Source organism: Xenopus laevis, chromosome 2S, assembly GCF_017654675.1.
Source record: "Xenopus laevis strain J_2021 chromosome 2S, Xenopus_laevis_v10.1, whole genome shotgun sequence".
NCBI lineage: Eukaryota > Metazoa > Chordata > Amphibia > Anura > Pipidae > Xenopus > Xenopus laevis.
In genome coordinates, this window is record NC_054374.1 from 90,502,312 (window position 1) to 90,646,490 (window position 144,179).

At 37.4% G+C, this 144,179-nt stretch overlaps 1 protein-coding gene across 1 annotated transcript; it reads right to left on the reverse strand.

Moving 5' to 3' along the window:
• Positions 1-7,600: 7,600 nt before the first annotated feature.
• Positions 7,601-111,371, reverse strand: LOC108708936 (autism susceptibility gene 2 protein). The gene is made up of 18 exons (XM_041584740.1): positions 110,823-111,371; positions 109,973-110,040; positions 109,353-109,527; positions 78,378-78,668; positions 74,198-74,246; positions 37,550-38,003; positions 36,069-36,322; positions 34,446-34,678; positions 31,448-31,492; positions 28,552-28,647; positions 26,504-26,575; positions 23,694-23,723; positions 20,067-20,138; positions 16,341-16,485; positions 14,751-14,828; positions 13,144-13,227; positions 12,356-12,578; positions 7,601-10,459 (listed from the first exon to the last, which is right to left on the reverse strand). The coding sequence occupies exons 1-18, from the start codon at positions 111,369-111,371 to the stop codon at positions 9,226-9,228; spliced, it is 4,152 nt and encodes a 1,383-aa protein (XP_041440674.1). The 3' UTR covers positions 7,601-9,225.
• Between the last annotated feature and the right edge of the window lie 32,808 nt (positions 111,372-144,179).

Below are 144,179 nucleotides of genomic sequence, written 5' to 3' on the forward strand. Positions count from 1 at the left end.
GTAGGGAACCTGCGGCTCAAGAGCCTCATGCGGCTCTTCATCCTGCTTGCTGCGGCTCAGTCTTGCGGCTTTGCCTGTCAGGTCGTATTTACAGCCCTCGCACCTGCTGGTGGCTTCTTGAGTGTGCGACCGCGGTAAGCACACTCAAGAAGCCGCCACCAGGTGCGAGGGCTGTATAGACGTCCCAGGAGTGGCAAGACTGAGCCACAGCAAGATGATTCATCGTGGTCCTTACCGCGGTCACACACTCACAAGAGAGGGAAGATCAGCATGGAGCTTCAGAAACAGAAGTCACAGTAAACAGATGAGAACACTAGCATTTAATAGGGCTATTCAGTGTTTAATTTATTTCAAAGTAGCCCTGCATATACACAATGCACTTCTGTTTGTTGTATTCTGTTGTTGTAACAGTTAAAATTAAAAAAAGGTTAAAAAAGTTTATAAGCTGTGTTATATTTTGCGGCTCCAGACAATTTTTCTTTAGTGGGAGAGGGGCAAAATGGCTCTTTTGATAGTAAAGGTTGCTGACCCCTGCAATAGTCAGTACATTATCGCCTCTAAAATATGCCATTAATCAGAGATATCATGAGATTATGAAAACAAATGTAATGAAATCAGTGGTACTACAATCTGGATTTGGTTTTGTTATATTCCGACAGCTTTCATTGGCTCCTATATGGCCACCTTTCGACTAGCACCAAGCTCAATAACAAAATAAATATGATATACATTAAATAATAAAACGGGAGATCTGTAAGATCAAACACTAAGCACTGACATTTCTATTCCTCGTTCACAGCATCATCCTGAACCCAGGTATAAATTTTGTGTGTCCAAAATGAATTCTAAATTCTATGTCGATTATTTTCCAGCTAAAGATGTAAACCTTCATTCATATGCAGGTATAGGTGTACATTATACAGCTAGATGCACTTGTGCAAAGCTCATTAAAGTTGAAAATGTGTTCAAATGTGTTTTTCACGGTTTAAAAAACCTTGCCCTATCTCCTCTGACATCCCAAAATATTTTGTCAAAAAACCTGATAGTACAAAAAGTAATACATAATTGAAATACATTGCTAGGAGAGTGCAAATGAGACACTACAGGTGCTTATTATGTTCTGCATCTAAAATTCGCTTGTACAATGTCAGTGCTCTGCTGCTACATATCCCTGAGTGTGTTAGAAATTTCCATACATTGTAAATGCTCTGCTTGCACAATGGTTTGCTAAATTGTTGTGCTTTGAAATGTTTCCACTAGAGGGAGTACTTACTCTATGTAGTAATATCAAATAGGTTTTGTTTAGTCTCATCAGGTCCAAACTAAGCATAACAATGCAAATGATGTACAATATGCCCTGTTGTAAATAAGAAAAAGAACTCTGAAAATAGATTAACTATGGAATTCTGAAGTTGATGCCTACTGACATCTTAAATCTGAAAAGGGCAGTTTTTTTATATATACCTCTATTCCTTTACAGCCAATTCGGCACCTTTTTACCTATGAAAAATGCAGGAACCCTTTCTAGTCCAAATTTCAAGTCATAGCAAAAGTTCTCAATGCAATTGAGATTGAATTCCATTTCCCCTGCAGCGGCCTTCTGGATGGACTCTAATGTCCCTTATTTGCAAATAGGCAAAGCTACACCTGCTAATGGAGAGGTCGGTTTTTGTTGGATTTGTACGTATTAGCCCACAAAATACCCAGTTCTATGGCAAAATAATTCTTTTGCAGATAAAGTGGCTCTATGGGTTATGAATCTTATGATTTTATTGTTTTCCTTGTATTCAAGCGTCTTTTTGGCACTGGTGGGCAGACACTCTCATGTCTCTCCAGTAATATAAAAACTGGAGATGTGACTATATCTGGGACCACATCCACATGGGGCCACAGAAGCGCAAGGATCAGGAGGGGAAGAGGGAGGACTCCCAAAGGCATCAGTAGGATGTAGGGGAGCTAACCAGAGGGTGAGGGAGCCATCTAGAGGGTGGAGGGCCAGTGCTGAGGATCAGAAGGGCCCAGGCCTGTGTGCCCCTAGTTACATTACTATGTCTCCCTATGCCCTCTTAATGACAATAGCAATACTAACACACATTGCTTAATACACTCATACACATCAGTATTCAGTAAGGCTGGTGCTACACGAGGGCTGAGATCAGTCTGCTGAAATACACAAGCTGAAAATCAGCTCCTATGCAGGCAGCAGGCCCCTCTTCTGTATTCATAAGAACCATTGTGTTGGCTATAGCAGGAACACACTTTGGCTGATTTTGCCAAAGAAACACAAGACTGCATTTTTGCAGCTAACTCAGCGGAGTATGTTTGCATCAGAGCTGATTTCAGCCCCCATACAGCTCTAGGCTATTAGTAATGCTAGATATTTGTATAAAAAGGATACGTCTTTTAGATAACTTCAGGTGTAGTTTAATATAGTTAGAACATGTTGTGCAGGTTTGGGCCAACTAATTACGCCTCCAGCAGGTCACAGACAAGTGATGGGTCCAACTCTGGAAAGATCCCAGACCCTATGTCCTCCCTCCTCTGTCTCAACTCTTCCTGACAACTTTTTGAAATCTATACTGTGTTCACTTTCATTTATAAACAAAATCCTGCCAACTCCCTCTGGTGATATCAAAGACTGGTGTGTCGAGGCTAATAAATACTTGCAGCATTATGGGTAAGGTTTGGGAGAGGGAGAGTCAAGATCTGTGTTGACTTAATTATCAATAATATAGTTTATCAGATGCAAACTACAGTATGTGGAGTTTTGTATGTATTCATTTGTGTTTCTACCAAGCACACTCCAAAACCATACTGATACTCCTGATGTATTTGCCCCAGTGACTGTGAAGATACTATTTAAAGAGATACCAACACTAAAAAACTACTTTTAAAATAATGAATGTACATTAAAATTTACCTATAGGTCATGTTGATCGTTTTTTGCAGAGAGGTTTGTTTTTGTAAGTTATTGTTAGTTGACGTTCCTAAACCTGACTGTTTTGCCAACCGGACTGTCCCGTCTCAGCCTGTCAGTTAAAGTTTCTAATGTTAACAGAAAAGACTCCTGCTGCACAAATATGGCAGCCCCCTCATACAGGAACATGGGGCATCAGACATTAATTGATTTAATTTCTGATCACAGTGCTGACCCTACCCCTGACCTATAGCTCGGTTGACTGTGGTCATTTGAAGCTCCTAGAATGTATTTCCTGCCTGGGCCTTTAGTGGTAGATTTTTTTAACTTATTTTATTGGTTGTGATCAGTAAAACAGAATAAAATATTGTTCACACATTGTACCTTTCACATATCAAAATCAAGGTCACCATTGTAGTTATACTTATTATTCTGTTATCTATTTAGATAAAAAGATATAAAGAAAAAGATGCATCAAGGTGTAATACTGATGTTTTTCACCTGGACTTTTGTGCATACAAATAATGTTATATCGGGGTAGAAACTCCGCAATGTGAAGTTGTCAAGTTTTATGGGAAAGATAGAGGCATTCAGCAAGGGTGCTGACATCTTCTCCAGGTTGTTACTGTTCTGTGACGTTATACTGTAGATCCACATTTGGTACCAAATCTGTATTGAAATAGCTTTGCCTTGTTCCTGCTCCTTGCCCATATCAAAGGTCTTCTGGAGAGTTCTTTCTTGAGAGTTCCTACGTGCGCACTATTATACAGTTATCGTCTCCGTTATGCAGAAACCTGTTATCCAAAAAGCTCTGAATTATGGAAAGGCCATCTCCCTAAATTTATCAAAGAGTGAAGTTCCGCAGCTCTCAATTCATTTCTATGGGATTTTGAAAGGCGTATTTATCAATGGGTGAAAGTGAAAGTTCATCCTTTGATAAAAATCCCATAGAAATGAATGGAGAGTGGCGGAATTTCACTCTAGTGGCGGAACTTCACTATTAACTTCACTCTTTGATAAATATACCCCATAGACTCCATTTTATCCAAATAATCCACATTTTTAAAAAGAATTTCCTTTTTTCCTGTAATAATAAAACAGTAGCTTGTAGTTGATCTAAACTAAGATATAATTAATCCTGATTGGTAGGAAAAGCACCATATTGGGTTTATTTAATGTTTACTTGACTTTCCCGCAGATTTAGCATATGAAGATCCAAACACGGAAATATCCATTATCTGGAGAACCCCAGGTTCCAAGCATTCTAGTCCCATACCTGTACTGAGTTCTTCATATTCAGACTTTTGACTCATTCTTAACTCAACTTATCTGTTGCCTGCAGTGGCATATGCCTGACTTCCAGATTACAACTCTTCATGGCCCTTTTGGTACCACATTTTGTTTTTGCAATTACTAGTGCCTTTAGCCCAGACTTCTTGGTCTAATGGCCTTGGGGCCCTGACAGAAATATGCTAAATTATGCTATCTCTAACACCATACATGTCTTGTATATCTCAGCTGGGGAGCGTTCTAGATATTCTACATGCTGTGCTTATCTGCAAAATTAATTAATGGTAGGCAAAAGTTAGAGTTTCAATAAATGGAATATACTGTGAATAAAACAGGTTGCCAGTGAAACACCTGAGGTAATCCTTTGGGTACTTTACAAATAATGGGCCTGTTCTGTTGTACAGTATATATTTATATGAAAAGTTGTCTGAAAGGCAAAATACATGTCTTTGGTAAAATGATGGAATAGCAAAACATATTTACATTTGTCAAAATCAGAGGACTGGTCTTCATGCACAAAAACATGCCACCAAAGCTCTTAACTGATGAGCGTACAGTTTTGTTACCAATACATTTTTCCTTTCTATGATTTGAAGAACAAGCATAGCAAATATGCACCCATCCCTAATTTACACTAATTTTCCTTGAAGCTGGAAATTAGTGAAAACAAATGAAAAGGGAATTTATGGTCAAAAATTTTAATCCCCTTTGGCTTTGGGGAGTGAATATAAGGATTTTTCAAATTGCAAATAATTATCTTTAATTAGCCGCTTTTTATTTGCTCGCAGTGCAATCATATAACCCAAATACCTGAAAAACGAGTAGGCAGTCTTGTTTGCAGACGCCTGCTCGACGTGCCTCACTGTCAATCCCACCGTCACTTGAATGCCAACTCGTTTTTCATTGGTAGGCAGGTGGGACTAACATTAAAGGCAGGCGGGCCAAGAAGAAGAGACGGCCACGGGCTGTGAAGGCTTTGCGTGCTGCTGAAGCATGAGCAGGAATGTGGGGTATATGATTGCACTGCGAGCAACTAAAAAATGGCTAATAAAAAAAGATTTGCAATTTGAAAAATCTTTAATTTCACTCCCAAAAGCCAAAGGGGGATTACATTGTTTGACCAGGTCCGGATTTGTGGAGAGGCCACCTATGCCCGGGCCTAGAGTCGCAGGATTTAACCACAAGAACATTGCTTCAAAAACACTGGGGATACAATAATTTTTTAAATTTCCCATGCACCAATCCTCATTGCTCCGGTCCAGATGATGAAAATTTGCATGAATAAAGGGGAGGGGACAGGGGCAACGAACGGCAGTGGGCCTAGGGGTGCCCACTATGTAAATCCGGCCCTGTTTTTGACAATACATTCACTTTAAGCATGCAGTCCATGCATCACCCTTTCTGTTTTTTCCAGCTACATCTACTCCCCCAGCTCACTGCCCTGAGCCCCTCTAAATCCCAGCTAATGTCACACAGTATGGAAAGCTATACTCTAAATGGACACCTGTTCACTGTGACATACAACTTTGCAAGTTATCTTTTATATTGTGATATTATTTGGAATGAGGTACTTCGATATAGAAGGTGAAAAGGGGCCAGAAGAAAAGTTAAAAAGCTAGAGAAAAGACAAAGCTTGAAGAACTAGATTTACTGAGGAGAAGGGTAAGACTGGTAAATGTTTTAAAGGTTGTTTTTCCAAGCCATAGCCAGGCTAGTAAGGTCTAGTCTACTGGTTGCAGCTTGAAGGTGAAGTTCAAACGAACATTGGTTTATGAAGAAATGTGTAAAGATTTTGTCTTGAATGACAAAATTAAACATTAATATAACACTATCTCCACCCATAAAGTAATATTGCATAACGTAATAAAATAATATTTTGATCAACTTTGCAATTTGCATTACAGTACAAACTCGATTTTACGTTTTCCAGGGGACTGCGTCAAAGCGGCATATATTGTGGCATACTGTTAAATCCGGGAAATAAAAAATGCAGCTTGTCGCATGGAGACGCAGCTAAATAGCATTAATTATGGGAAAATGTAAAATCCGGGTTCTACTGTAATGAAGAATTTTCAGTGGTATTAAAGTGATTTGTAAATGTAATTGCTATTGAAGGCAGTTACTGCAGATACTAATTTCAAAAGCAATTACATTTACAAATCACTGATCATTATTGATCAATTGAAAAAATTTGCGTTTAGTTGTTAGGTGAACTAAAGCTGAAGTAGGCTAGAAATGTTGTACATTATGTTTTGTGCTTCTGTACCAGCCCAGGGCAACCACAGCCCTTTTAGCAGTAAAGATATGTGTCTCCAAAGATGACCCAGTAGCTTCCCATCTTCTTTTCTGCTAATTCACTGCACATGCTCTGTGCTGCTGTCAGTTACTGAGTTTAGGGACTGACTCACGATATACTGTATATACTGAATAGAAATGTCACAAGATAAGGCTGATTAGTATTACGTCAGCTCAGAAACCAGCACAACTAGCATCAGAATTTAATAGACAGCCCTGTAGCATCATCTTATATTACAGACCAACCTCATTTTCTGCTGGATAATTAGTGACGACCCCTAAGCTTAGCTTCTCAACAGCTGCTCAGAGCCCACTGAGCATGTGAGTGTCGCAGACACTTTCCAAGATGGTGGCCCCCTGTGACAAGTTTGAAGTCCTGGATCATTGTTGCTATTGAGAAGCTGAAACTTTAGGCTGGTGCAACAAGTTCAGTATGTAAAATATGGCATTCATTTTTAGGGTTAAGTTTTCCTTTAAGGGTATAAGCTGTAAAGCTGTAAAGAACACTGACGTGTGAAGTTTAGAAGAAATGTACTTTTAATGATTTTGTTATGGGAAAACATGTTTTTTTACATGTTAATAATGCTTCTCCAGCAGAATACTGCACTGAAACCAATTTTTCAAAAGAGAACCAGATTTTGTAATATTTAATTTTGAAATTAAAAATGGGGCAAAACATGTTGTGATATATGGATATATAGGGATGTCAATATTCTGTAAATGGATACAGGCAGGTTGCTTGCTCTATACTGCACCCTGCATGAGGGCAGAAGACTATTCACTTGGACAGTTGTCTCTTTCTATTAGAAAGAAAGCAAATGGTTTTGCCAATGTTGGTTAATGTTAGTCTTAATCTAAATTAGAATGCATAGCAATCTCACTGCAGCAAGCCATAAGGTCTATTGACATGACAGTGCTGAGGGAGAATAATGTTGCTCAAAATGCCCTTCCCCGTTTGCAATTACTTTCTGCTTAAATGGCAGGTCCTCCTGAACTGCAGTATGAATAACAAAGTTAGGGAAGCCAAATCAGTGGTGCTACGGACATTAAAGTCCATGTTTAAATAAAGTTGGGCACTCCACACAAAGAAGCACCTGGTTTTAGTTTAGTTCACATTTTTTAATAACATGGCACAATTTACATAACACAAGTCTTCGCCGATGAGGAACATGCTGAAGATCAAGTCTCTTCATTTATTTTTTTTTTTCCTTTTCAGTTTCCTTTTTTTCATCTTTAGATATGTTCTAAAAAGGAATTTATTACATACAGGATAAACAGCAAAAAGGTTTGTATATAACAATCTCTTTACAATACTGAAAGCTACCACTACTGTTCCAGTGTACATAATCTTTTGGGAGGGTTTGTTCCTTAAAAAAAAAAACACTGCACAACATCTGGAGTTCACAAAATCTGAAGCTCACAACTAATCCTTCAGTTGACTACTAAAATAGACCTCTGCTTATTAGAAACAACTGTTGGGAGATGTATTATTTTTTTTTCCAAAACAGGATAACAACTTAAGATATCACTTTAATACACTAGAAGACCAATGGACTATGTTTATTTAATACATAGAATTTTACAGTCCAGGAAACCAAATGTGAATGGCATTCTTCAGATACAAAGTCAAATCTTCCCTAGTTCCATAGATCAGGAATGGGCAACTGGCAGATATGCATCTGCTGTTGACTAATACTTCCAACATTGCTATCATCTGCAATTAGAGCTCAACAGCAGCTCTGGTCTCCAACTCTTCTACTAAAGTGGAACACGAATCTAGTCTCATATATGGATTAGGAAAAGAGAGACACTGACTGCAAGTGTCCAGGATGACTTTTACTAGCAGCAACCTCTGACCTTAATATAATGCTCTGTACTTCAGGCCAAAAATGTATCTTACTGCTCAAGAATGTGACGGTAAGGTATTGTCATCTCCCATTTTCTGTGACTCTATATATTGAATACCAAAGATCATTCTGGTATCTGAAGGTGACTGCTGTATATACTATTGTGTTTTTAATTATGGGAGGTGTAAACACTCTTGTTTATAACCAGTATTTCGGGTTGTGACTGTAATCCATAATAGATGACAGAAAAAAAAACATTGTTACGCTTATGATTCTCTTGTGGAAAATATGACTTCAGCTTGTGTGTATATGTTGTTAATGCTCCTTTTTGTTTTTGAAAGGCATTTGTGGTAAGCCTTCATAATAATTGCATAGTTGAGGGGTTAAGTTGTCTCTAACAATATAGGAAACACAGTATACGCAGTCTGTGTTCAAAAGAGTAAGGTTGCAGACTGAAGAGTTTAAGTACGGTATTTTTGTAATACATTATTTCATTGTCTTTTTACAACTATACACAGTAAAGCTTTCATTCTACCCTTTTGCATATATGATCCATTAACCAATGAATTAAATCTCCTTTTTATATATTTATATATATATATTTACATGTCCTTTCAGTATTGTCCAAGGAGTCCGATATTTAAAATGAATTATTTCTCTCTGTTCCAACCCAATGCTTTACAAAATAAAACAATTAAAGAAACAAACATTTCAATTTGCTAAAAGATTTGAAAGTCTTCCACGTATAATATACAAAAGATTGAAAATCATTGCTCTTGTAGAATTTACATTTTTACAATGATTAAATGTTAAGCTCTTTACTGCTTAATTGGCCTATTTGTCCATTTATTTTTGTCAAGTCATTTTACTCTCTCACTATCGGGCTTCAATGTCTTTGAGTGTGTGCGAAGGAGGTCTGTCTCTGATGTCTGTGGATAAGGGAGTAGTCCTTCTGGGAGAACCTGGTCTTCCTCCCATGGTAGAAATAAGTGGCGGTGGTGCACTTAATGCTGCTGTTGGGGGAGTCTTATTTAGGAGTCCATTTTGATGTCCTGTTGTAGGGCTGACCCTGGAAAAGTGCATACTAGGAAGTCCAGGAGTTATTAAGCTTGGATGAGGAAGATGACCATCTAAAGCAGCTGGGTGAACTGCATGAAGACGGGCATGCTCATAGTCCTCTCGAAGCATATGTAATCGCTCTCTTTCTTCCAAATGGCTTGCACGCTCATGCTCCCTACGTGCATCAAGAGAAAGATGATGATGGTGGTGGTGATTGAAATCATGAGGCTCTCTGTCCCTGAATGATCTTTCAGTTTCATACAATCGGGGTGCGGTTAAACGGTGAAGTGGATCATTCCTCAGTAAAAAGTCTCTTCCCAGTGGATCCCTCCTGTGGATATCAAGACCTCTAAAGGGGTCTCTCAATGGATCTCGCATAGGATCCCAATGAAATGATGGGTATGGGAACCTTTCTCCACCAGGTATAGGACTTATTCCCATAAAAGGAGTCATCATGCGAGTCCTATCTAGACCACCAATGCTGTTCATTGGATGCATCCCAGCTACTCCCATAGCCATCGGCAGAGATGCTAAATGACTTGGATGGACGTTTGATGTAGATATTGGTGGAGGTTGTTCAGAGTTCCTATGAATTTGTGGTCCATCAGAGATAACCACATCATGCTCTTCTTTCCGTTCTTCCTTTACTTTTACATCATTGCTTTTCTTTTGAGTATCATATGTCTCAGTCTTTCTCTCAGTCTCTCGATTAGAAGTACTGTTAGGCCTAGTATTTTCCATGGTAGGAGGTCTGACATACGGTGAAGGTATTCTGTTTAACTGCTTTGCTTCATCTATTGTTCTGCTTTCATGAATGAGATTATCTTTCTCTGAAATATGGTTGTCTTTTGTTTTGTGTTCCTCTATATTTGCTTCTTTCCACGAGTCAGAGTGCTCTCTTTCTCTTTCCTTCGGTTTCTCTTTCTCCCTCAAATCATTGCTTAAATGATTTCTATTTTGTTCAGATAAACTGCGGTTATGTCCCGTAGAATTTACCTGATTAACAGGTGCTGGAGAGGGATGACTTGAATGTCTCTTCTCAATATTTTCCCTAGGAAAGATAAAACAAATGATTTATTAGTAAAATATTTAGGAAAACACCATGTAATAATTGGAATTGCTAAAAAAATATATGAACTAGCAAATCATCCACTATAGTCAATATGAAAATAAAAGTGGTTGTGCTGTACAAACCAGTCATATTACTCCCTGGAGCCCAGGAGTACTGATTGCATTGGTAGGGATTATTGTGTCCAATAGCTGTCATTGTGCATCAAAATATTAATCTGATTAAATGTCAAAATTTAGGAACTAAGATTAATGTCATCTCAATCTGTGCAGTGAGAATATATTATTCAACCCCCTAGTGTATTTTAAGAAATTTTCCTAAAACAGTATTGCCACCACAAATATAACAGGCTGGTGACTGGTGAAAGAAAACAACTAAAACAAATAAACTTAAACAAAAGTTTTGCTTTTTTTTTAAATGCTATTTTAAAGAAAGGTTTGTATATTTAACATCTGTTGTGTCTTTTTAAAAAGTTTTTTTCTGTCTTAGGTGCTTTAGCAAAGTTTGGTGAGCTATTGTGTTTACAGCAAGTTTGCCAGAAGCTGCTTAACTTCGTAGTTAGATTTCTCTCAGTTTGAAGTGGGTGGTATTTGATGAGTACACCTGAATCTGTGCATCTAACTGTATCAATAGAACCCCTGGGATGCCAGTGGAGCTTGCTCAAGTTGTTCTAGTTGTCTGAACTGTATTTTCCATCTGTATACACAACTGAGGAACATACTTATGACGATTTCCTTCTTAATACTCTCAATTTTAGTAATACAACTACTGATCCATGGTTCCGACAAGAGAAGATTTAAAAGACACTAGAACATGTAAAAATAAACAAAGGTCTGGGACCGGATTGTATTCATACTTAATTTTTCAGGATTATTTGAGGTCTGGCATGGTGCCAAGAGACTGACAAATTGCTAATGTGGTGCAGCTATTCAAAAAGGGATCCCATTCTCAGCCTCAAAACTATAGGCCAGTTAGTTTGAAGTCAGTGGTAGGAACACTTTTGGAAGGGGTATTAAGGGATGAGATACTTGCCATTCATAATACTATGAGTTTGTGCCAGTATGGTTTTATGTGTAATAGATCTTGCCAGACTAATTTAATTTCATTTTATGAGAAGGTGAGTAGAACCTCGGCTCTGCAATGGCAGTGGAAGTAATGTACATGGAATTTGCTAAGGCTTTTGATACAGTACCACATAGAAGGTTAATGGTTACATTAAGGAATATTGCCCTGGAACATAGTATTTGTACTTGGATAGAGAACTGGCTAAAGGATAGATTACAAAGAGTGGTGATAAATGGCACATTTTCTAATTTGACCAGTGTTGACCAGTTTGCTTTTTAACTTAATGACCCAATGACCTAATAATTAATGACCTGGAGGTGGGCACTGAAAGTAATGTTTCTATTTTGCTGATGTTACGAAATTGTGCAGAACTATAAATTCCATGTAGGATGCTGCCAATTTGCAGAGTGATAAACTGGGCCACAAAGACATGCAACTAAATTGGTTAGAGGGATGGAAAACTTAAATTGTGAGGGTAGATTGTCAAGATTGGGGTTGTCCTTTCTGGAAAAAAGATGCTTGCGAGGGACATGATTACTCTTTATAACTACATTAGAGGGCATTACAGACAGATAGCAGGAGATCTTTCTTCCCTAAGTGTATAGAGGGGGTCAGTGTGTGTGTATGAATGTGCACTGGGTTTCATTTGGAGGGCTTGAACTTGATGGATTTTGGTCCTTTTTAACTCAACTTAACTAACTATGTAAACTATGATATAAAATCCTGTTTTCTAAACAACTGCCAATACAGACAATTTAACTCTTCTACATATATACAATGTACATTTAAGTAAGGAAATTCTTGAGACAGTACCTTACACACCTTTCTTTATCTTCCTTAGTTGCTGTCTCTCTTTTGTCTGCATCTCGTTCATGGGATGCTACAGAGGAACTTCGTTCAGCCTCCCCAGGTTTAAGCCATGGAGGTGGGGTAGGAAATGAAGGTGGCGTTCGATGCAACCGATTCCACGGTTCATGAGGGTTGTTAAAGCCCTGCATGTTAGGCCCATCCTTATGGCTAAACATTGAGTTGGATGCTAGAAAAGGCAATAAATAAATAATTAGACAAAAGCTTTCTTCTAGCAGTGCTAATATTATTATTATTATATATCTTATATATACAGAGCAAGAGGCATACATAGAAGGATTTGGCTTTCAGATTTTTTTATTGAAAAAAATATAAACTGGTGTAAAATTAATTTCTAAATCAGTAGATTATGGAAAGGTTATGTCAAAATAAAGCAGCAGCATCAATCACCCCCAGGACCAAATCTGCCACATATTATAGAAATGATGTAATGATCAGTAATTCACTGTGAGTATATAGAGGGGTCAGTGTTCGTGTGTGTATGCATGTGCGCTGGGTTTCATTTGGAGGGGTCGAACTTGGACTTTTTTCAACCAAATTTAACTGTATAACTACGTAACTGTGCTAATGAGAGGGGGAAATAATGTAAGTTGCACACGTTGCAGATTTTGTATAAGCATAACACCACTTTTAAGTTATTTGCAATTATTCATACACACATTTAGATTACATTTTACACCAGTACAGCTCCCTGTACGTAGTCTATACAGCTGTGAAAAAATTATTATACTTACTAACTGATGGGTTTCCTAGTCCACCAAAGGCACTTCCACCAACAGAAGCAAGACCACTAAATGTGGGTGGTCGGTTAAATGGTTCTATTTAGAAAAATAAGAAAATAAAAAAATGAATAAAACACATTAAAAACAGCATTGTCTATGCCAGTGATCCCCAGTGGCCCAACCCCTTGGATGCTGTACCCTGTGGCCTCAAAGCAGGTGATTATTTTTAATTCTTGGTTTGGGGGCAAGATTTGGTTGCATACAAAACCAGGTTTACTGATAAAGAAAGCCTTTGGTAGGATTTCAGTCCAAACAGGGGCTACCTAATAACAAACCACAGCCAATATTGTGTACCCTCTGGAGCTTTTTTTCATGCTTGTGTTGCTCCCTGACTATTTTTACATCTTTACATTTGAATGTGGATCACTGGTTAAAAATGTTGGGACCAATCTTCCCCGAATGCCTCCCCTCACTCTGCGCCTGGATAAAATGAAAAATCGCCTGCGCTAATCACACGCGGCGATTTGTTTTCCGAAGTCGCCCGAAGTTTCCTCGTGAGGCAACTTTGGGCGATTTCGGAAAACGAATCGCCGTGTGTGATTAGCGCCGGCGACTTTTCATTTTATCCAGGCGCAGAGTGAGGGGAGGCATTCGGGGAGAAAAGTCGCTGCGATTAGTCGCCAGGCGACTAAATCTCCCCAAATCGCCCAGTGTGTCCCTACCCTTAGACAATGGGGATAAATGTTTTAGTAGAATTGTCTCGCCAAGTGGATGTTTCTTGCCATAAAAAAAGCAGTTTAGAGAACTGTTTAAAAATGAAAAACACTTTCCATTTTTAAGCCCACACAGAATCATGAAGAAACCAGAAATGACTACTGCTCTATGGTCTATGGCACTAAGAATGTTAAACACTCAATGAACAAATAATTTTCCTGCTGCTACCTACAGGTATAAGTGACCTATATCATGCATTACTTTCGCCTGCTATTTTTTGACTTACTGGTGTAGCCAAAGTGCAGCAGTTATTGATTTGTCAATAATAGCACACTTACTATGGGTCGAATATCGAGGGTTAATTAACCCATCGACCATCGAAGTAAAATCCTTCGACTTCGATTATTGAAGTTGTAGGATTTACTGCATTTAGTTCGATCAAACGATTTGAAGGATTTTAATCCATAGATCGAACGATTTTCATAGGCTAACATTGGTGCTCGGTAGGTTTTAGGTGGTGAAGTAGGTAGTCAAAGTTTTTTTTAAAGAGACGGTACTTTCGACTATCGAATGGTCGAACAGTCGAACGATTTTTAGTTCGAATCGTTCGATTCGAAGTCGTAGTCGAAGGCCGAAGTAGCCAATTCGATGGTCGAAGTAGCCAATTCGATGGTCGAAGTAGCCAAAAAAAAAACTTTGAAATTCTAAGTTTTTTTCATTCTAAACCATATTCAAAAGTGAAATCTTGTAATAAAGGATATTTCTGCATATCTACTTCTCAAAATGTGAAATCCAGGGTGGTTTATGGCCATACTACTTACCTAAGGCTATGTAGAATGCCTTTCGAATCTGTTTTTTTTCATCTTACACATTTTCAATACATAATATTCTTTATTGCTACTTACCAAGGTGAGCTGATGGGTTGAGGAAATTACCATGATGAGGTGGTGGACCAAATGGAGCAGCTGCAGGGTGTGCAGCACCTACAACAAGAAAATTCAAATAGTAAGACAACTATATTAATAATTTTGCATGCCAGCTAGATTTTCTGAAAGTAACATCACTAAAGTGTACTGAACAATTAAAATGAAAGTAATTTACATTACTGTCACAAGGTTACAATTACCTGTGCCCCATAGTGCAGGTAAGTGTAGCAGCTTAGATCATTACTATTAAGTGTTAGTGCTCACTTTGGAGAAAGGGAGTTGGTATATCAATCTATTGAGAAAGTATTGAGATTTATTTAAGGGACAGTATACTCCCTTTCTCAGCATTGAGTTCCAGAAATAGGGTTTTTTCTGAACATACTTTTTGTCTGTTGCTTTAATGATGAAAAGTCTATTTTTTTATATTTCTTAAGCTAGACAGGGCAAACAGAAAACATGAAGCTCTGTGTAAGGCAAATCATTACATTACCGGTATTCAACCCCCTGTTGTGACTGTTTTGTACGCAGATGTCTTATATGCAGGGGATTACCTGTGCACTGATAATCTTTAATTATCTATCTCACAAGAACCAAACATGGAGTAGCTTCAGTTTCCCTACTTGCTCTTTTTAGCTCAAGAAAAAACAATATGAAGTAACAACACAGCACTGAGTTACCTTTTTCCCCAGGTTGATGCATTTTTTCCTAAAAGTAGAACTGGCCCAAGGAAAAACCTTGACAATTTTAATCACTGGGTGTGAGTAAAGGTTAAAGCAAATCAGAGAACCATTTGTATTTTTAAGCTAAAACAATAAGGCAAAACACCAACCCAATGTTTTTGGCTCATGTTGCAGCTCGGCCATTTTCACCAGAATATCTGCATTCGGAAGGGATAGATAGTATATACTTCACAGAAAGCAAATAAATAACTGAGCAGTATTTAATTATGTATTGCTATAGAATTTTTTATTGTGCGCAGGGCTTCGTAAAGACATCAGAAACATAATCCAAACAACAGGGTTCAACAGGTCAAAGAATCCATGACATTTCTGCACTAAAGAGCTTAAAGTACGAAAAAGTAGAGACATCGTAAAACACAAGGATAAAAAAGCAAGGCCACAGAATGCTGCATAAATGGATTTCCTCTGAAAAATGAAAAAGGGTTTTGCATTTGGCACAGCTGACAGAGATGCACGGGACAATAGATTGCCTGAGCTGAAGGAAAGAACCAATAAAGAGTGTGATACCAGATAATAAAGGATATATAGAAAAGAGAAGAGGATTTTATGTATTTTATATTTCTTCAACAGAAATACAAAAGAAACTTCAGTACTGTGAAATAATAGATTTGATCTGTTTGTATTCGAAGAAATACATTGCAACTTATTATTTAATTCTTGATAATTCTTTCTGGAATAGTAGACCAAGCTTAAATGGAAATCAAATTAATTTGATATTATTTATAGTTAATATGGTCAAATGTAAGGCATTGCTTAGGAAGCATCCTGGATTTCAAGGAGCTCAGTCCATACTAGGCACGATGACTTTAACAAGGTTATTACTACCTACCGGCAGCAGAGAAGAGTGTTGAAGGGCGTGCCAAGTCGTGTGGATGGGGATGAATCGCACCAAAGAGGCTGGGGCCCGGAGGTCTGCTCAAAAATTCAGGCTTGAGGCCAAAATCCAGCTTGTGCGGATCTATCTGCATCTGCTTCTAAAATAGAAAGCATGAAAAAACTTCATTATGACACTTATGAAATAAAAGACTTCATAGACCATGCAAAATGCCACATACGCACCTTGGAATTGCAGAACTAATCTCAGTGTATGCTATAATTGAAATTACATTTTTTTCAGAAAGCTGATGTTATCAGAAGTGACAGGACAGCAATATTACTATTCATTTAGCAATTGGGTATTCTAGAGAAAGCATCCAGGAAATTAAAAAGATGGAAATATATACATGAACATACACCAGTTTTCTATCGGATCTCGAAGAAAATATATCAGTCTGATTTTACAACTGTGTATTGTTTTCAGCATTAAGACATTTACTTAAAGATTTAGAGACATTCCATCTAAAAGACTGTGATGTCATGTACAAATTAGTCAGAAAAAGTTGGTCAACATTTCACCAAGCTGTTTACCACCTTCCCACACGTTGGGGTCCAAACAAACTAACTTCCTATCAGTATCTGATAGGAATTATGCAGATTCCATATTTAGCCTATATATAATCATCTGCTGAATGGATGACCCACTCCTGGGCCATTTGTAAAAATAACTGCCCAGGTTGCTATCAGTTTTAGTGGTCCCATCAGAGCCTGCATGCCCAGCTTAAGGAAGCCTAGATATAATCTTTTCTGAACTGCCGTGTATTTTTGTGATATGTTTTTGGTCAGTCACAGAACTGCCGTATAATCAATAATGATAAATGCTCTCATTGCATTAACTTAGTATGTACAGTACTATGTCTAACCCTATCTTCATTACTTTTATCTCACTCAGCTGTGTTTTTATATGGGTCAGTAAGGTCAATCGATCTTTCTGACCTTAATGAAGTCATTTGGTGGACATTCAGTAGAAACATATATTGTATTTTTTAGGAGACAGACAATTTTTTAAGTTATTTAATATTCTCTGGAATAAGATAGCACCTTGAACTCAATACAATCTTGTATTGACATGTCCCCATATCCTATGTCTCACACATGCACATGAGTGAGCTAGTGCACATTCTTTATTATGTGCCTGTATGTGCCCCAATTCTCTTGCAAAAAAATTCCTTGAAGTACAGCACCGCAAATTTTCTTTGAATAAAAATGCCTTTATTTGGAACACTGGCAGGACATGGATAAGCGACGTTTCAGGCTACACAGAGCTTTTTTTCAAGCTTTCCATGTAGCCTGAAACTTGCTAATCCAGGTCCTGCCAGTGTTCCAAATAAAAGCATTTTTATTCAAAGAAAATTTGCGGTGATATACTTCAAGGAATTTTTGCAAGAGAATTGGGAAGTGGCCAATCAAGGCACGTGCACCAGGACTCTCAGGTGTAGAGTATTGGGAGCAGATTCAACTAACCAAGACTTGTGCCCCGACATGGCCACACACAATGGGCGCTACCTACTGGTATGAGCAGCAGACCACTCAGATACCAACTGCACTGGTTTCTATACTGTCATGTAATCTGAATGAGATACTAATTGACTAATTATTGTGCATTTTATATTGTGTATATACTGCATAGTGTGCTACTTCCTAAATTCATGTGAGGCAAATACCCAACACAAGTACTAGCATGTCTAGGCTATTTCTTTGTCAAGTTTTAGTTGTCCTGTACAAGGTACAGCTCAGAAACAAATACATCTCACAGTGATATTAAGTATAAAGCACCACAAATAGTTTGAAGTCATTTGAAAAACTGTTTATTTTAATGACTAAACTTTAATTTCTTATCACTTTAGGGAATACATGATGGTGGCAAATTTAATCTATTTACTCCTGTGTGGATTAACAGTTTTTTAATAGTTTTTCTCATTTGGATAACCATGGTCTCTCAGGGAAAATCCTCTTTGCTACAATAAAACAGCATCTAGCTTTGCAGTACTGTGTGATGGAACATAAAGCAATACAATTTCCCAGAGTAGGAGCAAAAAAAAAAAAAACACAATGTAGGTAAGTTCTTAAAATCCATAGAAACTGGGCTAAAACAACTGCTCTCTTGGAATTATCCCAAGTGAAAGCTTAATATCCTAACACACACGATAATTAGTGTGTCAGTTTTGTGCATCACTCATGAGTTGGGGCAACATTTTCAGAATGCCAAATTACAATGGTTTCCTCAAATCAGTAGCACTTATTGATACAACATGCTAGTGGAACCCTGGAACTATCTCTATGTCCAGGCTGGTAGTAATTCTAGGGTTGGTCTCAACAAATACAATACAAATATTGAAGAAATTATGTTAAGTATGGACTGGATTGGGCTGTGGATGTGGTCTGTATGGGTCCCCATGGGATCCAATCGATGGGCTGGGGGCCAAATGATATGATTTGCCTAATTTAGCCCATGAATTAGGCAATTATGGGGCCATAAAGATGTGTGAAAAGCTGAGAATAATTCTAGTTTGCTGCATTTTTCCACTGGGAATTACCACCTGCTACAGGCACTATTCAGTATGAATTTCCCTGGGGAATCATAAATAATACAATCTCACACTGCAAGACTTAGCAATCATTGTGTAACAAAATTGAGTTAAGCTCTACAACAAGATTGACAGAATTCAAACCTTGTTGTGAAATACCATTTACAATAGCTCCAGATTTTTGCAATAGCAGAGGTGGGAGGAGCACTCCAGCCCTGTCCTTACCACATGCTTTAGAGCAGGTGATATGTACAGGTCCCTGATGCTGCCTGCGCATGTGCTCCTCCCCCCCGCCGCCCCATTTGAATTGGGCCCTACCTAATGCAGACAGCATTTGATTCAAGGCACATTTTGCAGGTCTTTCAGCTCTGAAGCAGAGCACAGTGGCCTGCAGCTATCTGAACAATGCTCCACTCAGTGTGTTTTTTTGGCACAAAAAAGAGCATTGCAACTGAGTCCCAGTATGTTGTGATGGAAAAAAATAAAATATTAGTTCAGAATAGGACTAGAATATAGGAGATCCTGGAAAGGTGCACATAGTAGCACAGTAGTATGTTATATACATTTATTACTACAAAAATTAAAGAAATAGCCATTCAAATGTCTTGAAAACACTTGAAAATATGTCAACTTATACACTGTAGCTTGTCCAGAGTTGAAAATAGAATATGGTTCTCCCAAACAAAGCACATTAAGTTGACATGGGTTCTTTTCTTTACAGGTTTAATTTAACAACCCCACTGACAAAAATTAATTCTATTGGGTGAATGTAGAGAAGATATATAAACAGTATGTAGCTATATAAACAAATGTATTTTTTTATTTTACAAAACCTACCTGATTCCTTATTAATCAATTTCTGAACGTCTGTGTGTGTAAATTCCCTCTAGTGGTTTGCACAGTAAACCTCCAGTATGTACTGACTGATCACTGTAAAGATGCAAAGAACACTGAAAGGAATTTCCTTATTTATGTGTGGCCATTTTACACTTATCTGTCACGTTAGCACAACAAAGCCTGAATGCTTATAAACAATAAACAGTGCACCATTAATAGTCAGAATGGATATAAAAATTATAATGTATGCATAGGAAGAAAAACACATAGGAATCAATCCTCATGACCAAAAGTTCATAGCTGATTAGACTGACCTTTATTTTTTGTTGGTGATGATAGATTTGCCAGGCGATATGAACATGCATGGCGCACCATTTCCCAGGTTTCTGAAGAAGAATAAGTGCAACAGTAAACAGAGATATCAGAGTTCAGTCAGTGTGAAAGATAAATACTAAATAATAAAAACATGTATAGATATAAAGGTGCTTGTGTTGAACAGACCTAAAGCAGATACGTGTATAGACCAAGGAAGTCTGACCTGTGGCTAAACTAAAAATCCCAGCATCCTCTTATAGCCAGTGAATAGGAATGGGAAATTGACAACAGCCTCAAGTTGAAGTTCCCTAGTTTAGGCAAATTAAATTGGCTTTTTAGTCTGTACAAAGCACACATAAATGAATGCACTCAGGAGACTGATGTGTACATCACATCACATAAAAATAATGTACTTTGTCAGATCAAATTACTGAGGGTTCTGTTTTATTTTTAGCTGTATTCAAACTGTTTACAGTATGTGCCTGTGGAAAAAACAGCTCTTCCCCTGTACAAAATATTGTTCAGAAATCTTTTAGTGAAAAGTATTAAACAAGCCCATTTCAAAAGAATACAACTTCTAGCTATTAAGTGTCATTCATATTTTACATACCACATACTTGTTTTTATAAAGAATGCCTATATAGACAGTATGGTTGTCCTTCTACTGTGACATCTATATTGTGCCTATTTGTATTTTGTGTGTGTGTATATATATATATATATATATATATATATATATATATATATATATATATATATATATATATATATATATATATATATATAAAACCAGCGAAGAGCCAGCACTCTCGAATAAAGTGTTCGTTTGCCTGGGTGCACGGTCAATATAATATCTCCATCCATCCAAAGAAGATCAGCACTCTCAGGGCTTAAAAATATGAAAAAGGTTTTATTGAAAATAACACAGCATAAGACTAACGTTTTGGCCCTGTCCAGGACAGGGCCGAAACATTAGTCTTATGCTGTGTGTGTATATACAGTGGTGTGAAAAACTATTTGCCCCCTTCCTGATTTCTTATTCTTTTGCATGTTTGTCACACAAAATGTTTCTGATCATCAAACACATTTAACTATTAGTCAAAGATAACACAAGTAAACACAAAATGCAGTTTTTAAATGAGGGTTTTTATTATTTAGGGAGAAAAGAAATCCAAACCTGTGTGAAAAAGTAATTGCCCCCTGAACCTAATAACTGGTTGGGCCACCCTTAGCAGCAATAACTGCAATCAAGCGTTTGCGATAACTTGCAACGAGTCTTTTACAGCGCTCTGGAGGAATTTTGGCCCACTCATCTTTGCAGAATTGTTTTAATTCAGCTTTATTTGAGGGTTTTCTAGCATGAACCGCCTTTTTAAGGTCATGCCACAACATCTCAATAGGATTCAGGTCAGGACTTTGACTAGGCCACTCCAAAGTCTTCATTTTGTTTTTCTTCAGCCATTCAGAGGTGGATTTGCTGGTGTGTTTTGGGTCATTGTCCTGCTGCAGCACCCAAGATCGCTTCAGCCTGAGTTGACGAACAGATGGCCGGACATTCTCCTTCAGGATTTTTTGGTAGACAGTAGAATTCATGGTTCCATCTATCACAGCAAGTCTTCCAGGTCCTGAAGCAGCAAAACAACCCCAGACCATCACACTACCACCACCATATTTTACTGTTGGTATGATGTTCTTTTTCTGAAATGCTGTGTTACTTTTACGCCAGATGTAACGGGACGCGCACCTTCCAAAAAGTTCAACTTTTGTCTCGTCGGTCCACAAGGTATTTTCCCAAAAGTCTTGGCAATCATTGAGATGTTTTTTAGCAAAATTGAGACGAGCCTTAATGTTCTTTTTGCTTAAAAGTGGTTTGCGCCTTGGAAATCTGCCATGCAGGCCGTTTTTGCCCAGTCTCTTTCTTATGGTGGAGTCGTGAACACTGACCTTAATTGAGGCAAGTGAGGCCTGCAGTTCTTTAGATGTTGTCCTGGGGTCTTTTGTGGCCTCTCGGATGAGTTGTCTCTGCGCTCTTGGGGTAATTTTGGTCGGCCGGCCACTCCTGGGAAGGTTCACCACTGTTCCATGTTTTTGCCATTTGTGGATAATGGCTCTCACTGTGGTTTGCTGGAGTCCCAAAGCTTTAGAAATGGCTTTATACCCTTTGAAATTGAACTCAGGTGTGATAAACCACAGTTAAGTTATTTTTTAACAAGGGGGGCAATCACTTTTTCACACAGGCCCATGTAGATTTGGAGTTTTTTTTCTCCCTTAATAACGTAAACCTTCATTTAAAAACTGCATTTTGTGTTCAATTATGTTATCTTTGACTAATAGTTAACGGTTTTTGATAAGCAGAAACATTTAAGTGTGACAAACATGCAAAAGAATAAGAAATCAGGAAGGGGGCAAATAGTTTTTCACACCAATAATATATATATATATATATATATATATATATATATATATATATATATATATATATATATATATATATATATATATATATATATATATATATATATATATATATATATATATAAAATATACACAAAAGCCATGAATATCTTGTAAATGATATCCTTATAAATGGTGAGTAGTGATGTAATCAGTTATAAACGGTGAGTAGTGATGTTATTTTTGTTACATGACTCACTAAAACTTGTGTATTATAATAAATAAAGTACCCCTTGTTGTAAAATATGAGGATATTAGAGTTAACCTCAGAGCTCCTGTATAAAAGCACTCGGCCTTGTGCTTTTATATGGTCATGGAACTCCTCTGTGACTTATAATATCCTTATATTCTACAATAGATGGTACTTTATTCACTATGTGTGTGTGTGTGTATGTGTGTGTTTAAGGAAATTTAGGATATTGAATTTAAAAGGTTCTTCCAAATCAATATATAGTTAAAGGAACAGTAACAGAGTTTTAAAGGAATGGCAATATAATGTAATATTGCCCTGCACTGGTAAAACGGGTGTGTTTGCTTCAGAAACACAACTATATTTTATACATAAATATGTAGCCATGGCGGTAGCATTTCAAGCACAAGGCACACAGTAGATAGCAGATAAGTACTGAAGGCTCCCATTGTAAACTAAAAAGCTTATCTGTTATCTGCTGTTTAACCTGTGCCTTTTCTCCTTTTTCAGCTTTGAATGTCTGCCACCATGCCCACACAGCAGCTTGTTTATATAAACTCTAGTAGAGATTCTGAAGCAAAAACACCAGTTTTACCAGTGCAGCACAACAGTACATTATATTTGCATTAGTTTGAAGGACTTTCATTTTTTGGTGTTGTTTATTATATGCAAAGAAGAATCCTTCATTGTGTATTGAAGGAATTAAATGTTGTATACTGTTGGAATGTGTAAATCAAGGTTGTATAGTCATCAGACTTCCATTATACAGCTTATACGTATAGGATGCAGTTCAATCACAGTCAGCTAAAGGCAAGCAGTCATATATCCTGTGTGTCCAAGTCCAAGTCCAAGTCACAAAATAAGCATTGATAATAACTATGGATAGCTTCACTGATGTGCACCACTAGGTGTTCTGTGCTTCTTTGTTTTTTTGTTTTTCTTTTGCTTTGATATGCCAAGATTTGTTAAAAGAAAAACTCACCCGCATCATGGGTCTGAAAGGATCTGTCAACTGTGAAGAGAAAATGACAACTTGGTTACATGCCTGTCACTCAGACAATTGCTTTAATTAACAAATGGTTATTGGTTCATAATGAAGAGAAATTAAAATGTTGGGATTTTACTTTTAAATGAAGACCTTTGAGAGAATAATTAGTCAAACTGCATAGAGTAAGAGCCAATCTTAGCTCCTCTTGTGACAATTCTCCATTAAATCTGACAACCTATAAAGCATGTAGCGAAATATCTTGACGTTTCTGGAAGCATACTTCTACTAATAGGACTCCAGTGTTCCAGTTTTAAATTAAAACAGAGCCCAATGTGGGACTTTCAGTGTTTAACATCAACACCCATTGTCTCCTAACTGCTAATAACTTTGCTGGTTTACCCCTTGACTTTTCCTGTTAGAAAACTGCCCCACCTAATTTTCATCCATTTATTTGTTTTTCTAAACAGTGCCAGTTGCTTCTAAAGTGGAAAGATCTGGCATGGACTAAAATGGCAATGCAATTTTGCCAACATTTGCCAGCTGCTGTTTTGATACTGAAAAATTATTTTAATTGGCATCAACTGTTCTACGCATCAGACAAGACAAGGCTGGCTTGTTGAGACAAAATGTTAATTAGTTGGCTGCAAACAGGCAACAAAAGGTCCAGGGAGTGAAGTGGAAAAACATTATTGGAATGAAATAGTTTAGAACCATTTGGCCACATCAACTGCAATATTATAAATATCTATTCATTTGCAAACCAAACATTTTTATGGAATAGTTAGAATACACAAGCATAAGCATGGATTTGATTTATTTCCCCTGTAAATCTATCTTTTTAGCATTTTAAATGCCCATTGTAATTGTTCCTCTGCTGTTTATCCAAATCAATCACTTTTTTTCTATTTTGTCCTCACTTTGCTCTGCTAACCTTCTACCCAACCTTTGTCAGAAACATTAGACCGCTAGTTAAGACCATGTTGTTCCTCTTATTTCTATGCTGAATTGTCTCTGTAATACTCTCCTTTTCTTTTATTCTATCTCACTCTTCTCCTCTCCTTTCCTTCCATTTATGTAAGCCCCCCCCTTTTTTTCCTCTTCCGATTATGTTTTGTAGGGATTAAAAACGAATGTGTAAGCACAGAAGGGTCTTGATGAGCCATGACTCATGTTTGTCTTGTTTTGCACTAGACTACACATTATAATCCAGATATTGTGGAAGATGCTTACTAGATATGACAAAAGGGTTGCCTTGACATATTTAAAATTATTAAAACCAGACTAAAATAATTTATTATTTTCTTTGTGAAGTTAAAAAAACCCTACTATGAAATTTTTCACTCAATTGAGTAAAAAACAAAACTAACATACAAAAACATTATATTTGGGGGAAAAGTATATCTTACTGTTAATATGCATAAAAGTTTTTTTTAAAAGCATGCCCTTGTTTGCATAGCTCAGGCTTGAAAATCAAGAGCCTCCAGTCCACCAATTACATCAATATTTCATCAGCACACTCAATAATACAGCAGCTTTGGGAATATAGGCCTGTATCGTTACAACAACAACAAATACTGCATTTCATGCACAAACTCTTTCCACTCATGCACCACAGGGGATTACTGTGTGTGTAGAGTAGAGTGGGCAAATAGCAAACAGTAACGATTTTGGGAATATCTAGACAGAGTTTTCCTTTGGCATACTAAATACAGTAGCGTCAATCCTAATGTTATTCGCAATTTTGAATTATTTCATGTTCTAAGATTTGAGGATTTTAATGAGGTGTATTTTCCCTTAAAATCAATGGATTTTACTCAGCTTAGGAGTGTTTGCATAAGGAATGGACAATGCTGCTTCTGTTCCCTAAGTGCATACTCTGATATATATATCCATCAAATTAGTATTCAGTATCACAGGAGTGATACAATCTAAAGCTTTCATAAGACAAGGTTTGCATTTTGGAAAAAAAAAATATATCATCTTCTATCTGCCCTAAAGGACTTAAATTCTGTAAGACACATTACACTAATCACTCCTGTTACAGAGCTGATATCGATGGGCAGTAATTAGATATGTGAAAAGTATCTGCTTGATTCTTAACAGATCAGGCCAATTGTCCCATCTGCTGAATCTCCATGGCACAATTAATCCAATGAAATTCACAGTATAATCTATCTAATATGTCTACAACATACTGTCACGCTTACACTTTCCATAAAACCAGGCTCCGTTTGATAGGAAAAATGGGGGACTTCTCTACAGCATCAGCAAAGATCTTTTTTTTTGTAGCAAAGTCTAGCCATTGTATAGGTATGATTGTAATTCAGAGAAAAATATGAGGATATCAGTAATAAACCCTTCTGGTCCTGTGATTATATATTTCACCACTCACTTTCATGATATCTGCACATCCGTAAAAAAAATATTTGCAAATATAATTACTTCCTGCTCTTCATATCATTAGAATTGATGTGTATAAATGGTATGAAAATTAGAGTGTACTTCATGTCATACACAATAAACCAGGTGCTACCATGAGAGTAATCTAGGATAAACAAAAAGAAATGGAATACTCATGGGACTTGTAAAAAAACAAAACATAAAAAAATGTTTATCTTTCTAGATGATGGTTTGATCCATTAGGATGAATGAAAAACCAAAACATTTATTAACCATTATTTTGCCATTTCTTGAGCTTTCATTATATATATATATATATATTCTTGTTACAAGGACACATTTCTCTCAGTAAACATCTTGATATAATGGTGGCATTCTGCTTTGAATATCTGTCTTCTGCTTACCCTGGGGTCCTTTTGCAGGAGAGTATGTGGGACAGTTCCAGGTCTGGCTGCGACATCAATAGGATTGGAAGTCTAAGAATGAGACAACATCTGATGTTAACTAAAAAAGACAAATACTCCAACCCCCCCCCCCCCCCACACACACATGCTTCTTCGTGTCTTGTCGTATTTATTCCTTGATTTGGCTCTTTGCTGGCAGTTATATATTTTTTTCATATTCAAACAGTTCGGGCCTAATGGTCTGTGACTTTCTTTGATAAGTGAAGCTAAACATTATCAGTGTTGGCAGTAGAAATAAGGGGCAATATTAATATGAATTATTTCTCTGTTCACCCTTTTAAGTTGTAACTGAAAGCCCTGGTTATATATTTAGTAGGTTGCAGTACGTTTTATGTTACCGCTCTTAAGGTTAAACAGCAGTGTAGATGTACAATCCTTTATTTCAAGTGTCAATAGGCTGAATGTCCTAGACAAAAAATATTCCTCTGGGCATTCTGATAATGAGAAAAGCTCCCATCCCTAACACAGATGGAATTTCAGATGGATTCTTAGCACGACCACAAAGTTATCCATTGAACTGATGTGTCTCTTGAGACAGAATGCTGCAAGATACTGGCAATTATGCACAAACTGCAAACTCAGCACTATTGCAACATATTCCTCATGTGCAGAGCAGTCCATTTTGTTTTCTTACTAATTGCAAATGAAGCTATGGTTTATATGACCACAAATTTCCATTAAAATTGATAAAGAAAATGACCAAGCCGTTTACTGCACATATATTCATAATTATACTGCACTCTAAAGACTAAAAAAACTGAAGCTTTGTTGGTTAATTAGTAAACAGCCTAATGCAGTACAGGTATGGGACCTGTTATCCAGAATGCTCTGGGTAATGGATCTTTCCATAATTTGGGTTCCAAAACCTTTTGCAATTATACATTATAAAAAAAAAAAATATTACAAAGAGAACCACAAAAAGCTTCCTTTATTTCCGAAAATGAAATAAAAAATATAGTACTTGTGTGTAAGAAAAAATACTGGTTGCAAGGTCAAAAATTATCTATACAGCACAAAAGAAAAGTTATAAATATTTTAAAAGGTAAAACCATTTCCACAAAAGAATGCCTGACCATTCAGACAAAAAGCTTTTAGAATATGCATGAATGTCTTTTAATAAACAGTCATTCATGCTAAAATGGCGTGGAGGAAAGATAACAAACAGGAACGGGGAGGTATAGTTGAAATAAAAACAAGAGAGAATGTTTAGAAATGTATTGAAGAGCAGCAAAAGAAAAAAAAAACAGCATTTCTACAGGTTCTTTCATTAGTGCAACAAGGAGAAAGAGTATCTAAATCAGTTATATAACACAACATTACCCAGTCCCAGTGGAATTTATTTTAATCTCCTACTCCCAACCTTTAGTAATGTTATGTCTTTCACTCATGTATAGCTAAGGTGCATGACTAATGGAATAGCTGTGTTTTGAATATAATCAAGTTAACTGCTTCCAGGTCTGATTACTAAGGCAATAATTGTATGCATAATTATGCTCTATCTGAAACCGTGTCATAGGGGCCTATATGTAATGCTGTGTAAAACGAAATTCACCAAAAAAAAGTGTAAAAATCTGTGTAAAACAAATGGCGATTTATTAATTTTGCGGCACGTGAACGCCAGATTTGAAGCCATTTTACATTACTTTGTGTAATGTGTAAAAAATTTTACTCTATTTTTTACACAGAAAAGATGTGTCGTGAATTATCCTGCTGTTTTTAACACAATATATAAATATGCCCCATAATATTTTCTAGTATTACTGTATGGGTTTAATTGCATGAGAGTTGCATTTTGTGCAAGGTCAGTAACCCACACCAAGCAATAATACGTTTGCTTTGAAATTAGGGAGAATGTTCAACTTTCCAATTGGTTGGTATGAGTTACTACATCTGGAGCTAATTTCCCATGGTTATTATATTACCCCATAAATAATAATTAATAATGTCATATGAAAAACAAGACAGCATAATATACATCCACTATCTACCTTAGGCTGAAATGCCCCTTGAAGTGAGCCGAACGGACCAGTTGGAGGAATCATGGGAGGAATTCCAGAAACAGCTGGAGGATATGAGTGAAATAACTGCAAAAAAAACAAAAAAAAAACATTGAGAAAATTGTATCTAAACCTAAACAAGAAGCTCCTAAGAAAATCAATGGTTAACAAAATACAGAAGCGCAGCACAATAGCAAGCAAACACTGGTGCATGTCAAATTCGGGGATTGTGCGTTCACAGGAATGAAGCCAGATTCATGTATATGTAAACTGGAAAACTTTCAAGACATTCAACATCAATTAGAACAGAAATGATATCCTTCATGAATTCCATTATTCCAAAATAAAAGGTGATTTTGTAAATATGAATTATTCAATTGGTCTTATTGCCTAAGTGGCTTTCAGAATTTAGCGTACATCAAAAGAGAGTGGATGTTTAAGCCAAATAATACCAAGGGAAATAGCAAGCTAATTAAAAAATAAAGCTTTAAGAGAGCCAGGATTCCACTCCATTAAAACTCAATTACTTTGTTAAAGGTTTAATGGTGTTTGGTAAGAAATTAAAGAATATGCACAATTATGACTTCATTAGTCTACTTTAGCGGTTTTTCTGTCACTGTTAATGCTAATCTAAGGGCCATTTAATCGGCAGAAGTAGTTGTGCGGTCTAACTCTCAGGAAACATTGGGGAACGTATGCCAAACTATTCAAGCTGTTAGGGTACTATCTGCCTTCATAGGAAATGGATATGTGATTGATAGGATGATTCTTTGTCTGGCAGTGTCGCGTCTACCCCACAATGGGCTCTACTGGGCTGATTATAAATGATGTCATGTCAAGCAATTCTTAGACATGCTGAGGCCACCCCAAACACCTCAAAAACTATGACTCAGTACAACTAGTCATAACTATATCTAAAAGTAACAGTTGCACTTTCTTCAGTACAGGTGGAACAAGGCGGTGTGCTCTTGCAAAAAGGAGCCCAGTTACACTTCACCATGAAAAGGAAGGAAGTACCAGTCTCTCTTTTCATGCCCTTTTTTACAACCCTTGCCATGTTATAAGAAAATATGTAGTTTTAATGCAATCCTCTGTAATGAATTGTCAGTTCCCTGGCCTTCTCTCACTAGAACATAGTAAAATCTATAAGCTAAGCAAAAACAAGGTAATGGTCATAAGGACAGTCGATTCTGAGATTCAAACCGAGTTCATGTGCTTTACTGGGAGCAATTTTAAGACTGCAGTGTAGGCTCCAAACAACAGTAAACATTGCAAGCTAATGTTAAGCTTGGGATAGCATGCCTCCACACACATTACCAATGCATGCTTCCCAAACTGCCCCTTAAGTTTGTACAGTAAGAGTTATAGCTTTTACAGCTGGGATGGAAATCGCAAAGCTGACAGTCTCCACATTACACTTTAACTTTTATAATGCAGAAAACAGTCTTTCCAAGAAGCATATTCTGAAATGTCACATGGAAAAGTGTCCAATAAAAAAAAAAAGAAAAATAACAAATAAAAAAGTATAATGGATCAACCCTAGAAGGATATTTAACCTGTTCAAGTTTTGTAGCATATATATATATATATATATATATATATATATATCATATATATATATCAAAGGTTGCAGGTGCACAGATGTTTACAAAACCTTCACTACATTTTCTGAAAAATTCCAATGTTAATTGCTAAGGATTTTAGAATGAGAAAATATTTGATATGGCATGTACTGCTTGGCAGGCCATATTGGGAGCCCATTTTTACATTCCATAAATCTTAACCTGAGAATTTAGGGGGTTATTTATCAAAGGTCGGATTTTAGAGTAATGTGATTTTTTTAAAACTCTAATAAATTCAATGGTATGTTAATTATGAAAAAATTCAAACGTCTGAAATTCGATTGAATAGTCCCTACACTGAAACTTGAATCGAGTTTTCCTCTGAAAAAAAGTGACTTTTGCGTGTCAATTATTTTTTACGTTAGAGTCTATGGGGGTCATTTTTGTAGCGAAATTTGGCAATAATGTGGCTCATCACTACTTTTAACATCTTCAAATAGTTCAAGGGACCTCTGCCATTGACTTCTACATGAACTCGACAGGTTTTAGGTGGAGAATAGTCAAATTATAAATGTTTCCAGGGTCAAGGTCACATTCGAATTCAAATTCGAGTTGGTGGTTTTAAATTCGAAGTTTTGACCAAAAAAAATGTGAGAATTCAAATTTACCATTCAAACCTTATTAAATCTGCCACTTTATGTTATGGTTCTTGTTTAACCTTGAAATCATTTTCAGTGAACACCTAACAATTCAGTCTTGTGTGTTACTGTAAATCAGCTAATTTGCGTTAATAGTGAGATATATCATTCTAGGTGGTATTGAATTTGTTGTCTAGATTTTCCATTTATTTCACATTTACATAAACAGATCTATATAACTACACAAGACACACCCTCATCCTTATACACAAATAATGTTGTATTAAGCAAAGTCAAATGAGTTTCATATAAACAATGAATATTCTTATTTCCATTCCCATGAATAGCCAGGATACCGTCATTGTGAACTGAATGGTAAACACCTGGGCCCTGCAGGTGAACTAGTAGGGTTGAGACTATACCATAGGTGATTTTAGAGCAATGGAGAGGCAAATAAGAGAATTAGCACGGTTTAATGAAGGTATCTATATATCAGTACCTGGACTCTAGTCCTGCAATTATATCCAATATGTTTAAATTGCCTTTTCCTGAAGTCAGACAAACGAATGGGAGGACAAACAATTAAGCAATGCATTGAAATTTTGGTGGGTTATTAAGGAGTGATGTTTGCAGCATGCTACAGACAAGCCATAAGCCAACATTGCATAGAGCGGTTTGTAAACTCACACTGTGGCGGTAGAAGGGGTCAACTTTGGAAGGGTATTTGTCAAACTGCAAAGGGATTTAAGCAAATAGTTATTACCTTGTCTCTATAAAGCACTCATAAAGGCCACACTTTGAACACATTGTTGAACAATCTACAGCACTAACTGCAGGACCACATACAGTTCATTGTTAACAACCACATTGTTTAACCTCTACCAAGCGAACACTGAATCTATTATCAATTCATCCTGATGGTTTTATGGTGTGAATAAAACTTGGCTATGAATGTTGTGCACACAAAGACATTTTTATAGCAGCTATGTATTTCACTTTTATGATAAAAGATGATCCCTATAAATACATTTTTTTTCCAACTATAACGTAATAATACTGAACTGAGACAGCCGCGGTCACCCAAGGAGTATTCTATAAAGAAATATATGATTAGATTTAGCAGTACGCATCTCTTTTATCACAGACTGCTTACTAGTGGAGAACAAAAGAAACTCTGGTAGAGGGAAAATAAAATTATATTGGGCTCATATACTTTTGACCTATTGTGTAGTTATTGGAGGTATATCGCCACTGGTGCATAAGTCCCACAGTACCAGGTGAAAATATAACATCGTATTACCTCTAATAATCCAATTCACTATGTAAAATTTCTTAGAGATGAAAAGTAGCTTTAAGTACCTTATTGTAAATCTGCAGATTTCGAACATTTTCTCTATTGCAGGTATTTATAACAAGTTTTGCAAGTAAGTAGTATCTTGTCTGCCACTGGACTGCTATTTTAACAACACTGTAGTTATTTTCCTGCAAGGCCTTTTTTTATATTCGCCCTTTAAATCCACCTATTGTCTTAAAATATACCAATGGAGGTCTAAGTAAAAGTTTGCAGTGGTAACCTGTACAAAACTTATAAGCTTAGTGTAGGTTTTACACATTGCCCGAAAATCTCTGGGGCCTGTCTTTATAGCTTTTGAATACTGCTTCTCCCATCTGCCAACAATACCAACAGACTGTGAGAACCACTACAATGTTTACAAAATGGCAACGTTGAAAGGACTCTCTAGCAGCAAAATCAGCAGAATTGAAAATGTCAAGACTTCTAAACTAAACAAATTTTGTATTATGTTGTAAAACAAAACACAAGCAGAAGCAACAATCCAAAGGATTTTATTGTTCCTGTAACTGCTTGAGGGCAATAAAATGACTTTTTAATCATTTTAATGTACGTAGTCCCCAAATATCTGGTAAATTATATATTTGATATACTACTACATGGAACAAGCTGAACAGTACCGCATTAAAGTAACACAGACACACCTGATGGTGTAATTTTCTGGTGCGTTTGACAATTTCCAAATGCAATAGATTATTTGGTAAAATTATTACAGGCATGGGACCTGTTATCCAGAATTCTTAGGACCTGGGGTTTCCCAAATAACGGATTTTACCGTAATTTGGATATTTGTACCTTAAATCTACTAAAAAAATCATGTAAACATTAAGTAAACCAAAATAAGGTGGTTTATCTCCCAATAAATATTAATTATATCTTAATTAGGATCAAGAACAAGGTACTGTTTTGTTATCACAGAGAAAAATTAAATAATTTTTTAAAAATCTGGATTATTTGGGTAAAATTAAGTCTATGGGAGACAGCCTTTCCATAATTCTGTGCTTTCAGGTTTCTGATTAACGGATCCCATACCTGTATTTTATAGTTGTCATTCTGGATGTTTAATGTAAACAGACATTTTTATCAAATGACCAACCAAAATAATCAGGGCTTGTCATTGGACCACTATACTAAAACAATATAGTAACTGAATGAATTCTGATACAAGCAGAACAAATGTTCATAGTGAAAAACTAATGTATCCCTGTCTGATCAAGGTAGGGCCCCAAGCACTTCCTTTACTTGCACATATTATACAGTAAAGCCAGTGCCAGTGTTCCCATCTGGCTGGTATTTTACAGGGATGCACCGAATCAGCAGGATTCAAGTTTTTTCAGCAGAAATTTTTGGCTGAATCCTCGTGCCTAGCTGAACTGAATCCAAATCCTTAAAATCACGTCACAAAACAAGGAAGTAAAAAAACTTAACTGTGCACTGTGTCTGCTATTCGTAATTTGATTTGGTTCAGTATTAGCCTAAATATTTCACAAAAGATTTGGTGGTTTGGCTGAATCCCAAATGGTTGATTTGGTGTATCCCTAGTATTGATGGCTGGGATTAAAAATGATGTTTAATGCCAATATTCAGGAAGATAAAATATCCAGTATTTTGGTGGTATCTCTAGCCATTACTACTCCACTTATTTTCAACATTGTCATTCTTAAATAACAAATTTAGGTTTTTGTCATTGCAGACAACCCTACAGCCTGCACCCTCATAAACGTTAACTATGATTACAATTTGCGTATATACTTTTGAAGCTATACCTTTTTACTGACTGTATTTTATCAATAATATGCTTTTTCTCCTGCAACAATAATGTAAACTGGGTGCTACACATCCAAATTAAAATAATCATGTCTACAGAGCAGTTAATCTCAACCATCAGTTCTAGTTAGTCATTGTGGATTTCAATTGTTCATTAAATTGGTTCTCTGTCAACATCATTTTAGTACTGTATAAAATGTTAATGTGGGAAAAGCCCTTTGCTCAGTGAAATTAACACCAATCCAACACTATAAACAGTGCTAAAATATAGCTGCCAAAGAGCTTCTTTACGAGCATACAGATACCTTTGTTCCAAGATAATAAAGATATGACTTCTGTCCCAATGACTACAACTTTTATCACAGTTGGGATATCATGCAGATTTATTGTCTTTATCTTTACAAAATTCTGCCACCTTTTTAGCAGTTTATAAACAATTCTTTGAACAATATGAATACGGTAAACACATTATGTCATAAGGAAGCCCTTATTTGGGCACCAACCATATCAGAATTAATAATAGAGTTGTGTTCTACTTATCCTCACATTTCTGGTTGGGGTACGCACCATGGGTGGTGCTGGAGTCGGCATAATAGCGTTAGGTGGGATGGCGTGTGAGAAAGGCGTAAAAGTGTGCTGGTGTGTATGCTGATGAGTGTGCTGGTGTTGATGCTGATGCTGATGCTGGTGCTGGTGAAACTCAGTCCTCAGATATGGAGGTGGGCCTAACGATGCACCACGGTCTGCACTCTGAGAAGCCAAAAAGCGTGTATTCAGCTCTTGTCTGAGAAGGTCTTGCTCTGAAATACAGTAAACAGATAAATACACATTATTACTAGCAACAATCAATAGAGAACGGGGTCCTGGTAATAAGAAAAATAAAATTGCACATTGGCTCAGCAGTGTTCTAATCTTACTTTTTCCAATTAGTGGACCAGTTATGAACTAAACCATGTGCATGAGGACCAAAAACTAAATAAAACCACGATGTTATACTGGAGCATTTTGGCAAACTGGGGATATAAATATGTTTATAGGCCATGGCTGCCATAGGCTTCCAGCAGAACAAAAGATAAGACAATTCATATGGCATTTCTTTTTACAAAGAGACAAAAAAAGCTCACAGTATAGAAGGCAGAGTGGTGAACTGGCTATTTATTGCACTTTACACGTGGGGGCAGATTTACATAGGGTCGAATATCGAGGGTTAATTAATAATCGATATTCGACTGGCGAATATAATATATGCCGAAGTCAAAGGATTTACCGCAAATAGTTTGATCGAACGAAAAATTGTTCGATTGAACGATTAAATCCTTCGAATTGTTCGATTCGGAAGGATTTTAATCCATCGATCTAACTATTTTTCTTCGACCAAAAAATTGATAGAAAGCCTATGGGGACCTTCCCCATAGGCTAACATGGCACTTCGGTAGGTTTTAGGTGGCGAAGTAGGGGGTCAAAGTTTTTTTTAAAGAGACAGTACTTCGACTATCGAATGGTCGAATAGTCGAAAGATTTTTAGTACGAATCGTTCGATTTGAAGTCGAAGTAGCCAATTCGATGGTCGAAGTAGCCAAAAAAATCATTCAAAATTCGAAGTTTTTTTTATTCTATTCCTTCACTCGAGCTAAGTAAATGGGCCCCAACGTGTTCCTTTGTTGCAGTACACCCTTGAGTTTCTGCACTTTGTTTCAGAGAACAGCGACCTTCAGTTCTCCTCTTGAATAACCTGCAGTTCTCCTCTTGAATAACCTGCAGTTCTCATCTTGAATAGAGTGCTGTCTACAGTCAGCAGCTCTCAATTCAAGAGGGGTGGCCAGGGGGGAAGCTTGTCATCTTCTGCGCAAGTTATGGAGAGTATCCAGCGGAAGGTATACAGTGCAGCCATTTACCTAGCCACAAGCAAGCACCTAACGTTTCGCTGGACCAGAAGTATAGTTATATAATCCAGACTCAAAATCTGCTTTTCGGACACCCCTAAAAATGTGTATCAACAGATCCTCCCTTTCACCTCAGTGATTTGCCTAGCTATGTGGAAAGAACCATCAGAACATATCTGACAGTGATCAGATAATTGCAAAATAGCCTATGTATGACTGTAGCTGACCATAATTACTAAAGCGCATTTATTTTTCTTACAAATGTATTAGCCGCATAAGTGCAAAATGCAATGAATCTGTTTTATACCTGAGTAAGTGCTGTTAGCAGGATGTCCTGGAACCTGTAGTGTCCCTGAAGTCAGTGGTGGTGGAGGAGGTAAAGCAGTGGGTGGGGCAAACATATTGGGGTGGTGCTGGTGAGCAGGCGGTTGGAGAGTGGGTGTAAACCTATGCAACGGACTGTGGCTTGGTAAGGATAGAGGATAAGGTGACGTTGAAGGATGGTGACCCAGATGTGATGAGGGTACTTGACTTTTGGCTGGAGTGCTGCTTCTGCTACTGCTGTGGAAAGAAAATAAAAAAATATTTATTTCATATTTCAAAATGATAAATCTTAAATTAAGGAATTCAGGTGTTTTCAAAACTTGATTAGGTGTCCTAACTAGAGTCTGACAAACTCCTATCTACATGCCAACTGTTACTGGAAGACTGTATTCCCCTTTTCAATTCTCTAATTATTATATTGCCCTTTAATATGCTGACTTATAATTAATCAGAATATGACCAAAACTTGAGGACGTTTCAGCTATAACCTAGGGATATCAACAATAGCAAACATTTGTCATCGCCCCTCAGGAACAATATAATGCATAATGCTTGCAATAAAACATTCTTTAGTGTAGTGTGACAGGGAACAATTATTATCAATAATATTAATTATTATAATTATTACACTGACAATAAATGCATTGTGGGTCCTTGCAGAGTAAAACAGAGTTTCAATCTAATAGTGCTGCTTACTAAATAATAAGGGCTAGCTTTGTGTATGATCAGATTTTTTAAATATGTAGTGTTCATTTTTATTATTTCCCAGTAAAACTGATTTGCCTCATATTTACAAATTTTTTTCTGAATCAAAACTGCGCAGAAAAAAAAGAATATGTGGCACTTCTCTTTAAATCTGTGATCTCTCTTGCTTACATATTACAGGCTTGACCTATATCAGCACTGTTATACATATCTTTCAAAAAACGTCATGCATTGGTGGAATTCAGACAGACGTAGAAACCACACCTGATAGTTTTCCAGCCTATTATTCTAAGGCAAAAAATTTTAATTCCACAATCATAACGTGATTAATGACTTAAAATTCCAGTGCTGTATGCCTGATTAGTCTTTGTATTGTTTAAATCACAAATATGCAAGAAAGGAACAAGTGATAACAGCTATAGTAAAAGGCACAATGTGGTCATTATTTTTCCACCCCTTGGAAACAAACTTACTTTTTTACAGCAATTTGTAAATAAAAAGTGGTTTATTCTGTTCCTGTTGCTTACTACATATCATATATCAGTATCGGCGGTATGTCAAAATAATTATGCATTAATCATACATAATTCATTCACTAAAAAAATGATTCTAAGCATAATATTTTTTCAGGTGTTAGTAAAAAACGTTTTTGCACGCATTTCGACAGGGTTCACTTCTCTACATTCTTATTATGAATTTGTAAAATCTAGAATTTTTTTTATAAATAACATACATTTGCCAAACAAAGTTCTAGCCCACCTTAAACTGTTTACACTTAAGCTGCTGCTGCTGTAACTGCACAAAGACTGAGGCAAATTCTGGGATGGAGGGCGTGGTTGCACTGTTGGTGGGCTAGGGAGAACCGGGGTCTGGGACTGAGGTTTTGGTGCCTTCTGAACTGGTGCTTGAGTTTGCAATGGTGCTTCGTGATCTAGATTAACATGAGGAAACTCGAACTGTGTCTGTAAAGGTATCTCCGTGTAAGAAGTTAATGTGGGTCCAGGAGAAGCTAGGATAGGATGGGATTCCAAATCAGCCTGGACAACAGGCAAAGATGGCAGGTTTGGTTCCTTTGATACTAAAACATCAAGCTGCAACTCCTTGTTGCTGTCTTGGCTCTTCTCTTGGCTCCTTTCTAAACCGGACACTTTCGGCTCAACTTGACCCGTTGCATTTTTGTTGCCACGTGTTGTCAGTAACCTGACACCCAGCTCTGTATTGAGGAAAAAAAAAGTTGAAATAAGGATATCTTTATTTTTATTGATAGTACATATCTTTAAGGATCACTATACATGTGAATAAACCTGCAGAAATACACTTAAGACAAAGGAATACATATGCTGGCACTGTTGTTCCTGCAAATGCTATGGCTTTAAAGTTCCACTTTTAGCTATATTTGACTGGTCAGGCTTTAAAGACAATTGAGACACGAACCCTTTTGAAAGAAGATGATGATGATGCTATAGGAGAGAGACAGTCAGGAAAAAAGTGACAGCCGATAAAAATATAGGGATCAATGAGGCTGAAATACTACAGATATTAGACAGAAAATTCAAAATAAAGGTACAGAGGCTCATTTATCACCTTAAACCATTGTTAAAGAAACAAATCATACAACCACTATTGGTTGTAAAGTGGAAATGTACATACGTGCACCATGAAAAGTAAAGCAAGGAAAAAAGCATAAGCGAGATGGAACCACATTCACATGCAAAATATGCAGTTTTATGTTTCTCAGACCTACAATGAACTAACTATTTATGTATAAACCCAATATCTATAGCAGATTTATACACCTTCATTCTGACGTGGTTGGATTTGCTTTTTTTTTTTTTAGTTCTTTTTGCTCATTGCCCCATGAGAATGGATAATTTATTATTTTTAAAAAGTCTCCTTGGTGTAGAAAAGAACCCTTGCACTTTGCGGCACTCTTTAGGGAGAAGCAATTCTAGAAACACCAGTCCCATGGGTTGCCAATGACAAACAACTGTCCTTTGAGAATCAGGTCGAACAGGAAATGAACACATGAATGTATGTTGGAGCTAACACCCAAAAGAATTAAACATCGTGTTCAGTCATTGTTACATCAGCCAAACACATTTGCCCAATTTCAGTCTAAGACTAATGTCTTATGCAGCGGTGTATTTCTACTGGCAGGCAAATCACCATCTATACTGTCTACTAGCTACTACTAGTCTACTAACAGGCGAGTGCCATTTAATTCAATAGCAGGCAACTTAAATGGTAACAAGATGTTTCTCCACAGAACAACACTTCTTTCACTGTTGCAAATGCAAAATCGCCTAATGGCTTGTTAAGAAGACCTTTAGTTTATATTCACATTCAGTATTCTGCAAAAAACTAAAAAAAAAAAAAAGGTTCAAAGTTTGTCCAGGTCTAGTAACCATCATTAAGTTTATATTCATGTACAGTATCCTTGAGGTCTGCAAAAAAAGTAATAAAAAGGTATGTTTGTCCAAATGTTTCCCTTTCTTCAGCTAACTATCATTAGGACAGACCACACATCGCTTAAAATAACCAAAACCAACTGTATTATCATCACCTGAGGGAAAATACTGTCACCTACTCCTGCTGTCAGCTGTCCATAAAAATTGTGTTTCCTCAGCTCATATCATTAACACACAGGCTATATTGGGCTTATGAAAGAACCACAAATTAAATGTATTCATTGGTAAAAGTTGAAGAACAGTGTTTCAAACGATGCAAACAAAATCCTTCCATCAAATAACAGCAAATATTAAGAAAATGTCTAAAACCTAATACAAAAAGAAGCCATTGTATTCCCAAAGCTCTTTTCTTACTGTTCCAATGGGTTATTTCTAAATCTGCTTACACAGGTAAAAAATAATGAAATATATATCCTAGCTTTAATTAAGACTCTAGGGCTTTCTGAATGAATGCATTCTGTGCATAAGTGGAGTCTCGTGGGATTTAATTTGTCAGTTTTCCTAATCTCCATAAAAAGAAAATATGGTAATGATAAGCTTGTTTGAAAAATTGGGGGTGTGGAGGGGGGAACCACATAATCTTCTGTCGTTATGCGACAACAATAGGTATCTTCATATCTGTGTGTTAGAGACAGTCTTTGCGCTAACGTGACAGAGTGTGTAATTAGAACGCCAGTGAATGGGCATGCTCGAAGGCTATGCAGCCTTACAAGTAGTTGAGCATTTATATAATGTAATACACACAGCAGAACTAAAAGCAACTGCTATTATTGCCATTGCTTTATGGTCCTATGTTTAACACCTACTGTGACATATTGAAAATGCCTGGTGACATTTGTCAGGAATTAATGGTAAAGTGGAATAAAAGTCCGTCAGACCAATTAAACCAGGTTAAAAAAAGAAATCACTAGAGATATAATATGAAAGCAGTTTAAAAAAAACTACAGCCACTAATATCTTTAATAAATGTTCCTCCCAGCTGCCTCCAAGAGTAAAATCCCATTGTGATATGCCCTGTATGTAGTGTGTCTGAAGCACTGCCCACAGTACCAAACGGCAAAGCTTACCCAATGCGGTGCTATGAGTCATACTTTTTTACATCTTTAAGCAAAACAAGTAAATGGTCAAGAAGTCAAAATCCTAAATAGCTCAGCTGATTAAAGATGTCAAAACTCTTCAGACACTCCATACTTACATGAATACTATACTCAGTCCATAGTAAATTGGTCTCCACCAGTTTGGTTATGACGACCGTTTATTTTGTTTTTCATTTTTCTTGTATTTTCTACATATTTGTGCTACGATGTTTTATTGCCGAAACTATTGATGGAAAAATGGTGCGCATATATACTTAAAATGTAGTTATGTAACATTGCCGATACATTGAATTCTGCAACAGTAACTGGATTATATATATTTGTGATAACAGAATGTATTTTGGTTTTATATTTCTGTTGGAGACTACACAAATAAAAATATTTAAAAAAAAAAAAAATGTCAAAACTCCTTGTGCTTGAAATAGAACATTAGGCATCAACCTGTTTTTACCTTATTGCTCCCCAATCAAAAAGTCAGGATTTCATTCCATTGGCAATAATAAATTCTACTTTAATCACTATTCACAAGAGAATGGTTTGCACTGAAGGGTGGGAAGAACTGTTACTTTAAGTGGTACTAAAGGTGGCCATACACATGAGGTGGGTGATATCGAGCTGATCTGATCGGACCATAATGTAGGCAAAAGGGGCGGTCGGATTGCGGGACCGCATCAATGAACAGATGTGCCCGCTATCCGACAGGATTTTAAACCCTGCCCTATCGACATGTGGCCGACTTTCGGCCAGATATCGGTTAGGGAAGCCCGTCGGAGGGCCCCCCGCATGGACTCGGTCTGTTGGCAGCTTTTATCGGCCCGTGTATGGCCAGCTTTAGAACTTTTCTCATCTCCTAAATGCTAAAAGCCATGGAAGAATGTGTGAAGAATTTTTGTGCAATTCTTAAAAGCAACTAAAGCCTATTAATACCTCAGTATCCCCTTATTTTGTTAGAGGTAATGAACCAGGCTGCTTCCTATATTAGAGTATACTTCTACAAAGAAAACAGTCCCAGACTGTATGCTTCTGGTACACTTTCAAATAACATGGAACCAGGAAGGTGGCTTTTAGTGGTATTGAGTGCTGCCTAGGACCAATGGAGTGCACTTTGTTTATTAGGTGTACATCACCCCCTTAAAAATTGCTTATGCACCATGTGATTCCTATTCATTTTAGCACAGATACATTTTCTAAACTATTCATTTAACACCTATAATTTGCTGTCAGCTTTGCAATTGCAAAGTACTTTGTTTTGAGCAGTAACTGTGCTGTGAGTATTTATTAAAGCAGACTTTCTTTGTTATTAAATAGGCTGGCAGTGTTCCCAACACTGAGGCTCGAGGCAGGGAAATTAATATGCTGACATTTAATGTTAATAAAGGGCCTGAACAATATGCGCCTCTTCAAACTCCTTGTTCATTTGGAATTTAATTTAGAACGAGAATGTGCTCCTTGAGATCAGCTGTGTTGGTAAACATGTATTAAACCTGACACTTGCACAACCTATACTTAATAGACTTTTAACCAATGATGACTACTGACAGACATTTTAAACACAAATACACTCAAATATATCTCTTTTTGAAACATTTTAATATAGGGCCTTTTAACTATATGCAAGCACAGCTGCAATAAAATACACATACAAATTAATTTGTATAATGCTTGTCTTTGCTGGAAACAGTTTAAATGAATATATTATCACAGGTGCAAATTTGCTCTAAATTCAATAACTGATACCCAATCAGATGTAAAGGCTACCTGCTGATAGGTTTCTAAGAGTCACAAAAACACATGTGCACTTGTTAATGTGCAGAACAAAAAGCAAAAGGAATGTAGGCAACTGCTTTGTTCAATATTACTAGTAGACATGACAGATTTATGGTCACAGCTCTTTAAGAGCAAAAGCCTATTGACTTAAGAATGAGAGCAACCTTGCATCCAGCACTGCCATCTCCAAATGTGCACCAGAGTATGTTCAAGTGAAAATTGTGGCATCCTAAAAGTTATGGTGATTGTTCTGAAGCTATTAAATAAATAGCTCTGCCATTTCTGAGACACTAGTGGGCAGATTTATCAAAGGTTGAATTTTGAATTTATGTGAATGTTTTTTTACTATAATAAAGTTTATACTGTGTTTATAAAGTATAAATTCGAATAAACTTACAACTGAAATGGTAGGTTATTTAAGAAAAAATTAGAACGTCTAATATTCAATCAAATAGTCCCGACACGAAAATTCGAATCAAATTTGAATTGCCTCCGAAAAAAACTTGAATGTCAGGAAGGCAATTAACATATTCAAATGGTTCAACTGACCTCTGCCATTGACTTTTAAATGAACTCCTCAGGTTTTAGGTGGTGAACATTCGAATTAGAACTGTTTCCATGGTCAAGGTGTGATAAATCTCACATTCAAATTTACATTTGAATTGGGGGATTAAAATTCAAATGTGTGAATTTTGCCATCAAAAAATAAATTCGAATTTACTAATCTGCCCTTAGGTATGAGGAGTGTGAGAAGACCATGCCCAGGTCATACTTTTAAATGGTGTATTCACAAAAACTCCCACCCATTTGAATTAAAACAATGCCTTAAAGTGATACTGATGCTAAAAAACTACTTTTAAAATATGAATGTACATAAAAAGTTACCTATAGGTCATGTTGATAGAGGTCTGTTTTTGTAAATAATTGTTACGGTAGTTGAAGTTCCTAAACCTGACTGTTTTGCCAACCTGACTGTCCCATCTCAGCCTGTCAGTTAAAAGTTTCTAATGCTAACGGACTTCTGCTGCACAAATATGGCAGCCCCCTCATAGACAGGAACAGGGAGACAGATGGGTAATAGCAAACAAAGCTAATAGATGATCTGGTGTCAGTATCTCTTTAATGACAAAATTACAAAGAGCTAAAAAATTCAGAATTGACAATAAGATGTTTACTTGGCAGCCTATTCAACTGTTTATGCAAATTCCTTCTAGACCTATTCCTGCACAGGTCCTTCCATTAGTCTCTGTTACTCAATTCCTCTGAAAAGCACAATCTCCCCTATGTTTCATTTGACAATTTAATTAAAAGAAACTCAATCCGGAAATTCCAATTTCTGCTTCTACCCGGTCAATTGAAACTAAAAGAAAATGTAGCCAAACTCACTGTTTATCCAAGTCACATTCATTTCCACTTTTAAGGGGGAACTGGGTCTTGGCAAAGTTCAAAGAAATGTCATCATGAACATGTCATAGTGTGTAAACATTAATTATAATCAGGAAGGTTGCAGAATCGGTCTTCTCATTTTACTGAGACCACGGAGAGGTAAAAGTTATTATTTCTGGAAAATAACGTATTAAGGAAATAAAACTATATATTATGTTTTACGAGGAGCAACTGTTTCCCTCCTTTTAAAATTCTAACAAAAATACAGATGCAGGAAAATATTTGTACATGTTAACCAAGTTAATGAAACAGAACACAGAATTCTTTGTAGTGAAAATGTTGGGTTTCCTAATATTTTAAAAAGTCAGTGGAAATAAACCTAACCTATCAAATAAAGCTAACCTATCACAAGCCATACCATGCTAATCAAAATCCAAACCATGCTCAATATGACCTTACAAGTTAAAGTCTATCAGGAAATTTTTTATCCAAAAAGTTCAGAAATATGGCCAACAAATGTAAATAAACACATTTTTACTAAATTGGCCTTTCTCTGTAATGAAACACTAGTGGCCTCATCCCAAAATGAGTGGTGGTAGCCTATGTGGTGATACCCTAGTATCTGCGTCAGCATCCAGTGGCCAGAGTGGTACAAAATGAACTGTGGCCAATTCAAATATATATAGGTTTGAATTGAAGGCATGGCTAAAGCAACTGCATTAGGTTCTCAGGCACCGCCAGTAGGCCTTGAATAGTAATACAGATAATTATGGCATCCTCTCAGATAGTACCAGTGGATCAGTAACTGGCTGAAATAAGAAATTCTGACCATCCGACATATAGCTGCAGGTGAAATGTTATTAATTTATTTATTCACGATTGCCAAAAGCAATGACATTTATAGACAAACCCAGAGAGTCCCTCGGTACATAAGAGAAAGTATTCACGTACTTTTTTAAAATAAATTGTCTGTACTTACATTTCCATTCAATCGTTTTATAGGGTTTGCAAACCAACATCATCAGACCAGAGACCAAATAACTTGTTTTTAATTTAGATTTTTCATCATTTTCTTCTTCCACTAGACATTTATTATAACACAGCACACAGTATAAAAATATAATGATGAATAACTGTTTCAGCTAATACAAAACAGCAGGAGATTATAATGAGGCTTAGAGAACATTTACATCAATTTTATCAGCTGCTGAAAGGTTTGCTCTTTTAACCCTTGGAGGATTCAGTAGTTTAACTGTGTGGAAACAGGGCATTAGTTTAACAGGTAACAGCGCAGCATGCTCTTCCCAGGATTCTTCCAAGGAGGCCACCACCTGCACAGAGTAAATTTGTTGTGAAATTACGCGTATAATGGAGCCCTCAGACACCAATGCAATATGCTACAGAAAATGCCTAACTCTAAGCTAAGAAAACAACCATGTATTCTACACTATGAGCACCACACTGTGTATCCGTAAGCAAAATAAAAGATGAAAAAGAAGCAGCAAAACAGGTGTTTGTGTATAATGTAGTGCATTGTGATTCTAATATTTACACACAAACAATATCATACAGACTGAGGAATATAAGTGGGATCAAAATAAATACTGCAAATGTATGTTCCTATGTGAAAATAGTTGATCAGTACATTAAAGAAGAATATTCATCATTTCACGTTAATATATGTGCAACATGAATCTGTACATGGTATCTTAGTGCCTCAAAAAACAGGAAAAAGAGTGAATTGCACATGCATACTGTGTGCAAACACAGTTATGTCTCGTTTAAAAATAAATTAGCAATAGAATATTAAAGATTTGTGTGTACTACTAGTAAGCATTCAAAAAACAAATTATTTGGCTTCAAAAGGTTATAACATATTACCGTAGTGATTACACTTGAAACCTGCTAAGCTTAGGGGTCATCACAAATCATCAAGAAAATCAGGTTTGCCTGTCACATAAGATGATGCTACAGGGCTGATTATTAAATTATGATGCTAATTGTGCTGCTGGGTTAAGAGCTGACCTGTACCAATAATCCGAATCATGTGATATTTATATGATATATATTCAGTATATTGTGAATCGTTATCTAAGATCAGTAAGTGACAGCATCACAGAGTAGGTGCAGAGAATCAGTAGCAAATGGGGAGCTACAGGGGCATGATTGGAGGCGCAGATCTTCCCTGCTAAAGGGCTGTGGTTGCCTTCGGCTGGTATAAAAACTCTACTTTCTTAATAAAGCTTTTGTTCTCCGTTAAATGATTAAAGCAACACAAAAACTGTAACTGCAATGCAAATCCAGTAACTCAACAAATGTCCAATCAGAATATAACAAATTACAGTAACAGACTTAAAATTATTGGCTTCTCTGCATATTTCTTTATTCACCCAAAACTGCACACAGGACTACTGCCTGCGAGACATATTAGTGATACAACCAGCAAAGTTCAATTACTTGCCTTTTGTTATATATTCAGACAGAGTACTAACTTAGTTGGCTTTGTGTTGAAAACAATTCAAGCATAATTAACTTCTACTTTTCACGGGCCCCAATAAAGGGTTAATAGTGGAAAGGTGTTATCTGCAGAATGTTTCTTCCTCAGCACCATGAATGACATAAACCTGCCAGGCATGTAGACTATAATGGCCTAATCCATCTACATTATACAAAAGACAGATTAGCTTTTACTTAAATACTCTTGTTTCTTAAATTTCCTGCTTGTCATTTTGCCAAAGGAAGCTCTTAATCTTGCAAAAGAACCAGAACACTTTCCGATGTCTGCACAGAAACACAAGACAAAGAGCTAACGTAGAACTGGAAGACGGAGCCAAGGTTTTTAAGATAATCTTGCGATTTTGTGGCTTTATATGCAGTTGGATCATGATGCACATCTGCAATTACTCTTTACAGGCAACAGAAGAAACAAAGTTCTTTTCACTTAGAACTGTCAGGCTTGGAACAACGTAGTATTCGGCCCTGACCAGTTACAAGCACACTTTCCTAATTGCCATTTTCTATCTGCAATCTCCATTTGGCAATTGATTAAAGGCATTTGTCTATCTGATGGTGACTCATAGCAGTGAGGTAAATTCCTGAATGTCACTCCCTATTTTTGGTTAAGGGTGAGATTACAATAACAACATTTAAAAAAAAAAAAAAAGAGGTTAGCTAAGTGGTTTCAAATGTAGCAGGCCAGCTTCCAACTGGCATTCTTGAATGCATGAATGGAGAATTTATTTTGATACAGTGCAGACAGATTTCATTAATCTACGTTTTGTTTAAAAGAAAATTGATACATAGAGTACCTATTAGAAATACAGCACTGCACAATGAGTATTGCCTGTTGTGACTTGGAAACTTGTTTGTCAAGTAGAATTATGGGCAATGAATTATTACTTTTTAGGTGTGTTCTGCTCACTTCAATGTATGGGCCAGTCCATATGTACAAAAGCAAAACTATCAATCCTGGAAAATGTTGCAGCACTGAAGGTATGAATAATAATGGTGAATCTGTAAATTAACTTAAGTGGATCAGTTCTTGCTCTGGCCAAGGATTTAGATCATCCTCAGGTATATCAAAATTGGGCATTTGGGCTGAATCTCATGCCAACAATTGGATCACAATGGGGTCCATGCAAAGTCATCAATAGTACATTGTATTTATAATGTAATTTGTTTCTCGTTTGAGATATTTTTCATGTGGCCTAATCAATATTTGAACATGCCCCTATCAGATCTTTTGGAAGGGCAATGCTTTTAATCCCATACAGAAGTCAAAGGCTGCATATTTATTCAATAGCTGTTACCTTTTGTATGTAGATACCACTCAAACCTTCAGAAATAAAAGGTAAAATTTGGTAACAATGAATATTACACTATTCATGCATTTTCCTTTGTTATGCTTCTCCTTTCACCTCCTGTTATTTTCAAAAGGTCACATTCAGATGTTATAACTGTATACACATATTTAACAAAAATATAGGATACTGAATGTAAAAGTTAACAAACAATCTTCTCTGAATTTCTATTTGTTTGTTTTTAGATACTATAGAACTAAGTGATCAAGTTAAAATAGTTAAACAAAATGTTTAAGGTCCAAAATTCAATATGCAAATACATCAAACTGCGATTTACTTTTGCTATGAGACAAAACAACAGAATGAGGGTTCTAAAAAGAAAAGATACATGCTATAGTCTTTAAAAGAGAACTAAACCTCCCTAATAGTAAAAATCCCTACCCACTACCCTTCATACCCCCCCCTTCCTGCTCCCCCCGCATAGGTGATTACCCTTGAAAGTGCACCTAAATTATTACTCATGTATAGGTGCAGAGTAAGTGCAGGGGAGCTCATGGGCGCCATCTTCCAGCTGTTCGGTATTCTTCAGGTCCTCTTTCCTTCCAAATTCCTGGCCTGTTTGGCGCATGCGCAGTTGCTACGAACCAGAAGACTGCTCCAACTGCACATGCGCCAATACGGCATTCACTTTTAAAAGAATACAGAAGAGCTGGAAAATGGCACCCATGAGCTCCTCTGCGCTTACTCTGCACCTATATGTGAGTAATGAATTAGGAGCACTTTCAGGGGGGAAGGAGGGAGGGGGGACTATGTAGGGTAGTTGGTAGGGGTTTTTATTATTGGGGGTTTAGTTCTCTTTTAATTATATAATAGCCAGTGAGTATGATGCACATATAACCCACCAGAGAGAGCAAGATTGTGACTAGTTTTAACTTTACGCTCAGACAACATTATTAGGTGCGATTGTAATCCCTAATGGTCTGATCCAAGATTCATACAAATTACTTAAATCTCATTTGTTTTAAACTATTTTTCAGCTTTAACAATACTCAAGAGCTGTATTTCTCCTGTGATCATCTGAGTTAATATCCTCCACAGAGAATTTAGGAAAATCAAATGAATCACAAACAACTATTGGCCATGTTCTTGCTCTTTGTAAACATTATAATTTACAAAGTAAAGTATAAACATTTACAGAACAATAATTTGCATTCATTTATATCAACAATAAATTCAAACAACGCAGTAGTATCACCTGTATGGCCCTGGGCTGATTTTAGAAATATAAGCAACACCACAAAATGTCTTGATAAAGTAACATTTTCCTTCATTTAACACCAGCCTTAGTTTGAGAGTGACATATGAAACATAAACATGCTTCTTAAAGCCTTATGCAGTGCAAATCTGTCCTCTGTATAAGAGGAATCAAACTATGCTGCTTCCCTTTAACTTTATTAGTATTAATTATACTTCATATTATATACAGTACATATGATTTACTTTCCCATTTATCCTTGTGTTATGTACTCCCTACCTCCAGTCTATCATTGGGACAGAAAATGCTACTAAATATAAATTAAGAGAATGCAAGATAAGAGTACAGCAGTTAAGAAATATAATAAAAAAATTAAATGTAACAACATAAAAGTCATAAAATTGGGAGACCGAGATCTGCAAAGCAAAAGCAGTTACTAAGCATTCAGAGGTCATCAGACAGTAAGTCCACCAAAGGGAACCTAAAAAAAAAAATACACTCATCAATGGAAGAACAACAGAAGACCAAGTGAAAGTATACCATATATCAGCAGGAGACACTCAGCAGCAGATACAGCAGAAAAGGGCAGATAATCAGCAATAATGACAGTTAGCAACTCACAGAATTAAGGATGGTGAAGAGGTTAAAGAACAAAGCAGAACAGAGGTGAAAGCACAAAATACATAAATAATAATACATTAATAAAATTAAGTACTAATGTATTCTGCATGAAAATGCGCAGTAAGTGGCTAGTAAAACTTTTTATTTAAAGTTTTATTCATTTGTTTGAACAGCAACATATTTGTAGATAAGTATAATAAATTTATTCTTTATCCATGTGTTTGAATCATCTTTTATACATTTTCCCCGGGCTAGTAAAACTTTACTTGACATAGGCTTGGCACTTTTTAAAGCTTGGTTGCATCCAGAAAATTCAGATACAAACAGGCCTGACAAAGTTTGTTTTTTTGATTCCCTGACTGTGTGTAAACTGGAAATGTTACATTTTATTGTTTTTAAAGTCTTTTTTTAAGTTTCACAAATGAATAAAGCTCTAAGAATTATATATTGATTATAGATACTGATTAGAAGCTTCCTTGGGGCCACATCATGTGCCATTTTTTCAATGCTACTTTGATTTCCTGGTTTGCTACAGCAATACAGTTTTCAGCCAGAGAAAGGTCTATAGTGATTAATCATGTACTTTCCATGGTAATAAAGCAATATGCTTTATGCCTGCTTCAGGGCTCCTACACATACCAACAACAATTGGTGCATTTAGTAATATATGCAAAACAAAAACATTAACAATGGCCTAGCAGCCCCCATAAAATATGCATACATTTTTTTTATGTACACACAATTATGATAAAGTTATTAAAGGGTATTCATGGTTTTAGAGTGACACCTTTAACTCGCTGAACAGAATGCATACTGTATACATTGCTTCTAATATTTGCCCCTAAAAACTCAACAAAGAAGAGACCAAGTAGTGTGAAATTACAACCCATAAAAGTTATTAAGTTCTTAATAAGTGCTAAATTTTATCAGTTAGTAGGCAGACTTTTCCACTATACCACTTTACTACTTATTTTAGGCCATGTAATAATAATTTAGCAATGTCACAAAAATAAATGACTTGAGGCTTCCACTTCTAAATCAAATGTGACTTAAAATAACCTTTAATAAGTTGTTTCTCACTACAACATAAAATATTAGTAAAAGTGAGGTGAAGCACTCACTACTCTACATGATATTAAACAAAGTAGTATATCGCTCTAAAAAATAAAAAGCTGTGGTTTCGTTAATGTGCAGTTTAAGGACAATCTACTCTCTGTACTTGCATTTAAATGTTCCTTGATTATTTTCTTAAACATATTCCTTATTAAGGAAATGCTTTTAATTTACCACTAGATACAAAACAATGCCAGTTCAAGCCACAGTTTTGGAGATGAATTATATTGCGATTATAGCTTAGGGTCTAAATACTACCGCACGTCAGCATGATATCAGGTGGCTATGTAATGGTTATACTGGTAAGATATTTTGCTCTGCCAAATGTACTGGGCTTCTAATGGAAAATGTATCTGATGGTAACCTAAATCCACTATGCACCTTATTAAATTGAGAACAAATTGCAATGTACTGAAACTCTCAGGTGACTGCCACTTTATTTTTTTAACAGAGAAAAAAAATCTATAATGTTAGGTTTACTTTAGGAAAAATATATCATGTCTATTCTTTTCCGGTTTTAATATGATCTGTCCTTTGTATTACGGATGTCCACATCACTAGCATCTGCCTAGTAAGAAATAATTGATGAAGAGAGGGTTAGGACAAGGTTAGGGAACATTCAGTCTTATAGCTGTTGTACAGCCACTTGTTCTGAGAACCTGCAACATCAAACATTTTATTATTTTAAAACATATCTGTGGTGTTCATTTATCGATTGCATAGCTACTGCTCCCAATATTTTAATGGAACTAGGGAAGGTAAAAATGCAGCATTACAAATCTTTGGGCTAGAGCCACTGGCTAAAAAATACATATTTGTTAAAAATGCCTAGCATTTTAAAGAAAAGTGCCTCTTTAAAACAGTATTCATCCATAAAGTAAAAAAAACCCTACCTTACATAGACCCCCTCCCTCCTCCACCCCAGCCTAGCTGCTACCCCAGGCAAATGCCGCTAAGGCCTTACTTACTCCGCTGGACAGAATCTGCACTTAGGGGTAAGTAAAGAATTCGGGGCATTTGCCTGGGGTAGCAGCTAGGCTGGGGGAGGAGGGAGGGGGGTCTATGTAGGGTAGGGGGTAGGGTTTTTTTACGGTTGAATTCTCCTTTAAGACAGCTTGGGGTTGGTATGCCAATAATTATAGGACTATAGATGGAATTATTTCTGTTTAAAAAATCTTAATGTTTAAAAATTCCTGCTAGCATTCATGATCTATAAATAAGGGCATGCCTCTTATCAACTCAGGCCATGCCTAGATGTAATCAGTCATGCCACCAGCCTGCCACAGTGGTTCACAGATCAGGGCTGCCTGATATTTACAACATTTATATTTAGGAGGTAACTAGGAGGCAAAGCTATGTTCCCCATGCATTTTAATTTGGTACCCCTACTATTTCATTGGTTTCCAAACAAACCATCAAGGGCTTCATCAAAGTTAATGCTGTGAAAAGCACTTCATTAGCCTCTTTAGAAGCATGCTTAATTTCCTACAAGAATCCCCATTGCTAGAGTTTTTTTTTAAGCTCAGCAGGAAAAAAAACATTAAACACATGTTTTTGGTTTAAAAATTGCCATCCCTTTAACTAGTTAAAGTGCTTGTGGCACTCTCAGGGTTCGGGCAAATGACTGAACTAATCTGGAATTAGCCAACTAAATGCATATTTTAGAGCACATAGCTCTATTACATTATGCAGCTGCTTATTTCATTTTCTTTTAATGCATAATGAGTAGATGTTTTAACTGCCCTGAGATTGACTTGGTACTCAGTAGGTCACTGCTGATACATAAACATGAATATTTAAATATCTTTTAATGCCTGCTTACGCTGTTTTCCACAATTTCAATTTCATTTTCGGCTAATTAGGTAATAAAGCGGTCATAAAACTTTACTTCAAACGCAGATCAATAAACTGCTCACAGATGGATGGTTTATGAAGGGTAATGCCAACAGCTGTATAATACTAAAACATTCTCTGTTATGACAAAATAAACATCTCTCTTGCATGTTTGAAGACAAACTTGAAGGAAATGAATGAAATTATTCTAAAACTAGTCTGGTTAATTAGACACTATACAGACCATCTACAGATTTATAAAATGGCCAATGTTTAAGGCCCCTTGTTTCATTGCCCCTCGTTTGCAACTGAAGGCAAGTGTTTAATTAGAAGCATGCAGAATAACATGTCACTATGGTTTACAAAAGATAAATTGCAAAACAAAACACATACCCTTGAAGTATTTTTTAAATTGTTTATTACAGTCAATACATTTATTTTCTTAGTATATTTATTACCACAAGATGTTTACCCTCATTCAACTTTGTTAGTAACCTTACTGAAATGATGCAGAATGTAATCTAAGCACATTCAATTGGCTCCAGATTCAAACTTCAGTGGTAAGGGCTCTTACAGACGAGTGTTTGAAGCTGCGCTCCCCTGCATTCCGTTTTTATGCATTCAGCCGCAGGGGAGCGCAGTAGTAGTTTAGTTTCTTTCAATGGGGCTGTACTCACACAGGCGCATGTAGGCGCTGAACGCAGGTTGAGATGCAACATGCTGCATTTTTCCTGCGTTCGGCGCCTACTTGCGCCTGTGTGAGTACAGCCCCATTGAAAAAAACTGAATGCATCTACTCCTGTGCTCCCCTGCATAAAAACAGAACGCAGGGGAGCACAGCTTCAAACGCTCGTCTGTAAGAGCCTTAAATCTTTTTTACCAATGTAAAGGACCAAATGTAATTACCAAAACCTATTATAATTTATTTTGCTCTAGACACAACCCTCCCATTATCTGCTATTTGTAGCTGCCGTTGATATTGTTTCCTCCATTTTGTTGAGGGGGGCACTTTTAGAGTAAGCAGTAAGTCTAAAGCTGGCCATACACTGAACGATCTGTTCCTTTGGCGACGCCTTTATGCTGACCTTCAAACAATAATAGCACATCGACAACCTGCCTGATCAATATCTGGTTGATTTTTAGTCAAGCTGGTTAAAGGGCCCCACACACAGGCAGATAAGCTACAAACTTGGCATGAAGGGGCCAAGTCTGAAGTCATCTTAAATCTGCCCATGCATTTCCCACCTTAACAGCTTTAATGGTTGCTTCACCAAAAATTCACAAACGTTGAAAACTGAGCATTTTTTCTTTTTTTTTGCACAATTTTTTTCAAAGCATTTTTCATGGTAAAAACAGGCAAAAAACATCACCAATCCCAAGTATTAACCATGCTCACTCCTTACAGGAAACACGAAGCCTTGACTTTATTAATAGCTGGGCCAAAAATGATTCAATCCACAAAGTAATAGCCAAGCTTACCCATGAGTCTTACTTAAATTTCAAGCATTCAGTAAAAAATATATAGACATTTCTGACCATGTGACTTGACCAGAGGGATATTATTATGCATATAATTATTTAAGGTAGCATTTCACCATGGTCAGGAAAGGGTCCAGATACAAACAAATCATACCAGTGACTTACGCATTTTGGATGTCCCCTTTTGTAGTGTGTGTATATATATACACACACACACACACACACACACACACACACACACACACACACACACACACACACACACACACACACACACACACACACACACACACACACACACATCCAACCAGATGGCAACATACTTTGTTTGCACTGTGACTACATGTTCCAAGGCAATACTTGAGCAATTTTTATTGATAGCGAGGTGATGCAATGTTACTGCAATGTAATTGCTTGTGTTCTTAAATTACAACCAGGTGTTCAACCAATGGTTATTTTTCATCAGTACAATTAAAACAAGCAAACAATAAGCATACCGTTTTATATAATGAAACACATATCTGATTAGTTGCTATGAATTTCATATCAGTACACAGGAAGACTTTGTTAAAGCATCTTACATATGCAAATGACAAAGTACAACATTCATTATTGTGCCAGATAAATGAATCAATACTGCTTAGTCTATATGTTAGCAAATAGGCCCCAGAGACTGCAGTGAAAATGACAAAAGTAAACATCCGGATCCTCTTATGGAACAAGGCCAATCGAAAGTCAGAAATTGTACACTTAAGCAAATAACTATTTAATCTTTAATGAAACTGAACTTATTTTCATGGGGCATCAATAAATGTAACAAACTAGCAACTGCTTTATTAAAGGGGACCTGTTCGAATTAAATAAGGAACCCAAATTCTTTTTTAATTAAAACATCCATATGTTTTACAAATGCATTTAAAAATATTAGTTGTCTAACATATATTGTGTTCACCACCTCTATGCAATCACTTTCATTTCTGAGCATCCTTGATGTCACTGTCCTCCTTACATGACCTGTCCTCCTCACTGTCTCAAGTTTTGGTGCATACATGAAATTTTAAGATGATGCAAAGCTTGTCTCCACAAAATGTGTGTGCTCTAATTGTGGATTCCAAAAAATGTATGAAACAAAATGTAATCTCTAAAGTGTAAGTCTATTTTGCTTGATTAACACAATAATCTAGGATCTGAAATGACTTCTTAAGACCCCCATAAACTGGGCAATAAAAGCTACTGACCAACCGAGTCGGCAATTTATTGGCCCGTGTGTTGGGCCATCCCAGATCGGGCAGGGTAAAAAATCCCGTCAGATTGTGGCCCCATCTTTTCCCTGATGCGATCCGACTGCCCGTATGGCCTCCATTCTGATCAGCCTGATATCGCCCCCCTAAATGTGGGCATATCAGGGAGAAATCGCTCTAGTTTGGTGACATCTCCCTGAGATCTCCACGGATCTCCTTGTGTATGGCCACCTTTAGGGTAAGGGCACATGCTAAAATTCAGGGGGAGATTTAGCCGCCCAGCAACAAATTGCCTCTCTCCGAAAAGCCTTCCTGACGGCTAAAAGTTCGGGGAGATTAGTTACCCCAAAGAAGCGATTAGTTGCCAGGCGACTAAATCTCCTCGAATCTCCCAGTGTGACCTTACCCTTAGGATGACAGGTCCCCTTTAAGTAATTGGATTTGCTACATAGATTACATAAGTAACCTGAATCTAAAAGTAAGAGTGGCCAGGATGGGTGAAACACTCTAGCATAGCAGACAGCAAGGGACAAAAATTATTTTGAAAGGTTATTTCACTGCTCTTTTGCTATCAGGTAATAAACCATATTATATCACCCTTTTCCTTTCTCTTCTCTCTCCAATCACCTTCACTTCCCCATCTTAGAGCTTTGCTACTTGCTTGATCGGTTTTGTCGCCTGCAGCAATTTCTAACTGACTTGGCTCAATCAGTGCAGCATCAGCTTGATCTGACATATCTACCAGAATGCCTTGCAGCACACCTCTCACTTTGTCATAAGGCTTAGATCTGCCTTCGGGACAGGACTTTGTTTTCTTAGGTGTCTCATGTTATAAAAGTAATTCATCAGTCATTATTTATGTATTTCTCTTGCCAACAAATAGCCTTGACTGCACTTAACATGCAATTATGATGATTTCACACATCTAAAAATATTCTTCCATATAAATGCCTTCAAGACATACACTCCTCACAAGTTTTTTTCTTGCATGCCAAAATATTAAATCAGAAAGCGAAATGTCAAATGGCACGGTCACTGAATTATATTTGAAATCAAAATTATATTTGGTAAGTCATTTTTTTTAGCCATTATATGAAGAGAAAAATTGTGAAAAAAACAATGTTTTTTGGCAATTTTTTTCTCTCTTTTATGCTTGAAAGATGATGAGTGTGAACAGAGTCAGAATAGCAACCTCCACAGTTAAGTGTCCTAGTTTTATTGGAATCAAAAAACCTAACTTCAATCTCTCTCAAGTACAGGTGGAATAAATTTTATTTTCTCAGCTCAGGCAAGGTTCTTAGCAAACCATTCATAAAACAGGAAGCATTATTTAGTGTGGGGCAGAAGACTAAGATGATCTCCATCCTCCAACCACCTAAATAACTCAAGAGAAGGGCAAGCTACCAAAGAATAAATAAGATAAGAATTAGGCTTCAACTGGCACAGGAGTTTAGTGATAGGCAAGCCCTCACCTCATGTTAATGATGCTGCTACCAGGATGAATAAACTGCACTACCAAGTAGAGCAGTGCAGTCTAGCAGTTGCGTGGTTTATGTCCGATTTGCAATGGGCATCAATAAGTTCCCTTAACAACAAGAGCCTCCACTAAAGTTGCCCATACAAGGGCAGATTTAAGATGTGTATTGAACAGCTTATCTGTCCGTGTAAGGAGCCCTCCAAAGGTCCTCCCTGACCGATATCTAGCCACAAAACGGCCAGATGTCGATTGGGCATTGATTTCATGTAAAATTGAGGACCGCATCAGCTAGTTCATGCAGTCCATGTTCTGTTGGTGCTTATTCCCATTATTGTAATCTGATATTGCCAACCTTTGGTGGGCATATCGGGGGAAAGAGCAGCGCTTATAGTGTATGGTCACCATTCATCTTGCTGAAGTAATAGGCAACATAGAGCACTTCTGGGTGCTTTCCAATTATTTTATCAACCAATAATATAAGAATTTTGCTACTGTAAGACACTTTTTTCAATTTGTGTGTGTGTGCATATGCGAGTGCATAACGGCAACACATCTTTTTATTATTTTTTCCTGAAGTTTTTTTTTTTAAATGCTGCCTTGGGGCAAAAGATGGGATATTAAGAAAGTTATCTCAGCTGAGTAATAAATCACTTCTTTCTTTTGTGATAAAATTGCTTGCCAACGTGTGATGTGATGAAACAGTCTGCGTATCTTTCTTTTTTGAAGTAGGTGTTTCATTTATGATTACTGAACACTCTGATAATCAACATTAGCAAGAAAATCCATGAAGTCATAAAAATAACATAACCTTCGAAACCCTAACTGTCTAGTATTTTGTTTGTAATATCAGATACTCTTCCATTCACTCTTTATGCATGCTTAGGACTTGTTCGGGGCATGCAAACATCTATTGTTGGCTAGAAAAAAGAAAATGCGTGTATGTGTTTATATATAATACAATGTGTGTATATGTGTTTATATATAATATATTCTATACACACATTATATCTATATATTTATATATATATATATATATATATATATATATATATATATATATATATATATATATATAGATATATATATATATAGATATATATAGATATATATAGATATATATATATATATATATATACACACATACACACATTTTCTTTTTTTCTACCCAACAATATGTTTTAGCTTGTGTTGTTTGCATGCCCAGAAAACAAGTCCTAAGCATGCATAAAGAGTGAATGGAAGAGTATCTGATACCAATCCAAATCCTTTCCATTTACTGTCTAATTGCTCTAATTGCCTCGTGTAGCACAACCGCTAATAAATCCTTGTCTAGCAATCATTTACTCTACGGGAAAACAAGCTGTAAAAGTGTCACAGAAGGACACATCAGATTGCTTCCTTAGCACTGGAAAGCAGCTCTCAAAACAACCAGCAGGTTTTAGAGGGAATTTGATATCTTTTGGATTTTCAAATAAAGATCCAGTTACTAAGGTTGACAATGCCTAGACAATGTTTGGTTTATGTCTATGACCTGAAATCCACATAAACATCAGTTTATAAAAGCAAGGTAATCTCGTTACCCAACTTCAAAGGTTTAATGACATGTTTAGCAATTCAATATGGAAAAAAATAAGAAAGTACACACAGCCATTAATGCACTGATGTAATTGCACAACAAATTCAAAGAAAACATACTTACCAGGAAGCTGTGGCTACACACACATCTACAGACTACACATACATTTTAAAAAGAATTTTGAAAGCTTTGAACCAATTTTTTCAACTGTTAAAGCACAGAGGCAAAAATGGCTTAAACCATCCCCACTTGTACTTGAATTGATTTTGTCAGCCCACAAATGAGGCATTCCACATTTAAGCCCCCATAGACACAAAGATTTTTCTTTGATGAACGACCGATTTCAGTGCAATCCAACCAAATTATCCGTCAAATTATGGTTAAAGGTGGCCATACATGGGCAGATAAAGCTGCCGATATTGGTCGTTTGGACAGATTTGACAGCTTATCTGCCCGTGTATGGGGGCTTCCGACAGGTCTTCCCGATCGATATCTGGCCACGATATCGATCGGGAAGGTTGGATTTTTACCCGACCGACCCGTCGGAGCCCCTTGGCGCATCGTAATTCGAACGTTCGGCCATACGGCCGAACGTTCGAATTACCCCCGATATAGCCATGCCGTTAGTGGCATATCGGGGAAAGATCCGCTCGTTTGGCGGATCTTTGAGTCTATGGCCACCTTAAGGTTAGTGGGAATCGAACAATCGTGCATCTAAGAAAATTGATCTGCCAGGTTAAAAAAGTTTCATTGGTCACAGTGAAATCTATCTATTGTCCAAATGTTTGCAGGGCCAAGCAGGCAGATCCCCTCAGTTCTCTAAGCTTCAACTAGACCGCATTGCTTGAAATGGTCTTTTTAGTTGATGGACAAATCGTACTTTTAAACGATTGTTTTAAGATAAGCTTGGTCTTACAATAACTAAAGGATCTTTTAAAAATCCTAACATCTATGGCCAGCTTTATAGGCAACTACTGTCAGTGACAGCGTTTGCACAAGCACTTGCAGACACTGAATATCTGAGTACATGGGGGATCGTTTCGGTTACTTTGGAGCAGAGTACACTTATATAGAACAATTGCCAGGGTGCTGGTTAAGAATTGTGAATATATTAAAAAATATACACTCACAGCATCACAAAACTTAGGGGCAGATTTATCAAAATGTAAGCACTAACTTTTATTCATAGCTAAATATGCTTCTAAAAATCCCATAGGAATCAATAGAAAGTGGGTGAGGATTTTCTTTGGCAAACTATAATCTTACATTTTGATAAACCTGCCCCTTAGCATCAAATTAAAAGTGTTTTTATTGAAAATACAATGCTTCAGTCACAAAGAGTATCTTTTCTCATGGAGAAACAACCCTTTGCTATAGGTCAAGAGGGACAGACAAGTGTGAACATCTGTGATTTACTCCACCTGTTTTACTAGACAGACTTTAGGGTCTGTTTTTGAAATTAGCCACTTGAATTGCAAAACAAAAATGTTCTATTTTAAAACAGCAAATTTTATAAATGAATGCACTGTGCTATAAAAGATTTGCCACCAGGCACCTTACATATATTCCAGATATTTTTTCAATAAACATTAGATAAATCTACAAAAACATATCTACTTGATCTGACTACATATTCTTGGTGGGTTTCTATAGAGCCCTTATTAAACCAAGCATATGTCACGCACATAATTAGCAAACTGGGGCACTCGCTTATATGCATGTGTGTCCCCCTCCAAAAGCTTCCTATCAGTGTAAGCAGCATATTATTTGCTGGGGGTGATATTGTGCCAATGTAAATGCTTGGCTCTAGGGGATACGAAAAGTTATAGCATGGAATGCGGTCCACAATCAAACAGAAAAATTAATCCTGCCCGATCAACTTTTTGCCCAGGACCTAAATCAACATCTTAAATCTGCCCCTGTATGGCCACACTATACTGATACTGATGAACCAGTAATATGTAAGAGGCCAAGGCAACTATTATAAAAAGGAATGAAATTGAATCCTCACATGGTATACTCTGCACAATCAAGCTTTAGAATAATTTAGCTTGGGATACATTGTCCAAAATGCTTGGTACCAGGGGTTTTCCGCCTAAAAAAAAATTCAAAGTAAACCATATAAGATTGTTTTCTACCAATATAAATGTATGCAGTTTAGTTTGCATAGTACTGTTTTATTATTATGGAATTAAAGGAAATCCTAAAAAAAATATAATTTGCTGTAAAAACAGCCTTTCTGTAATTCTGAGCTTTGTGAATATCATGTTTCCAGATAAAAGATCCCACACATGAAGGCAGAAAATGTACCTGTAAGTACAACTGCATCCTAGCTCAATGAGTTAATCCAGCCATTCAGTTTTCTAATCTCCTAGCAAAATAGACTGGAATGTTTTCTACTTGTATTTAAGACTTTTTTCTGTCTTTGTTGTCATAACAGATGACAGAGGCCTTAAAAGCATCCCCTTACACTCTGATGTGACACATCACAGGCTGTTAATCCTGCCCCTGGGTCAGGCTAAATTTATCTTTCATGTTCATTTTTATAGGGAAATGGCAGCTGCGGGAGTAGCTTGAGCTCCTTTGGGAAATGTAAAACAGTTTTTAATCATGGTGGATTGTTAAAGAAAACAATCTGCTGTAAGTAAAAGTTGATGAATCAGTTTGAATTTTAATACTGTAATGAGTGTTCGTTAGCCGCAGGCCTAGAGAAACAAATAAACAAACACCAAGTGACCAGCAGTCTCAGCCATCAGGGAATTGTCTTGTGGGACTTTGCTATATTTTGCCTAGAAATAAACTGTGAATATGTAAAATGAAAAAATATCTAGGTTTGATATGTTTGTAAAGATATATAAAAATGGCACTGAAATAAGTAATAGGTCACCAGATTAATGCCACCACTTACCGTTAGTATAATCCCTTGAATTTATAATGCTACATAATTAGTTTGTGTAGCCAAGTGTAAAATTATGGCTAAAAGGACTTGTAGAAAATGCAGCATTGAGTGCCACTGCTTTTTACACTACAATTTTGGTGCATACTAGCATAAAGTGTTAGCCTGGAATTAAAAAAAATGTACACCTTTTAAAATGGTGCATTTAGCTCTTTTTAATGGACTTTTTTCGGTTATGGTGATGCAGGACACTAATTTATGATAGAGTAAAACAATGGTTCTTTATAAATATACCTTTACTTTATATATACACTTATTTTTTGGAGATAATGTTACACAGCTTTATAAACGTGCTTCTTTGAGCAGTTCAATATCTTCAGCAGGCATATCGCTTTTGCTTCTTCTTATTTATACATAATAGATCAATTCCTCCACCCAGTAGACTGCATATTGCTCATTGAAAGGACATCTCATCATATTCATAAAAAACAATGTCAATACCTCCAAACATTACTAGCTATTACTATACATGCAGTGAGTGTAAAGCCTTCTGAAAACAGAAGATATCTACATGTCTTGTGCCATACACATAGCACTGTCTAAATGTCAATTAATTTTTTTGTCCTTTAAACTGCCAACACACATCAAGATATCCAACAAATGTTAGGTGACCATATACAATGTACAATTATTAACTAGTTTTTATAAAGCTGCAACATATCAATCTTGGATAATAGAAGGATTTATACATGAAACATTTGTTTTACATGCAAATACTGACCAATCTAATGATAAATCTACAGTGGGTGATCTAATAGACTAATTGTCTGGATTAGTAAAATTACTATGGAAATGCAGATCTCACCCTATAGTCTGCTGCCTAATACCCCAACAACTTGTGTAAAGAAGGGTCACTGGCGTCTGTATTTAACTCTATCAATACACACTTATCCCAAACTGGCACACATAACTGAAACGGTCCTTCTATTGTGCCTGCAATGACCAAATTGTATGGCAAAAGGAAAAAAAAGGAAAACCTGGTTGTCCTATCTTTTCCTATCTTTTCCTATCTTTTCCTATCTTTTCCCAGTTTCCACCTGCTACTCAGAAACAACAGAATTATTCTCTTCGCATAATTTCAGATTATTGGTGTTTTACGTAATAATGCAAGGGATTTAAATCCACAACGAGGCCACAACGAGGGCAGGAATCTAATGGTGGCAGTTTTGTGGGATATTAACCTTAATGCCTATTTGGCTGACAAAACAAAGGATAAATCTCATTACTATGACTATTTTAGTTTTGTGAGGTTTTCAGACCTTAAATGTCTGGTCAACTTTCAGCTATTTTCTACAGACACTATTTCCACAACATCAAGTAGGTCTTGATAGTATAGGCAGTGTGCATTGTGTTTGTGAAACCTGCTAGTGTGGCTGTGGTCCTAAAGGACCCAACAGGGGCCTTCCCTAGCAGACCTGTGTATAATATATAATACATTCTTTTCTTTCCATACAGTATAAAGAAACATATTTATTTTCAGTGGCCCCACCTTGCTCCTGCCAGCTCCCACAGCTCCCAAATGTTGCATCATATCAGTTACAAAAAAAAATGCACAATGCAAACAATTGTTTATTTGTGCAAACACTATAATGAAGAAGATGCAAAGTTAATTCCTTATGCCAATGAAAAAAATGTTTGATTGTAGTGGCTAATTTAATTCCCATTGTACCTAAGCATTACATATAGTTTTAAGCAATTGACCAGCCAGGATTTTTGTTGCAATTTAACGCCACTGACACTACCATTAAATCTATCTGCTTCTGATCAAAGGCAGTGTCTGTATAGATTTTAAATCCTATATTGGCCTCATCCACCACATTATCTTGGCACCATTCTGCAGACAAGTAAATATATTGGTACATTTTCCATCAAGTATCCAATTTACAGACTTTAAGGCCCTTGACAGTAATGTCAGTATCTTCTGGTTTATCTCTGGCTATAGTGTCTTTTCTGGTTTATCTCTGGCTATAGTCATTTGGAGACATTTTTCTAGCTGTAGATGTACATGCTTCATATTTTGGATGTGAACTTAATTGATGTTGCAGATAAAAAAAATTACAAATTGAAAATTTGCCACATTCTTTTTATCATAAAAAAGCCTTTCCCTGATACCTCATTAATATTGTTTAGTGATATTTGCAGAACCTGTGCGTGTTCTTTACAGTCTGATGGGAAATTATGCCAAATGCTTCTTTATTTTAGCTTATCTTTCTTCATGACTGATTTTCCCATGGGAATGTCTAGTACAACACATCTGACTGGTGTCGGTTTGTCAATATTTCTTTGTTTTGTGAGGTGCTAAAAAGATATGTAGAGGTGGAACAGAAATCCACTAGGCCTCACATAAAGAATAAAGTATTAGATTACACCCATACATTCAGTAGTCAATAATTAACTTTCTCTTGAATATATGATATCCTACTCCATTTACCTACACATCATTCAATTTCTTATTATTTGCTAATATCATCTCACTTTTACTTCTCTGGCTAGTCTACCATCAATAACACAATTTTTTCTGTTGCTATAGAAGCCTCTTATGCAATTTTCCAATTTTAAAGCTGGCCATAGATGTGCAGATTTTAAAGTTTACACAACGAACAATCAGTCATTTTAGTATGCCAATCTACTACTAACCATTCAGATTAAATAAGTAGCACAAATAACAAAGTCAAACGATCCGAAAATCGTACGAACCTTAGTTTCGTACGACTGCATCTAAGGACAGCTTAAAACTGCCTTAACCTGCTGAAAATTAGGAGCAATTTTTAATTTGAATAATTCTGTTATATACATAATTATGGCAAGCAGTTATCCTGAAAGATCTTTAATATAGCAAAGCAGTCTGCCATAATTTCCTATTTAAATACACAACCCCTTTTTTTTTAAACTTTTTTTCAGTAGCATTAAAGCATAGCATTTCATAATATCAAAAGACCTCTTATGTAAAAAACACCAGGTCCCACGTATTGCAAATAATAGATAACAGAAGATAAATTATTAACATAGGAAAACATCTTAAGGCTCATTATGAATATAGGGGGAAGTGTCTAGAATTCAGGCCAAACTGAGTGCACATTTACATTCACAAAAGTTCATGCACCCTTGTATGATCCTAGCTACCTGCAGCTGCTTTCAAGGTGCCTGTCCAGCCTGCACTGATGAACTGCATGCAACGCAACTAATATTATGCTAAGGAGCCCTGAACTATCAACAGCATGGACCTGGTTGTAGTTCCTGGGTTTTCCTAGAGGGTGACAACTGACTAGTGCCAAGCTAAGCAGGTGCTATGCAATTCCTGCATGCAAAAAATGGCTATATCCCATCTCTAATTAGCTCACTGTGTGCAAGCTACTTAAGAACGTGCCCTTATATTTCCTGTGATCTAGTGAAAAACTCTACATTGTGGCTAAAAAAAAGAATGCCAATTTGAAAGTCCACTTGTGTGTATTTATAAATGTGCGGGGTTAGGGTATGAGCGGCCTGGGGACCAAAGAAGAATTAATCGTTACATGTATGGTTAACTGAAGTAAGTGCCCAATAAAGCTCCAAAGGTAATGCATTTGCCAGCTTGAGAGATGTAATAGTTGTCTGCACCCACAAAAAGCTTGGACAGGCTATAAACTGTAATCTCAATCTAATTCTCTATTGTTTATTTAAAAATTATTTGAAAAAAATTATACTTTTCCAAAGACTATACTGTCTATTTAACTGCTCTCTAGTGTCAAACATACATAGACAGAGTTAAGTACACTGAAACATAGCATAATTAGGCCATTTTACAGCACATTAAAGATGTAACAATCATGTGGCTAAGTACATATCATTGTTGTAGAATTTCATTTTGAGGAGGGTATTGGCAATGACAGAAACAAGTATGGATCAGAACTTATTGTTATTATTTAAAAGCAACACTTAAATGCGTACCTTTCTAGAATCTTTCTATATCTTTTCTGAAATTTTAGAAAAGATAAGAAATAAATGTAAAAATAACACTAGTAATTTAGAAAGGTGTTATAAAATCTATACTTTTACTAGTGAACAAATTCACTTGCAGGTAGCAGAAAACAATGCCCTAAAGCTATTTATATTTCATAGAACTCTGCATATGCCCGAGACAACCTGCTCTTAGTCTGACATTTCACATGGTTAATCTGCCCTTCAATTTATTTAGCCATGTATCTTATCTTATTCAAACAATCTAATTGCAACCCAATCTTCTAACTGCACATCATCTGAGCACCTAGCTGACACGATAGGCATTATTTACCTGAGGGCCTCATTAGAATATGGCAGCTCAGTGGGACAAAAATACCTCAACAATATCTGCTTAATACCCAGCCTTCTGACTGACAAGCAAATAATTGGGCTAAACAAACCCAAAAGCATACTGCATCTGCCAAAAATTGGTGTGTGCAACGAGCCTGCCACAATAACAGTCAGAGTGGTGACTGGTGAACGACAGAGCAAATCTTTGAACAGCAGAGAGCAGTGACACATAGCTTTGACAGCTTAAGAAATGGCATGCTATTTACTGCAAAAAAACCCTCAAGTCTCTTATTCAGGACTACAGCGGGAGCCAGGATGGTTAGCAAATCATAAAAGTCTCTCTGCAAAGTAGGGACTTACAGATATTGCATTCAAAAAACAACTGAAGTGTGAGTCAGGTGTCCTGATAGCCAGAACACCTGTCCTACAACTGCCAGCAACCCAGTTCAGACCGCCATCAACAGTGCTAGTGATAGCTTAACACCAGTTCCCCATAGCTTAAAACATAACTTTTAATAACTTAATAGTTAAAAACCACACACACCCTTAGTGTGCCAAGCTTCCCATGACCAAACAAACCCACTGCGTTAACTACGTCAGTGCTGGACAGTGTCCTTAAAAAACATTAAATAAAATTGCCCAGGTGGACGAGTGGATGGTCTCGTGCCACTAAATGATAGAAGCAGCCTGTTATTGATAAGGAACAGTATATTCATCTTTAAAACTACCAAGTGAAAAGCTACACTAATTAGGACCTAATAGTATAACAATCCTAAATATAGGGCATAAGTATTATCACAAGTGACACTAGGTTATGCATAGGCACAATCAAGCCTAAGCGTTATTCGCCAAAGGAAAACACGCAGGCGCAATCGCGCTAGAATCTCAAAAAGAAAACACGCAGGCGCAATCACGCTGAACCGCAAAACCGGAAGTGACGTATTACCGGAAACGCGCGGCCGCGCGGTACCAATTATGGCTATTTAAACCTGTGGACCATGACCACACGCCACCTATGCCCCTGAAGAAGCCGATGAGTCGGTGAAACGCGTAGGGCAGCATAGGTGGACGGTGGTGAGAGTAGCTCTGACCGCTCCCTACGTAGATAGGCAGGTACTCCTAGAAAAATGGAAGGGAGGGGGTTACTGTCCTGAATGGGGTAGACTTTCCTTTTAGGAACACTTTGATGTAATTGGTCACGCTGCAAGTTGGCACGAGACCATCCACTCGTCCACCTGGGCAATTTTATTTAATGTTTTTTAAGGACACTGTCCAGCACTGACGTAGTTAACGCAGTGGGTTTGTTTGGTCGTGGGAAGCTTGGCACACTAAGGGTGTGTGTGGTTTTTAACTATTAAGTTATTAAAAGTTATGTTTTAAGCTGTGGGGAACTGGTGTTAAGCTATCACTAGCACTGTTGATGGCGGTCTGAACTGGGTTGCTGGGAGTTGTAGGACAGGTGTTCTGGCTATCAGGACACCTGACTCACACTTCAGTTGTTTTTTGAATGTGATATATTGTATTCAACCTTGCAGACCAGCCATCAAGCAAACACTGGAGCGTAGTGGATGCTGAATTGAACAATTGATACTTACAGATATTGACAACAAATATTTAAGGAATGGTAGATGACATTAAATTGCTCTTTTTATAGTGTGTGCCTGTATAAGTCTACGTGAAAAACTGCTAAATTATATTAAATGAAAATGAAGAAAAATAAATGTAATGAAATAGCTATAAATTACTTTATTGTTTAGCTAAATCTGTCTTTAAAGGGAGAATATCCCATATAAACAGAGGATTGGGGTGTGGTGCAGGTTGGAATTTTTCTTACCCAACTATTACTACACTAGATAATCAGAGATAAGAACTACTCCATCTTCCTGTATCTGCAGTGCTTGTAACTACCAAATTATTTATGAGAGCTCCATTGTCTGTTCACTGGTTCAGAGGTTGATAAAGAAACAATATATTTGCCCTAACAATTTGATACCAGAAGGATTTTCTATGTTTGTAGCAGAAAAAACATGTTATACACCACAAGCAGGGCTTGTATGTCATTTTACAAGGCATGGCATTGTAAAACTGTGGCATTATGAAACTCCTACTGGGACTTTTCCTCTATGTAAATAAGCCAAATAAGCCACCGGAGAGTACAACTTTACAATTAATATAATTAATGTCTTTGAAAACAGGAGAGCTATTTCCTAAGTAATTTATTCACACGGGACACAGGACAATTCATGAGAACGAGAGGCACAGAAAAGAGATACAAACAGACATTCTCAGTTTGTATGAGACATGCCACTTTAGTATGAAACAGACTGCTTGCTTAAAGGGGACCCGTCATCCAAAAAAATTATTCCAAACCCTATTTTATCATGTTAGTCTAGCAAAATGAACTTTAATTACACTATATAAATTATTTGCATCTTGTTTCCATCAGTCTGGGAACTCATAATTATAGCAAGCAGGCAGGAGCCATTTTGTGGACACTGTTATTAAGGAAAGCCTTGCATCATCTCAGAATCTTGTTTGTGCACCAGAATGGGGGACCTGATGTCCATCCCCATGCACTGGCTACACAATTAAATGTTTAAGAGAACTGGGGGAATGTGGGGTGAGCAGTGACATTTAGGTGCTGAATGGAAAGTGAAAGTAATTGCTTGTCCTGCCTCTATGCCTAGGCATAGAGGAGGGGCAGGCAATATTTGATTGACAGCTGATATTTTTAAATGAGTTTACAACAGCTATGAATGCTTTAATAAAAAAAAAAAAATTGGATTTCATATTTAATTTGAAAAGGACTTTTATTATACAGATTTTTATGTTTGTGTGACAGGTCCACTTTAATAAACACTTTCTAACTAAAAGACAGAATAATTCCAAAGGTAAATATAATCCCTCCAATAACATTATTATGAAGTAAATGCAATAAAATTGCAACCCAGTGCTATTGTGCTAGCAACCTAGAGATTAGACAAATACTTTGGTAGCTTCAACAATAACAAGCCACTTAGCCTTCTCTTGGGCCACTACCATTGCTGGTCGATTACTCTAACTTATATCTTAGGGTCAGGGCACACACGCAGATTCAGGGAGATTAGTGGCCCTCTTCTTCGGGGCGACTAATCTCTCAAACTGCCTCCCATGCCTTCCCCCCGGCTAAAATGTAAATTTCCGGTGGGATGGCACTCGGTGTGATTAGTTTTCTGAAGATGCCCGAAGTTGACTCGGGCGACTTCGGATTTACATTTTAGTCGACTACTAATCTTCCTGCATCTGCCTGTGTGCGCTGAACCTTAAACAGAAAAGAAAAGTATCAGGTCCATGTTGGCTACTCAACATAATAAGTAAGAAGGGGGCTAGACTGTGCTTGAGGGAAGCAGGTTATTCCCTGCAGCTGTCAGCACAACCCACAAATGCCTGGCAGGCAGAGTGTCTTTTCACTGGAGGAGCTGCCGGCACATTCAGTTAAGAGAGAGACCTCCATTAGGCACAGGCCAGGGATGTTGCTGACAAAGTAACAAAATAAAAGTATTACTTTTTATTCAAGCATTTCTGGTGTAGGGGGCTGAACAGTGTACACCCTTTAAAACATATAGGCATGCGCTACAAGTTATCAATATATTTCTCTTTCACACAGCATACCCAAAAAGTTTCTCTTCTTTTTTTGAGCTCTCATAAAAGATTGAGACTAAAACCAAATGGTAACTGTAATGTTGTGATTAAAGGAAAATATCGATTTTAAATGTCATTCCAAATAATGGTCGTTTTTACTGATCTGTTTCTTTGATTGGTTGGTTTAAAATGTTTAGGAATCATATTTTGTATAATAACAGCAGAAAATAGAACTGGATTTTTTTTTTCCCACGACCAAACATTTGACAAGAGTACAGATGCTTATGTTCAAATCTGCTAATGTCAAAGACGTGGTCTGGTCAGTTGAAAGGTTCTCAGCACGTTCACCAAGATCAGTACATTCACCAGGATCATTTATCCACTCTTTGAATTGTTTTTATTTTTGTGACGCTGTCTCTCTAGCAGTCCTGGTACCAAGATGCAGAATATACAGATCTTCTCCGGTTAATTCTGCAGTCAATAGGCTAGTCACTCTTCAATGAATGTTCCTCTGGTGCCTGTTTCCAAGGAGACTATGCCCTTAGAGAATAAGTAACCTGAGTAGAACCAGCCCCTATTCTTATTTGACAAGATGTTGATGGCTACAGAATGCCATATCCTCTGGGATTAATAGTTTGCTAAGAAAGGAAAAATGGGATGCCAAACAGACCATCCATACTTGGCACCCACTTCAATATAAAATGAAGTTGACAATTAATGGCTTTAAAAAGCTTTTTAAATCTTGTCTGGAGCTGCCCGTTTGCCCTAGACTTAAAAAGAAATAGCAGTGTTTGTTTTAATCTTACATCTGAATGCCAACATTCACAATTCACTATGCGGTAAAATATTTACATTGCATCAAACTAATTCATTAAAGAAAGGATACTTAAATATTAACATAAAATGGTCACTGTGCAAATATATAATTACTAAGATAGAGCGAGATGGTTCAATTGATAGGCTTTAAACATGAAATACGAGCATCACAGGCACTACATAAAATAATTAACGCAATTAAAGTTTAAACGTTGCTCGGGTAAAAAAGTCAAAGTGGCTGAGACACAGCAGGTGCAATATGGGAGATAAGTAAGAACTGGCTTTTCAATGGACTCCAAATATGTGCACTTCCTGCAATCAGTCAATTAGTACATACTCTCAAGGCCAAAGAGCCCTTGAAAACAATTCACTTGCTCCAGTCCTGCTATCTTTCACAAAAAAAAGTTTGTACTAAGCATTTAAACAGCTTATTAAGCTCCAACACACCTTCCTCAAACAGGCATTCTCAGTCACTCAACAACTGATTGGGCGTGTGCAAGTGAGAATGCATGAATGGAGGCATGAGACACTGAAAAAATAATCAGCCTACATATCCATCTTTTTTTGTCCTACTGTACACATCTAAAAGCTGTATTAATATTCGTATTATTATTATTATTTATGCAGAGGGACTACAAAACCCTAACCAATTTGAAATCTGGGTCAAATGGAAGCACAGGAGGAACTAAAGGCAACCTCTGGTATGCTAATGCTACCTCTACTCAGTATTAATTAATTATTCATATTCATTTATATAGGTAACAATGTACTTCCTTTTGTAAAAAAGGAGATGAAACCTTTAGGAGGTATTTATGACCATACAGAGTTCACGAAACTCAAAGGTGATTCATTATTTTTATTTCTAAAAAATATATTGGACAAGTTATTCATGACTTTTATGCATTGCAAAGTGAAGTCCAGACTGTGAATTGGTCTTAAAAACTACCCCTGCTTTTACCAGCAAAATACCATTTCATATAAATGGTCCATGTTGTGCAGGAAGCTAGAATATTCAGTAATACATATCATTTATTGTCACACCACAATGTCTTATCTGCACTGAAATCACGCCCTGTTACACTTGGACCCTGCTCCCGAAAGGACAGGGTTGTACTTATCAACCAGCTAACACAATTATCTTTTATAAAGCTGAGTAGTAAAACATATTTGCATAGTTTAAAGATAAAAAAATGAGAGAAGTCTTGTGTAAACAGAAGGACAATACAGCTTTATCTTATCTGTACAACTTATTACTGCTTGTCTGTAACTGTGTGCTTTGCTGCCAAAATGAAATAAATTGAATCAGCTCACACATGATAGAATGTTCTTTCTTAACTCATACTAATTGCTTGGCTAATTGGATGTTTGTTGAACTTTCTCCATTTCATTGAGTGATTAGGTACAAAGCTAACAGTTGACATCTGTAGGCGCTTAACTGGCGTCTGTAATTACTGTTAATGCTAAATAATTGTTAGTTAATTGGAATGGTAACTGCTGAACAGAATCCAGATTGTAATGAGCAAAAAAATAAATATTTTTAAATAAACATATTTTCAAAGTAAAGGGATATTACAGTGATAAAAATTCTCGGGTAACAAGTGATAAAGACTGTCAGATTAAGCCTTATTATTTACAAATGCTCAGAATTCCTTTTAAACATATACTTTCTTGAGGTAAGAAAAAAAATATTTGTATGTGGTACAGAAGCAGACGCTCACTGCTGACATAAATTCACTAAAGTTACTAAATCCAACCTTTTGGGGGCTGTGTGAATGTGTTTATAGAGTTTAGTAAGTGACATGTTATGCTCAATCATGGCACAGGACATTCAATATAGAATCTAATTTACAGACCTAAACAGTCATGCATATGTGTTGCATGGATTCTTATAAATCTTAGATGAATACATCAGGAAACGCTGATACAAAAATTACCTAATCTACAGATTTCTTGGGATTTAAGAGTGTTAAACTACTAATCTAGGAAATCTCATTAACCATACATAATGTATTGTTATAATTGGATATTGATGCCTAAATGCCATTAGCAAGCCTTGTACATTCAGACTGTGAATTGGGGCTCTTAAGAATAAGATATGGTTCACGAAGGAGAAAATTGACCTTCCTTTCAGCATTTTCCTTGCTCTTGGCCAGTAACAGTACATAATGTGGAAAGTCCTGACTTTTCAACACGGGAAGGCCAGCTTTGTGTAAGAACGTAAACATGATGTTCATCAATCTGACAGCTTCATGACAAAGCTGTCAACTATATCCAGCCAATCATTTTAGGCATTGTTACCAAAGATCATTTTTTTTTGTACACATACATTTTGGACATGCAACAGATCCAGCACCTGTTTTTAGATGTATATCGACAACATAAGAATACAGTAGATCTCCTTTCAAGCCATTTTAAAATTCAAGTACAGAGAAGTAATCCCCATGAAAAAAGTCAGTGAAAAAAGTCCTTATAGCTTTTCAATTGCGAAATACCAGTTAGACTAGTATTTTTTTCAGCACCTGGGTATGCACTGACTTCTTCCCTCATTTGACTCATTCGCCCAGAAGAATTAGCATAAGGTCAGAAGTGGAAACTCACAAGAAGCAAAGAATGAATCCATTTTAATGGAAATCAAGACAAAAAGAATAATCTACCATTAACTACAAAGCTTATTTGTATGCAGATTCCCAAGCCAAGCTCTGAAGTGCTGATGTTGATTTTGCACTACACAAAGACACCTTAATCCTTTCAAGGGAACTAAATCATATTAGAAGAGCACCTCAAAAGAAAGGCATGCTGTCAAGGATGCTTATTCAGAGCCAAATAAATGCAACAAATCATACCATGCAAGAAAATACGAATAAGAATTTTGGAAATGTGTTGGCAAAAAAACACCTAAAGGAACATGAGGACAAATTCTTCAAGAAATACTTTTTACATGTCCTGAAGTAAAGCCCTTTAGCCCTTCAACCACAACAAAGGCTGTCAGTCAGGAATGTTGATTATGCTTAGTAAAGATTTATTTTTATTTCCCTAACAAAGGGAATAAAGCTTGTGCTACATGTGATTACAGACATTTTCAAGCAAATAATATTTATAAAAAGGCTTAACACAAACAAACATTTAACTATACTATATTAACTGCATTGCTTTGTCTGTCACACAAGTTGTCTCTTGTTTATCAATTACTGCACTGTTCTGTTAAATCTCTGTTTTGGAAACTGAAATTACTACAAAAAAGTGATGATCCCATTCCATTAAATTGCCTAGTGATTTAAATGTAGGATACCCAATTGGGTACCTACCATTTCATTTTGGGAAGCTGCAGAAGAGATATATTTCTTTATTAAGCCACCCAAGACTTATTCCTTATCTATTTGTTAAGCCTTCAGTCCAATTAGATTGTGTTCAACAGATCACTGGACCCACACAAAATTGCACCCTATCACTTACAAATTGACAACCTGGTCAACAGAGGTTTTGGTCCTTGGCAACAAACTCCAATAAAACTGGGAGACGAATGGTGATGAAAGATCCCCACACATATGAACTGATGCAGTGTCCTTGGTGGCCTTTAGAATCTGAATAAGGCCTAATGCTGTTGAAACTGTAGTTTTTTCCACTAAAGTCCAAAATTATGCAAGTTTTTTATGCCAGAAATCCCATCATTACTCAACATGAAGATCTAAGTATGAAGCATTAAGACTTAAATATAATAAAAAAAAAGGCTTCCAAGATTTCTTCACAAAACTCTCCAAATCTGGAATTAGTCCACTGAAACCTCATATCTATAAGCACAAGTTATTTGTAAATTAACCCCATAGAGAACGCTGGATTTAAAAGGGATTTCATGTGTCTCTTCTGAATGGTTAATACATTTGCAGGAAATACAATCTAAATTGGCCAGGTGGATAGAACACTTAATCTCTCTGATTCTAGTGCTGAGCACAAACCCAAGTGAAGAAATGAAAAGATTTATTTTTACGGTATTTTTGTTTTAAATAATCACACAAAGAAGTATAGCTGCAAGCTTTTGTACTGTTTGTGAGGATGCTGAAAGAACGATAGCTAGAGAGGTGCAAGTTTGACATACCTGATACAATTGACACTGGGGCACTTAATTTATCTTAACATAGTCTAATAAAGTTTTCAATCTTTTTATGTTCCCAACTAAACATATATATGAAAACATGGCTGTATTATTTGATTATTCGTAGCTCAAATAATGTCTAGTGCTCACCCTAAATATGACCAGGAATGACCATCATGCTGGGATTCTAGGAAGAGAAAATGTCAACCTAATTTATCCTGTAGCTAAATCCACCCCCCCCTCCAACAAGTGCTTTGGTTCTCCAAGCACTGTTCTAATGTTATGTTACCAGACCTGTGTGTATACACCTGTTTTGGAAAAAAATAGCTATGTTAATATGGTGAACATTTCCAGCTTATAAATATTTTTTATTCTGGTCTTTCAAACATACAGAAAACTAAAGCGATAATGCTTACAGCATTTGAAGAGTCCACAAACTGAAACACAGGCAACGAGTTCTTAGGAGTAAATCTAAGCAGGTATCATTTAGACAATTAGAATTACAAGAATAATTAAAAGGTGCCAATCATTTATGGCCTTACCATTGTTTAAGATGGTGTGGAATAATTTCTCTGAACTGGCATCTGAAACCTAAAAGAAAAAATAGAAATGCATGAATAATCATTTTATATAGGGTCACGTAATATTTATTTACTATCCTGCAAATTTACCAGAAATATTATATGAAAACACATATATCAATCTCTATATATAAGCTATGTTAATGTAACCAATATTTATTCTATAAAGACAGTCTCAAAATAAAGCAAGATACATGCGATATTCACAAAAAGACTAAAATCCACAGGATGGTGCTATTGAGCTGTAGATTTCCTACAGCAATTCGCCTGAAAAAGGGACATTTTTGTGATAAACCAAATGCTGTATTCAAGCTCATGCAGTTAATTTGCTGTGTTACCTAATATGATACAGCTAAAGAAGTGCAGTGATGTGGTTTCATAGATACATTATTTTGAATCACTTTGTGTTTTTTGGCTTAGCATATTTCTACTACATTTTTAACACAAGCCTCCCTCTAATGTATCCAGGCATAAAACAACAGAACATGTATATGTAGAATGTCTGAAATCTATGGAAAGAAAATGTTAATGTATACTTATTTACATCTCCACAATCTGTACCAGCAGCAAAGACTCTTACAGTTTCCTTTTGAAAAAGAAATGTATTATTCATTTATTTTCAATGTAAAAAAGCAACACTAGTTACATTGTTTATAAGTGTAACAAATATTCATGCTGATTTACTATGCAAGGGTAAGATGTGCTGGCTAAAGGAGACAAAAACAAAGACAACATTTTCCTTCAGCAAGAAGTGTCTTTGCTTTATACCCATATTGGCCTGCTTACTGCATTTGGACTATGCTATATCCAACCCTTACACTTTCTGCTTTTAACTGAACTACAATTCTCAGATCTCCTCAGATAAAATGACAGCTGGAAAGCTGCAAGTTGGAAATCCCAGAAATAGACATTTTTTCTTGATTTGTATATCCTTCCTGTTATGCCCAATGCACATATATACCCGTTTCTTTTTATTCATCTGCAATCAGGTCTCGTCAGGGTTTCAATCAAGTGAACAAGCAGGTACACTTGTTAGAGTAAGCATTCTCACCTCTCAGTTACATGGTGACTTGGGGCTTTATCAAAATTATTGATTTGTTTTGCTCGTTAGAGATTAGAGATCAGTAGCCAAGCCACAAAGTCCTAGTCTGTGACAATTGATAGATTATAAAAATGTGATGCTGGTGTCTACTGTCAAACAGCCTAGAAAATGTAGTATACATATAGACTTGAAAGATGGAAGGTGCTTTAATAATCAGCTTTTATCAAGCGACAAAGAGAATATAAATGATGCTTTTATGTGGCATCTTCTAGTACCAGAAGAACTTAAAAAAATCACAAATTTACTTGACTACAGCAAAAACCACCAATATGTGCTGAAAACTGCTGTTCCAAGACATCATGTCAATATATGAATTCAGCCACGCATAAACCGCATTACAGCATTAAAGCAGTTGGCCAATTTGGCTTTGACATGTGTACTGGAATTAAGAGCTGAATACCAATATAAACATAACAGACAAAACTGCAATGGGTGAGAGGAGTACTTGGAACATTTTCTAATAGGGATTAACAAATATTTGGGCAAGTGTGAATCAGTGAACAAGCTTCTCCTTTAATCACACTTTGACCTTCTTTACATTCATAGACTACATCAGTCCTTGACACACAGTGAACATATTTGACATTCTCTTTCCAACTCCACAAATTTATCGTTTTTTTAGATTTCCATACCAAAGTTCAGTTAAAAAAAAGAGAGGAAAATGCATGCTAATTGTACACAATGCAACGTTGCGTCATCAGTAAAGCAGTAAAAGAGTATATTTTCCTACAATGTCTCAATATGCATAAAATCTATATTCACTAAAGGCTTTCTTGGTATTATTGGCAATCTAGCAATCTGCCAATCTGGCATATTTCTTCTTCTACCAAATTAAATCCAAATTTGTAATTACTCTCACTTTATATGTTCCAAAATTTCTGAACTGATGAACAATATTTCTTTAGGTTCAAGTGTGCATTCCACTTGGGATAAATTATACTTTTCGCTCTAGAAAAAAATAGACCCTAAAATCTCTTTTATAATTACAATATTTTTACAAATATTCATCCAAACCCAGGTTGTTATTTGAGCTAAAAAAAAGTCAAACTTTGTTCCACATCAAATAACTGCTAAACGTTTAAACCATTATTCTGTGTGTGTGTATATATATATATATATATATATATATATATATATATATATATATATATATATATATATATATATATATATATATATATAATTCTGTGTGTGTGTGTATATATATAATTTTTTTTTACACATGTACACATGTCTTTGCTATTTTACTGCATTACTATTTTATCACAGCAAATGACATGTCATCATACTGCAATTATTATATAAACTATGTATACATTGACATGCGCACAACGAAAAAGATAGAGAAAATTTTTAAACAATGATACACCCTTAAAAACAGGTTATAGATTAAAATGAATTGCTTACACATCTTTCATAAAGGCACCTCTTAAGAGACAATTTGGAGTCAAGCCTGGATAATGTCAATAATGACAAACATCTTGATTTGCTCTTAAATGTTTCGAAAAGCAATTGCAATGAATAACATTTTTAAAGACGCTTATTTGAGGATTCGATTTTATGAAATGCCCAGTACTTTCTTATTCTGCTTCTTCTCCTCGTCCTTTTTTCAGCGGCCCATGCCTATTTAAATCACAGTTGTTAAACTGATTGTAACTATTCTCTTGCTGTCAGTTGTTATTAATGACTACATTGACTATCGCAAATTCATACAGCCAAAATTAGACTCCTTAAAGCAATCAGGGAATCGGGCAGCCTCGTATCAATCAGCCTTGTTCTTCCAGAACTTTTAATCAAAATCACGGTAAAAGAGATTTACCGCAAAATACGAATGCAGCTACTTTGTATGAAGCAATAATAAATATAAGCAAATCTGTCTGCATACAATCAGGGACCTGCAGAAGGGGCTCATTGATGGATTAAGAGATTACGGTAAATCACTATTACGATGATAAATCCACATCATCACAGAATTAGTGTAAAAACACTCCGGTGTGCAAAAATGCTCTTTACGACATATGTTTAAAAAAATATATAAATGGTAAGCGTTAATATATATAAACATATAGGTGTGTGTGTGTGTGTGTGTATACAATACAGTTTGTATGTCTCTATTCACTTTAGTGTGTGCCTGGGTTGGTAGATAAAGACTGGGAGATCATTTATGTTTATTTGTCCATTGTGTTCATTCCAAGTTGCCTTTTTTGCACCTTGTACAGATTCTGTAGGGAGGAGTGTGCTGTTGTTTAGCTCCATTTGCAGACAGAAGTGTCCAGTCCATATGGGGCAAGCAATGAGTGGCTAAATATAGGCAGTGGGGGCTCATGAATGGAACATGCTGATGAGGAGGAGGAGGAGGGCAGCAGGGGATGAGGAGGGCAGCTGCCTATGTACAGCTAAGCTTTGCTCCTGCCTTGCCTGCAGCCCATTTGGGAACAGATCAAAGGAAATCTTCTTTACATATTGTTTTCCGGGAAGCACATTACAATGAAACCTGCACAAGGACATGGCAGCAACCATTACATTTAAATAGGAGGGGGGGGGGATGAATTATTGAACAATGAACACTTTGCCTATATATAATACACTTGCAATCAGGTAGCATATCCTTGTACTTTCCAGGAATATAAAATCAGGTATGTTCCTGCTTCATCCCAATCAATGCCCAATGCCCCCCCTCCAGTCACTCCGGCAGTGAAAGGGTGGCTGATGGGAGCGCCATTCATTTCTAATTGTCACTTTGCATCAGTCTGCTGCCATCCCACAACAGCAGCAGCAGGAATGCATGTGCCCTGCTTCACCCCCAATGCCCTTTACTTCAGTGAGCCCAGCCTGCTTTAGACAGTGCTATAAAGACATGGGAGAGAGAAAGGTACGGGTGCAGGGGGGTCGCCAGCAATAAGACAGGAGAGACCATATTATAACATAACAGGAGCAGCATCCCCCTATAGCCCACATGAAGAAAAGGCTCAAATGGGCTAATGAGCGGAGAGGAACCATAGGAACCAGTAAGGCAATGGGGAAATGCTGATACCGTACCTGGAATTGGTGTAGGTCCCGGTGCTTAGCGCGATGTGGGGAGCCAAGCGTCACAGTAATCCCGGTGTCTCCCAGCCATAGAGAAACAATCCACACATCCCGAATGAGAATAAAGGAGCAGCAGATAGAGATATACGTATAATAGCAACCTGGGCTCCTGGCGCAATGATCCCCCCACGCCGAGTGCAAAGCTCGTCCAAGGGTTAAAGGGATGCGCGGAGGCACAAGAGAATCAAAGCAACAGCGGCAGGAGGAGTTGGACAAAGAAAACCATGTGCACCAAGGCAGATCCTACCAGCCAGCCCAATTCCCCCTCAAGCAGACAGACGGCAACAGCAGCAGCAGCTTCCCCCTCCCCTGCCTGCTGCTCCTCCTCCGACACACACACAGCCTCAGCCCCGAGCGCTGCTCCTTCACCCTACAGCTCCACACAATCCCGGGACACCCCCTGTGCGGCGAGCGACTCCTCTGCGCTCTCTCTCTGTCACTTCAACACCGGCGTCTCCCCTGCTGCCCCGCCAGCCGCTTCTTCTCTTTTGTTTTACACAAGGCTTTCAGCTCAATCCCAATAGGATACATCCTCCTCCCGGGTTCAAATCCAATAAGGGTTAATAGGCTGAGTAATAAGAAAAGTGGGCGGCTTTTATTATTCGCTTATTATAAATGTTATAGAACTGTAAAAATCCTCAAAGCAAACGGACTGGGGGAGAGCGAAGACTGTGTTTGGAGAAGCGGTGCTCGGCTCCTGTGGCTGTTCCTTGTGCTGTAATGGCCCCCGCGAAGCAGCAGTCACTCACACAGAGAACTCCTCACGCAGATAGTTCCTCACAGATAGCTCCTCACACTGGCTCCTTTCTCTGGCTCCTCGTGTGAGAGACACAGACTCCGTGTGTGTTTCTCTGGATTTCCAGGCTGAATACAAGTGCCTATTCAGAGACTGCATTCCAACTGCTGGGGACATCCCACAGGCTGAGTCAGCCACTCCTCTTATTTCCTGCATCAACCTGACAATCATTTAGCCACCTTTCCTCTGCCGCTTTCCCATTCTCTGACCTTTCCTCCTGCTCTTTGGCTTTAAATACAAATACACTTCTATAAGAAGCAAACCCACTCAATCCACATGCATCTCTTACTCTTCACTGTACTATTATATGTTATAGTTATGACTGCCTATTGATAAAGGCTGCAATATAAAATACACAGTTTTTATAAGAATGTGGCGCAAAGAGCTATACTTGTAACCTTGGCCAAGGCACCCCCCTTCTCTCTGGCCGCCACAGATAAATAGACTGTAAATTTAATTCCACAGGGCTGGACTTTCTAACCATTTGCACACACATCACACATTGGCCTGCCCTAACTAAACATCCCTATGTCAGATCTCAGTACTGTTCTTGGTTACCCAGTTCCATACATGTATCAGAGAGTCTGTCTGCCACCTTTTTTTATTTCCTGATCAGCAAATGCAGAGGTGGATATAAATGCAATGTGTTCAAGCCCCATGGCAGCAAGGAAGAGGCTCCTTTTACATGTTTTGGGCCTATACACTTCTCAACCAGGTCTGGACTGAGAATCAAAATAAGCCCTGGCATTTGGCACACAGATGCCCAAAGAGCCCACTCAGAGGCCCAAACATCCCCCACCAGCCAAATAAATATCTATGGCATCTTACAGTAGCCCATCTGGCATTTGCCAGAATCCACAGATTGCCAGACCGGGCCTGTTCCTAACACCCGGTTAAATCCCGAAATAGCAACACCCGTTGTGATGCTGACACCACGGAACTCCCCCATGAATTATTAAGCAACCTTTGCTTTCATTAATGACAAAACTGGTGTACATTTTGTGTTGCACATACAATGAGAATGTACCATTGTGAGGAAAAATATGGCAAATTGCACTATTATTTGCACCTTAAACAACTACATCAGCAGGAATTTCAACCCATATCACGTCACCAAAACCCAGTTTTCCTTGATAAAGGTTCCTGTGTGGGACCGAAACGTCGGATTAATAAACTTTCTCTTTTTATCCCTATTAATTTTTTGATATACAAACCCTGCGAGTGCCATCACTATATACCTTCTACTAATATATATATATATCGAATGAAACGGCACTCACCAATCGTCCAGTTGTTCGCCAGGTGCTAACCAAAATTAGTCAACAATAGTCCAGAGAAAGCACTTACGGCCATGACCATCAGCTGTGTATCAAAATATATTTATTCGTGCATGGTGCATCAAAGCGTTTCGGCTCCATGTGAGTCGAAACGCGCTGATGCACCATGCACGAATAAATATATTTTGATACACAGCTGATGGTGATGGCCGTGAGTGCTTTCTCTGGACTAATATATATATATAGATATATATATATATATATAGATAGATATATATATATATATATGTATATATATATATATATATATATATATATGCAGTGTATGTATGCATAGGTACTTCTTTGGCTATATGAGAATAACTTTTCATGACCTACAACTTTGATATCACAGGCTATCCTGAGTGGAACATAGAATTATGAGAGACACCTGTTTCTCAATTATACCTTTTCAGTCTTCATTTTGCTATAATGCAGTTTCAACCTGATTGCCAGAACCAAAAATTTGAATTGACAGCAGTGCACTAGTACAAGCTTTGCTTCAGGAACTGAAACAGGATATATATCTGAAATAAGCAGAATTCAAGCAATTTTAATGAACCATTGGTAGGAAATGTACTGTACAATTTGTATTTTACTTCAGAGGTGCTCTGACCCAGCTTTCTTTTCTATATAGTTTTAATGAGATGTGGTGTGATATTGGCACTGCTCAAAAAATGTTGAAGTGGGTGAGTTTGAGCATCTCCCTACTTTCACTGCCAATGACTGTCTAGGCCTATTCAATATTCAATCATTAAGAACCAAGGGCTGACAAACATAAGGTCAGTCAGTTTATGGTCACCTTTAAAGGGACTCAGCTCAGCCAATGATGTGACATCTCCAGAAATGTCCCTGCCCAACTTCCTCTCCCCCACCCACAGTTTTAAGGTAGCAATTTCTCTGCACACTTTAGCTACCAAATAATAACTATATACAGCACAGTTGTCTTAATGATTAAAGTAGCAAGTATTTTTTTGTCCACTGCATGACTAAGTAAATGATAAATATCAGAAGGTTTACAAAACATGTATTAAATAAATGGTAATGTACAATAGCCCCAAGGATACCATTTTAGATATAAAACAATATCAATAGCGAGAAACTCAAGGGCAAGTTTTAGTTGTTGCCTTTTCATCAGCATCCAAATGCATTTATTCTTTTTCCTTATGTTTTACATAAAGAATACAGACTGCATGGGTCTGTTTCCAGACAATGGGCCTGCTGTTGTGACAGCTGTAAACCAGTAGCAATAATGCATGAAAGAAAAACCTTAAAGAATGTTATCATCCACACTGCCACAAGAACAAGTTCCAGAGTTATTATTATCATTGTATTTAAGCAAACATTTGATTATATATATAAATCCAACTGTCAACTATGGTTTAATCCAGTATACAACAAAATATAACAATATTTTTTTCAATTGAGCCTAGTATGGAGATTATTGGTCTACAAGGAAAAAATTAATTGCACAAAGTTAATTATGGAAATAGAATTATGGAGAAGAGAGTATAAATAATTTTATGGGAGCAGTGAGAGGCAGGAATAACAGTTTAGGCATCAGTGTTTATCAATGCTCAAGCTATAATGCTGATGCTCAGAAGTAAGGAGAGGTCTTATATAGGCAGGACCTAATTGTAAGAGGCTGTTCCTAAGAAACCATTGAAGGTCCTGGAAATGTATAAACAACTTCAGAGTTGTAATATGGATATTGGTTGGTTTGGTAATAAAGCAGGTCTAAAAATGTCATCTGGCAATGAACCATGTTGGCCTGTGCAGGGTTTATGTACATAAAAGGTAGTTAAGAGAAGCCACAGTGCATAAATCATCAAAACATTAGAAATGCAGCCATGTTGTGTGTTTCCCCTAGTATAATTTCTGGGCAGTTGCAGAGCGTACCTGTGACATTGTTCTTGTAAGACTATTTTAACGCTTTGGTACCTAGGACCCCCTTATTCTTACCAAACCCAGGCCTGACAAGTTGCAACTCTCTGCAGACTCAATGAAGCATTCATTACATGAGACACTTTTTTCAGGTGGGCCTTCTGGTTGGCCCACTGTTGGATGCACTGAATCATGCTGAATTCACATACACAGAACAAAAGTAGTCCTTAAAAAATAATTAATACTATGTTTGCTAAATCTGACACAGCCTCTCTGTTGTTATTTCACAGTACAGTATATAACAATCATTCACAAATACTTTAGATAATAACTTCCCTGGATGGTATTGCACACAGGCAGAGTATGTTATAAATCACTTACAGGTGAACTAATCCCTAGCACTAAAAGGATGGTTACTCCAGAAAACTCTTTCCCTGAGCCTAACCAGAGTTTCTCTGCTAGCATGTGACACAACTGGGTACTAAATCATAATCTCCTTTTAAATTAATTTCTTCATAAAGTACATTAGTACAGGATCTTCTTTTTGGGAAGGGTCCTCTTTGAGAGAAAGTTGTGAGTACCTCCAACAATAATGAATCAATCAGTTAAAAAATTGAAAAATTTATTAGGACATAAGAGCAAGACCTAACGCGTTTCGTGCCTGCTGGGGCACTTACTCATAGGTTCCATAGGGTCCTCTTTGCCTCTTGTATTTGTAATTGGTTGTTTTTCTGAGTTTTCTTGTATGGTTAATGTATACATCCATGTATTGTACAACACTGCTGAATATGTTGGTGCTTTATAAATATTATTAATATTATTATTATTAATAATATTAATACTAATAATACTCTAAAATAGTATTGATTGGAGCCTCATTAGCTCTATCTATGGACTAAGTGTTGCTATTAATCCTTTGTTAAAATTATTTGTTTGCTTTACAGGGCATCTCAAAATATCTGTCTTCAACAGGTTTGTTCAGTTTGCTTATTCTTTGCCTTGATCCCTTTGGGATTACTGCCTTTAATCCCCCAAAGAGTTAAAAGTAGGTAACAAGTCATCACTTTTGAAGCTGTAGATACAGAAGTGGTGCAATAGTCCAGGGAGCCATTATCAGTGACTACCAGGGTGCCACAATATCAGTTTAGATGATAAAGCACTCGGCTGACACCAGGAAAAAAATGATAATTCTTTTCCTCCCTCAAATCCCCCTCCCACCTTTTTTTTATTTTTTACAAGGAGGCTTTTTACACTCATTAAATGCAACCTTATCTCAGAAAGACTGCAATCCTCAGCAAATGACAAGTGCACCTAATCTCATTTTCTGACAAGTGATTCTGACAGCACCTTCCTTTTGATTTCTAAGACACGTAGCTAGACATATATTAATCTGTCAATCATCTTTCTCAGCAAAGATGGGGGATGGAAAAGGAAAAATATATTAGGAAATCTAATGGTAAAATACCTTGGAAAGCTTAAGAAGAATATTTCTATTGTAACTGGATTAAGGGTTTTGAGTACATGAAAATTTTTATTCTAAATCTATACATACTGATCTTTGTTTACAACAAAGTACAAGGGGGGGGGGCGGTTGTGCTTGAGAGGACAGTTGAGCACCCTTTTGGCCAGGGGTGGCCAAAATGGAATACTGGACACTGGACATGTTCATAAGGCAAGATTTTCAGTGTGAGCAGGGTCGCAAGATTGTCTGCAAAGACAGAACAGGGATGCTTCTATTTAGGTACTGTGTGCTATATACACAGAGGCATACCTATAGAGGAAGCAAACCCCGAAGGTGTGTGTGTGTGTGTGTGTGGGGGGGGGGTGATGGGCCACAGGTCTGCTTCCTCTAAAGCAGCTCTCTGGTGCCTGATTATTTGCATGAGAAGGAAGTGACAAAAATAGGCAGGTGCGTAGGTTGCAGTGAGCTGGGACCAGGCGCTGCATCCTCATGCCTCTTTATATATGGTAGGCACTTCACATGCAGCATTAATGTATATAAGGCTAAAGTCACACAAGGCTAATTCTCAGCCTGTGCAAAAACACAGGCCAAGAATTAGCCCCTACACTGACATGACCCTTCTTTTTTGCCTGCACCTGGAACCACTGCATTGTCCCGGGTGCCAGCACAATTCGCGGATTTCAGCACAGACATGCATGTGCACTTGGAAATGTATTACCATGCTTATCTTTGGAAAAGTAGCACCAACAAATCAATGTGAATCATCATGCCAAAAACATGCATATGCTCAGTTTCCCAAAGACAGCATAATAACATTCTTGATAAAGTGAGTAGTGCCACTGCAAACATTACTCTTAGCATAACCTGGCTTTATTCAGGGTACTTGAGCATCTTTAAAAAAAATGTTTTTTTGGTTTTCTTTCACTCCCTTGAGACCACCAACAGGAGGATCACCGACAGTGTTGTGGGATGGGCAAACTAGCAGGACACCTGCAATCCCCCAATGGACCTCCTCAAAGTCCCAACATGTTGAATGATTTGACAAAATTAGTTATTATATAAAATACTTTTTATCATTACCGTTTAATTTTTGTATTAATACAATATGAACAATCAATTTATTCCCCTTGCTTTTGTATATTGTATATTATGCTTTTCTTTAAACCAATTCAGGTAATACAGATATCATATTTAAATGAATTTATTATTCGTTGAACTTGTTTAACAAAGAAACTAAGTTAATTAATTCTTTCTTCTACATTAATATGCAAAGTACACTATCAAGATCATACCAGCTTATATTTACCCAGCTTTCCCCAACCCACGTTTGACATTATTTCTTCCCTTAAAGCTGCTCTCTCATTTCTGGATCAAATAATCCAGCTGTAGGCGACGTATTAAAAATATGTCTGAACTAGAGGATATATCCCACAGAGAGTAATCCATGAGGCATGCAGGAGGACAAGCCCCCCAACTGTGTTTTCATTTTTCAAATGACAAGGGCTCTAGGGTCACTTGGTGGTAAAAGTCTTTCAAGTTGAGTGTAGTGTCAGATTTTTTTTATTCCCTATGACATCCCTAGGGATATCTCATAATGGAGGATGTGTTCTACGAAGCAATATGAGAAATAAACAGAAAATAGATTCTTATTAGTGGAATGGTGAATGTGTTTGCAAAGAGCTAAATAAAAAGCACAGAATTAACAAATTTCAGAAAACCAAAACAGAATCATGCATGGTAAAAGCAATAAAATAAACCAAAGCCACTCTTTGTTTGGATCTTAAGCTATGATTTTATAGTCATCCTGAAGGACAAATATATAGTATAACATAAAGAAATATGAAAGTGTCTTGTGGCAAGTGTTTTTTTTGCTGCTGCAAGGAATTAAGTCCCTCATCTGAACCTAATTCACCAGCTACTGTATTTTCCATTGTACTTTGCAGCTGTAAAACCAAACATTGTATTACTTAACTTTCTGGGAAGTGATTGGCAGAGCCATATATACATAGTAGGTGTCCCTAGGCCCGCACTACTTGTCCCCCTGCCCCATCACCTTAGCTAGTGCACAAATTTCCTTCATCAGGTATGGAGAACTGGGGGGCTGGAAATTTAAAAGCCATAAAACCAAACCTCCTGCAATTCTGTGCTTTTGAACAAATTCAGAGGCGGCTGGGCAGCATGATGCCCCTAAAATCCGGCCGCACTAGGCCTAGGCCTTTGTGCTCTTCCACAAATCAGGGTATGGTTATTAACAGTTATTTGAAACTTGTGTTGTGTTTAGATATAGCAACATCAAAGTAACACAATACTTATACAATCTTATATGTAAGAATCTAACTTTTGTATGAAACAGTGTTTTACTGCTGCATTATGTGATATATTTGAAAAAGAGACCTTCAATGTTTAGAAGCATAGGTTTCCTTTAACATTAAGCATACCACAAGTGTATATAAGATAAGATACATTGAATATTATTATTATGACTGAGTAGAACTGCTCAGTAGAACCCGGGTCCTGGGGCAAAAGAGGGGCCGGGTCCGTGAGGTGCGGCACATCAGGTCGGGAGGGGGGCCAAGAGAGGAGGACTGTTGACGCCAGGCCCCCTCAATAGATTTTTTTGGAGGGGCGGGCCTGCTGCTACCAAGTTATGCCACTGGTGAGCATGTAGGATGTAAGCCAATCAACAGCTAGGTGACCTGATGGGGATCCATTGCTGTGATTGGCAACCCAAACCCTACTGTGCTTCTGGGAAAGCATCAACAACTAATTTGTGTGACAGACAAAATAGGATATGTGGGGAGCTCCAATAAATGTGTAATTTTTAAAGCTAATAATTATTTGTAGGTAAGAGATTGAAAACAGGCACCTTTTAAATAAAGCTATATGTCCCCTTTCAGAGAAAAAATATTATATTACTGTGGCAAGACTTGCCCTTACTTTTATGTAGGTAGTTCTAACTACAGCTGCAAATTCTGCCTTGCATAAATAATACCCATGGTGGACTATATCAGGGTGATTTGGTTATTTAGCCAGCAATCATATTACAATATAGGCCTGTGCTAACTTGCAGAAAAATATGAAATTTAAAGTTGGCTTAATTTAAAAGATATCTGTCTGATGCCTGGCTGCATTTGAAGTGTACTTTTTGCACAGGGATGCACAATATTACCTACGTGTTTTGGAGGCACTTAAACAATTCCAAAACTATGCAGGCTGTTTGAGTTTACACTGACCAGCAATAATGTGCCTTCAGAGGAACAACTGACTTCATCCTGTTAAAGTGGACCTATCACCCAGGCATAAAAAGCTGTATAATAAAAGTAATTTTCAAATTAAACATAAAATCCAAATTCTTTTTTTTTATTAAAGCATTCATAGTTGTTGTAAACTTGTTTAAAAATCTCAGCTGTCAATCAAATATTGCCTGCCCCTCCTAGGCATAGAGGTGGGCAGACAATTATTTTCACTTCCATTCAGGGCCGGAACTAGGGGTAGGCAGAGTAGGCACGTGCCTAGGGCGCAAAGCTGGGGGGCGCCAGGCACGCACCTCCTCTGTCGCCTACCCCCAGTCCAGTGCCCGACTCTTCGCGGTTCTTACGTATTCTTGCGCTCCTGCGCATGCGCGCAAGTGCATTTCTCTCCGCATGCGCACATTCGCACCAATTCGCGCATGCGCAGAAGAACAAAAGAAGAAAAAAACACTGCATGCGCACGTGAGCGCCAACTTGCGCATGAGCACTTGGGCTAAACCGGCGCCGCGTCCGCCGGCTTGCCTTGGGCGCCTGTGCGGCGCGGCCCTGCTTCCATTCAGTACTTCCTAGATGTCACTGTACTCCCCACATTCTCCCTCTCCTTTCACCATTTAATTGTGTAACCAGTGCATGGGGATGGACATCAGGTCCCCCATTCTGGTGCACAAACAAGACTCTGAGATGATGCAAGGCTTGTCTTAATAACAGTGTCCACAAAATGGCTCCTGCCTGCTTGCTATAATTCTGAGTTCCCAAACTGATGGAAACAACATTCAAATAATTTATACAGTGTAAGTTCATTTTGCTTGACTAACATGATAAAATAGGATTTGGAATAATTTTTTTTGGTGACGGGTCATCTTTAAGCACCAGAAGTCACGTCCTTTCCTATATTCCCTGAAGTCTTACCGGCACTTATACACATGATCAGCCACATGATAGGTCACCTTTAAATGAACAAAATAAGCATTATATCCATAGGTCATAACTTCTGGTTTATTGGTTATTTTAGCTGAAGGCATTAATAAAGCTATATTGGGATTATAGTAAGTCGTGAAAGATTGTACTTAGAAACAGAACCCTTGATACATCAGGGATAAACATGTACTGACATGTCAAAGTACAGAGCTGTCTGGATTTAGTGTTCCTAAAACAACAATACCGTTGGCCTTCTGAGTAAGGTGAATTCTGCCTAACAGCAGAAGCTGAAACCATCATTCCCTTGATTACTTTTTAAACAGCACATATATTCATCCTTTCATCCACACAGGATGTATGACATTTTTAATTTTAAACAAATAAGTTAGCTTGATGAATGAAAACAATTCAGTAGCAAGTGACTGCTGAGAGCCACTGCTTTAGTCAAAGATTCTGCAAGGCCTTTTATATCTCACAGCTGGTCTGTGAGTTAAAAATGTTTTTTGCCTTAGGCCTCTGATTTCTAATTCCTAGCCTTGAATTGTGCATCCAAATAAACATCTTTAATCATTTCATGCGGTGCACTAGAGCTTTAAGCTGTCCGTAAGAGTGTGCAGGCAAATAAATGAGCAGAGGAATAGCAATTCAACTTCAGCTGCTTGCAGTAATGGTTATATCAGCCCATGAAAATGCTTTTATTCCACGCATTTAAAAATAACAATAAAAAAGTTAGGCTGAGATTTTAGCATATATATTTTACTAATAGGCTATTAACTTTAATGTCAGTGAAATATGAGCAATGTCATAGCTGAAGCATCATCTTTAACCTACCGATAGTTAAGCTGGGCACACATATTCTGATTTTCCACAGAGTTTAGTCAGTTTCTGGCTCTACAAATTCTGGTATAAAGGAGAAGTCCCTGGCACATGAGGGTACTGCTAGCAGGGCAATCCCTTGTAAATGTATTTATTGCAATTTATTGCAGAAAAAAACATTTTGAGTTGGGTCAAGCATATACTGTTGTGTACCAGTGATTTCTCTTTTATTCCAGTTTGGTTGGGAGGGTGCCCATCCATCCAAGAGCTGTTCACTGGGTAATCTACTATTGCAGCCCCAGGGTGTACAAGTGCAATCAACCTCTAACCATTTTAACTAATCTGGTGCAATCGCACCAAAGCAAAATCAAAACCAAAATACAAAAGATTTTCTATAAGCATGGAATAATAAAACACCCTAAAATGGTATAAGCATACACTTCTGCACAGTGATTTGTCAATTCAGGGTAATTTGGCCATACAAAAGTCAAACTTCTAATATGCCAAAATCCTTTTGACTAGGTCATCTTAAGACTTAAGATTTTTGTTATACACCAACAATAAGGATATAGTATTAGGTGGCGGCATCTTTTCTTGATGTCAGATAGTACTGAAGACCTAAGCTTGTCACTATGGGCTATTTTTCCTTGTTCTTCCCAGTAATACAATTAGTTCCTGATCTAAACTACATAAGTCTATATAAATATTGGTCTTCTTATGATTTGATACAATAAGGCTTTCAATCTTTTACCTAGCCAAAATCCTGATGCATATCTAAGATAGTTGCACCTATCCAGTATTTGCTTGAGCATGAATTATGTGCAGGCAGCAAATATCTGCAAAAGAATTCTGGAAAATGCAAATATTATTCCCCAAGTTATACAAACACTCATATGTGTTAACCCTTTTAGGTTGAGCAACATAAACACACAAACCAGACTGCAAATGATATACCTAAAAAACATTTGTAAGCACCATCTTGATTGTATACAGATGCTAGATATTTGGTAATATTGGATCTGAGAAAGGTACCTCATTCAAACTTTAACCATTCGCCATTAACGATCATATCATGAAATGCCTTTCAGTTGATGCTAGGGATCCAAACGCCCTATGTATGATATCTAAGATACAATTTTCAAAAATACTACTCTTGTAAATGATAACATTGTTGTCCAACAACAAGTAAGCCAAATTAGGCAAGATAATTTATACTTAAAAATCTTGGAAGACTGGTGGGCAAAACATAGAAACACAGAAACATAGCCATTATACCAATCCTGCACAATTTCACCTTGTGTTGCACAGGGTGTGAACCTGTAATATGCATGATACAAAAACTTATACTAAATAGTATAAAAACATGTACTATTTAAAGACTAGTGAATAGGTGTCGGAAGGGGGGGGGGGTGTTGTCCCCCAGAATCCCCACCTCCAGGCTGCAATCCCAGCACTGTGTCAGGACTGAGAGAGGATTGGATTACAGGTTGGCATTTGAATTTCCCACCGACACATTGGGCTTGTTCCTGCTTTAGGAACTTAAACAGAAGGAAAATGGCTGTGTGTCTACTCTGCAGATTCCCCCTCTCACCCTTGAACTGTCAGCACAGCTAATAGTAAGAATAGTATTACAATTTTATTACTTATACTTGTGAGTTATTTGGGTATTAATACATAAAATTGACATTGTGTTCATCCTGCTAAGGTGTTGGTGGTGGTTATATATGGGGGGGGGTATTTATACATTAAATACTTCTGGCATATATACATGAACTAGTCACTGTGCCATCCCGCTATGAATTCTGGGGTATTTGTACATAAAATAGTCTCTGTGCCATCCTCCTATGAGTCCTGGGGTATTTGTACATACAATAGTCACTGTGCCATCCTGCCATGAGTCCTGGGGTATTTGTACATACAATAGTCACTGTGCCATCCTGTTATGAGGTTTGGGGTATTTGACATAAAATAATCACTGTGCCATCCTGCCATGAGTTCTGGGGTTATTATAAATGGAAGTCACTGTGCCATCCTGCCATGAGTTCTGGGTATTTGTACATGCAATAGTCACTGTGTCATCCTGCCATTAGTTCTGGGTTAAATGTACATATATATGTAGTTACTGTGATAGGATTACCAATGTGTCATGTATGTGTCATACCTTGACATTCTGAGATGATACAAGGCTTGCCTTTATAACAGTGTCCACAAAATGGCTCCCGCCTGCTTGTTATAATGATGAATTCCCAGACTGAAGGAAACAAGATTCAAATAATTTATATAGTGTAAAGTTTATTTTGCTTGACTAATGTGATAAAATAGGATTCTGAATTAATTTTTTGGGTGACGTGTCCCCTTTAGGAGCATAGAGACATGGCGTCTTGAGGAGCATAAAGACAGGGACACCATGTCTGCAGGAAAAAACACAACATAAAGGTTACAGTAACACAATTCAATAGCGTTTCAACAACATGCATTCAAGAATTTCTCAGCATACAGGATGGCTTCCACACTTTGGAATATTCTGGGCTTCTCTCCCCTCCAGGGATAACAGTTCATCAGCCTCTAGTCTGTCTCACCTTCTGGCTTTCCTCAATCAATTTAGACTCTCAGTCACTTGGTCATGGCTCCCTTTGCTCCTTGGAGTAGCAAAGAGCACCCAGACCTCTCTGGGAGTTCTTAACACACACAGGTAACCTTCCTGTTCTGTGCCCTGCTCAGAGAGACATTCCTTATATATTAACTACAATTAGATACCTTCCACAGAACAGCCTTCCTGTGGAAAGCGAGCTCCAATATGCAAACTTTGGTCACTCTACCATAGATTCATGATCAGACCATTCATTTTCCATCACCACAGGCAACAAATCCTGGCCCCAAAACTGGAGGCTTGTGGCATCCCTTTTGACTGATCAGACCCCCTCTACACTCAGTAAAGTTGCAGCACTACTATAAAGGGAACAAAGCATTAGGATACTTAATGAGGTAAAATACAAAAAGCCAGTTTGGCATATCTAAATGCACAAATTAATGCAGATATTTCCTAAATAACAAAACATTCTCTTCCACCCAAAACCCTACTTAAAAGAAAACTATTCACACCCCTTGAAAATTCTCTGACCCTTTTTCTTTATCTAGTGGAACAAAAAAGGCTGCCCTCTCTTTCCATTAATATTTATTTGTCTATAAAAATTCCTGGCACAAAAAATTCAGGCAAGAATCTCGATCTTGGGAAAAGCCCATTAAGATACTGTAAATGTTAATAATGTGATCATAATAACTACATCATTTGATACTCTAAAACCATGGGCCATGTGTTTGCACTGAGATAGGTAACCATCTGAATCAAATACTTCCCTTACTCTACACCAGAGGTACCCAACCTTTTTCACCTGTGAGCAACATTCAACTCTAAAAAGAGTTTGGGAGCAAAACAAGCATCAAAAAAGTTCCTGGGGTTGGCAAGTAAGGCATGTGATTGGCTATTTTGTAGCCATCATATGAACTGGCAGCCTACAGCAGACTATTCTTTGCAGTAAACTTGGTTTGTATTCAATGTATTACTCTACTAATATACACAACTATGTTCCCATTCCAAGTCCTTTATCTACAGCTTAGAGTTCTTGTCTGAGTATTGGACAAGGCAACTGAATTGGTCAAATTCAATGAGAGATTTTCATATGGTAACTTAATGTTATATATTCTGCTTCACAGAGGGCACAGAACATCATATTTTTGTTTTCTATTGCTCATTTAGAGTTTTAGTACATTCTTTCACTGAAAATGGTTCAATTATTTAAACCTAAGATCTTTGTTTCCCTGTAAATAAAATGCCCCTTTATATTCTGGAAATGATGTAAAAAAATGCATTTGTATTCCAACACATGAATTATGAATGAATAAGTAGGTAGTAGATTAGCATGGTAAGGAAATTATGTTTAACTTTTAAATGCTAATTATGGGGTCCTGGTGAAGTTAATGTGCAGGGTGTTCTGTCAATTTTTAATGTTTATGCCAAGTGTAGTCTTCAATTTAACATGAGCTTTTAATCCTTTGAGTACTAAATTGCCTTTTAATGCTTGCAGCACAACAGCATGTTTGCACAGAGTCAGGTTTGAAAAATGTGTTCAGAACGTGGTGGGGGAGAGCTAGGTGGGAGTGAAGACAGCATTTCATTCTTTCTGATAGCACTGAACTGTTAATGGTGCTGTCATTGAAAAGTGTTAAAGTGTTGACTGTTTTTACATAATTTTTAATCTGCCTTGAAAATACATTGGACAAGGATACAATGATAATAGCATTTTTAAAAACAAACGCCTGAATGCTGTGATACCTGTTGGCAGTGTATCAATGTTGTGAATACAATAAATATATGTATACATACTGTCAATGTTCTTCCCAATAGCTATTTTCTGATGGTCTAATAGAAGAATGCAACTGATTACATGTCAGTTTAGTGTTGTAACCTAACCATAACCATAAAAAAATATAAAACAGCTTTCCAGTGGAATTTTAAGGACATACATAAAATTGTTGCATTACTGGTTAAATGACCAGCAAGAGCATCCAGAGGACCAAGAAAGGCTGACATGTTATGAATATATTTATCTCTGCTCAGCTGGTTTGGACGTTCAGTCATAATCATGCACATCTATTTTTACTGGCACTCTCAGGTATGGACTAGGAGTCAAAATAGGCCCTGACATTCCAAGCACACAGAGACCCAATCTAAATAGTGATTTTCTATGGCATCTTACAGAAGCCCATCAGCAGCATTTGCCAAAACTCACAGATTGCCAGTCCAGGCCTGGCACCCTATGCCAGAAATATGCTATGCTTGTTTCGGTTCAAGCGTGTACCTTATGGACTGGCTTCAGCACTGAGTTGTTTTCAAAGACTGATGTCTTCTATACTCCATGGCATACCTGGTGTGCAATGCTACTAGGATGATATAATTGTCTATGCTCCAACTATGGATCTTCATGACAAGTACCTAAAAAAATGTTCTGAAATGCATTGATTCTGCAGGACTGAAACTGAACCTTTCCAAATGCCACTTCAGACAAACTCAGCTCTCTTTTCTGGGTCATATAATTTCACAAGATGGATTACTGCCTGACCCTGTTACACAAGCACCTACTCCATCTGATTTCCAGACCGTACAAGCTTTCTTAGGTCTTACTTCATGGTGTTCTAAGTTTATTGCCAACAATGCTTCAGTTGTGGAGCCAATTAGAGCACTAATAGGTGGAACTTTAAGTCTTGTGTGGTCAGAGTCTGCTCAACATAGCTTTGAAATAGTGAAACAGCTAATTGTGAACAGTCCAGCGCTAGCTTTATTTGATCCTGCACTACCAACTATGGTTACTACAGATGCTTCAGTTGCAGTTCTCACAGAGATCCATGCTGATCATGCAGAGAAAACTGTTGCATTTGCATCCAGAACACTTACAGAGACAGAGCGTAAGTATTCAACTGTTGAAAAAGTTCTAGCATGTATTTGGGCAACAGAAAAATGGTGGACCTACCTATGGGGGTAGAGAATTTACCCTATGACTTTATATTCTATGTTACCTTATAATTCATAACAAGGTTAGAGAATTATGAACTATACTGTAGCTATTTCAGTCAACTAGAGTCCCAATAGTTTAAATTAACATTTACACAAAATCTTCTCATTTTTGTTATTATTATTGAAGTTTTTCAGACTGGTCTACATCCATCCACTGCTGAGGGTAGCCCTGCAATGGCAATCTCTCCCTAGGCTATCACAGTCACCCATGACCTGCATAAAACTACAGAAAACAACTACAACAGAGCTGAAATACGAGTCAACAATTATAGCACAAACATGTCCTCTACCTAGAAATGTATGAACTGTATGCCAAAATTCTTCATTAAGATGCTAAAATGCAGATGTAGATTAAAAATTGTGTACAGATACATTTTAGGGAGATTAAGACAGCATAAAATCACTAATGAGTAAGTATCTCATTTGACACTCACTCATTTGCTTGCACCAGAAAGTTATTTTTTAATCAGTAACAATTCTAAAAACATTTTATGCTATAAAGTAGTTTGCCAGAAATGCATTAAACATGTACAGTAACAAAGGAGCTGGAAGTGATACAAGAATGGACCCCAGTCCAATGTTGTTGTAAAAGCAATGCTCAGGTTTAGTGCAATGTAGGCTAAAATAAAATGCTCAAAGGTTCTTATGTCTGATATCTAACTACAGTAGGAAATAGAGAAAACAGCAAAGATGGCATATAAATAATCTATAAATGTTAGAGAAAACCATGGCATTCAATAAAACATAAAATGTTGACAATTTACAGTTGAGCGAAGGGGGTTTTGATTCACGGTTTTAACAAACTGTTAAATAAATCAAGTCACATTTATTAGTTGCCTTTTTGAAACCTTAACAGTACATTCACATAACAAAGCTTTTCCGCCAAGTATTGCCTTAATGACACAGGACCATAGTCAATATTGACCTGAATCCATTACTTATTGTTTAACTGTTCAACGAGCAATTTAATATGCCCGACAACTTCGAAACATTAGGTGACAACCTCAGAGGCTCATGTGGTTATTAAACTTGCAAAACATGTTTTAGATTGACTAGAAATATAATTATCTGAGGAGGTCGGAATTAATCAGATAGCCTATTGCGTTTATCTCAAAGTCACGTTCTGGAACACAAATGGTGGAGAGGTAACTCTTTAACCCTTAATTTATTTGAAATATCTTTTTGGACCATTCAGATATCACACTGGAATTATGTTATATGTATTTATCGACTACCAAATAGAGTTGTCATACATGTATCACCTAAATATATACAGAGTGATTTTCATTCCTGCAGGGGCTTCTTAAATTTGTTGTTTATTTTCCTGTGTTGATTAGCTATTCTCTATAAACAGAATGGGTCCCTCAAGCTAGCCAAAGTACTACTCTGCCTCAGATTTGTGTCTCAACTACAGAGCTGTAAAAATGCCATTGTAAGGCTTTTAAATCAAGCCAGTCTGATGTACTATGCACTATCTTTGCCAGAGTTTGCAAATGAAGAATGCCTACATCACATTGTTTTGGCATTTGCAGGGATGGGAATTGGCAGGGAGCCTAGTAAAAGTGTATGGTACCTCCTGGATAATCTGGAGGTGCCATGTAACTCATACCCACAGTACCAAACAATTATGGTCTTGTTTGCAGTATGAATAATTGTATCATTTAATAGCATCTGCTAATTTTACACAACAGCCATCATTCCCACTGTTACAATTTGTTACATAATTGCTCTGAAATGATAACCTAATGTTTCTGTTCAGCATGTCACATATGCAATCCCCCCTCCCCCCCCCACACAATTACTTTGTTTTATTGAGAGCTGCTCTTGCCTTGTACATTATTCCATTTGAGGAAAAACACACACACTTCTGATTTACAGTACATTGAAAGCAATCAGCCATCTAGCAACTGTTTTATCAGATGAAGCAGATGGCTCTTAATTTAAAGCCATTTTAACTGCATTCTGTATACCCTGCAGCGCAAATGGAAAAATATAAATATAAAAAAAACAGCAAGAGAAAAAAATTACACCAAGTGCTTGAAGGTTTGTGAATAGCTAATTATTGTATATGAAGAATACTCAACAGAACAGATATTAATAAAATGTTAATTGTAATAGAAAGGCTATATTAAATGGGTAGTTGACCTTAAAGTTAACTTTTAGTTTACTTTTTTTAAAACTGTTGTCTGGGTGCTAGGGCATAATTTTTCTAGCAAGCAGGCAGCAATATGTAAGATAGACAGATTACCAACTGAAAAAAACAATAACAATGAACCTTTTCAGTGACCTTGTGTGTGTGTGTTTCTGCTCTTACAGTATAAGGTTGATATTAAAAATGGAGGCTGGGTGGCAGTGTGCCCACATCCAGGTACTTTGAAAAGACATTTGGAACTTCATACACATACGTTCGGACCTTCCACATATAGCCACACCAAAACTAAGTCTACTAGGCATTTCAGCGGAACTACCTCTAAAAAGGCCAGTAAGACTGCTGCTCCTCCAATTATTATTTTTTGCTAAAAAAAAATAATCCTGCTACAATGGAAGGACATCCTGGCCCCAATAGTTTGGTGACTGGAAGAAACTTGTGAACTCTAATTTAACTCATATAAAAGCAATTTACATCTCCTGGTTGTGTAACAGATATAGGTCTTATTTTACAGACTTGTACCAGGAAATGGTAGGGGACATGTAGTAGGTTGTTTGTGATGGAGAAATCCCACCTAGCTGTCTGACTAAATGTCTAATCCCCCCCCATGACTGATTAAATAATGAAAGCACTTAATTGATGGTAGCGGTTAACAGTAACTTGTGAAACGTAATGTATTTCTTTATTTTTCTTTATTGGGTTTTAATGTTGTAAAATTAAAATCACAAATAAAAAGAAGTTGACAAAAAAAATTGAGGCTGGGATTAAAAATGTATCACGACTATTATTGTTTGTTTATAACCCCCTGTTGTGGCTCACCTAGTTAGGTCCTGGCCCACCTAGTAATGGTCCCATCCAAACCCTAATCTTCCTTAATTTGTATCCCCTTTACTCCTTTTTAATCCTTCTAATCTTTATCTCCTTTACTTTTACTCCAAATGTGGCAACCCTATTCCCTACATAAGCAAAAAGCACAGAAATCAGTCTCATGATAAGCCAGTGGCCCAAACAGAACACTACTTATAGCTAATAATTTAGTGTATTGCACTGTATAGCAACAAACATAAGAAGGAAACAACATCTTGCAAACTAGATTTCTGACTGGCCCTAGTATACATGGGTGACACAGTCAAAGCAACAAATATGAAGTATTTTCTGGAGATCACCAATGCCTTTTACTGTAACTGTACTTAAATCCACACAGCACTGTAACAAAATAGGAATCAGTTTCCAATGGAACTTGGTGCATCTTTTTGATGTCACCATGCACATATACACTATAAAATGTGTCTGAGGACTGTTATTTTATGAAACATTCAACAATACCGATTTAACAGCAAAGAGCCTGCTAAGAATTTTTGATCATTTAATTCTTGAGAGACTAGAACAAACATTGACAAATACCTGCTTACAGCAACTTTATTTCTGAGAATATGGGAAATATTTTAGCACAATATACAGATAATTCTGGGGATAGCATTTTTAGAATTAAATCCTGCATCTCCCTTGGAAGCAGATTTATTCTGTAGCTTTGGTTGTAAAAACGCCTGTCTTTTTAATTTGGCTTAACTGCACATTTGTAGTAAGCTACAATGGCTAAATCCTTAAAAAGCATTTCAGAAGTCATTTTCAGATAAGATATTGGACACAGTGGGTGGCTTGTGTTGAATGTTCAAACCTTTGAGCATACACTTCTCTCTTCTCAAACTTGCTGCCTGTGCCTTTCACAGGAGAGTATTTTTTTCAAACCTCATTTCAATCACCGACGCTATCCTGTTTGCTCGGAAACCACAGGTCATAATGATTGAGGTTTGAATAAAATAAATAAATACAAATAAATAAATACAGTCCTATGTCTGCATTTCATCCAATGAACATTGTCTCTGTATATTTCTATCAATAATAAGGGCTATTCCACACGGGGAGATAGCCACGCGTTTGCGGTCGCGGCGACAAAGCGCCGCGCCAGTCGCCGCGACCGGCGCAGGCGACAGTTTTGTATGGGCACCTATGTAAAAACGCCTGTGCTAACCACACGAGGCGATGCGCTTTTCAACAGTCGCCTGAAAATGCCTCGCCAGGCTTTTTCAGGCGACTGTTGAAAAGCGCATCGCCTCGTGTGGTTAGCACAGGCGTTTTTACATAGGCGCCCATACAAAACTGTCGCCTGCGCCGGTCGCGGCGACTGGCGCGGCGCTTTGTCGCCGCGACCGCAAACGCGTGGCTATCTCCCCGTGTGGACTAGCCCTAAGGGAAGCTTTTTTAGAATTATTCTTGCCAAGGTAAATCTAAATCCATGAATCTCGTTTTGTTTTGATAGCTGGTCATTAAGAATTTATTTAGGCTAGTGATTACCAAAATACACAGTGGTGCATTTACAAGAAATCCTAGGAGTACTGTTATAAAAGAGCTTATGAAGTACAATAGTTTGGCGGCAGTTAGTCCAAGCTATAAAACATCATCAAACCAATCAAGTATGTACTATCATCTATTTATCTATCTATCTATCTATCTATCTATCTATCTATCTGTCTGTCTGTCTGTCTGTCTGTCTGTCTGTCTGTCTGTCTGTCTGTCTGGCTGTCTGTCTGTCTATCTATCTATCTATCTATCTATCTTATTATGATAGATAGATAGATAGATGATAGATAGATATTATCTAATATATATTTTCCTCTTCATTCATATAATGGCTTATAAGAAATGAAATCACACATTAATTACCTTAATTAATCACTCAGTATAATAACAAACATCTGTAGTTCCAAAGGTATTCCAATGATAGAATAACAGTTTGCCCTGTTTTATTATCTATGTGCAAAAGAATAAAACTATAGCTTATTCTATGCATAAAATATTCATTCTATACAAATCTAAATTTATACATATAAGCGGGATCTGCATAGCTGCTTCCTATTCCAAAGCACTGTACCATTTTCTTTTCCTCTGATGATGCAACACAGCACCACACACAGCAGTATAATACTAAAATTTAGCCATTTCTCTAGCTTATCTGACTTATCTGGCAACCCTACCCACTAATGAACATGTGATGTCTTGGATAGAAAATAAGGGTGCTGGGAATCTCTGAGGACCTCTGGTAATAAGGGCAGGTTGGGAGAAACCTGCGAGAGGGATGTGCCAACATAGCCCAGGAGAGAGAAACTATACAGAAAAGCAGTGAGGAATGCTCTTAACTGAGCTCTGGAGCTTTACAGCTAGACAAAGCTGTTTATTGATAAGCCACAAAATGCTACAGAACTGATGTTGTGACTGTCAAGACCCCTGTGCTTCTGTTAATTTCCGAAGAGACATCCTCCAAATTGAATCCCTGTAATCTCCAGTAAGACATCCTCTTATATTGCCCTTGTGAGTAAACTCCCCTAGGTCCACAATGGATGATGATCCTACAATAGCAGGACATCTGTTGACCATGCTAAATTGGGGCTGCTGTATAATATCTGAGGGAAGGGACTTTCTGCTAAATAATTAACTAACTGTGCCTTTAAATTTTCCATCAAAAGTAATTGTGGGGATTGGTACATGCTTGCCTGTTTGCATATTTCTTCTCTTTAATAAAGAGAAGAAATATGCAAACAGGCAAGCAAGTATCATGAGTAGAGTCTTTATATAAAAATCACTGTCGTTGTTACTCAATTAAAGACAAGTTGCTACAACTATACTTGCGCTTTTTTGTAGCATCGGGTGCATGCTGCTTTCACACTGCCAAAGGAACCAATTGTTCAAAGAAGAATTCAAAGAAGTTCAAAGAAGAATTCACGTTGCAGAACTCCAAAATGGTGAAAATTTGAATTTATTTGTGCCAAAGACTAGACAACGTTTCGGGCTCCTAACCTTTCTCAATTACTGTTGTTATTATTATTATATCTGTGTGTCAGTAAGAATAATCCTAGTGAGGCTCCCCAATGTGTATCCTTGGGAACCCACTGGGGTCACATTGCAATTAAATACTAGTTTTCCCAATCTGTCCCAAACATTGTTCCTGGGTTTACATAATCAGCATTATATCCTGGGTTTACATAATCAGCATTATATGCTTGAGTGCAATCTTACCTTAGAATTCAGTGCCACAAAAAGGGATACAGTAGTAAAATACATTTAAAGAATATATGAATGCAGGCAGTTTGCCTTTTTGTGTTTTTATTACAAGTTTTGGAAAACCTTACTGCTTTTTCTTATAGCAGAATTGCTGTGGGTGTAGGGTATAAAATACTACTATATCCTATAGTCAGAGACTGATTCAGCCAGCCCAGCATAATAATAGCATATATATATATATATACAGTACTAACTTATACAGTAATGTCTTTATATTTCTGTGATTTTTTAAATTCCAAAAACAAACAGGCAGTTAATTAACTCCCAATCAAATTTAACCTGATGTGTGTGTGTGTTGTGACTGTGATTAGATTGTAAGCTCCATTGGGACCAGTGTAAATTATGTCTTTCAAAAGCACTTATGTTGGCACTACATACAGTAAGCAAAGTATGACAAATGTGTGTGATTTAAATTTTAATCTAAAATCAAACAAATAATAGCATAAACAACAAAGAAGTAACATTAAACAAGTTTTTTTTAACCAAATGTTGCACAAAATGCTGGCTTGTAATGACTGCTAACAAAATATTTCACTCTTAAAGAAATGGTTTTCATTTCACTTTACCAAATTATCCAGAACAGAAGTTGCTTGATAAAGGAAGCTGCTGCGTTGTAACTTGGGGGCAAATTCACTAAGCAGCGAAAATGCTCTAAAGACGCCTTCGCCGCACTTCGCCAGACTAATTTTCGCCAGGGCACCACTAATTCACTAAAATCCGAAGTTGCGCTCAGGGAGGCGAACGGTATCGAATTTGCACAAGCGTTAATTCGTCAAGCAAAGCGAAGTTAGCGATGCCTAATTTGCATACGGCGCCAAGTTAAAGTTGAATGGACGTATATGTAGCAGCGAATACGTTACACTACACAAGCCTGGGAAACCTTCATAAAATAAAATAGAGTTGTTATTTTGCCCTACACATGTGCCCACTGTATAGTTTAGGTGCCATATGTTAGGAAATGTAGGGGGGAAGGAGGGTACCCCCAAAAAAATTTACGATCTTTTTCAGCCTATCACCCTTAAAAAAGGAAAAAACGCCAGCGTTTTTTGGGACTTAGAAAAAATTTCAGCTATTTTTGAAGCAACCCCTATCTACTCTATTGCACTTCGCCTGGTCTGAGGTGGCGAAGGCAAGTCTGGAGCAAGAGGTAACGTTCAGTAAAATGTGCAAGTTAGTGAATTAGCGTAGTTACTTCCCATTCGCCATAGCGCAACTTCACCTGGCGTAAGGGTGCGAAGAAGCGCTAGAGTAGGTCTACTTCGCTAGCAAATTTACGCCCGTTAGTGAATTGGCGAAGTTACGAAATGACGTCACGCTGGCGAATTTGCGCCAGCGTTAGTCACTTCGCCCTTTAGTGAATCTGCCCCTTGGACTTATTCCTGTTAACGTCTGCTGCACAGTTTAGTATGTCAAGGAGGGAATTAACCACAGTTGTACCATTTTTCACCTAGAAAAGAGCTGAAAAGTCTCATCACACTCAGATATGGGATTTACGGCATAGGTTTCCAACCTCCAGTGGCTAATTATTTTGAGCAGTACTACAGTGCACCTTGGGCAATGCTTTATGAAGTTAGCTCCATGTGGTTAAGCACACGTTATCCCATTGGCTGCTGGCTGTCACACCGGAGACAACTTACTGTTATTTCATGGAGCATTTTTTAAATAGAAGTGGATGATTTTTCAAGTCATTATTAGCAGAAATGTCAAAAAGAAAGGCAGAGCTGGTTATCCTACTGAGAGGAGCAACTGAGGTGGAAAATGCATGCCACAGCCAATGAGCTGAGAGGTACTGTGAGTCTGCTGTCAAACAGAGCATTCTATTGCTTCAGGAGCTTAATCCTGGATGTCCGACGTTGCCCTTTTTAATGAGTAGGCCTTTCCTGACTTTCTCTGATGTATTTAATAATAAACAACTGAGTCACTTTTCAGTGGCAGATATTATCTTATCTTGTGATCTAAAAGCACTAAAATAAGTATAGTCTGCCAAAGGAACTGGGATTTGTCTATATCCTATCATCAAACAGAAAATTAATTCCCTATTGTAGTGAATAATTGCTACCTTTGAGATTCCCCCCTTGTTTTTTTTTAACAAGGAACCAAGCATCAATGCATTTTGTGATAACATTTCATTTATAGCCATTCCTTTTAATAAGGATCAGTTGAGGTTTGCGGATGCTATTATTCAAGTATAATCTAAAGTGACATCCTGAATGCAGCACATTTCAAAAGCATAATTATATTACACATCCTTAACAGTCCGTGGGGCTGCATGGGTTACAGGCACATAAATAAGTAAAGTGAACAAAGCCTTTCAAATGATGATCTTGTGTGTTAAAAACTGTCTGTCACATTTGTACAAAGACACGACACAGCAGTGCCTCTTAGCATTTTGTTACTAACTATGGTGCCCAATCAAGCAGATTTCACAGGATCAAGGGAAAGGCGGTTTTCACTTTTAAATTATTTGTGATTTTTGAGTTATTTAATGTTTTATTCAGCAGCTCTCCAGTTCAGAATTTCTAAAGCTATCTGGTTGCTATGGTCCAATTACCTTAGCAAACAAGCATTGATTTGAATAAGGGAATTCACAGGAGAGGACCTAAACAGAAAGACTAATAATAAAAAATAGCAATAATAATAAAGGTATGGGACCTGTTATTTAGAATGTTTGGGACATGGGGTTCTTTGGATAAGCCGATAAGGGATCAATTTGTAAAATGGATCACTACATCTTAAAGGAAAACTATACTCTCCTGAACAATGTAACATAGTAACATAGTAAGTAAGGTTGAAAAAAGACACATGTCCATCGAGTTGTAGGTAGGTCTCTATAAAAATAAATTGCATTAACCAGCTAATATTTAAAACCCTGCTTCATGTAAATAGACCATTTTCATAATAATATACCTTTTTAGTAGTATGTGCCACTGGGTAATCATAAATAGAAAATTGCCATTTTAAAAAATAAGGGCCACCCCCTGGGATCCTAGGATTCACAGTGCACACAAACATATCAACAAACCATACATGTTAGGTCACATGAGCCAATTAAAAGATAGAGTTCTGTCTCATGCTTCCACCCTTCTTCCTGTTACAATTAGAGCTGCAGTATTTCTGGTCAGGTGATCTCTGTAAACGGGCAATATTTACTTAAATAAATATACTAGTTAGTAAGATTCCTTAATATGCCACTTAATATGATATATCTGTTGCTTAGATATTAATTTTAGGGGTAAAGTTTTCCTTTAAGTCTACTAAAAATCATTTAAACATTAAATAAACCCAATTGGATTGTTTTGTCCCCCAGTGATATTAAAGCACACCCACTTGGTGATTTGGGTATGACCCACTCCAGCTTCTTTTTATGCATTATCACACTGAACACTTCCATTGAAATGCAATAAAACAAAAATCAGTGCACGAATAAACCTTTAAATATTTCTGTTGGCAGGCAATATAAAACAGAAAAACTACTTTTTACAGTAATTTTCTTATTTTTACATCATATATAGAATGTCTCAGTCAAATTAAACTAACACACATATGTGTTAATTCAAATATGTTTTACTGGCAACATAAGGGAAATATATGAATGATAATCCTTACTTCATCCTTACTTTTTAATATGTGTGTGCCTTTGTTCAGTCTTACATTTCTCTGCGTGTGTGTGTATGTCTTCCTTTTTTTCAGTAAGTCTCTTTCTCCTTTGTTCTCTCTTCTCAAGATTTGTGTGCAAATTAATTTGCACAGTTGGAACAAGCCTAATTTAGGTGCACTTGCTAATTTGTCAAATAAAATCCAATGTCTACAGTGTTTACCATCCATGACATTCAGCTTGGCAGGGGCAATGTCAAATTCTCTTTAACACCTTGCCAACATTTCCCTTATTCCTGACAGAATAACCCAGGAGTGGAAAAGCAGTTCTATGGTAATGTGATCTGAATTATTGATTTTCTTTTGAGACTGGGATCTTATTCCCCAGGACATAAAATTAAGATGGTCAACTCATTCCCTCCATTTAAATGTCCAACTGTTTGACAGTGTCCAGACAAATAGCTGGTAGTTTCATATTGGAATATTGTGTAGCTTCCATATTGCACACATTTCAAAGGGCTTATTTAGTAATATTGGGTACAAGAAACCCAAGTTTCAGGGACAAACAGTGACCAGGCCATCACAACAGTCTCAACTTGACAACTACAGGAGGTTACCTCTGACAAGAAGTAAACCCCCCAGCAGGTAGCACTGATCCCAGATGAGCCCCCAGACAAGGGCAAGTAATAACAAACTGTATGTTGAGAATTAACTATGTAATAAACAGTTGAGAAGAAGCAGCACACCAGTAACTTTGGCTCTGTGTCTTCACTCTCTCCACATTCTATAACAAAATCACTTTGCCACGGCCACACCATGGGCATGTAACATATACACCATTAGCACACAATATGTATACTATTTACCCTGGGTAAAGCTATTGTGCTCTGTTTTGCATTTGATAGCATAGCTACTGCAAGGCATAGAGCAATGCTCTATTCTGTTCTTAATTTCTGTTCTGTCGTAATCAGTAATGTCATAAAGTTTGTATGTGGTCATCTAGAACCTACAAATAAACCATTTATTGGCAAATAATGTCCTATTTTATATGAGAAAGGTTTTTACTCATTGATTTAATTTAATTTCATATAGTCATTTAGGTGCAGTGCCTTGTGGCACAGTTGCTCCATGTAACACACATGGAATTCTGTGTTAGTATGAGTCTTTACATATGGAAAAGCATGGGCTGAATATTTGCCACTCTTTATATGAGGGATGTAAGATGTGCTTGATTGTGTATCATTCCCTGTTAGGTTCAAATCTCCCAGGATCAGACAGGATCAGATTTGCACCCAACAGAGATGGGCACCTATACACAGGAGCATAATGCATTGTCCACAAAAAACATAAGGTTTTATCACATTCCCTCTTACTCAACAATCACCTTTTCTACCATATACACATATTCATTAAAAGCAACAGTAGGAGTTTTCATTGCTTTACTTTGTGTCTTGGCTATTCTAACCCACAATTTTCTACTCCAACCCGAAACTTACTGAACTGAACTATCCTAGGCATTGCAATTACTATGTAAAATCTGTTTTTAATTGACAAGGTTGACTGTAATATCCAACTTTCACAATCAATTAGAGGAAACCTTGTGAAATGAATTAGAAAATTTGGCTTGTTTTACCCACATATTTGGCCCCAGCCCCCAGTAGCTATTACTCAATGGATCTGTTGGCAAGTGAAACTGTCAGCTACTGTGCAGCGTGATCATGTAAATTTTGTGCATCAAAAAAGAGAAGGTCAAGGTTTCCTTGACCAAATAGGAAATAGGAAGTGCAAAGTTAATTGTGTCCTCTACCAGACTGTGAATCAGTCTTTAAATTTAAAATTATATGGGTACCACTTGTATCATTAAGGATGAAAGGGTCTACAGATTTTTTTTGTCTTAAAATTCATCCCCATAAACACGATCTAGATATAATACCTTATATGACATATAAAGCCTACATTTTCCTACCATGTATATATGTTGGGCATACTGTATCTCCCCTGCCCAAGCCACAACATTTGTACCTCATATACTGCCTCCATTTCCAGTGCCATCACATTTTCCTAAAACAAATAGCAGCTTTGACCCGGCAGCCATTTTCCCCCTGACACCTTATCAGTAAAATTGTCATCTGCAAACAGGACATGCATGTTGTAAAGTTCATGCAATGCTGAATGCTAATTTACACAGGCACAACATACTTTGATAAAATGTTCTGCTGGGGTTAAGCACTGTGATGGTTAAGCTGAGCTCAGGAGAGGTGGTTAGGAAAAAAATAGGATCAGACAGCTAGAGTTTCAATGGGAACCAGCAATGCTATCGCTTCATTGACTGCTTGACTGGAAGGTGTGTTTAGTAATGTGAGCTGAGAAGAACTGAGCATGCTCATTAGCCAACAGCCAAAGTAAATTCCTGAGGGAGGGGGCAGAGTGGGTTAGAGAAGGAATTCTAAGTGATTAAGGGGATGCTTCAGCCTTACTGTTAACCTTTTAACAACCAAAGTGGCAGGTATCTAAAGATTTTAAAGAGGCTGTTCAATGATTACATTTTTGTGGGGAGGAAGTACATGTCCTTTAAGCCTGAAATGTTGCAGTCAGGTATGGATTACACGAAAAATACTTTGATGAACCATTCTGTCTATTCAGTCAGTCCAAATACAAATAAAGTGATTCAATTAGCTACAAAAACCGTACTATTTAAATGCTTATGAAATGTAACTGCTCACAATTATATTCTGTTCTGTAATGTTCTGAATGTAAAAACTACATTCAGAACATTAATAAATCACTGTGTATACATTTGTGAGGGTTATTTTTGTATCTATAACTTTTCAGTGATGTATACACATTAATATTAAGAGACACATTTCCCAGCTTTTAACAACTCTGTAACAATATAAATATATATATATATATATATATCTATATATATATATATATATATATATATATATATATATATATATATATATATATATATGTATATATATATATATAAATATATATGGTCATTATATACATCTATGCAGTACTATGCAATGTTATATTTCTAGGCATATGTCCTATTGCTATAGTAGCTTGTTATTATGCACCTAAAGGAATGTCAGATTGAATTTGAACACTTTGTCTGCTGAGGGTTATCTAACTCCATGGACTGAAACAAAACAATCAGAATTGCCCCTCAATCACCTGCAATTATTCACACAATCAAGTGAGAGTCAATTATTGGTCACAAACATGGGCTTATTTATCAAAAATCTAATTTGTGAGTTTTTTTTCTATTTTCAATAAATTCACAATCAGGGCCAGATTTACATAGTAGGCACCCCTAGGCCCGCTGACATTCATCGCCCCCCATTCCCTCCCTTGTATTTGCACAAATTCTCATCATCGGGACCGGAGCAATGGGGATTGGTGCATGGGAAATTTAAAAACGATTTTATCTCCTACGCATCACCAGTGTTTCTGAACCAATGTAGGTGTGGTTGGGCAGCATGCTGCCCCTAAAAACCTGCCGCCCTAGGCCCCAGGCCTTGGTGGCCTTTCCACAAATGCAGGCCTGTTCACAATTAAAATGTTTGCTAATTTATGAAAAAATCTGAATGTAAAAAACTTGATTGAATCCAATTGTGAAAAAAATGTTACAGAGTTTATAGGCTTAAAAACTTGAACACCTTGAATTGGTCGAACCTATAGGCTTTAAAAACTCAAATTTGTGAGTTTACAAATTCGAAAATCTCAAATTTAAAAAAAATGGCTTGAATTTTGCCTAGGACAACTTCCATTGACTTTTACATAACCTCTCCAGCTTTTAGATGCCAATTTTTTACATTCGAGTTTTTTTTTTTGCTTAAAGGGGAACTGTCCCGAAAATCAAAATTTAATATAAGCTTCATCATACTGAAATAAGATACTTTCTAAATACAATCAAAAATTCTGCATCTTTCTGAAATAATCAAGTTATTCTTCACTATCTTTCTCTCAGCATCTGTTTCTCTTCATTCTCTCTTCATGCAGCAGAAGATATTCATTGACAGTTAGATCCAATATATCTTATAGGGGGGGGCTTCCTTTCCTAGCAAATGTATTAGAACTCACTCAAATAACTGATTACAGTATAAATAAAATCTAACAAAATAACTGCCTTTTGCACAAATTCTGCATGTAGAGAGACATGATGCCTGGTGATGTAAATAGAGTGAGCTCTAATACATCTTCTAGGCAAAATGACTTTCAATGAATATCTGACACCCAATGCTTACAGAGAGATAGTGAAGATAAATGTGATTATTTCAGAAACTATGCAGAATTATTAATTGATTGTATTTAGAAAGTCTCTTATTTCAGTATGAAAGCTTATATTAAATTTTCATTTTCGCTATAGTTCCCCTTAACAAATGCCAGACATTCGAGTTTTTGAAAATGTAATTTGAATTTGTGAGTTTTTGTAAAAAAAAAAATTGTGCCAAAATTTTTAATTGAACCTTGTAACAGGTAATTGCAGGCGATTCCCGCTGAAAAATCTGGGTGCATGTGATTTTCAGTGTTTTGAAGCTACAAGCACTTTGGCTTCATGTGCCATTTTCTGTATGAATTTACAAGGATATAATTTCCTCATTGTAGCTAGCTAATCAGAGCACAACACAAGCTAAACTGGACACCTTTTATCCCATGATCATTCTCTGCAAATGTTATACTACATAACTATCCATATCAGCCCAGAAAGTAGAATTACTTTAAGTTAAGAATAGACAACAGTTTTATGGAATGATCAGTTATTTATCTGAAGTCTTTTTCACTGTATTCTACCATATTGATGAGATCTATTCTATTATTAGTGTGGCAGCTACATCAAATGTTCAAGCATACAATTTTTAGTAGGCTTCCATATCAATGATGTTCTTGGCAACCTCAAGCAATGTCCCCTTCAAATGATAAAGAACTGACCTGTAGTGTCCATTATTTGACCATTGCAAAACCTGTACTTTACCCACAATGAGGGGATAGGTAGAACCACCTCCAACCTGGAGTAGTTTATCATAAATAGTATTACCTGCATCAAGTTTCCAGAAATGGTATTCAGGACCATTTCAGAGCAGGTAGTCTGCAATACAAACAGTTCTCTCTTCTGATCTGTAAGATGGCCCAGGGCGATAAATTCAAGGCTTCTTCTTCCCAGTAAAACACCTCCGCCTCGGGTGTAGCAAATGCAGAAATCCAAAGGGTAACTGAGAAGTAACGCCAAAACGCAGACTAGCTGCAAATGTGTTTTATTCACGACATGTTTCGGGCAACACTGCCCTTTATCAAGTGTTATATACATACATACATAGTGCAAACATTTATAGTGTAACCAGGATATGATGTCATCACCTAAACAGGTGTAATTAACATAAGTGATAATTCAATTCAAGTGTAGGCAATTGAAAGTTTAGTCCGCCCATTTAGTAAGGTTCCAGTGTAGTATAAACGACTTGTCAATCTCAGTCAAAGGTCCAATTGTTATTAAACTTTCTTTGGAACAAGTGAAAGGAGCCTAAACGGCAGAACAAAAAAGCAAAAAAACAGAAAAACTTAAAGCTATAAAAACATCTGGAACTGCCATAAACCAAGGCCTACCACAAGTAACTTGATATAAAAATATAGAAAGAGAGTAATTACTCTTCATCTTACCAGAATTCTTTACTTGATTCTACTTTTAATATTCGCATATAATTTGCTTGTATATAGTACAACTTTATCTGTTGAAGGAAAATATATAGATAAGTATACCATTAAGGACATATTAGCCAAGAAAGCATTTCACACTCCAGCTATCGTTTAAACCTTTTGGTTGTAGTGTATCCAATTTTTTAATCCAGAATGCTTCTCTTTGTAATCTGAATTTTAGCATATCACCTCCTCTCTGTAAAGGTTGAACTGTTTCTAACACCGTCCATTTCAATTGGGTCAGGTTATGATTTGCCGAATTAAAGTGTCTTGCGACCGACGTATCAGTGGCTGTACCTTTTTTAAAATTCCGTATGCTACCTCTGTGCTCTTTAATCCTTGTTTTAATGGCTCTTCCAGTCTGTCCTACGTAGCCCATTCCACAGGGACATTTTAATAGATAAATAACATTCACAGTGTCACATGTGGCAAAATGTCTAACATTAATTGGGGTACCTTGTGTGGGATGTTGTAATACTTCCCCTTTAATTATGGAAGAACAACAGATGCAATTTAGGCAAGCAAAGGTTCCCTTTTGTGGTTTACCTAAAAATCTTTGTGCACCTTTTTTGGCGGGGTAAACTTCAGACTGGCACAACGTGTCTCTAAGGCTTTTCCCCTTAGTATAACTAAACAAAGGTGGTTTAATCAGCACATTTTTAAGATGTTTATCTTGTAATAATATAGGCCAATATCTCTGGACTATACGTTCAATACCTTTACTGTGTTTGTTAAATTGACTAACAAAAGGTAGACACTTTTGTTCAGTTTTTGTCTTATAGGCAAGTAGATGTTCTCTGGTCATTTCTCCTACCTCATTAGCACATGCCTCAATTGCTTTTGGTTTATACCCTCTTTTAATAAATCTTTCTTTCAAAGTATCTGAAGCCTGTGTGTAGTCTTTATCTCTTGAGGAAATCCTCCGGGCTCTCATGAATTGACCCTTTGGTATTGCCCTAATTACATTTGGTGTATGGTAACTCGAAGCATGCAACACATTATTCTTATCAGTACTTTTACGAAAAAGGGTAGTATTTAAGAGCCCATTCTCTATTGTTATAGTGACATCTAAGAAATTAATCTTCTGGGCCCCTATTTCAGTAGTGAACTTAATAGTAGGATGGACTTCATTAGCAGTTCGTACCATTTCCTCAAATCCTGTTATTGGTCCATCCCAGATTACCAATATATCGTCCACAAACCTATAATATCCAACTATATGTTGAATGTACGGTTCACATAAAAATAGCTGTTTCTCAAGTCTGTGGACAAAAATATTGGCAAATGAAGGAGCAACCGCTGCCCCCATTGATGTCCCTTGTCTCTGCCAGTAAAATTCACCAGCAAATCGGAAATAATTCATTTTCAAGACTATATTTAGGCAGTCAACCAAAAAATATATTAATTGGTGTGGGAGGTCCGTATCAAGTAGCGCATCCTCCACATATTGGATTCCTTCATTCTGGGGTATAGACGTGTACAAACTTTGAATATCAATACTGCATAGTGACACAGTAGGGTTAAGTATTTTTAAATCCCTTATTCTGCATAGCAGATCCGTCGTGTCTTTAAGGCATGTGTTTATATTCGCAACACAAGGTTGCAAAAAACCGTCTACAAATTTAGCCAAAGGTTCTAACACTGACCCGATACCTGATACTATCGGCCTTCCTGGGGGGTTAGACAGGGATTTATGGATCTTAGGTAGCAAATAAAGAATAGGGGTGCGGGGATGTTCCTTGCTGATTAAACCACCTTTGTTTAGTTATACTAAGGGGAAAAGCCTTAGAGACACGTTGTGCCAGTCTGAAGTTTACCCCGCCAAAAAAGGTGCACAAAGATTTTTAGGTAAACCACAAAAGGGAACCTTTGCTTGCCTAAATTGCATCTGTTGTTCTTCCATAATTAAAGGGGAAGTATTACAACATCCCACACAAGGTACCCCAATTAATGTTAGACATTTTGCCACATGTGACACTGTGAATGTTATTTATCTATTAAAATGTCCCTGTGGAATGGGCTACGTAGGACAGACTGGAAGAGCCATTAAAACAAGGATTAAAGAGCACAGAGGTAGCATACGGAATTTTAAAAAAGGTACAGCCACTGATACGTCGGTCGCAAGACACTTTAATTCGGCAAATCATAACCTGACCCAATTGAAATGGACGGTGTTAGAAACAGTTCAACCTTTACAGAGAGGAGGTGATATGCTAAAATTCAGATTACAAAGAGAAGCATTCTGGATTAAAAAATTGGATACACTACAACCAAAAGGTTTAAACGATAGCTGGAGTGTGAAATGCTTTCTTGGCTAATATGTCCTTAATGGTATACTTATCTATATATTTTCCTTCAACAGATAAAGTTGTACTATATACAAGCAAATTATATGCGAATATTAAAAGTAGAATCAAGTAAAGAATTCTGGTAAGATGAAGAGTAATTACTCTCTTTCTATATTTTTATATCAAGTTACTTGTGGTAGGCCTTGGTTTATGGCAGTTCCAGATGTTTTTATAGCTTTAAGTTTTTCTGTTTTTTTGCTTTTTTGTTCTGCCGTTTAGGCTCCTTTCACTTGTTCCAAAGAAAGTTTAATAACAATTGGACCTTTGACTGAGATTGACAAGTCGTTTATACTACACTGGAACCTTACTAAATGGGCGGACTAAACTTTCAATTGCCTACACTTGAATTGAATTATCACTTATGTTAATTACACCTGTTTAGGTGATGACATCATATCCTGGTTACACTATAAATGTTTGCACTATGTATGTATGTATATAACACTTGATAAAGGGCAGTGTTGCCCGAAACATGTCGTGAATAAAACACATTTGCAGCTAGTCTGCGTTTTGGCGTTACTTCTCAGTTACCCTTTGGAGTTCTCTCTTCTGCATGTTTAATCTCTTTAATATCACTGTAGATAAAAATGGAAAATATTTTTAAATTGGGCAGGTTTTATCATACTTTAATTCTGAGGCAAGAAATCTTAGGTTATAATTTCCTTTAATGCCAAAAGGTGTATTCTGAAGTATAAAAAATTAAAGAAAAGGTGTAAACAGTTATTTATAAACGGAATTTAAGCAAGTTGCTTAATATATGTGTTTTAGACAAAAATAATGGGTTTTACAAATGCTGACAGCATGTATAGGGAAAAATAGAGCCTGCTGTTTTTTTACAGTTGTAACTTCACAGTGGGTCCCAACATCACTGCTAAATGAGAGTGCTTGCCATATGGTGCAGAGTTTAAACTTATTATACTTCCACTGTGGCTGTCAATATTAAAAAGCAACCCTGATGTTATAGAGAATATTAGAATTCTTTGAAAATGCTTGATAGAAAAATGGTGAATAAAATAAGGAGGCATAATTGCTAGTGCCATAAATAAATTGAAATTGTATTATAGTTATTTAAGATGACATTTTGAAATATATTATTGTGCCACATGTATTTAATGTAAATGTTCAGCTTGTCTTAAGGGATTTGATTTAAAACACGGTTGTCCAACTCACAGAGCTGAAAGACTTATTAGAAAGGGTTTATATCTGCATGTGAAGTCAGTACTTTTCCAGTCACTCTAACTAAATTACTTATACTTAAAGGTAGTAAGTGCAACAAAAGAGTAGGGTATTCCTTGGGCACATGATTTACTGGTGCAGCCAAGTTGTAAAACATCCATTTAAAGCAATGCATGTTCCAGATTGTAACTATGTGAGGTTTTGGAAAACCTACCTGCCATTAAATTAATGCTGCAAATTGAACTCTTTTCCTCTTTGATCCCCCCACCCATAAAACTTATGTCTGTCAGACCCAAGATTTGACATTTTGGGGGGGGGGGGGGGTGAACGGTTTACACCTGTCCTGCAGCCTATAAATTGTTGCTGCTACACTTCATGGGCAACATCTTTCTTTTGAGGACTGGCCCTCTGGCATTACACCAATTTGTTAAGAGGTTAAATGTCAATCAATTTAATTAAAAATGTTACTTACACAAAACATTTCTATTACTTCTGTAGATATTAATATCAATATTGTGAATATGGTTATTTAAATGGAAGTGTTAGGAAGATCACTTCCACTAACTCCTTTTTGAGGGAAGAAAGTATGGACCCCAACAGCAAATTTGGGGTGTGCTGGCAGGATAGTCATTCCAGATAAGGAGGAAAAGCTTTAAGATTTAGAAGGGAGATTAGTGAAGAGGAAACACTCTAAAACTGGATCATACAGGCATATGAAAGGGCAAAAGCCACATAGTTGGTGTGTTTAATTCAACCATACCATAACTAGTGGTACACTTTTCTAATTTTCTAGTGTTCTAAATACTTATTATACTTTAAAACAATACAGCAGATATAGAACCTTCAGTAGTAGCCAAACAGACCCCCAATCTAAGTAATCTTTTTGGTAAAAAGTGAATTTCATAGGAGTGTCTCCAGATCTGGATAATTGTATAAATGTTAAAATAAGGGATCATATTATTGTGGTAATTGTGAAGTAGTATAATGTTAATCAGAGCCACCATCAGAATTCACAGGGTCACAACATTTTCTGGCCTCCCCTACAAGTAATAAAACCCAAAACATTGGTGGCCAGCCCACCTAACAAGTTAAAAAAAAACCATTGGTAGTCAGTGCCCCCCTTCAAGTTAGAAAAACATTGGTGCCCAGGCTCTCTATAAAAAGTTGAAAAAAACACATTGGTGGCCAGGGCCCCCAAAATAAAGTTAAAATACCATTGGTGGCCAGGGGGTTAAAAAATAAAAAAAAAGCTTTCAAAAAAAGAAAGCTTTAAAATGCTCAAGCTCTCTTTCCTTCTTTGGGTCCCTTAGTCGGTTTTGTCTTCTTTCAGTGGTGCCTTTGGCTCCTACTTAAGCAGTGGCTTTGGCTCCTATTTCAGCACCAGCTCCTTCTTCAGCAACACCTAAAAGGGCCCAGGACAATTGTCCCCCCCCCCCTGAAGGCAGCCCTAAATTTAAGAGCCAAAGAAGATACAGATATGCTATTGGTAAAGATGATTGGAGCCCTATATCTACACATTTTGGGGATTTGCATAGAGGTAACCTGATGGGACTTCAGCCTTGGGAAACTGAGCAAGTTAAATACCTCTCAGGGGTAAAATTATGTGAGCATCATTGTATATTAGGAGGAAAAGAGAGTTATGCATGGGGGAAATGTGGTTACTTCAGGAGCAGTGAAGGTTGGGCAACTAAGTGGAGGTGTGTAAATATTGTGACTTTATTTTTACTTTATTTTATATAGCCTATCAGTTATTGTCCTGCTCCAACATCACTCCTGAGTCAAAGATGGAGAAATCACTGTCAGGTCTGGTATAACTTACAGGCATAGTTTATGGTTGCTGAGTCAGTCGCATAGTTTTATACAATGTATGAGTAGTTTTTAAGACTCAAAATAGATTTTTTAAAATCATGATATATCAATTTTTTGCAGCTAGTAGCCCTGTGCATGATATGTTCAGAAGGTCTCAAAAACATTGCCAAAGGTGCAAGGGCTAGAACACTCACGACTCATCCATAAAGCATGTATAGCCTGGACAATGGTAAATCAGGCTCTCTCAACTAATCAAGCACAGTGCTAAAAATCTGTCAAGTTTGCTATTCACAGTGATACCAGATGCAAGGTATCCTTGTACTAATGTATATATAGGCAGAGGGTAAGTACCTGTCTCTCTTGTGCACAAAAAATATATAAATAAATATATATATATATATATATATACTGTATATATATATATATACTTATATATATATATATATATACAACTTAATGGTTTGCACAGCTTACACTCTTGTTAGTTTTTTACCTGAGGAAGATCACAATTATTTGTTTGAAACATTGGAATTTCTTTTACTTGTCTATTAAAATCAGTTACTCGAATTGAGCCTGCTGAATGCGGTAATTTTTTGTTATTTTGTACACATTTTACCTGCACCCAGGCATGCTGTGTTTTTTTTTGGTGGGTGCTCCTCCATTTTCCAAAATTTTGCTTTTCAAAAGTCCACCAAACGACTCCAAATTGATTGTAGGAAGTCCCCTATAGGCTAAAACACCAATTCGGCAGGTTTTAGATGGCAAAGAGTTAAATTTTCATTCTTAACGGGACAGTACATGATAAATTTCAATTCAACCCTTGATAAATCTGCCCCTTACTGTATAAACTAAAAAAAGTTTCAGTTTTTCATTTGAATCACTAAACTAATATTTAGATGTATAACCAGTGTTTCTTAGAACTGATGCACATCTGTGTTGCATGGAGTCAACCAATTTCTGGCACCTGTAACATACCACAGTTCTTATGCATTTTTTGGTTTTGCCTCAAACAGCATTTTTGATGTCATCCAACAAGTTTAATTGGATTAAAGAACGTGGATTGGGCTGGCCACTCCTTAATCTTGTTGATCTGGAACCAAGATATTACTTGTTTACTGGTGTGTTTGGGGTTGTTGTCTTGTGGAAACACCGATTTCAAGGGCATTTGCTCTTCGACATAAGGCAACATGACCTCTTCAGGTATTTTGATGTATTGAAACTGATCCATGATCCCTGGTATGCAATAAATAGGCCCAACACCAAAGTATGAGAAACATCCCCATATCATGATGCTTGTGCCACCATGCTTCACTGTCTTCACAGTGTACTGTGGCTTGAATTCATTTTTTGGGGGTCATCTGACAAACTGTCTGCGGCCCCTAGACCCAAAAAGAATAATCTTGGTTTTATCAGTCCGCAAAAGGTTGCACCATTTCTCTTTAGACCAGTCAATGTGTTCTTTGGTAAATTGTATCCCTCTTCAGCACAACTTTTTTTCAACAGTGGGCTTTTGTTGCCGATAACTTCACATAAGCGTCTTCTAATTGTAACATTACTCACAGGTAACCATGTCGTACTGGCCCGGAGGGACACCGAGAAAAATTCTGGTGGGCACCAACCCTCATGAGCCCCCACGGGGCCAGATCCCCCCTCTCATGATGCTCGTTTTTTTTTTTAAAAAAAAAAAAAAAATTATTTTTGGCAACGCGCAGTTCCTTGTGTGCATGCGCACCTAAGGGGCACCTTGTGCGCATGCTTGCCAATGGGGCGTTGTTTACGTATGCACAAGGGGGATGAGGGGTGTCGGAGGGGAGCCCTTTCAGCAGTCCCGGTGGGCCCAGGGCCCCTCAGTCCGACCCTGCAGGTAACTTTAGACCTTCTTTGATCTTCCTGGAGTTGGCTATTCTTCTATCCATTCGATTGGTAGTTTTCCATTTTCTTCCACGTCTTTGAGGTTTTGGTTGCCATTTAAAAGCATTTGAGATCATTTTAGTTGAGCAGCCTATCATTTTCTGCACTTCTTTATATGTTTTCCCTCTGCAATCAACTTTTTAATCAAAGTATGCTATTCTGAACAATGTCTGGACGACCCATTTTTCTCCGATTTTTTGAGAGAAATGCACTATAACCTGCATGCACTGAACAATTGAGGCCTTCCTTCCTTAAATAATGGGTGTAATTGACACCTGTTTTTTCAAAGAATGAATTCACCATCTCTGTAATCATATTTACCTTTGTAATCACGTCTCTGCTGGGAGCCAAGTAATGCATGTTTCAATCAAGATCTCTCCCATGATTCCAGTGTGATAAATGTGGCACCATATGGCTTGAAGTCATGCTTTGCATATGTTTTTCCATGTATCACTGCAGTTGTGCCTGACTTTGCTCTATACAGCAAGCTTAATGGGACAAATTAATTTCAGTTGATGAAATAAATATGCAGCCTTCACTGCTGGTAATCCTCCGCATATGTATAAAAAAATCACGAAAAAAAAATATAATAAATTGCATTGAACAAACTAATGGTAGCAGACTGTATATTTCCCTTTCCCATGAAACAGTCATCATTTAGACTTTTAAAAGCATGACTAACTGATTAAGGAGCAGACACACCAATATCTGACTAGAGCCTAAAAATGAAATAGCTGCATCTTTGGCAAGCTGAGGTGAGGGTCTGTCATTGCATTTTACAGTTAACAAAATTCAATCTTGGAACAGCAGGAGGGGGAAGGCATTGCTCTCAGACAACCAAAAACCTCCCGGTCCTCCTGGAAGTTCATTATCGCCCCTCTCCAAAGCATGACGATGGTGTGAAATGGGTTGGACGCACGGATGCTTCTGTTAACGACCAAAGCAAAAAAAAAAAAAAAAAAGAAAGTTGCACATCATTAGGAATGCAATAAACGACACAGAGGCGCAGAGCAGAAATGATTTGATTAGCAATTTCCACTTTTGAAAAGACCTGGAAAAGAACCAAATGACTATAGAGAAGGTGTGATGAAGTTCTTAATTGCTATAACTGCACAGGGAGAAGCGATGATTTGTGACATATAATACTGCACAGTACGCTAACGCTAATAACTGTTAATTAACTGCAGCAATGATATAATCCAAATGAGCATACACGTTGCCATTATTTCGAGATCAAACACTAAGCTATTAGAAGCAAAACCTGGGTGAGGGGACTAAGAGGCACCTACAATCTTTCTAAGCTTTGTTAACATTCTGAACTGAAGTGTTCTGAAAGAAGGGGGGACACCCCCACAAACCAGTTTGAAACAGTCATTGAATGAGTCTTTCCTCAAGAGAACCACTTATTAATTCTGAAAGGCTGTTGTTGCACCAGACCATCTGGCTCTATTCTAAAGGCTTCAGTGGCTGCTGATGAGCAAAGATTCACACTGGCCCTCCCTCATCTTAGAATCGCCGGTAGCTATGATATAGTTCCCATAAATTTTTGTTTGCACTTCAGTTGTTAAATCTGATTTTTTTTAAACAAATTTTCTCTGTGTTAGAGAAATTTTATTATATACTTGCCAGGACAATCCAGAACTACAGAAGTCATTTGCTGTTACTTAAAGCAATAGTCCTTGTGTATTTTAACGGTAAGGCCATATATCCTCAAGGAATTTATCTAGTTCTCTTGTGGGTATAGAAGAAGTCGTTGGTATCATTGGTAAATCTGATTTGAAATTTGAACCAGGATTGCCTTTAAAGAGGTATCAGCAAATGCTAGGTCAGTGACAAAAGTCACTGTGTGTGCACATCAAAAAAGGTCAGGGCATATTAATTTGAGACGAGGAGTAGGGAAACCGAATTTTAAAGATGCAACAATTGATTTTTATTGGGGACTTTCACTTGTACATGAATGCAAATCATAGCAACTCATTGTTTTTTGGCATTAATAATGTTGATATTAAACCACCATTGTAGTAAACAGAATTATGTTCATGCTGGTTTGTTGTCATTTGTACCAAGTATTTACCCATGTTAAAGGGCCATATCTAATGGAAACATAACACACTGGGTGTTTCTCCCAGCCTCTGTTAAGCTGTTGCTGATTCATCCTGCAGTTTCAGTTTTGCTCATGCCTCCATTATTCTAAGGCTGGTTGGCAATAAACTTTCTTTTCACTTCCAACTTCTACTTTTTGTTTTTCTTGGCAGTCACTTGCTCTATTAAGTTTAAGGCTGCATTGTTCAGGTTTCTTTTTCATATTGCATTTCATCCACTATAGCAAGGATAACCGTAACAGAATAATAGACTTGTGGGATGAAGGAACAATAGTCGAAAAAGAACAATGTAAAATAACAATATGTTAAGATATAGTCAGCTGAAAACCTCAATCTCACTTCTTATACACTAATATATATTTTCACATTAGGTTTGTAAAGTTATAATGTAGCTGAGCAAGCTATTTCATTCTTTTTTTCTCAGACTCTTCTAGCTTTGGCTGTACCCAGAATAATGAGTTCATCTGACAAGATCAGCAAACAATACAGATATCTGAACAATTTCGATCAGCCAGATGATTTTGGTCCTTGATCATAGACTGTCATGAGTCCAATGTTTCATCAGGCATGGATTTGCTGTGGAACAAAACACCCAATGACTCCAATGCCCAATGACTCCAATTTTTTCGCAAGAAAAAAAAACGCCCATTATCTTGCATTTTGCAAATTTTGAAGACATGACCTTGCACCGCCCACCCTGTACTAACCTAAATTACTTACAAATAAAATGAGTGACATAATCAATTTTGGACTGATACTGGTCACAGCTTTAGTCAACATAAGCATATAACCAATTGAACATGTATTACACAATGAAACATACAATAAAACAGCAATACTAATACTCACATCACAGTTAGTTGTAAACATGGAAACAAGAGATCCCCCTGTCAATCTGGCCTTCCACACAGTGCCCAGCTAAGTACCCTAGCCTCAAACCTCCTGGCGTAGAGGAACTGCCACCTATTTAGTGACTTCAATGGCTGCTTTTAACTGCATTAACATTTGCCAGGGCCCAAACTGTAAACACATATGATGTATATGTTAGCACCAATCCAAACAACAATGGCCACTCACCTTAGGGGTTAAGCCATTACCCAACTCATACCTTCACGTGGCACACCACTTTGGCAAAGGACCCACCCCTAGCTGTGACAAGATTCTTCTTGGTTCAAACCTTTAGTCTAATTTGACCCCCTTAACTTTATCAAACTAACTAAAACTGGTGTACCCGCAACCCTCCAAGGCCACATGAGTTAAAACTAGCAAAACCACTAACTAAAATAACAAAGAAACCTTCCCCAGATCTAAGGGTGAGAGGGGAGGGAGTTTTACTTTGTGCTGAACACACTAAAATGGTGGCCAGCTCTTTCCTAAACTAACTCTAAGATGGCCCCAACTTCACCCCAACACCTAACCCCCCCAGCTAGTCTAACCAAGGGGCAGAGCAGGGTCATGCAGCCCCTCCTACAAAAAGGGGTAAAAGACTGAGCTTTGTCTATTCATTTGCTCATGTGACCTAAAATGGTTATGTTTCCTTGTTTTTTTTGTGTGCACTGTGGATCATATGGTCCCAGGGGGGACCCTTAGTACTTAAAATGGCAAATTTTCTATTTAGGATTACCCAAGGACAGTAATTTACAAGTAATAATAGTAATTTCAGATGCTGAAAGATTTCACAGCATCTTAGCAGTAATGAGAAAAGTTCACTAGGGTAAAAGTGATTATCCCCACCACATCACAAGAAAGAATGAATATATGGTACTTTAGTAACAAAAATATATTGAAGTGATACTGTCATGGGAAAAAAATTTTTTTCTCAAAATGAATCAGTTAAAAGTGCTGCTCTAGCAGAATTCTGCACTGAAATCCATTTCTCAAAATAGCAAACAGATTTTTTTATATTCAGTTTTGAAATCTGATATGGTGCTAGAAATATTGACAATTTCCCAGCTGCCCCAAGTCATGTGATTTGTGCTCTGATAAACTTCAATCACTCTTTACTGCTGTACTGCAAGTTGGAGTGATATCACCCCTCCCCCCCCCAGCAGCCAAACAAACGAACAATGGGAAGGTAAACAGATAACAGCTCCCTAACACAAGATAACAGCTGCCTGGTAGATCTAAGAACAGCACTCAATAGTAAAAACCCATGTCCCACTGAAACACATTCAGTTACTTTGAGAAGGAAAAACAGCAGCCTGCCAGAAAGCATTACTCTCCTAAAGTGCAGTCACATGACCAGGGGCAGCTGGGAAATTGACAAAATGACTAGCCCCATGTCAGATTTCAAAATTGAATATAAAAAAATCTGTTTGCTCTTTCGAAAAATGGATTTCAGTGCAGTGCAGTTAACTGGTGAAATTAGATTTTTTTTTCCCATTACAGTATCCCTTTAAGCTTGCAAACAGTATGTACAATATTCAGCATTTTCCACACTGACCAAGATACATAGGTCTTTTTTTGAAAAAGAAAATAGAAAGGCCCACTTTCAAAGAGAAGCCTTTATTGTGAGAAGTGAACAGAACATTCACATATATATTTTAAATGGCAACAATGAGTTTATTATAGGCAGCTTGGTTAGCACTAGTGCTGTTGGGGTCTTCAGTTAGATTCCAGCCTGTCTATATAGAACCCATAGGGTCATTTACCACCCTAACCTAATTGTGCAAAGTACAGTTCATGTGCATGTCACCATGCTTTTTTACCCACAACTGGGGCCACGTGGTGACAATTGTGGCTGATACATTAACACACATAGTTGGGTGTGCCTTTAATGAATGGCTTATATTCGTGCAACAGCTTCAGCAAACTTTGAGTGATTGCAACTGCACTGATCACTTGTAAATGAGCCCTTATATGTTTTCCCGGGTTCCCTGATTTCCACCATACTATTAGCAAGAAATATATTAAATGGCACCATTTCTCATGCAATTGTTGACTCTATCTGATTATTAATATGACATGGATCTCACATTGCACAACTGCAAATACTGATCAATATTAATCAAGATACAGTTCTTACAAAATAAAACATTCTATTACATATAACACATTGTATAAGTGAATAGAACGTCCTCTCAAACTTTCCACAATATAGGGGTTTTTTACAAAATGTTGGTAATAAAGAAGAGAATATTTTTCTTTACCCTTTAAGGAAAACTAAAACCCCACAAAATATTTGATCTGTCTTATGTATTCTTTGTCTAGAATTTATGTATGTTTCTGCACATAAGCTAATTAAATACAAGTAATTTGTTTCCAGACTTATTTCCACTTTATTGGTCTCCTATTGTCAGGCTATGTTGATGATGCACACCTATGAAAACCTGTTACCTGTATAGTCAGCGTCAGACTGGAACACTCCCAGGAACACTCCCAGTGGGCCCTCATATAGTTACATAGTAGTTACATAGTTAAATTGGGTTGAAAAAAGACAAAGTCCATCAAGTTCAACCCCTCCAAATGAAAACCCAGCATCCATACACACACCCCTCCCTACTTTTACATAAATTCTATATACCCATACCTATACTAACTATAGAGCTTAGTATCACAATAGCCTTTGATATTATGTCTGTCCAAAAAATCATCCAAGCCATTCTTAAAGGCATTAACTGAATCAGCCATCACAACATCACCCGGCAGTGCATTCCATAACCTCACTGTCCTGACTGTGAAGAACCCCCTACATTGCTTCAAATGAAAGTTCTTTTCTTCTAGTCTAAAGGGGTGGCCTCTGGTACGGTGATCCACTTTATGGGTAAAAAGGTTCCCTGCTATTTGTCTATAATGTCCTCTAATGTACTTGTAAAGTGTAATCATGTCCCCTCATGCTGCTAAACATTTGGCCCCTTTTGATGGCTATTTCCTATTTCTATGAGAACAAAAAGGCTAAATAGATGGGATAATAGATGATAGTATGTAAAGAAAAGAGACTAAGATAATAGAGGTTGAGTGAAGAGAGGAAGAATAATAGTACTGAGAGTGGGCCCCTGGTCTAAGGTTTTTGGGTGGGCTCCTGGTGTCTCAGTCCGACACTGTGTGTAGTCCACCAGTGTCATGCCTGAGTGGAGACAAAGTTGACACTGAAACATTCCTGAGGCCTTTAAGGATTCAATCCCATTAAATAAATCTTGCTATGGTGCATAGTGAATATAAGAAGTAAAGAATACAGTGGTCATAACCATGGATAAGTTGCTTTTTTACAGTACACGGTCTATTCTATTACTATTAGCCTTGCATTAAAATGTTCCCTTATGGTATGCAGCCATTTCACTGACCACTGGCCCACTACCTCAAATCATTCTGTTGTCTCAGGGATTTAAAAGGAGAAAAAGCCTGATTGGAAAATTTTGGAAGAGATAAATCCTAGCAAGTGTCCACTGTAGGGATTTGAACCAAGTAAATCCAGGCTTAAGGCTGCTCTTCTTTAATCATTAGTTGAAATCAGTAAATCTGCTTTTATCCTCTGTCTTCCCTGAAGAGAGTATCAAATCCCAGCAACCTCATTTTAGGAGCTAGCATTGAATAGGTCCAGTCAATCCCTCTACCTCTGTACGTAAGCACTGTGGCCTGAATTCAGTTCCATACTTGCTCTTAATTCCCCTTTCCTTCAGGTCCGGACTGACAATTAAAATAGGCCCTGGCATTTCAGGTACACAGAGGCCCAAACAGCCCCCACCAGCCCACTAAATACTGACTTTCTATGGGACCTTATAGCAGCCCCTCTGGCATTTGCCAGAACCCACAGATTGCCAGTCCGGGCCTGCTTTCCTCTCTTTGTACCCAGAAGATTTCTACCATGCTTTGACAACTTCCTGCCCAAGACTGATCTTTAATATGCATGAGCAAAACATTTGGCCGTATTTTGCCGAGAAAAAACTCCCATAGACTTCCATAAAAATGTAGCATGGTTTAAAAAAAATGTAGCACAGTTTGAAAAAAATTGTTGTGCGAAAAAGTGGCCATTGACTTCAATGCAGTTGGCAAATTGTTTGCCATTCCATGAATTTTTGGAGAAGCTAAATGTATCAGATTTGCCTATCACTAGTTTTAACTCTTGGTGGCTACATCCTGTTTCTACCTAATCATTTTTCTGTGTCTATAATGTATTTTTCCTGTATAGTCATTTTCTTTATCTCATAGTTGTGTTCTACACCACTTACATCCTGCTGCTGCCTTCTCTAGCCTATTCTTAACCCTACTTTCAGGGGCTCTCTATTAGGTGGTAGAGGCCACCCAAGTTATTATCCATTAACTTTTTAATAATTAAATTACAAGTATGTAAAGGGGAATCAGGTTGCAGCCTGTTGACCATGTTACTCAAAACGCTAAACTGATCCACCATGATTTTCAGGACATATTGAGTAAATGCACACAACTCTTTGAACTACTAAGTAATGACAATTGCAGAAATGTGACTAAAACACAAACAAACAATGCTGGAATATTCACTTTTCTGTAGCAGCATTCAAAACACAAGCAGATCAGATTCTAAATGGGCACAAAAGAATTTATGTCGTCGCCACAGATTATGTGTTTAATCTTTTCTGGAATTTTTTTTTCATTTCTACATTATGGGTTTGAAAAGTCACAGCTAAGATTGCTTAATGAGTATTTGCCACCCTGGAAGTGAAAGTAGTTCTGATGTGTTTTAGTCAGCTGTTAGCTTTATTGCCTCTCTTCTGTACTAAAAATGACAAGTTGAGCACATTATAGAGAGCTCAGATGTGTTATGTAGATGAAGCCTGCAGCAATATCTGCCCGCTCTCTATTATTTATGATGCCTATATAATACAATGGACTGAGATTTAAACCATTGTGATGCAGTTTGTTTTCCAGGGTGCTAAAGTACAGCACATTTTACAGAGAATTGCATCTCTGTTACATATTAATCAAATCTATCTTACATACAGCTCTTATGCTGTAAAATAAAGGCAAGAAAAGATTAAAGCTTTTCCGCTTTTCCTCGGCTGTCAAGAACTGGCAGTAAAATAATAACAAGGGCTTCTAAATAATGTGTGTGTGACAGGTCTTTGCTCAGGATTACAATCTTTTATAGAGGTTAACTACTAAATAAGGTTCCAGTAAGTGATTAGGAGCAGGCAGTCTAATACTGTAATGCAAACAACTTCATAATTCTTCCAGTGTTCAGTTGCACAAATCCAATGGCTTGCAGCAGAATTAGGCTTCCTTATTGTTTTGTTCTATGTAGACTCTTCCAGGATTTGCTTTTAATGTGACTCAGATGCATCCTGCTTTGCTATTATGTCTTTTTGTCCCCAAAATGTGTCTAATATCTTTTGCATGGCAGGAGGCGGCGGGGGGGGGGGGATCAGTGATATCTGGTTTGATTATGTATGGAGCTTTGCTTTTATTCTGTGGTTTCAGATTGCTTTCATTATTTTGGCATAGGAATGGGAAAGTTAATTTTCTTTTCAAATTCTCTGTCTGGAATTACTTTAACTTGAAATACTAATATTTAATTTATATTTTGAGGAGGTTTTGTTCTTCAACTCTAGCCATATTTCATTAATATATTTGTTTATTTACTGACCTGAGTTAACATTTAGAATTTGGACCAGACACACAAAAGAAATCTGCTGGACAAGAAGGATTTATAGCTGTAAATTATTAAAATCAAAATGAGGGAACAGACAAGACCACAATGAGGCCCAAGACTAGTTGCAACCAGGCACTCCAAGCACATCAAAGCCCATAAGACAGGCTTTAGAGACTAGACACCAGCTGATCGCCCAGCTTGCATGCAGGCTTTGTCAAAGGCACAGTGGAAGGAATGCTTTACAGTAGTAACTGCTGCACTACACCTAGATGTGGTTGAATTTATCCACTGGGTAGTCGTGCAACTCCTCTACATAAGGCCACATATGTGCCAATAACCTCTTGCCTCCAGTCATTCTGACCCCCTGCTCTTTGTTTTAATCTACTCTGCGTGTACGATTTTAGCAAAATATTAAACGTTATGTTTTATTTATATATAAATTATCGGATTTAATAGATGGATAGGTGCAGCTTTAGGGGTCTACTTTTACCTTTTTCCTCTATATATGACTAATAATTTTGACACTGCACACCGTCTCTTGTTTCTCAATCCGATGGATGGTGCTACCTTATCTATTTTCTTTATGTTAATTACATACTGAGGCTCAACAGTACTTGCTAGAAAAATTGATTGCCCACTATTGCCTTTTGCCTATAAGATTAGGCTTGCTCTGTGTGTACATGAATCACACAAAGGATAACACAAAAAATTATAGTTGCTTATGGAGCAATTAAATGTTATAGAACTGCCAGGACATCACAAATGACCCCATGCGGGGGATGCTTACTAACAGATGCAGTGTAGAAAGTAATCCAGCAGCACACTGATTTTTGATGTGATAAGTGATATTATTTATTCAGCCCATATACATACAAGGTAAGGGCAACGTTTCGGACCCCACTGGGTCCTTTGTCAAGCCTAGTGATCAAATACAAACACAGTGTTTTATAGAGTGTATATTGGGAGTGGCCTGTGTCTCCTCCCCATCAATTGACATCAAAGTGAATCAGGTGAAACTTTAAATACTTGTAAGTGTCCATTTAGAAAAAAAGTATTTTTGTATATGTCCATACATCTGTGCATTCAAAAATATAACAGTACTGTGGGATGGTCTAGTGTTACCTGAGACGCTTAGTGACTGCTGTTGCACATGGTACTCAGTTCTCCCTGAGATTCATATGCAGGTGTAGTAGTCTGCACTCAGTAAAATTTCCAGACCAATTAGTAACCTTGTGAAAAGAAGAAAAAAGAGCATATTAAAAACAAAACTATTAGAAAATGGAACACAATAGTTACAGCATTGTATGTATCCTACAACTTACTTAAACATAAACATTCCAGGGGTATAATCTTTATTCAAGCCTCGTGGCCATAATGTATCTAATTTATGTATCCAGTACATTTCTCTGTATTTCAATTGAAGTAATCTGTTTCCACCTCTTCTTGGCACGTCAATGGTCTCTATGACCTGAAATTTGAGTTGACTTATAGAATGTTTGGCCTGGTGGAAATGGTAGGGCACCGGTAAAGTGGTAATTTCTTTGCGAATTGTGGACTTATGCTTTGAAATCCGATCACGGATTTTTTGAGTAGTTTCCCCTATGTAAATTAACCCACAGGGGCATTTTAATAAATAGATGACGAAGGATGATTCACAAGTGAATTAGTGATCAATGGTAAATTGTTTGCCAGTATGTGGATGGTAAAAATGATTGCCTTTTGTGACTGAATTGCACTGTGTGCAATGTAGGCAGGGAAAAGTGCCGAATTTTGGGTGCTGTAAGAATCGTTGGAAACCCTTCTTTTGGGGGCCGATGTCTGCTTTCACCAATTGGTCCCTTATGTTTTTACCCCTCTGGTACGCTTTTAATGGGGGTTGTTGAAATTGTGAAATGTTAGGAAGACAATTTTGAAGGAGGTGCCAGTGTCTTTTTACTATTTTGGATACATGTCTGCTTGCACTTGTATATTTACTGACGAAAACCATCCTATCGCCCTCTTTCTTGGTAGATTTGTCTGGGTGTAGAAGAAGTTTTCTGTCTATATCCTTGATCCTTCCTAACCCTTCTTTAAGTACCTTGTCTGGATAGCCTCTTTGTGAAAAGCGATCTGTCATTTCTGCCAATCTGACATCACATATGTTTGTATCGCTTACAATTCGTTTAACCCTTGTGTACTGTGTTGTTGGTAGAGATTTCTTTAGGGAAGGTGGGTGAAAACTTTGAAAATGTAATAGGTTGCTCTTGTCTGTGTTCTTCCTATACAAATCTGATTCAAGTTTCACGCTCCGTCTGGTTAACTGTACATCCAGAAAGTTAAGGGTATCGGTATGGAAGTTGTGGGTGAACTTGAGTGTTATGTCTATATTATTCATGAAGTCCTTGAACAGTTCAAGGCTTTTAACATCTCCATCCCATAGGATTAGCAAATCGTCTATATAGCGTTTGTATAATAGACAGTGTTTTTGATACAATGTATTCGTATATACAAACTTCTCTTCAATGTAAGCCATATACAAGTTAGCATAGGTGGGGGCAACGTTACTACCCATGGCCGTCCCCCTTTGTTGAATGTAAAATTGGTCTCCAAAGAGAAAATAATTCTGATGTAAGACAATTTCTAATAGATCTATCAGAAAGTCCCTTTGTGATATAGAGTGTTCTGTTTGTTCAAGGAAGTGTCTGATTGCCTTCAGACCTGACTCATGTGAGATGGAGGTGTATAAGCTTGTGACATCAAAGCTACACAGTAATATGTCATGATCTGGAAGGGTAATTGTGGCAATAATGTTCAATAAATGTGTAGTGTCCTTAACATAGAATTTGGTTGTTTGTACAATAGGTTGAAAGACTTTATCCAAAAATATGGCCAGTGGACTTAGAACAGAATCTGTGCCGGCATAAAAGTCTTTCAACCTATTGTACAAACAACCAAATCCTATGTTAAGGACACTACACATTTATTGAACATTATTGCCACAATTACCCTTCCAGATCATGACATATTACTGTGTAGCTTATACACCTCCATCTCACATGAATCAGGTCTGAAGGCAATCAGACACTTCCTTGAACAAACAGAACACTCTATATCACAAAGGGACTTTCTGATAGATCTATTAGAAATTGTCTTACATCAGAATTATTTTCTCTTTGGAGACCAATTTTACATTCAACAAAGGGGGACGGCCATGGGTAGTAACGTTGCCCCCCCCTATGCTAACTTGTATATGGCTTACATTGAAGAGAAGTTTGTATATACGAATACATTGTATCAAAAACACTGTCTATTATACAAACGCTATATAGACGATTTGCTAATCCTATGGGATGGAGATGTTAAAAGCCTTGAACTGTTCAAGGACTTCATGAATAATATAGACATAACACTCAAGTTCACCCACAACTTCCATACCGATACCCTTAACTTTCTGGATGTACAGTTAACCAGACGGAGCGTGAAACTTGAATCAGATTTGTATAGGAAGAACACAGACAAGAACAACCTATTACATTTTCAAAGTTTTCACCCACCTTCCCTAAAGAAATCTCTACCAACAACACAGTACACAAGGGTTAAATGAATTGTAAGCGATACAAACATATGTGATGTCAGATTGGCAGAAATGACAGATCGCTTTTCACAAAGAGGCTATCCAGACAAGGTACTTAAAGAAGGGTTAGGAAGGATCAAGGATATAGACAGAAAACTTCTTCTACACCCAGACAAATCTACCAAGAAAGAGGGCGATAGGATGGTTTTCGTCAGTAAATATACAAGTGCAAGCAGACATGTATCCAAAATAGTAAAAAGACACTGGCACCTCCTTCAAAATTGTCTTCCTAACATTTCACAATTTCAACAACCCCCATTAATAGCGTACCAGAGGGGTAAAAACATAAGGGACCAATTGGTGAAAGCAGACATCGGCCCCCAAAAGAAGGGTTTCCAACGATTCTTACAGCACCCAAAATTCGGCACTTTTCCCTGCCTACATTGCACACAGTGCAATTCAGTCACAAAAGGCAATCATTTTTACCATCCACATACTGGCAAACAATTTACCATTGATCAATACTTCACTTGTGAATCATCCTTCGTCATCTATTTATTAAAATGCCCCTGTGGGTTAATTTACATAGGGGAAACTACTCAAAAAATCCGTGATCGGATTTCAAAGCATAAGTCCACAATTCGCAAAGAAATTACCACTTTACCGGTGCCCTACCATTTCCACCAGGCCAAACATTCTATAAGTCAACTCAAATTTCAGGTCATAGAGACCATTGACGTGCCAAGAAGAGGTGGAAACAGATTACTTCAATTGAAATACAGAGAAATGTACTGGATACATAAATTAGATACATTATGGCCACGAGGCTTGAATAAAGATTATACCCCTGGAATGTTTATGTTTAAGTAAGTTGTAGGATACATACAATGCTGTAACTATTGTGTTCCATTTTCTAATAGTTTTGTTTTTAATATGCTCTTTTTTCTTCTTTTCACAAGGTTACTAATTGGTCTGGAAATTTTACTGAGTGCACACTACTACACCTGCATATGAATCTCAGGGAGAACTGAGTACCATGTGCAACAGCAGTCACTAAGCGTCTCAGGTAAAACTAGACCATCCCACAGTACTGTTATATTTTTGAATGCACAAATGTATGGACATATACAAAAATACTTTTTTTCTAAATGGACACTTACAAGTATTTAAAGTTTCACCTGATTCACTTTGATGTCAATTGATGGGGAGGAGACACAGGCCACTCCCAATATACACTCTATAAAACACTGTTTGTATTTGATCACTAGGCTTGACAAAGGACCCAGTGGGGTCCGAAACGTTGCCCTTACCTTGTATGTATATGGGCTGAATAAATAATATCACTTATCACATCAAAAATCAGTGTGCTGCTGGATTACTTTCTACATTGTATGCTGGACCCCGTGGGCAGGAAAGGGTCAACCAGAGTAAGCACCTGATACCCTGCATAGGGTTCTCTTGAAGGGTCGAGCACTCCGAATTTTGCAAATACTAACAGATGCAGAACCTGCTCCCTCTTAACAGGAGGAATCAACTCCTCTTCAGCAAGTCACACCATGGGCATCTTTGCTCTCTTTTTAATCTTAGCTGGTAGGGTGCCCAGAGTTACATTGCCTAACTAAAGCCTGCTACTTTTATTCAAGTATCCTATGCGCCCTGAAATAACATGGTTGAGTTAGTAACTCTCCCCCCCATTCTTTTTTTGGAAATGTATTTATAAAGTTATTATACTTACACCATACCAAAGAATATCAACTGCCTTGGCCTATACATATTAGAAAGCACCTAACAAGTGCACAGTGGAATGTTTCTAACATTTACCGAGTTGAAAACACATCTAACAAGTTTTAATAGCCAAGCTTACTCCAACCTCATGACTATTCATTGGTAAGTGTGTTAAAATGTCATGCTTTTTGAAAATAATTCTTTGTTAGTTCTAGAAAACCATATACATAAGTGCAATATAAAATTCCTTGAGTACTTATTTGACATCCATTGTGGATTATATTATTTGATTTTATAGATGGAGTGCACCTTGAGACAGAGTGAAAAGGCTGTTTCTTGGAAACCCTGATCACGTTCATTATAGTACTTTATTCAATTCTATGGAGAGTTGTAAAAAAATCTTAAAGAAAAAAAAAGATCTAATGATACATATCAAATTGCACTAATGTCCCATCATTAATGTAGACTTTTTAAAAATGGACTGCATTTATTTAACCTTTCAGCAGAGTCTGAAATAGGAATATGTAACCATTGCTGTTAAATGAACTGCAAAGCAAAGTTCATGTCTGTTTCTATAATTGTAGACATTTTTTATAAATTTAACATGAATGTAATCCCTTTATTTCAAAATGGAAAACTAATCCAATATGACTTAGTAAAGAGGATTATGATGAGCTGTGGGTCATAATCAACTGAATCAAGGTTCTATACAGTTCAGCTTTAGTTGTAAATAACCACTCACATGTGTCCCTCACTGTACGTTTGTTTTTCTGTAGGTTTGATGCTTTACAATTCTTGTATTTATGGTGGGATGTCCTCCTTTGTTCCTTTATGACTTTTCAGCATTCAAATGCATTATGTACTCTCATAGATGTTCAATACACATTATATAGAATAAACAACAGTTACAACATATAGTTCATATTGTAAATTGCTCATGGTTGCAAATTCAGGAGTAGTGGTCATGGGGCTCAGTGAAGATAGATGGAGGATGATGACAACAGCTTTCAGGCATGGCTGACTTTGACTTTCCACCAGTCCCCAAGCAACTGGTATGCCAACTATCCTGATAAAACTTAAACATTAGTGAATTATCCAAATACATTAAAGGACAAGAGCTAGTTATGGTATATTGAACTTGTTATCTCAGAAACAGTGCCTGAATCAAGTTGGGCCCTTGCACTAGTTTTAGTTAACATATACAGTATCTACTTCTATAGCAGCATACTGCTAGACTTGCTCAGAAACTGAACTAGAGAGGGGCGGGCCCTGGCGCAGGACGCACAGCTGGGCCCCCGCCCCCTCCATACACCTGGAACTGGCCGGGAATATGCGGCGCGCGGACTGCCGGGGGGGCCCTGAGGGGGTGTGGGCCCTGGCCCGCTCGCACCCCCTGCTCCCCCGGTAGTTCCGCCCCTGGACTTGCTCTTCTGTACTGAATTATTCTCCTCTTACTGTCCAGTATTCAGATGGCTAAACAACAGAAACAAAGCCTTTATAAGTCCTCTCTCCATAGTATAGTCTAAGTGCCCCTTCCTGTTAGAAAAACTATAAAAGCAAGTGCACTACTATAAATAATATATTATTGTTTTAAACTAATGGTATGCAGCATGTTTTCAGACATTTTGCTCACTGATATTTCAGGGAGAACATACAGTATTTCCAAGTCAGCTCCCAGATAAGCCATATTCTCGCCTTCATTGTCAGACTGTTTACTAACTGACAAGCAACTGTGTTGGTGCTTTCAGGTAATCACAATTTAACTACATGGAAAGTGACATGGATCATCTCTGCCATCTTTCAAATGGGTAAACACCTTAAGCACGATATGCCTAAGGTAAGACTGAAGATTTCACATGTAACCTTAGTGGGAATGCTTACACTGCTATTGCATGACATGGCATTATCAAATTCACAGCCATATTCTTAAACAGAGATAGCTGAAACATTTGTATCTATCTGTTCATGAACAGGGGTCTAAACTCAAATACCTCTTGTAGTGAAAAATGGATGAAGCCGATACAAACAGTAGGGGCAACTCTAATATACTGCCTTTCTTCGCTTTTCAGGAATAATGTAAATAACAATAAGAAAGCTGAACTTGCCGTCTCTTGGTAATTTTCTTCTCTGCTTCGCTCTATCCTATAAATAGTCGAAAAACCTGCAATATCTTGAGTGCTGATTATTCAAGTGCCATTATATCAAACCACTGAATGACTTTGATTGCATTTGATTAAGTATGAAATATGTTTTGAATGTAGCATAGCCTGAGTCACCCTCCCACTGTAAATGATAATTAGGTATTTAAAATGTAGGGGGATGTATACTGTGTACAAGAAACTATATGAGGATCTGCTCACTTGGGACTTTCAATCCTGAAAATACTGACCTCACAGCAGGAGAAGGTGACCTCACATTTGTTTTTCTTATCAGTCACTAATAACTATTAAGGACAATGGTAAGATCTCACACCTGCTGCCTAGCTGGAGAGAATAGGCCTCAGCAGGGGTTGTGGCAGTAAATCTCCTCTTACACTGCAGGCTTGTGTCACATATACAAACACAGATAACAGCTTACACTCAAGGGAGACAGAAATATACTGTACTCAACCATCTATGTATGTCTACGAGAACTCCAGATAAACCACTCATCAGTCAGCCACTGTTTTTTTTCAGTGAAAACTGATTATTCCATTTTATATTTCTCATTGGGATTAGGATAATTATATTCTGTTTAATAATTGGCATTTCTTCATGTCACATCATTTTGTTCCAGTTTTTCAGATGTAAGCCAGCCATGTTTTTTTTAAGGAAATCAACAAGCTGAAATGCGAAACTTATATTAAAAAAGCAGTGTTTAAAATACCCTGAATTGTGATAAACCTGCCCCATTATTGCACCATTGGAAATATGTATTATGGTATATATATATATATATATATATATATATATATATATATATATATATATATATATATATATATATATATATATATATATATATATATATATATATATATATCGCTTTTCCTTGTCCTTTAAAATAATATATTATTAATTGCAACTTCTAATTGATTGCCATAGATTTGAGCTGGAGCTAACTCAAACATTACATTACTCCCTAAGTACCAAAAAAGATTCACTTGAATTTCACAAGAAATGAAGAATGTTCATTGCAAAAAATGTTGGAACATTTATGGTTTCTTGCTTTTATATTTCAAACAGAATTAAATGTTAACTATCAAGTCTTTTAGACCACTATACTTACATTTGATAATACCTAGAGTATTTAAGTTTTTGCCAGAACAGTCAAATAATTAATGGCCTATAACATCCATAATGTAAAACATTTTGATGCATCTGGAGTCCTTCTGTATGCTGTGGCCATATTTATGTGACTCATATAAAATAGATTAAATTCAAATGGTTTTATTTATTGGTATTCGGCCTTGATCCAGCTATCTGAGTTCTGCAGTGAGTTGGGTTCTTTAAGGTTGTGGATAGGATTTTTGCATGAGGGTATAGATGCAGTCATATGCAGGTTTCTTATATTATATTATCTATATTGTACTCCTTTAAACATTTTCAAATGTTTTTCTGCACTGCCCACTTCTGATGATGGCAATTCTGGTTTGCTGCAACAGCACTTCCTTTTTAATGGTGGGCAGCAGGTTATGGATTGGGTTGCAGATAAGGCAATTATGGGTTGGGATAGGTAGCGGGTTCAACATATGGGTTGCAGGTCTAGGTCAGGTCAGTGTTTCAAAAACTGGGTCTATAAAGAACTCTAACACACACGCATGCACCAACCACATAGCATCTGTTACCTAAGCTTATGGTTAGAGTTGCCACCTGTGGTAGAACAGTCCAGGAAGTACTCGCAGACCCTGTCCTTCACAAAAAGCAGAGACCCCTGGTGCACAGCGAAATGGAGGAACCGGCAACCTCACTATCCAGTGGCGACAAGAATTCACCGGCACACAGGTAATGCAAGCAGGTTAAACCTTGCTAAATATTTATTGCAGCATGCAACGTTTCGGGGTTACCCCCTTTTTCAAGCATGATACCCCCTTTATCAAGCTTGATAAAGGGGGTAACCCCGAAACTTTGCATGCTGCAATAAATATTTAACAAGGTTTAACCTGCTTGCATTACCTGTGTGCCGGTGAATTCTTGTCGCCATAGGGTTGCCACCTGGCCTGGCCAGTAATAATGATGGTTGATCCCAATGTTATTAATAGGGATAAAAGATAAATATATAGGAAGGCCAGTATTTTTTTCCAGAAAAGTGGCAACCCTTCTTATGGTATGCTCTTCTCCCAAATTCCCATCATGCCAGTTCAGAAATCTGCTGTATACTAGATATTGGGAAGATATAGTAAAGGCAGGCACAAGGGTTCTGGCATTGGCCTTTATACATAAACTCCTTCATAGCCGTTTTGCTACACTCCTACGCAGCTGTCTGATCTTTAACTTCAAAGCTGCCCGGTTTTCAGCACATTTCTTCAACTCAGTGGTAAATACAGCATTCCCACTCTACCACTGCAATACGTTATTTACACTTTAAATGTATCTTTGACCCCATCTGAAATAACAGATGTCAGGATCAAATCATAATATAGGAAATACTTATTTCCTTTAAACTAGGCCAAAAATGTGTGTATTGGATTTTCACAGAACAGCAGCCTTGCCCAAGACTGCTGAGAAGTATTAACTCACACTGAACAAAGCTCTGTCTCTGAGGACCCTCCTGGCCCTTTCGTCATGTTGTGCTGACATATTAATCGTGCTATTGAGGAAGCTGGCTGGCAGTATGTCATCAGGAATAGCACTGTGAGGTTCCAGAGCTGGCTGCTTGCAGAGGCGCCTGCTAAGGGAAGAAGTCCATTCTGACAGACTGAGCAATAATCTGAACTTACTGCACTGAGCCTGTGGGACACCAGCAGGACCGCTTTATCTTCTTCATTAAAGTGCGCTAAAAAAAAATCCATTTTCCTTTAAAGTCCCAGGAACAGATGGAGTAAAATTAATTGCGCCATTAAGTCCCGATAGACAATACCAGAGTGGTTTTCTTTCAATGGTGCATGTGTGTTACAAAGTGCTCTTCGTAAAAGGCAATTACTGCAACATTTGCCATAAAATAAAGGTTGCTTTAATGGGCAATAAACACAGGCTTCAAATTTTGTATGAAATGGGTCTCCAAAGGGTGCTGTTATAGGCAGCTCAAAGGCACAACTGACTTTAGTAGTTTGCCCTGGCTTCAGCTCAGCTCATTCTGAAAACAATGATTTCCACCCTTGAATAATTTTTAATAGAATTATGCATGTGATCCTACGGCTTTTCTATCCAGCTTTGTTTCCAACAGACTGAGAAGAATTCCAGAAAAAGAAGCAGAGAGAATATTACCTAATAAAGAATCACATGTTACGAAGAAGCCAGGAAATGTATAGTATTACATTTAGGATTCATCGGATTTAATTAAATGAAAAAAATATACCCAGTGCCATTTATCATGTGGCTTCAAAGCTTTTTCTGTTCCGACGACAGAATGAGTTGTCTGTAAACTGACTCATGCCATCAGGTATATTTCTATTTACTGTGAACATTTCACCAAAATGGCTTCTGCTGCAGCCACAAACTAATGTACAGGGGAAGATACTCTATAGAGCCTGCACGCAAGTACTGTTTATATATTACATTTTGTTTCTATAAAATTATCCGAGATACTGCAAAATCCTTAAAGTTGCAGGTTCATAGTTATTCATTTTTATACAGTATTGTATAAAATAAATATTTGTATATGACACTACTTATTGTATACAGTGAGATATGTAATCAAAATACCCTATCCCACAGAGCTGGTCATCAATGCTGGTGCTTAATACAAAGGCAAACTGGAAGGATGGCCTAGTAGTTAGGAAGACATGGCATTGTATCACTAAGGATATGGCTATCCATGACATCGGAATTATACTGATATACTTTCTAAAGGATTAGACCCCAAAATATAGCTTACACAACATACAACGTACAAAGAGACAAAATAAAATTTGGAAGAACCAGGTTTCCTGCCAAAACAATTACATTAATTCAATTGAAAGGGCACATTTATTAAAGGTCAATTTTCTGGTCTGGCTCTTTGTCTCAAAAAATCAGAAAAAAAGTGTGACTTTTTTTAGGATTCAAAACTGAAAGTCATGCAGATGTCAATGGCAGATGTCGTTTTTACAATTGGAAGATGTTTCTTGCCTTCATGATCTACAAGGGCGACAATCCAAAACAAGGTCATGGTTTTTGTGTGACAATCGGAAAAAGTCATGGTTTTGGAGATACAATTAGAAAAAGTTGCACGGTTTGAATTGTCGCAAAACTTTGTCACGACTTTTCCCACACATGCTTTTTCATTCAGATTCTTTTAGTAAATTAAGGCCATTTGTGGTTGGGGGTTTGTTCAAATTTTCTTTAATTAAAAATGAGAAAAGAAATAGTTTTAATACATTTTAATTAATATTTGGTAGTTACCAAGTGTTGTGATTTATAAATTAGATGTCTCTACAGGGTCAGACTGGCGCAGTTGGGGCCCACCGGGTTCTGAACCTCGGGGGCCCCGTGCACATGTGTAAAAGCCCGTGCGCGTGTGCGAATGGCAGACAACTTGTAAAACCACTACATATTAACATGAATTTAAGCTAAATAGTAACATTGTCACGTTAAGTCCAGCGTAAGTCCAGAACCAATGCTAGGCTCCCTGGTCTCGGCTCTTGCTTCTGCCTTTAACAGACGCCTTTCACCTCGGGAGGAGCCCTCGGCTAATTGGATGCCGCCAGTTCTTACTAAGAGAGGAGCAAAGCTAAAGGGCATGATCATTTCACCTAGGATACTGGATGGAAGGCAACACAGCATGGAAGCAGGCAGGCCGGGCCAGCACAAGCAGAATAGTCAGATAGGCTGCAATCAGGATTGGAGAATGTAGAATAGTCAGACAGGCCGGAATCAGGATTGGAGAACATGGAATAGTCAGACAGGCTAGGTTCAGCTTGGAGAGGTAAGAATAATATTCAGGCAAGGGTCAGGATACAGAGTTCAGAATAGTCAGGCAAAGCAAGGGCCAATAACCAGGCAGGTTTCACATAGAAATAGCACCAGGAACAAACTAATTGAACCTAACAATGGGCCATGTGTTTTATTACAAGGCCCCTTTAAATACTTTAAATCTCGCGCCATTGTGTGATGACGTCATCACGCCGGCGCATAAACCCGGAAGCATGCGGTTGCACGCCATAGAAGAACCGGCGCTGAAGGGGACAAGACGCATACGGGGTGCACCCCCGCATGCCAGAGAGTGGACCACTAGACCACCAGGGTAACCATTCGTCGTTACACATATTATTTTGCTTTACCCAAAACTGTTCTTGCATAATGAAAGTGAAATATTCCCTGGAAAAAAATGTATTGTTGATGAAGTAGTTGCTAGTGGTTCTTAACCATAAACTAAAGGTATATTAAATAGATATAAGATAAAAGATATAAATTCCGCCAATGTGGACAACGTAATGGCGAATCCACAGAACAATTTGTAGCAGCTTTGAGAGAGCTGGTTGTTACCTGTGAGTTTGGGAATCTAACAGATGAAATGCTAAGAGACCAAATAGTGGAAAAAACAAACTCACCTCGCATTAGAGAGCGACTGCTCCTAGAGCAGGATTTAACCCTTGCAAAGGCTATTACAGTTGCTAGCCAAATTGAAACAGCAGTGGCAGAGGCTAAAACTCTCAGTCAGGGAACTGCTGCTGGGAATGTACAGATTGTGAATTCAACACTGTGGCCTAATAATGCACAGTCACAGGCAAAATACAGTGCTAAGGAAAGGGATTCACCTACACTGCAAAACCATGCAGCAAATACAAATAGAAAATACTGCTTTCCCTGTGGTTCAACACAACATACTGCAAATCATGTTACATGTCCTGAAAGCTAAATGGTGCCACAAATGCACAAAAGTAGGACATTTTGCTGAGATCTGCCGTAGTTCTGCTAAAGATGTTCATGAAGTCACTACTACAAATGTTACAGTATTAATTGTGGATAAAGCTGGTACATTTATTCCAGACAAGTTTATATGCACTATCAGGGTCAATACTGCATCTGCTGACAAGGGACACCCCATTAACCTGATGCTTGATACAGGTTCAGCTGTTTCTATACTACCAAAGGATATTTTCTTGAAATACTTTGCAAAAGATCCGCTTGTTGCACCTGCCCTGAAACTGGTCAGTTACTTAAAGGATCCAATCCCTGTGCTTGGTTGCTTGCCAGTGACTGTACAATTTGAATCAAATACTGCAAAATGTGACTTTTACGTTGTGAATAAGGGTACTGCTATACTTGGATGGGATCTCTTTGCTGCATTAAACCTACAATTAGTTGATGGTCTCATTACTATAGCACCAGTGCCTGCCACACAGCCAGTGTCTAAAATTTCACCACAAAGCAACACTTCACTGGGTTGTGCAAAGAACTTTGTACACAAAGTTAAGTTGAGACCAAATGTAAAACCAGTACCATTTCCTGATTCTGCATGGGAAAAACTTGCTATTGATATTGTCGGTCCTTTTACATAGTTACATAGTTACATACTGTAGGTAAATTGGGTTGAAAAAAGACAAAGTCCATGAAGTTCAACCCCTTCAAATGAAAACTTAGCATCCATACACACACCCCTCCCTACTTTTAATTAAATTCTAAATACCCATACCTCGCAAGCGCCTTTTTTCCAGAGAAAACAACCCCAACCTTGACAGTCTACCCTCATAATTTAAGTCTTCCACCCCTCTAACCAATTTAGTTGCACGTCTCTGCACTCTCTCCAGCTCATTTATATGCCTCTTAAGGACTGGAGTCCAAAACTGCACTGCATACTCCAGATGAGGCCTTACCAGGGACCTATAAAGAGGCATAGTTATGTTTTCATCCCTTGAGTTAATGCCCTTTTTTATGCTACTTTAGTAGCCACAGAATGACACTGCCCAGAATTAGACAACTTGTTATCTACAAAGACCCATAGATCCTTCTCATTTAAGGAAACACCCAACACACTGCCATTTAGTGTATAACTTGCATTTATATTATTTTTGCCAAAGTGCATAACCTTGCATTAATCAACATTGAACCTCATTTTCCAGTTTGACAAATAACTCTGCAAAGTGGCAGCATCCTGCATGGAACCTATAGTTCTGCACAATTTAGTATAATTTGCAAAAATAGAAACAGTACTTTCAATGCCCACCTCCAGGTCATTAATAAACAAGTTGAAAAGCAAGGGACCTAGTACAGAGCCCTGCGGTACTCCACTAACAACACTGGTCCAATTAGAAAATGTTCCATTTACCACCACTCTTTGTAGTCTATCTTTTAGCCAGTTCTCTATCCAGGTACAAATACTATGTTCCAGGCCAACTGTAAGGAACTTACCCTGGTGGTCTAGCGGCAGCGGGGTCCGCGCCGAGTCCTCGGCGTAAACGCCCATTGTGTTGCTCCCTGCTCCATGCTGGTTCCGGTCCTCTAGGGCGCACGTGCATTATTTGAAGGCGCAGTCGCGCTGGCGTGATGACGCCAGCGCGCAATTGGTGCGAAATTCAAACAGTTTAAAAGGGGAATTTAGTTTTCAGCAAATTGCCCGTTGTTAGGTTCAATTAGCGTGTTCCTGGGTGTTTGTTCGGTGTGCTTCCTGTTTGATCTACTGTGTTTGACCCTTGCCTGCCTGCTTTCTACTCTGAACTCTCCAATCCTGACCTTGCCTGCCTGGAACTAATCTGACCTCTCCAATCCTGAAACCTGCCTGTTTTCCGACTATTCTATGATCTCTAATCCTGATTCTGGCCTGTCTGACTACTCTAACTGCTTGTGCTGGCCTGGCCTGCCTGTTCCTGGTGGCTTCCTATCTTCCAGCATCCTTGTAAACAGTCGTGCCCCATTGCCTGCCAGAACTTACGCCTTGCACCTCTCGTTAAGTCCAGGTGGCATATGAGTAAGCCGAGGGCTCCTCCCGAGGCCAAAGGCGGTCACTTAACTGGTGAAGTACGAGCCGAGACCAGGGTGCTTGGCATCTGTTCTGGTGTTGGGTGCCGACCGTGACAGTACAACGGGCCCATGAGACGGAAGAAAATGGAAGAAGCTCCCGCTATTCCGCAAACCACTGAACTGTTGTATTCGACCCTCCTCCAGCGCCTTGATGAACAAGAGGGGAAGCAGAACTTTATTATTCAAGGTCTGCGGTCTCTTTCCAAGAGGTTGGATGCACAGCAATCTGAGATTCCTGAGGGGTCTGTTCCGTCAGTTACTCCGGGTAGAGGTTTTTCCCATGACCCAAAAACCCCCTTTCCTGATAAGTTAAGTGGGGATAGGAGTAAATTTTTTGTTTTTCAAGAGGCATGTAAGTTATACCTCAGTTTTTTCCCTCACAACTTCCCTACTGGTGAAGATGAAGTAAGGTTCGTTATGACCTTACTACAAGGTGACCCACAAGTTTGGGCACTAAGATTACCCCCCTCTGACCCTGCCCCGTTTATCCCTAGAAGCATTTTTTGCTACCAAGGCCATGTTATACGATGACCCGGATCGTGCTAGTTCTGCCGATTCCGCTATTCGTAAACTCTGTCAAGGGAAAAGAATTATTGAGGAGTATTGTACGGAATTCCGCCGCTGGTCAGTTGAGACGGGGTGGAATGATACAGCTCTTCGTAGTCAATTCCGGGTGGGTCTTTCTAGCTCTGTCAAAAATAGCCTGGTTAATTACCCTCCTTCATCCACTTTGGATGACCTCATGAGGTTAGCCATCCAAAGGGAAAGATGAGCTGAGGGGGATACTGATTTCCCTACTACATGTAATGACGAGTCATCAACTCCCTCCTTTCCTAACCCTCAGGGAGAACCCATGCAATTGGGGGCTACAGGCTTGTCTCCAGAGGAAAGGGCCCGTAGGCAATCCCTGGGTCTATGCATGTATTGTGGGGATAAGGGGCATTTCCTTAAAAATTGTCCCAAGAGGCCTGGAAATTCTCAAAACCTATGTGGAGAAGGGAAGCTCTATTTGGGTAGAGAAATTTCCTCTCCCCAATTCGCCTCAAAAAACTTAGTACCTGTAGTTTTATCCTGGCCTGGGGGTTCAGTTACAGTTTCGGCCTTGGTGGATTCTGGGGCTGGGGAAAATTTTTTAGATGCTGCCTTCGCAGAAAAGTATAATATTCCCCTTATTCCCCTCACACCTCCTATGAGGATTTCTGCTATTGATAAAAGCCCACTGGGGTCAGGTTTGGTAACCCAAAAATCCAAGGCATTATCTATGTGTGTGAACAATATGCATTGTGAAAAATTAGCTTTTCACGTTCTCGATGGCTCCTCGTCTCCGTTAATTCTGGGGTTACCATGGCTTCAGGTACACAACCCCCACATTATCCACAGGGAATATTAAGCTTAAAATTCCAGGGGATTGGGGCAGGTAGGGTTGCCACCTTTTAAAAAAAAACTTACTGGCCAGTGGTGTGGGCAGGAACTATAGGGGCGGGTCGTGACACAAAAGGGGAGGAGCCGAGGGCGCGTGACACAAAAAGGGGCAGAGCGGAGGGATCCTGCTGCAGAAAAGGGGCAAGGCCACATCAAAAGATGTCGAGAGGATGAAGAAAAGGTACGTTTCCACCGAAGGCCAAGGGCTTTTCTTAAGGGTATTACAAATTACTGGCAACTACATTGCCGGTAAATTTGTAATACCGGTCCAGGCCTTGGCAGGTATTTTACCAGCTAGGCCGGTAAAATACCGGCCGGATGGCAACCCTAGCTGTTAATCCTGAAGTTAATGGGTGTTATCTGGGTTACCCAGCATATAGACTTCAACCTGCTGGACATTCACCAGCATTCAGACATGACACTAGCAGAATTTAGTCAAAGGCAACTGAAAATTTAGAGTTTTTCTTGAAAACATTTCACACATCTGTGAGTTTCAGTCAACACCTTACTGAAGTTCATTGTGATTGAATATTGGTGACTTTACTACCCTCAAAGGTTTAAATGCTGGAAAATTCCCTAACACTTCAGTTGAACTGGAGAAGCCACTTGGATGAGCGGTGAAACCTTTTCAAGAAATACTCAAAAGGGCAGATTTATCAAGGGTCAAATTTCGAAGTAATGGGTGTTTTTTGTAACTCCAATAACGTTGAAATTCAAATAAAAAAAGACCAACCAAAATTTATTAAAAAAATCAAAGTTTTTTTTACTGCGGGTAAATACTGCGATCATTCGAATCGAGGTAAGACCGTATTCGATTGAATTTGATTCAAAGTATTTTCAAAAAAAACTTTTATTTTTCAAAGTCCACTAATTGACTTCAAATGGGTTCTAGGAGGTCCCCCATAGACTAAAATATCAATTCACCTGGTTGTAGATGGCAAATGGTTGAATTCTAAATTTTAAAGAGACAGTACATGATAAATTTCGATATTCGAATTTTCGAATTTTTTTCAAATTTGAATCTAAATTGGACTATCCCCTTGTCGAAGTACACAAAAATAGCTTGGAATTCAATTTTTTTTACTTCAAATTTTCAATTTGACCCTTCATAAATCTGCCCCTAAATTTCCAGTTGCCTTTGACTTAATTCTACTAGATACTGTATATCATGACCTGGATAAATGAGAATCTTCATAGACAATTTTTCAATTGGCCTTCATTTTGTACAGTTTTCGAATGTTTTGCTTTCTTCTTCCAACTCGTTTTAGCTTGTAAATAAAGGTCACTGACCCCTTTGAAAAAAACAAATTCTCTGTAAGGCTAAAAATTTTTTTTGTTATTGCTACTTTTTATTAATCTTTCAGGCCCTCTCTTATTCATATTCCTGTTGCTTATTCATATCAATGCATTGTTGCTAGGGTAATTTGGACCCCAGCCACCATATTACAGAATAAAAAGAAAATGAATATAATTTATACATC

Coding starts and splice junctions, on each gene's coding strand:
- LOC108708936 (XM_041584740.1), bottom strand. CDS start 111,371: ATGAATTATTTCCGATTTGCTGGTGAATTTTACTGGCAGAGACAAGGG. Junction 78,669..109,352: donor TTTCTGGAAACTTGATGCAG/GTAATACTATTT, acceptor GCTGGCTGGTAG/GATCTGCCTTGGTGCACATG. Junction 38,004..74,197: donor CCACACCATCTTAAACAATG/GTAAGGCCATAA, acceptor TCCTCAATACAG/AGCTGGGTGTCAGGTTACTG.